The 121,896-nt window shown below is 37.8% G+C and overlaps 1 long non-coding RNA gene across 1 annotated transcript; it reads right to left on the reverse strand.

The window, feature by feature from the left end:
* Positions 1 to 59,061: 59,061 nt before the first annotated feature.
* Positions 59,062 to 120,279, reverse strand: LOC109027043 (uncharacterized). The gene is made up of 4 exons (XR_002006164.2): positions 120,086 to 120,279; positions 75,727 to 75,869; positions 73,763 to 73,898; positions 59,062 to 59,370 (listed from the first exon to the last, which is right to left on the reverse strand). It is a non-coding gene; the product is annotated as an uncharacterized lncRNA (long non-coding RNA).
* Positions 120,280 to 121,896: the final 1,617 nt, after the last annotated feature.

Below are 121,896 nucleotides of genomic sequence, written 5' to 3' on the forward strand. Positions count from 1 at the left end.
CCAGGGAGAGATTTGGACTAAGTATCCCAGGAAGCTTTTCAGTAAAATTATAGGAAATAAAGGCTGGGTTGAAATTTTAATAATATCTTTTTCCCCACCTGTCCAGTCTCTTATTTCCTTATGTTCTTGGGATCATGAAAATACAAATATTTTCCAAATTCCTTTTAAAAATTCAAAGAAATATATTTTAAGTTAAACATGGCAGATTGAACACCCATGTCTGTCCTTGCCCTCTCTTTAGGGATACCATTAATATGACAAAAAAAATATATATATATATATATGTATATAATCTCACAGGGACAAAGAGAACAGAGGAGACAACACTAAATAAAAGATTTCAGCAAAATTTTTTCTTTTTTCTTTTTTGAGACAGAATCTCGTTCTATAGCCTAGGCTGGAGTGCAGTGGTGCAATCTCTGCTCACTGCAACATCTGCCTCCCAGGTTCAAGTGATTCTCTCGCCTCAGAACTCCCAAGTTGCTGGGATTGCAGACATGTGCCACCACACCTGACTAAATTTTGTATTTTTAGTAGAGAACGGGTTTCTCCATGTTGGCCAGGCTGGTCTTAAACTCCTGACCTCCAGTGATCCACCCACCTCAGCTTCCCAAAGTGCTGGGATTACAGGCGTGAGCCACCAGCACCCGGCCCAATGAAATTTCAGAATATGAAAAAATTATGGGCAATTATTAACAGACTTAGAACAGACAAGGCTCAAATATGAACCTTCTATGGTGAGACACCAACAACAGACCAGTGATTTCTGCCCTAGCCCCTCAGACTCAAGCATTTGGATTCACCTGGTACCCTTGAAGGTAGGGATGAAGAGTGGCATTGAAAACAGGAAGACTGGTTAAATGTCTATATAAGGACATTTAAAGTCCTATACAAGCTAAGAAGCCAAGCCACTACTCTTTCAGGAACTCTACAGAAAATAGAAGCTTTTCTTTATAAAGATAACTGCGCCTCTGAGAATGAGAATGAGATACTGTATGCAAACAGGAGATTAAGTGAAAGTCTTGATTAAAAATGGTGAAAATCCCAAAGTAGAAGCCTCTGATATTAAAATAGAAACCTAAACAAACGAGCAGATAGTTGAAAGAGAGAAATTTAGAAGAAATAAAGAAAATGCAGGAAGCAGAAGAAAACTTCAGAGCAATTATAATTAACACCTACAGAAAGATAAGTAAAGATATTCCAATATGAAACAATCACATGCTAGAAAAAGAATATTCAGATAACTTCTAGAAGTAAAATTTCGATATACCTATTTATTCAAATTGTTAAAAATAAACTTGAGGACATTCCTAATCTTCATCCCTCTCCTCCCCAAGGAAGTGTGGATGATAGGAAAGAAAAAATGAGAAAATTAGAGGATCAATTCAGAGATCCACATCTGCCTAACTGCTCTTCTAGAGAGGAGGAATGAAAATGTAAAGTAGAATACATTATCAAAGAAACAATTTTTTAATTTCCCATAAAGAAAGACCATGTCTTCATAATCATACATTGAGCCCACAAAGTGCCCAAACAATACATGAATAGCTCCATACTGTGTCAAAGTAAATTACACCATAGTTCAAAGAAGAAAAAAAAAAGCCCAACAACGTGGCACAAACGCAATAGAAGTTTATATCTCAAAGCATCAACATATACATATACATGGACTTTACAGACTTGTGCAGTCTCAAAAGATTTGCCTTCCAAATACTTTCTCAGAAGGTTCTTGGAAGATGTGCTCTACAAAAGCAAAAGAGAAATCCAAGAAAAGGAAGAAAAAAACTCCAAAACAGAGGATCCAAAAACAAGAGTAAAATGAACTGATGATGATAAAGACGTACTCCAGAATGACAGCTGGGCAGCAAACCTAGAAAGCAAGTTCTGACTGGGGAAAAAAGATGAAAGTTTTCAGAAAGGATAAGCCTGCATGCACGTATGTGCACACATACTACACACACACACACACACACACACACACACACACATTGAACTCATAGATTTCTTGGATGTATGACTATATTGAGAGATGTTTTAATGTTCTGTCAGTGAGTATGGGGTTTAATTAGTGATCGGTACATAAAAATTAAGTAATTAAAGGGTAAAGAAATATATCCTAATACACTATGTGACTCATCTGCAAACCATATTAAGGCAGTTATAATGACATAAACACTGAATATTCATTTAACCAAAAATTATAACAGAATTTATAGAGGAGACAGCAAATGGCAAATGTATTGGGAGTGGGGTAAGGAAATATAAGAACACTAAATCCTCATTTTTCATGAAAAAAGTCAATTGATAATGCTTAAATTGAAAAATGTAAATATATGATTTTTAATTTGTTTAGAAATATGGAGAGTCTTAACCTGGGTTCCCCAAAAAGCAGAGCCTGTGGCAAAGGCTGATGAGCTGCTAATTTATTAGGAGAAATAACGGAAAGGGGGAATGAGACAAGTAAAAGGTGAGTCCCAATCAAAGGTGGTTGCCAAATTATAAGTCGGCTACTCTTGATAGCAAGCACAACTGATGGCTCATTGTCACAATTGTGAGAGTCTCTGTAAATGAAATCACTTGAGACTGTCCACTATGCTAGGGATGAGGGCAGAAGATTTAACCAACAGCTTCTATAAATTACTGGTCAAAGGTTCACTTCACATGTGTGAGTTAAACAAACACAGGCCGAGTGCAGTGGTTCACGCCTGTAATCCAGCACTTTGGGAGGCCGAGGTGGGTGGATCACGAGGTCAGGAGTTCAAGACCAGCATGGCCAACATGGTGAAACCCTGTCTCTACTAAAAATACAAAAATTAGCCAGGCGTGGTGGCACATGCCTGTAATCCCAGCTACTCAGGAGGCTGAGGCAGGAGAATCACTTGAACCCGAGAGGCTGAGGTTGCAGTGAGCTCAGATCACGCTATTGCACTCCAGCCTGTGTGACAGAGTGAGATTCCATCTGAAAAAGAAAATGAATAAAATAAAATAAAAATAAACAAACACAGTCATCAAGTGAGCAAGGTGTTGCTTCAGTGTCAATAGGGACGCCCTGGATACGAGGCAAGAGGCATAGGAGGCAGGCTGGAAGTGAGAGGTTGTTCGGTCATGGCTCAGTGAGGTTAGTTAGAGCCTATGCAGGGCTGGTCACAGGGGAGGTGACAGAACAAGTAGCCACACTCTTTAGAGACAAGTGAGGTTGTCTGATTCTGGAAGAGCACAGAAGGGGTGCTAGATTAAGGGGGTAAGTATTAGAAAAAGCTAATAGAATTAAATAGAATTGCCCATGAAGAAACAAAATAGAGGTAGTGAAGATTAGGCTAGGACTCTTAAAATGTAATTTTATTTTTAAACTCATGTATATGCATTATTATATTAAAAACACAAACTTAAAAATGCTTAAAAGTATCTTACATAGTAGGATTCTTTATTCCAGACACTTGGTTACAGCATTGTAACTGACAATTGCTTTTAATTTTCGCAAAGCCAAAATCAAAGTGGTTGTTGTTGTTGTTATTTTTAACTTTTGGCCATTTCTATTTCCATGCTACTAACATACTGAATGTAATCAATTACCAAAATTCATAAAGTCAGCCAACAATTCTCAAATTTTTCAGTCTGAGAATTCCTTTATAGTCCTAAATTTCTATAGGTTTTATTTATTGGCATTTGCCATGTTAGAAAATAAAATGGAGGCTTTTAAAAATATTTTGTTTATTGATTCACTTTAAAATAACAATGTAAACCCATTGTATGATGTCATAAGTAACATCTGTTTTCAAAAAATAACCACATTTTCCAAAGCAAAATACTTGAGTGAGAAGAGCGGCATTGACAAGCACTTTTACAATTCTCTTTACCTTCCAGCTTAATCATAAACAGTTTATTCGTTATATCTGCTTCTATATTCAGTTTGTTGTAATATGTTGATTGGTTAAAATCTATGAAAAAAAGAACATGGCCTCACACAGATATGTTGTTAGAAAAGGAAAGGGTATTTTAATAGCCTTTTCAGGTAATTGTGTTTATTCTTCTTTGATACTACACCATAATGTGACATTGAAAACCACATCCATGAACTTTTTGTATTCTATTACATTAAAAATCATTAGTCCATTTGGCACTTTAAACAGACCTTTTTGTTAACCATGCATTGATCACATGAAAGGTATCTGTTCACTGATCTATTTAGGCCTTCCAAATGTTGATCCATTTCATCACATTGTCAAAAAATCACATTCATTAATACCACCACCTGTCTCATTGGAAAAGTCTTTAGGTACTGGGAAACTGACTACCTTATGGTGATAAATACTAGTTTTCCAAATTTCTAATTTTTGTGTGGAAGCTCAAATATTTTTATTGACAACAACAAAAAAAATCAGTTGCTTTTTTAAAATGACCCACTCGCTTCATTTATTTTTATGAAAATGTCTGTCAAATAAATTAGGATAACCCTAGTTTACCTGTCAGTTGTCCCTTCAAGTGAAAATGACATGCCATGAAAAAAGCAGCTAGTTTAGCTTGCAATTCAGACATACATAAGTGCTTTTCTTCAAAACAGCCATCACACGTCACACTATGAAACCAAAGGACTTTCTTCCTACCTCCCATGTTGTTATACAGAAAGTTAAAATGACATACACACAAAGGTTGAGATCTAATAAAACTAATAATCTTTACTGCTTCCTAAAGATACTTTTCAGCGTCCCTGGCATTTTTTTTAACTGTAAAATGTATGGTGAAGAAATACAATGACTTCTAGTTTAGTTTGGTGCCACTGCCTTGATTCACGCTAAGGTGCCAGTAGTTTTTACCCACCCTTGTTTTTTCACCCTGACTGCAAATGTCAGCTCAGTGAAGAAGGTAAACAATGTTGTTAGTATTATTATGAAAATAGCTTTAAACTCTAAAACACTCAGAAAGGATCTAAGAGACCCATAGAATATACGGACTGAACTTCGAGAACTACTAATGTATACACTAAGTATCATAAATCATTACAAGCAAAAATCCTCACTTTTTTTGCCAGACTGAAGTAAAAATTGAGCTAAGCATTCAAAGCTGTCATAAATATGTATGATGCCTTAGACTGTACACAGGAGGTAGGATGAGATACTAATGACACTTGATCACAGCTCAGAGAACCTGAGTTCTAGTGCTATCATTCACAAGTCACAGGACCATTGATTAGTCAATTGTGCTCCTCCGAGTGTCATTCTCCCCATTTCTATCTTGAAGATGATACAGCCTACTCCTTAGGGTTATTGGATAGACTAGAGCTACTCAAAGTGTGGTCCCTGAACCATCAGCATCATAGAAAAATAGAAAGTGTGGGAAGGCACCTGGGAATTTGTTAGAAATGGAAAATCTAGGGTCTCAACCCACATGTGTTGACTCAGAATCTCTGGGAGTGGGGCACAGGAATCTCTCTCAGGCTTTACTAATGATTCTTGCTCATATCCAACTTTGAGAAGTGCTGATATGGACCATGCATGATAAAGGACTGGAAAATGTGAACGCTATACAAATTTATGTTATTATGATAATAAGAAAAAAAAGGCTTTCCAGGCAAAATAACTACATAAAGATTGCTACTTTAGTCATATTTGTTTGTATCATCTATAGTCAGGTAGCACTAATCTAACTGTTGGTATCAAAGATATATGTGTTTCATAGAAATGAATTTAAAAATGCAAAGCCAAGAAAAAGTGTAGTTAGGGGAGATAGCAAAAGGTATGTGTGGAAAAACAGTAGGAAATAATGCTGAATGTGGTTAAAGTATAAAATGAGATGTTTATACTTTATACAATAGGCAATAAGGAACCATTACAGATTCTTCCATTTTAAAGTGACATAATGAAAGACTGTTTTAGGAAATCAGTTCGCTAACCATACGTGGTGCAGAATGAATTGAAAGGGGAAAAGACAGGAAGGCAAGAAGTATTTCATGAAACCATACATTTTTCCTCCCCATAGAATAAAAAAAATTCTCTGATGAATTTGGACAAGATTCACACAGTCCTAGGCATTTGTCTGATAGGAGTGAAACCAAGGTAAAGAAAAGTATGAGTATAAGATGTGTTCATCACTTACCCCACACATAACTTTATTTCCGGCACTTTCACTTTCCCTATCTTTCAGTTCCAAGTCTTCTGCTAATTCACTGCTCTCAAACTCCTGTCTCTCACTTGCCTGTCTTCCAACCTGCTCTCCTTTATTCAGCAGCCCGAGGTCTTCTCCTGTTAATGAAGAACAGCTTTTCTCTATTTCCTTTCCTTTAAGCCCCTATACCTACTAAAATTTCTAAATGACAAGAAACAGTTTTGCAAGAATTTCTGTGCTAAAGGAGAGGAGAAATGTAAAAGCTACATGTCCCAGTCAGATCCTGCTTCTCTTCCCAGACATATAGGGAGTTATCAACAGCTCTTTCAAGCTAATGCTTCCATGTCAGCATCAGAAAAAGAAAAAGTTGGAAGTTAAGAAGGGAAAATAAAATGAAAACGAGATAGAAGCAATGTCTCTGCAATTCAGCCTTGGAAAAGATGAACAAGTCAAAAACGAGGACCTTGGAGCTGAAGTTGAGTTTATCTGTTTGTGTGTACAGGGGACAGAACCAGGTCAGAATGTCCTGGTGGGATTTATCTGTCCTGGAATAGAATTACTGTGAGTAAAACTAAAAGCATTTAATGCAAAGTTTGGATAGCAATGGTTGAAGAAGCCCCTCAGGTTAGACCCTTAATTAAGGGAAGCTAATTACATAAACAAAATATTATCTGAAGTGATCCCTGTCACAAGCATTCAATTAATGTGTATTTCTGGCTGCAACTACATCAGAAAGTGGACGTTAAAAAGATTTAGGGCCAGGTGTCGTGGCTCATGCCTATAATCCCAACATTTTAGGAGGCCAAGGCCGGTGGATTGCTTGAGTTCAGGAGTTCAAGACCAGCCTGGGCAACATGGCAAAACCCCATCTTTACAAAAAATACAAAAATCAGCCAGGCATGGTGGAGCATCCCTGTAGTCCCAGCTACTTGAGAGGCTGAGGTGAGAGAATCGCTTGAGCCCTGGAGGTCGAGCCTGCAGTGAGTCATGATCATGCCACTGCACTCCAGACTGGCAACAGAGCAAGAACTTGTCTCAAAAAAAAAAAAAAAAGAAAGAAAGAAAAAAAGAGGAAGAAGAAGAAGATTTAGAGCAAGGTAGAACTTCAGCATCACAGACAGGGGAGGAGTAACTTGAAAGTGTGGGAGATTTCAGCATCTTTCACAGTGCATCAGGCTTCATACCTTTTCTTAATTTAGACTGAATACAAGCATGCAGATTCAGTTAAGTGAGGTGTTATTATGAGATCCAAAGCTTTTTAAATGCTACCTAAAATTTTTGGATGAAAAACTCAATGAAAAGGCAATTTATTTATAGCAGTATCATATATAAGGAAAATGAAACTCTTTAGAAAATGCTTGAGAATGCTATATCTTTCATTTAACTGTTTGAATTCAAAACAAGACATATTTATTGGAATGAAACCATGGTAATATTAACATAGACTATAATCAATTTGGTCCTATTTTTATTCGTTCATAGATAATATCTAGCACAGTTCTAGATAACAAAGCTACCACAATGAACAGGGCATAATACAGCTTATGGGGTTTATACTCTAGTAAAGGAAATGGGGGAAAGGTGTAAACACATAACCATAAATATACAACAATATGAAGTAAATTGTAAATGGCAAATAGAAAAAAAAGGGGGGGCTAAGATAGAGAAGAACTGAGGGGTGAGTTTAAATAAAGTAGTTAGGGGAAACATCTCTAAAAGGATATTAAATCTGCCACCTAAAAATGAGAAACTATCCATGCAAATAGTAGAGAGAAGCTCTCTCCTGCCAAGAAAACAGCAGGGGATTGGTAGAGATGTTTTCAAAGACCTAAGAAAAGACAAGTGTGACTGAAATATGGTGTGCAAAGAGGAGAGGGGCAAAGGATGAGAGAAAGTGTGGGGCTCAGGCCATGAGAGCCTTCTAAGCTGCGCTGTTAAGAGACAGTGGAGAAAAATGAGGACAGAAATCGGTGGACTTGGCAACTTCGATGTAATGGGTAATGTGGATTACAGCAGATTCAGTGAAATAATAATGTCTGGAATCTCACTGGTGTTAGTAGGAGAGAAAGGCAGTAACAGAAGAGAGATTCACATCTTTGTCTCTCTTAAAGCTGTGAAGTGGGAGCTGAGGATGGAGAGATGGCTGATAGGAATATAGGGACCCAGGAAGTTTGGGTTTTGTTTTTACCAAAGACAAAGATCACAGCATGTGTGTGTTTGTTCTGATAGGATTGCAGTGGTCCAGGGGAGAGGCAAAGGATAATGGAAAGCAGGAATGGGGTCCAGAGCACAAGGGAAAGATTAGATATAAGGGAAAGCACAAGATAGAAAAAGAGATTGCGTGAACACAGGTCAAGGTGTGGATTTACCGGTGGAAGGTTTGGAAACGCTGTCCTCTACCATCCTTATCTCCTCCCAACCCCATAATCCCTGAGCCACTCCTTTAACTCATCTAATCTTTACCTATTGAAACTCTTTCTAGATTTAAATCATCAACACATCTTATCTGCTTGAAAATACCCGTGAATTCCACGTAAAAGTTATTTTCCTAAATCCACAAGTGTTTACAAAGATTGTACTGCCAATTCAATACAGAGGCCTTTTAACAGCACAGTCCTATAATTTTACTTATGGAACATAATGTGACGAGCAAAATATTTTAAGATGAAAGATAAATGTTTTGGCCACCTTTAGGTGGCCAAAAAAGTGGCAAGATCCAAAATCATTGCATAAGTTTTCTGGACATTCTTCCTAGCATCATTTAATGATATTATTAGGGTCTCATTATATGCTTTTTCACCCATGCTACTTCCACTTTTTATGTGTGGCATTCAAATTATTTCTTGAATAATATCCCCAGTGCTTCACAGAATGTGTCTCTGCACTAGAAATGTGTTTCTATATTCATATATCCCTTCATTTATTTTCCATTACTCAATTAAGAAAGAAATAATAGGAGACATAACATAAAGCACATTACTGTGCCTTGTCCAACTGGGTAGATAGATCACTTTCAAATATAGTAGCAAATGCTGTATTAGTATAAAAGAGCTTTTAACTTTTCAAATCCAAATGCCCTGAGTTATTTTAAGCTCTGCTACCATCAGTCAGTTTCCTGGTGTGGAAGAACATATCACTTAGATAAAGCTAGAGCAGCTGGAGCAATCATCACAAATCACCAGTTATAAGGCTGCTTGCAGCAGTAATACAGGCTGAAAAGTCCCCCTCCCCTCAAAAAAAAATAATAACCCATGAAGAAGTTAATGTGGTGTTAGAGCTAGTAGTTGGCCGTTGCTCTTGCCATCTGTCATCCCATTGGACCACATAAGTAGAAGTCAACAGGAAGTTCATCTTTTATGTTGACATTACACAATGTCATTTTCTATTTATGGACATCGTTAAATTTCATTTGATATCAAAATTAATCCAGAAGTTTCTAAGAGAAGAAAGTAGTAAGAAATTTTCAGTAATGTTTCAAATATCTCTAAATGAAAGAACACTAAGCTTTAAGAACATTGCTAACCTTCTATAGAATAAAAGTATTTTCCCCACAACATGAGTTTCAATTGAGAAATTGGATTTATTCAACTGCTCTTGTCTTCTTTGAGAAATATCTGCCCTCAAAAGTTACAATCTGGTTTACAACACAGGTAGCAGGCTAATTTAAATAAATCAAAACTTTTTCTAAATACCAATTAAATTCACAATAAGATTCCATTACGCATGTACCAGGATGGCCAAAGTTAAAACCAAGATACCAAATGTTGGTGAGAATGTAGAGTGACATGAACTCTCACATACTGTTGACGGTAGTATAAAAATTGGTACAGTACATTTGGAAAACTACAGGAAAACTACAAAAGCCAGTGATGTGCTGTGACAGTAAATGTTTAACAGCTGAGTCTCTGGTGGGGGATGGGGGAGTAATATGTATCATTTGCCAATTTCTATAGTGTAAACATGCCTCTGATGGCCAATCTCAAGCTACCAATGTGATGTCACTGAAAGTGAATTTTGGAAGACGTGCAAAATTAGCTCTTGTGAGCTGGTACAAGCCAGTCCATTTTACCTCTGACTAGGTTGAAAACTCATATTTCCCAAGACCCTACAAATTTTCTCCTAATTATAATCCCTATAGAAATGCATACACATGTTCATGGAAAGCTACATACAAGAATATTCACAGCAACACTATAAAAGCCAAAAACTGGCAACAACCCACGTACCCAAAAAATTAATTGTGGTGTATACATACAATGGGACAATATTTAACAATGAAAATTAACAAACTACTACTTAGCCAAAAATACAGATGAATCTCAAATCTAACGTTGATAAAAAGAGCCAAACATCAAAGAATAATTATTCCATTTAAACAAAGTTTAAAAACAGACAAAATGAATCCCTGATGATAGAAAACAAAATAATAGTTAACCTTTGTTGAGTGAAAGCACCTATGAAGGGGCACAGGAAGGCTTCTTAATCTGGTGATAGCAATGCAGGTGTGTTCATTCTGTAAAAATTCCTTGAGCTATAAACTTACGATTGTGCACCTTTTTTGCATGCCTGTTACACAACAATAAAACAAGTTTACTGAAAAATAAAACTTTTCCAACATAACAATTATGAGGATTCATTTTCCTCTGTGGTTCTTCTCTGTTACCCTAACTCTCATCACCTGTTAAAAAGAGTACAGACTCTACTGGTTCTGTTGCTTGCATGCTGTGTGACTGCACAAATTACTTAACCTCGCTAAGTTTCAGTTATCTCTTATACAGAAATCATAAATATTTACTTCATTGGTATATTATACAGATTAAAAATAATATATGTAAAATGTCAATATGGTGTATTTTCTACAATCCATAATCCCTAGAACAGCCAGGATAATCTTTTTTTAAAAAAAGAATAAACATCCAATTATACTAGTCTCTTGCTTAAAACTCTCCAATTACTTGAGATAAAATAAAATTCTTACCACGGTCTACAAGGCGCTCTGTGGCCTGGCCCTTGCCCTCTCTCTGACTTTACCTCCTACTATGCTCATTCTCACTCCCTGCATTCCAGCCCCACTCCCTGTTCTTTGAACTCACCTAGCTGGTGGTTGCCACAGGGCCTTTGCTTCTGCTACTATCTCTGTTTGGAATGTTGAAGCCACATATCCATGCAAGGCCAGTTCCATTTCCAGATAAGTCTCATATCAAAAATCATCTTCTCAGAAAAAGGCCATCCCTGACATTTCAATAAAAAGTAGTCTCCCCAGTTACTCTCTATCCCATTTCCCTGTTTTATTTTCAATACAGCATTTATTGCTAGCTGGAATTACTTCAGTTTACTGTCTTTCTTCCATCACTGTAACCACACACCTCAGAGTAAGCCAAATACGGGAGGGATAGTGTCTGATATACTCACTACTATATCTTCTAGCACTAGAAGAATACCTGGCACACCGTAGATACTCACTAGATGGTTGTTGATTGAAAAAATAATCAATAAACAATAAATTTTTTTCAGAGTCATTGTTTCCTCCTTCAACTATCCTCATACATCATAGAGTTTATGAATTTGTAAGTATTTTAGGATGAAATACAGTGACTACATTTGCTCCTTGAATCATTGTTTTTATGTAACAGTTCTAGTTTCTTTTCTACTATAGATCTTAAGGATAAGGTCAAGTTCAGGAGTCGCCCAAAAGAAAAACGTAGCATACTGCCTCACCCTGGTAAAATGCATTCATTTGACAGAATAAACAGTTTGAAATTGTTCATTACTAAGACATTGGCTCCCATATATGATAGGCTGTGTTAATCTGAGACATGATTTTTATAATTGCATTATGTCTTTTAGAGAACTGTACTTAGGGTCCTTTTTCCCTCTGGGATTGTGATGAAGAAATCCTAAAATCCAAGTCTTCAGTGTGGCTCTTTAAAAAGCAGTTCTTCTTGCTATTTCTGGGAAAATAAAACTTTAAAATCCTCAATCATTTTCCCAGGTGTAAAATGAGCAGTTCTTTCAGTACATCAAAAATATTGTTCATCTGCATAGTCTCATGTCTACTGCCACCAGTGTTCTCTTTCTTATTGTGTACTCCGAAGTCAAAAAGATAATAACTCATTAAAATTAAAACCAATCACCTACATGTAAACCAAACCATCAGAGGAAGTTTTTAAAATGCTTCTCTAAGCTGAATATTTAGATCTGTTCTACTTAAAATCACATGATGGAAATCATTTAAAAACACTTTCAGTTTAACAATCCCCAGAAGTATGAGAATGATATGTAATCATTCTATACCACATTATAAAGGCTGATATATAAAACTGTGTGTCATCTAATTAATTTGGGACCCATTAGAAAAATTAGTTTAAAGCAACAACAACAAAAATTACACCTCAAAACTACAATTTTTTTAAAACTATCTTACAAAATATTTGGGGTTTTAACTTAATCTAACACAGGAAAAGTCTGCTTCCTTATAGCAAATATAGATGAAGATGGGCTGGAAGTAAGGGTTGAAATGGGTGCAGAAGAGAGAAACGGAAACACATAAGAAACAATTTAGAAACCTTATAGACTCAGCGTGGTAGGGGTTTGTCTGTTTTAGAGAGAATTAGTCGTAGAGGAAGAAGGCTGTTGATGCCTTTGATCAATGAAAAACCCTGGAGAGGAAAGACTTACTCAGTTCAGGGTTAAATAGAGATTAAAAACAAAATGCTTAGAGGAGATGAGATGGCAAAGAAAGCCAGAAACTTTTAAAGTAGTGGGAGCCAGCACACACAGGAACTATGATCAATCTCTAACGTCTCACACTTCATTCAGAGCTTTCTTCAAACTGCTGAAACCATGTTATTTCATAGCATTTGGGCTGACTTCAATCGTGAAATATTTTTAAAACTGTCTCTCAAAGAATGAAACTTTTCTTTTAAATCATAATTAAATAAATGTTGTTAAAAGGAAACTCTTATAACAACTTTAGAAATTCCATAATTTCTTTTCCTCAAGAAGTGATCTTATTTTATAGTCCAGATGGTAATGCTGACCCTTATTAACACAAATTAAATTGCATATATCACCTAAATTGTGCCTCATAGTTTTATCCAAGAAAAACAATGAATATTAGCAGATTTACACAGATGTTTCTTCTCTGATAAAAGTAAGAAAACTCATCAGAAAAGATTAATTTTGTCCTCTTACACTGAGATACGAATCAGCCATGTAATTGCTACATAAACATAAAAATACAATTTTTGTATTAGGTATTAGCTAGAAAAAAACAAATTAGACCTCTTACACAATTGGAGGTGAGAAACTCTATGGAGAGAACGTCATAGAACACATCCATACAATTAGTAACATGAGATTCTGACAAAGTCAGACCAGATGCAAAGCAAAGCAATTATAACTAAAGTTAATATGGTAATATTCATGAATACTTGAAGTTGTGACTAACTACAAGTGAATGACTGAAAAATTCCACATTAGATACCCCTTATTTTTAACAGTGGCCCCATGGTAAATCTAATAATGGGGGTAAATTTTAATAATTTTTCTATAATATGGAATGTACTTAGAAAATGACAAAAATTGAACTCTAGATTTAAATTCCAAAATCTGTACTATGACAATTAAAATACTACCTAGAGAGGGCACTAGTTAGGAGAACTAGTTAATCTGTATAGGGTACTAGTTAAGGGTGTGGATTCTGTAGGTGGACCATGCAGATTACCATTCCACCTCTCCTGCTGGCATTGGTCTTTTCCAAGTGACTCGACCACTGTGAGCCTCAGTGTCTTCACTATAACAGAGAATAATACTAGTAGTAGTAGGTGGCAGTAATTTTACATAGAGGTGCCACAATATCTTTTTGCCATCCACTGGTTTTCTGAATTTACAATACAGAGCCAGGTTCTCCACTTTGGAGGACCAGAAAGGGTCCTTTATCAATATACCCAAAGTCCATCAGTTTCTCAGTAATAACTTTATAATAACTAAAACCACAAAAGATTGAAGGTATCTAAGAATACCAATCCTTAAAAACAACCCATGAAGTACATATTATCATCCCCATTTTTCAGATGAGGAAACTGAGGTTTAAAAGTTTAACTCTCCCAATATATCAAAACAACTGAATGGCAGAGCTGCTCTTCAAACCCTAGACTGTAACACTCCCATACCACTCTGCAATAATGGTTCTCATGAATGTTTTTCTTCTACAATAAAGATGTATAAGGATAGCCACATTTGTATAATCTATCACAGTGGTTCACAAAGTATGGCCTGGAACCCCTGTGGGTCCTTAAGACCTTTTCAGGGAGTCCATGAGGTGAAAACTATTTTCATAATCATACTAAGATACTATTTGACTGTTTTATTTTCATTCTTTCATCAGCATATAGTGAAGTTTTTTAGAGGCTACATGATCAGTGATATTGCAAGAAATTGAACGCAGAAACAGATATCAGAATCTAGCTGTCTTCAGTTAATCCGGACATTAAAGGAACTTGCAAAAATGTGAAACAATGCCACTCGCCTAACTAAAGTGTTTTTTTCTTTTTTTTTTTTTTTTTTTAGTTTTGGAAAATAAGATTTTTATTAAAATGTTATTTATGTTAACATGTAATGGGATTTTTAAAAATAAATTATCAATACATATTTTTAGATATTCTCAGTTTTTAGTTTGAATCTACTGAACATACTTAGGTATAACACACATAAACAAAAGCTCTTCAGGGGCCTCAATAATTTTTAAGAGTCTAAAGGTGTCCTAAGAACAAAAGCCTTGAAAACTGTGAAGAACTTTCACAGTACTTATGCCATTGCCAATACAAGATTATAGGTAAGGAAAAAAGATTATACAAGGAGTGTTTTTCAATAAGCAGCCAATTTAGTTCGATAGTTTTCTGGTCACCCTGAAATCAAATGTTATTTGTACCACTGAACCTACCCAAATTGAAGGCATTTTTCCATGATGAAAGGCCTTCCAAGAAATTATTGCCAGATGATATTATGTGAATTTTTTTATTGTTTGAGAGGAAAATGGGATATGAATTAAGAAGTGAGAAGTTGAATGATTCTAGGAAAATGATATTTTATTGTGTGTTTTTAAAAAGCAGTCCATATCTTAAAAGATTGATTGCTAAAGAATCTCTTCCACATAATACAGGGAAAGAGGATGAAAAAATTAGCTTACTACCAACTATCATAAGTCTTTAACCTTAAAAAAAACATGAAGTCTACATATATGTGTGTGCTATAAAAATGTAACTATAACAAAAAATACATATAATTTACATTATATTACATATACCATTTAGATAAACCTGTTACTTCTGTGCAGGTTCCCTCAGACTCACCCTCACCCTTTCTTTCTATGTCCTGACCCCAAATCATGAAGTGCCTTGGCTGCTCTGTGACCTCGCCAGCTGCAGTTTTTTCCAGCAGGCTTGAACCGAAACCACGGCCTTGAACATTTCCAGACACTGAAAAAGTTATCTAGGTTGTTGCTCAAAACACTAAAAGAAACTGGCCCCGGCCCTGAGCCAAATTCCTCAACCCTTGATAAAAACTTCCTACATGACTCCCTCATTTCAGACATACCTAGGTAGAACAGCCCCTTTCTCTCACTGTCCGCCACAAGGATTGGAGCAGCGCTCTGTAAGTTCGCCTAATAAATTCCTTGGATTCATCACCCTGGCGTTTAGTGCTTCTTTCTTTAGACTCTTAACCAGCCCCATCTCTGGATGGTTTGGGGAACTTCCCTGCAGAAATTCCCCTGCCGCCACTTTTGGAGCAATTCCGGCCATGGGTTTGGTAGGACAAAACGTCTGACAGAGAAGAAAATAGGAGGCTGACTGCTGCCTTGATCACTATAACAACTTTGTTGATATATGGATAACTATCTAAATGTGCCAAATACAAACTAATGTTCCTATATCTAGCAAGTGTATATTTAAATGGTGAATTAGGATTCTCCAGAGAAACAGAACCTATAGAGATTAGGTAGATAGAGAGATAGACAGATGATGGATGGATGGATGGATAGATAGATAGATCAATAGATCGATAGATAGACAGACGGTTATAGAGATAACTTATATCAATAAGTTATTGACTCACTGATTACAGAGGCTGAGAAGTCCTATGATCTGACATCTGCAAGCCGTAGACCCAGAAAAGCCTGTGGTGTAGTTCAAAGGCCTGAGAGCCAGAGGACCGATGATGTAGACTCCAGACCCAGCCTGAAGGCTTAAGAACAAGGAGCACCGAGGACAGAAGACTGACGTCCAATTCAAGCAGACAGGCAGAGGAGAGCACAAATCCAATCTTCCTCTGCCTTTTTGTTCTTTTCAGGTGTTCAAAGAATTAGATGATGCCCGACCAGGTGCGGTGGCTCACGCCTGTAATCCTAGCACTTTGGGAGGCCGAGGCAGGCGGATTGCCTGAGCTCAGAGTTCGAGACCAGTCTGGCAACACGGTGAAACCCCTTCTCTACTAAAATACAAAAACTTAGCCAGGCGTGGCGGCATGCGCCTATAGTCCCAGCTACTCGGGAGTCTGAGGCAGGAGAATTGCTTGAACGGGAAGCGGAGGTTGTACAGTGAGCAGAGATCACCCCACTGCACTCCAGCCTGGGCGACAGAGCTAGACATTGTCAAAAAATAAAAAAATTGGATGATGCCCATCCAATTATTTTCAGGCGCTCAAAGAATTGAATGATGCTCTTTGGGGAGGGCCATCTGCTTTACTTAATTTACCAGTTTAAATGTCAATCTCTCCCAGAAACACCCTCATAGACATACCTAGAAATAATATCTAAACAGACATCAGGGCATCCCATGGCCTAGTCATATTAACACATAAAACTTACCATCACAGATGGTGTTTGTCACCTCTAACCTATCTCCAAACAAATCATAGATGATTTTTAGAACATAACTTTTTAAATTTTTTAATCGTTTATATTTGCTGCGTAATCTTTTCTGTCTTATTTCCTGTATGTATAGAATGATAGAGCATAGAAATAAATAATTCTCACATATTTAAACCAATGTTAAATGGTTATAACATGTAATTACTGCAGCCTCCAAAAATGATGATGATGATGGCATATTCATCAGATGTAAATGTATTAACAAAGCAATGCCAATTGCTTAAATTCTGGTACCTCCATGTATAGTCTACATCATTATAGAGGGGCAGGAGAAATGCAATAGCAAAACTACCACCTTAATAAAACAGCTCAAAATAATTTACAGGCATTTTTACTTCAAGATTTCTTAGATTTGCTGTTTGGCATAAACTAAGTAAGTATAAGAGACCAAATATGTGAAAGTAACAAGTAAGTGCAAGAAAAAGAAACACATTCCAAATAAGCCATAAACAACCTCTCTACTACAGAGAAAATACAGTCAAAGGCTGTTGAGTTATCCACAGACACAAAGGCATTTTTTAAAAAGTGGGTGATGGTGTGGAGGAAGGAAAGAGATTTGACTTTAATGTTAAATGTTATTGGAGTTAGCAAGCATTAACTCTAGACTATTTTTCTCTCTGATTTACACAAAGGTCAACCTCTGACTGAAAAATGTGAGCCACAGGTGAAATATTTAATTTGTTAGACGACCTCTAGTGGTCATCCAAGACACACATTGGCATGTGAAAGAAGAGTTATGTTACCGAGAACAAAATGATCAAATAACTAGGAGGGATCAGGAAAATGTCCTTTATGGTAACAGAAATTTTCGCTTGATAAAATAACTGTAGAGCATATCAAAATGCTTTAAAATGCATGCACATTAATCCTAAAAGTCTATTTTTAGAAAAGTATCCTAAAAAAAAATTTGACAAAGGCTCAAAAATGTTATGAGCAAGAAAGTTTATTCCAGCATTGCTGAGCAACAGTATGTAGTGGCAAACAATGTCAATTGATTAAATAAATTATGGTACATTCATATAGTGAAATACCAATGTAGCCATCAAGAATAATAATAATGTCATTATGTTAAGTGAAATAAGCCAAGCACAGAAAGACAAATATCCTATGTTGTCACTCATATGTGGCAGCTAGAAATGTGGATCTCATGAAGATAGAAATTAAATTGGTGGCTACCAAAGGCCAGGAAGGATAAGAAGGAGGGATGATGAAGGGAAAATTATATATAGAGATATGTAAATGTCGTTATTACCACTTAACTGTACACTTAAAAATGGTAAGGATGGTAAATCCTATACATGTACTTACCTCAATAAAATTTATTAATAATAATGATGACATATTTATTGAAGTGAAATGAGTTAGCAAAATAATGTTGAATTTAAAATCAAGTTAAAATTACAATAAAATAATATATAATACCACCCTTGCTAAAAGATTATGAGTGTTTTTATCTGGAAGGTATAAACTATATAACCAAAGGATTAGAGGTAAATCTTTGAATAGTAGAATTATAGATGGGATTTGTTCACACATTGATTTTCTCCTTTGTTGTATGTTAACATATTATTTTGTGATAATGATTTCTATAAAAATTAATACACATAAAGAGATAATGGTCCATGAGATTACAGACTATTTCTCACAAAATTTATCAAGAAAGAATTTTTCCTGATCCATCTAGCCCTACCACCTTTGATGGACTTTGCAAATATCTCAGTACAATCCAACTAGCTGACATGTTTTCTCCCTCCCTCTAAAAGGTTGAAAGATAACATAGTATCCTATGCACACTTCCTTCCTGGAGATTTATTTTTTTAATTGCACCTTAATTGACCAAAACAAGAAAGCATACCATAGATTTATTTTTATTCTTGAAAGAATAAAGGGTTTTTATCGAGGAATTTTGATTGTTTAACCCAAATATTTAATTTTCCCAACCCCAAATGATTGAGGTAGAGAAAAGGCTATAAAACACAGAATTTTAGGGGTAACTCTGTCTGAAGTCATCATAAGTTTTGTACCTTAGCTTCTTATATCACTTTTACTATCAAATGTCCTTTTAGAAAGCATTGTCCACATTATAAAAATGGTCCACCATCCTGAAATTGCTTCATTTATATCATAACTAAAGGTCCTTGATGGACTAAAGAGTCATTTTCTACACTGTTCAGGGGGTGAACATATGCATGACATGGATGGGACATAGGCCTGATATACCTTCTATTTGTTCTCAAGTTTCCATTGCCTTTTGTATTATTTTCTATTGTTCCCATATCAAATTACCACAAGTTTAGTGGCTTAAGACAATGAATTTTATTATCCTACAGTTTTATAAGTTGGAAGTCTAACACAGGTCTCACAGGGCCAAAGTCAAAGCTGTTTTCCTTTCTGTAGGTTCTGATAGGATCTATTTCCGTGACTTATTCGCCTTCTAGATGCCTCCTACATTCATTGGCTTATGGACCCCTTTTTTCACCTTCAAAACTAGCAAAGGAAAGCCAAGACCTTCTCACACCTCATCGCTCTAACTGCTTCCATGGTTACGTCTCCTTTTCTAACTCTGCCTCCTCTTCTGCCTCCCTCTTCTACTTTTAAGGACCCTTGTGATTACACTGGGCCTGCGCAGATAACCCAGGATGCTCTCCCTACCGTAAGGTTAATTGACTAGCAATCTTAATGCCACCTGCAAGCTTAATTCCCTTTTGCCATGTAACCCAACATATTCATATGTTCCAGAGATTAGGACGTGAACATCTTTGGGGCCATTATTCTGCCTACCACACCTTTTAAAATGTTAAAACATTTATTATGCCAAAGGAAATTATGAAAAGATACGTAATTTGTAGAATGGTATTCTACACAATGGAAGAATATCACATTCCATATAAAATTTGTCAAATGGTAGTTATTCTCTAAAGGTGGCTTTCTAATTAACCACGCTTCCAAATAGTCACGCCTTTATGTAGTTCCCTCATTTTGGACCTAGGCTGGCCCTGTGACTCATATTTGACCAATAGAATATAGCAGAAAGATTCTGCATGACTGCTGAGGCTAGGTCATAAGAAGCCATCAGCTTCCACCTGAGTCTCAGGATGTTTACACTGAGGGAAGCCAGCTACTGTGTAACAGGCCCAACTATCTTAAGAATGCCATACTAGAGACAGAAAAACCTGGAAGCCAGCCCACAGTATCCCAACACTCCCAGGTGAGATGCCAGATAAGTAAATGAAGAAGCCATCTTAGACATCCAACCCAATCAAGCCTTCAAATAATTCCAGCAACAACAATCATCTCATTACAACTGCATGAATGACCCCAAGTGAGAACTGACTAGCTAAGCCCAACCAACCCACAGAACAATGAATCACTAAGATTGGGGATAGTTTTTTGCATAACAGTAATTGACAACCAAAATGAATGGTTTCAGACACAATTAGACATCTGTTATCAGAGAGGCTTTATTTTTCAAAAGCAATCAAAATTTCAGCTAACTGGGGTCTAACCCAAGAGAGTCAATTGCTTTCTCAAAATCCCAAATATGTGATGCATGTATAGCTTTGCTTTTTTATTTTAGAATAATGTTTGTACATCCCCCACCCCAAAGACCTGTAAAATTCTGAATTGTTAGAATTTTATCATTGGAATTTTATATTGTTAGAATTTTATTGCTTTTCCAATAACTTTTTATTACTGGAAATTTCTAGTAAAATATCATTTCCAACAATACCAAGAGAAAACTGTAGAATAGTTATATTCCTCTGTCAGCCAACCAAAAGGCTAATTGTTATTTTTTTAAGTTGAATTAATCTTATTAGTTTATTCATTATCCAAATAAAGAACTGTTGAGCAACTACGTGCCATGCACTATCCTTGTCATTTGGACTACAATGTTAAACAGAATGTGCTTCCTGACCTCAAGTGTTACAGTCTTGAGGGGTAAAAGAGATGTCAGACAAGTAAATCAATTTTATAATACAATGTAAAAAGGTCTGTGATAAGGAGGTAAACTTAGAGTATATGAGCACAAAAAAAGAAGCAGCTAATCTGAGTGGGGTTGGAAGTGGTCTAGCATTTAAATCATCTTCCAGGGATAACACCAGGGATGAGTCTTCCATCACAAATAAACATAACTTGGGAAATTTCAAGCAAAAGTAACAGCAAGTACAAAAGCATTGAGGTGTAAAGTAGCAAAGTATGTTACAACAACTACTTGTGATTTTAAAATAGGGAAATAAGTTTAAAATTAAATATATGAAGATGATTAATTATCCATTCTCCTCTTCCACCACTGCCAAATTACTTACAGAATGTGTTTCATCTTTCACGCAATGTTAGAATAGTTTCTTGAAGGTGCCTGAAAGCACTACCATTTGAAGCCTTTGTGAGAAAAGCAGACTTTGTCAGGATTACATGTGTCTGGATACTGAATAACTTGCTACACCTGATTGATTACAAGTAATCTGAGCAAATAACAGATAATCAAAATCAATTTCTCTCTAAACAGACTTGCAAACTCCCAGAAAGTAAGTAAATTTGACTCACGGTCTAATAGGCTGTGTTTGTCCGATCGCCCATAGCAATAATGTTAAGGGTATTTATAACATTCAACTATAGAACTACATACTGGTTATCATTAGGGTCAATTTCAACCCTCATGAATAAACTTTCTTTTCTGTTGTATCTTGACCAGAATTGTATTGTATTGATCCAGCAGGAGTTGATATTTAAAACCAATCAATACTTGGCACTTTTGTTAAAAGAACACAAACTAATATGAATCATTGAACATAGCTTCAGTTTTCTATTAAATCCAACTTCCTCCCCCACTAAACTTCTTCATCAGAACAGCCAATAAATCAAACCACAAGATAACCTGAGCTCACCTCCTATTTCTGGTTGAAATGCTTAATTAGAATGTCCTAAATACAGAAGCAGAAGAAAAAAATCTGTACCATCCTAAAACTGCCCTTAAGCCAACAGCTAAATTATTTAGAATCAGCTATATTCATCAAAAAATGAAAACCACAACACTTTAACAGAACAATTTCAAGCCAGAGTTACCAAACTTGCACAAAACTGTTGTTAGACCTGAAATGAAATGAAACCAGAAATACTCTAAATTATATTTAATTTCTCTGAAAAAAATCAATTAATTCAATAAACGTTGGCTTTACTTTCCTTATACCTTGCTCACTTGGATATATTAACCTAAAGTTGTAAGAACAAAATAAGGCAGACTCATAATAGTTCACATGTAATTGACACAGTATCTTTAATCACATTCTCTAGATTTTACCTGCCCACAATATGCTTTTTGAATTAGGGTAAGAGGAAGCAGTGAAAATTTTGTATCGTCTAAGTTCAAGGAAAATTTTCTTTGACAATTTCCGTCTGGCACATTGCATTTGACAGGGCCAATCCCCACTGTCTTGTATGATGTAATGCATCATGACTGGTGTAATCCAGGCAGATCACCTCAAAGGAGCGCTCTGCCGAGAACACCCCATGGGAAGTAACTTTTTTCATGAGTAATGAATGTATTACAAATATATGCTATATTTCATTTTCCTTGACATGACATAGCCGGGAGCTATGAGATGCAAAGCATTTTTGTCAAATTATTTTATTTTTGTTATTTGACTAACAAGTATTTAGGTCGAAAGAAATATTCTAATATCTTAGTTCTACCTCTACAGGTAAAATAAAGTGAAGTTCAGGCTAGGTGTGGAGTGTGGAGTGGAGGGGCAATGATTAGAAAAATAGTACATGTTTGAAATATTGTATAATTCTTTTTAACTCTTCAGAGAGATTTTATATAGTACCTCAGTTGATTGGAATTAAATTAAACAAATTGTATGTCTCTACAACCCAAAATCATCGAGTAATTATTTAGCTCTGCTATTTATTAATTGTATTAGTTATCTATTTCTGTGTAACAAATTACCCCCAAAATGTTAGTGGCTTAAAACATTTATTATCTCACAGTTTCTCTGGGTCATGTTTCTAGGCACAGCCTACCTGGGTCCTCTAACTCTGTGCATCTCTCAAGGCTTTAATCATACATATCAAGGGCTCAGCCTGTAGTCATACTCATAACCAAGATTCATTGCAGCAAAAAGGCTTTAATCATACATGTCAAGGTTCAACTAGGCAGGATCTACTTCTAAGTTCTTTTATGTAGTTGTTGGCAGGATTCCGATCCTATCCTGTTGTTGGACTCAGGCCTCAGTTTCTCAGGAGTTGCTAGCTGGAGGTCTTCCTCAGTTCCTTGCCACATGGACCTCTCCACAGGGCATCTCACCACATGGCAGCAAGCAGGAGAGCAAGAGGGAATGGCAGCAACCCAAACACAGAAGTGACATTCCATCACTGTTCCTGTTTTCTATTCATTAGAAGCAATTCACTAGGTCCAGCCACACTCAAGGGGAGGAGATTACACCAGAGCATATCAGGATGTGGGGTTCATTGACAGCCATGTCAGAAGCTGCCCACCATGTTCACTCACACCTTTGTTATAAAAATGAATTGGCCAAATAATACTTTTATCCCTGTAATTAATATGTATTAAATCATGATCCCTTGCCAGAAAGAGTCACACTAAAAAAAAGAAAGAAAATGATTTGACAGTAAAGCCAATTGACATAATCGGCAAAGAGTCTAAATTGATGTTAAAGAAGAAAAAAAGTTAGCAGTTGGTAATATATAATAGATATCACTTTCCTAGGAGCATTCTTTTCTGCTCTTCTACCTCAATAATTCATGTCACATTTCTCACTTTCCTTGGCAAGATGATGTCAAAATTAACATTCAGGGCTGAGAGAATTGTTGACCTTTCAGAATTTAATGGTTATTCACATGCTGAATATTGAAATGGGCAGTACCAAAGTCAAAAGTTCAGACTGACAAGCAGCTAACTCCATTTATAACTAATAAAGTAGGATTTACCGCTACTTATTTGATATAATATAAAATTAAATAATATATAGATATAACACATATACTCATGTAATAATAGACAATTAATATTGAGTCCTTACTATGAGCCAAGCAGTGTTCTATAACGGTTAACTACTTAATATATGCATTTACATACAAACTTTTCACTGTGTGGACATCTATATGTAAATTCAAGAAACCACTATTAATTGATGGCTATTAATATTACTAATGTATTTATAGTTCCAAGTTGCAATTAAATGAGAACTACACAACTTTTTCAAGGCTCACAATTTCTGCCATTCCTCTTTGATTGACAGAGGCCCACAAAGTAATAAAAGATGTCAAGAAAATTACAGAAAAAGTATAAATGACTTTGCCTACTTTTTACCCAACTAGACTGGTTTGCACACATTTTGAATTTGCTTACTTGAAGTGAATAAAATAGCATGCTTGGAGAGTTGGTTATTTTATTTCTGCTCAAAGAAATTACTTTTAAATTCACAAAATTGCTTTCTTAACCCTGAGGTTATTTGTTTTTGCTTTCCTATCAATACAAAAGCACATTCTTATAGAATGAGTGAACGCTTTTCATTTGATTTTTCTAGGGCAAAATTTGTATTGATATTATCTGAAAGATACATTTAAGCACATTGTATTTTTTCTACAAAACTAAAAAAAAGTAAAATAAATGCTGGCCGGGCGCGGTGGCTCACGCCTGTAATCCCAGCACTTTGGGAGACCGAGGCGGGCGGATCACGAGGTCAGGAGATCGAGACCAAGGTGAAACCCCGTCTCTACTAAAAATACAAAAAGTTAGCCGGGCGTAGTGGCGGGCGCCTGTAGTCCCAGCTACTCGGGAGGCTGAGGCAGGAGAATGGCGTGAACCCGGGAGGCGGAGCTTGCAGTGAGCCGAGATCGCGCCACTGCAGTCCAGCCTGGGTGACAGAGCGAGACTCCGTCTCAAAAAAATAAAATTAAATAAATAAATAAATAAATAAATGCTATATCACCAGCTCTAAATGTTGACTGAATGCCCACTACACTTAAAGTACTCTATTAATGCTAAAATGTGCTTACATTTTTTAAAGTTTTGCACTTTGGTAAAAACTTCAATGATAATAAATTCATGTGTTGAGTTTTTTTTTAATAGCAGAGATATAAGAAAAACAAAGTTGGCTTCTTGTACACTACTGGAACTTCTAATAGGCAAGCTCAAAAAGGCACATCTTACCTTTTCCCTTAAATGTTGGTCAGCTAGTGAATTGTTAGGCAATCATTGGCATCGCTCTCCCGCCATTCATCATCAGCTGTATTCTAAATATATATGGGTTTGTGTGTGTGTGTGTGTGTGTGTGTGTGTGAATATACATACACACACACAAAGATTACTCTGAGCACCATATACGTTTATACAAAAGACAACTGCTACCACTACTCTCTCTCTTTGGTAAAATACATATGTATATATATATATGTGTGTGTGTATATATATGTATGTATATGTGCATATATGTATATATGTGTATATATGTATATATAAATATGTTTAAAACAGAAACATATATATGTATATTTCTGTTTTAAACATTTCCAGTCATTTTCAGATTACAGAAATATTAAATTCTTTTTCAGTAAGGAGATAATTCTAGTTTTTTTCTGCTCCTCTCAATGGAACACTGGGGAATATACTTTAACAGATGTGACAGTTTGTATGATGTTGAAGGAGCACTTCTCCATTGGAGGGAAAAAGCAGAAAAGAACATGTTGGAGAATGAAGAGAAACGATTCTGTAGAGACGTCAAAGATGTTATAAAGAATGTAGAAAGAAGAAAATAAAAGAAATAGCTTTCCAAGATCTTCTGGTAAATCTTATTGAAGAAATATTTTACTTAGACTATCAGTGAGAATGAGTCAAATTAGAGATGAAAGAAGTTCGCCTCTCTGGGCTCTGATTTGCCATTTAGTATCAATGAAAACATGTCATCAATTTTTTAAAAAGTATAAACCAGTTATTGAGTTAATTCACAAACTAACATCATCAGAAATCAAAACCAATTATCTACAAACTAGGTGATTTCAAAATAACTTCAATGAAAAACTCTATAGTCATTTAAAATGCCATCTTTACTGTTATTAATTATTCTTCTAATATGCATTCATATTTTTTCAATATATTTTTCTGTTCCCTCTGTAGAATTTATGTTTCCAACAACTAGGGAAGGGTGATGAACTCTTCATCGCTACTCTTTACAGTTATAGACAGAATCCTCTTGGGACTGATCCAAATTCCTAATCTCTTAAGCCTCAATTTTCTGAGATACCTGAATCAAAATGTGACCAATACTGAATTCCTTTAACTAATCTTCAGCAGTTCCAAGGCCCTTCCCCAAATATTAAGATTTATAGAGAAAGAAAACTTTTACATTGACAACTATAAAACTGTAAACAGAAATGATGTCCTTATAAACAAGCACCAAACAAATGTTGATTTTATCTTAAGAGTACTTTATCACTTTTCTGAAAGGCAACAAACACACAAAATTAACCAGATGAGACATTCCTCTATTTTATGGAGTGGACATTACATCTCTGCCTTTATCTACCTATAGCCAATAATTGGAGAATAATAACAATACCTTATATTTGTTTCACAATTTGTAGTTTCATGTAAATATCTCCTTTGATCCTTACAAATTTATTAAAAAATTACATGCAGCTGAATATTTACAGTTCCTCTCCCTCCATGAAAGCCTATAAAATAGAAATGTCACTATATATTATAAAGTGTATACATTTTCTGTTTAGTAGAGTATGTATTCCCTACTTAGCAGTCTTTTGTTACAAAGTTTGAAAATGATCATTTTAAACCTAAAGCATATTTTTCAACGTTAATACAAAAGTCTTCCTTCTTCCAATTGAAGATATAAATTGCTTAGAGGATCTTAAAGATATTCCTATTTGTACAACCATACATCTAATGAAGGTACAGAACTTGTGCCAGAAAACACTTACTCTTATTTTTAATGATCAATTCCAAAAATTTCCACATTTAGTTTCTTTTTTATTTTCCTCACTTGCATTTTCCAATTGATTTCCCATCTGATTTACTCTTCAAATAATATACTAAGAATCCTCATCAGTTCATACTTCAAATTCAGTACTGCTTTATTTATTGTTAATTCACAGTTTTGTGGGAGATAAGCAGAAATTCTCTATTCTTTAGTTTTTATGGATGTGACAATCCCTAAACTGACCATAACCTCTCTTTTATAACCTTGTCCCTGCAACCAGACTGTGGGTTTAAATTAGGTCCCATTTCTTATAAAAATCCCCAGGTGATTAATGTATTGGAGGTCCTCAACATCTCCCCGAAGTTCAGCCATTTGCTAGATGGGATCACAGGGCTCAGCATGTAGTCATACTCCTAACCAAGATTCATTGCAGCAAAAAGGACAGAAAATAAAATCAACAAAAAGAAAATGTACATTGGGCCAAGATCCAGAAGAAGGCAAGTACAAGCCCCCAAGAGTCTTTCCCCAGTGAAGTCACACAGGACACACTTAATTCCTTCAAGCTGAATTGTGACAACATTTGTGAAGTGCCACCTACCAGGGAAGCTCATTAGATATTCACTGCCCAAGGTTTTTATCAAGGAATGATCACGCAGGTACCCTCTGCCTAGCTCCTACCAAGTTTCCAAATTCCCTGGAGGAAAACAGGTGTTCTGCATAAGCCACATTTTTTATATAAACAGAAGGGACAGAATGAGTACCTCTTACCAGTTAGAGTGTTCAGAATCCTCCTGAAATTCAAGTCCCCAGATGTCAACCAAGAGCCAACTTTGTGAGCAGGCCTTTCTAAGGCTAATAGTCTGAAGCCTGCTATGCTTACTCTTTTCTGCACACTAGTTTGTTAATCTCACCTCTTAAGCGCATTCCCCACCCTTCAGTATTTCTAGAAAGGTTGGTAGGCAGCACTGTATAACATAGTACTTACAAGCAATGTCCTAGGTAGCTTACTCACTGTGGGAGTAGAGATAACTACAAATGGTCAGGAAAGAACTTTTTGGGGTGACAGAAATTTTCTAAAACTGGATTGTGATAATCGTGGCACAACATATAAATTAGCTACAAATAATTGAGCCATACACCTCCAGTGGGGGAATTATGTGGTATATAGATTATACCTCACTAAAATTGTTTTAAAAAAGATCCTGTGATCCTGAAGTCAGGGCTTCTCAAAGTAGAGCTTACAAACATCCAGGGGTACAGGATTATTTTCCTCACTTGCACTTTGCAATTGATTTCCCATCTGATTTGCTCTTTAAATAATATACTAAGAATCCTCTGGGTACAGTGCCACTGTGAGACATTTGTTTCACTCACTGGTAACTTAATGCATTAATGTTAAACATTGCTGTTTCATGAAAACAAACATGCACGATAGAGAATGTGGTAATAAGTGAAAACAACCCTAATGAGAACAAATGGGATATTTATTCAGAGTTCGCTATGGATACTCCCTTGATGTGGGCAAGGGAGTCCACCCACACCATTTCAGTTTGGCAGAGATTGAAAGGCAGACAGTGGAGTGGGAAAATTGTGTAATGGAAAAAGAGAAGGCATCAGGTACACTCTGATTAAAGGAGGTCTTTGCCATGGAGAAATTGGAGGCAGGCTAACTAGAAACAGAGCCTCTTAGGTGAGTGATCTAAAGAGCATATTTGTCTTTCTCTGGTTGGTCCTTGTGGCGGATTGGTCAGAGTGGTGGGAAAAATTATAGGGAAAGGACGCAAACCTTCTGAAAGGTCGGAAGGTTCTGCAGAGCCCCAGGGGAGAATAGCTGAAGGCAGCTGTACTATAACCCTGAGGCAGAGGGCAAGGAGTAGGTACAAGGGAATGTGGGGGAATTTATCTTAAACAAGCTTGTTTACTTATGTTGACCAAGAACTGACCTTTGATCTTCCGGCGCCATGATGTCCTCTGAAAGGGGAACAATAAATGTTAATTACCTACAGGTTGTGTTGGCTCCAGGTTTTCCATATTGTGCCTGCACTAAATAAAAGCTAGCAGCTCCAGCTTCTTGGGGCTCCTCTCTGGCCACTAGAGCCAGGCAGTCACATAGCTGCTCTTACACTGCATACCTGTGTCTGAGTACTTATTTCATCCGTCGGTCAGGGTCTGCGGGACAGACCTGGCAGGTCCTAAGTTGGAAGTTGGAGCAAAAAGAGAGAAGTTAGTAGTCGCTGACCAAGTCCTCACACTGCTGGGCCATTTATTGCCACAGTTGTGGTTTGGGTCCCTAGACTTGTTGCTGAAAATGTTGTGGTTTGGCTTATTGGACTGGTTGCTAAAGTAGTTGGGGTTTAGTTTCTGAGCTTCTTATGTATCTCAGAATTCTATTGTCATATATGCTCTGGCCATTGTCTGTTTCCATATTCAGTCTCTCGAAAGTAAAATGCAAACCCTGACAAGCAAAAAACAAACAAGCATTGCTAGTAAGTCAGATGAGCCATACTTTGATCATTCTTTCCTCCTTCTCTCCCAGAAGTCCCTCACACCCATGCAAATAGATCTCTCAACAGTTAGCTACATTAGTTTTCCAGATAATCGAAATTGTCTTAAACTCAAGCTGACATTTTTATTTCTCCAAAATTTGACTAATGAGAGTTTGATAAGAGAGACAATGGGTTATCCTTAGAGAAAGCCCTCCTTGGGCCCCTGATCTCTCTCGTTTCCTCCTTCTGCCCAAGTCACTGAAAATAATGATGGGAATCACATTTGTATTTTGTGACTGCTCACATTTCAGGAACTTTAAATGATCCGGATATCATATTGCATATTACTCATAATAATGAAAATAAGAAGAGTGACCAGCAACTTTGCAAGCTTTCAATTATTTAACCCTCACCTTGAGAAAATTATCATTATTATGCCATTTTAGAAATAAGGAAAGTGAGATTTACCAAGGTTAAATTCTTTATCCAAGGTCACAAACTGTATGACCAATTAAGAATTCAACCCCAGATGTGTCTGACTACAGAGCCAGTTCTTTAACCATAATATTGCTTTCCTACAGGAGAAACCAATGATTTAACTGATTGGAGATAATTCTTCTTGATTCAAATATAGCAAAAAGCCTCTCGCCTCACTCTTTTGGCATGGTCCATGAATGCTCTCAAGTTCAGTATTTGGCATTTTCTTCTCTTTGAGGCACACCCTACACTTGGTAAAACACGTCTTAGGCAATTTTCCTCAGACTTTAAAGGAAAATTTCTGCTGAGGTCTTGGAACCCCTGTTAGCAGTATCAGTGGCTTGCAGTTTCTCAACCTTTAAATATTCCTTTAAAAAAAGTTTTGATTTCTAAAGATACAGATAGAACATTACCATGTCTAATTTTATTGGATTGATTATTTGGATTTCTGCATGTGCTATTGAAAGTAACAACCAGGAAGTTTTCAGAAATTCTGGTTGTGAAGACAGGAGGTCTAGAAGCATTTTGCCTCTTGAACATTTTCATCTCTAAATTGTTTACTTTTGTGGAAGTTCCACTTCCACTCACCACTGCCAAGCTCATTCACACCAACCCCCTACTAAAATAAAGGAAAGTGGGTCAGATTATTAAGGGGCTTCCTCTCCTGTCATTGTCCCATGTACTATTCTCCCAGACCTAGCCCACACTCAATGTTGGCACAGCTTGCTGGTACATCTAGCCTGTGACTGTTTTAGTTTAAGTACATCACTCATGAATCCATGAGTTATTCCTGAAGAGAACATGCACAGCCTTGGCCTACTAAGTTCTAGCAACGTTACAGGTTTGTTATCCTCCTAATTATATTTCCATCATAAATCTCATTTTTCTACCGATTTCCCAGAAAACTCTGCTTTTAGGATTACGGTACTTCCAACAAGCCATTTAGTTTCACTTCAATTAATTTATTCATCAGGCCCCACCATTTTCACTGGCCAGACTCTTGTTTCTCCAAGCTATGCCTCCTCCCTTTCACTCCAGCAGATAAATGCCAGCTCCTTTGCGGGCACCATTCACAGGGAGCTAAAGGATTGGATTATGACACCAATCCTGTGAGACAGAATTACCAGACATCCTCCAAAGATGTTTCTTTTTTGCTATGCAAACTTTCCTTGGTTGAGATAAAAATAAACATAGAATAAGAACTGTTTCACCTCAAAACTCTAAGGTGTTCTCAAAAGAATGTATCCTATGCAATTAGGAATTTTATATTCGAAAGTCAACGCAATGATTTCCTGATCTCAGCTCCTTAGCTTAGAAAATCTTCAACCAGTGTGATGTCATTAGTAATAAGGAGTGGTGAAATAATTTTTATAGTAATAATTAGAATGTCAATCATCCAAATGATTTGCTTTCTTTTATAAATTAGAATAGATTCAAGGTTATCCTTTGAATAGTACCTCTCTCTCATTCACTTGCTTTCCTATCTGCTTTCTAAAATTGGAAGAAATAGTTGAAGTTGCAGGTAGAAGAATTAGACATAACCTATAATTTATTTTTCCTCTGCTACAACCCTTAGTAAGCTATCATTAATGACATGTCATTAAAACTATAGCAATTATGAATTATTGTAGTACACTTGGTGCTAATTTTGTAGTTGTTTCTATTTTCATTTTAGTTTTACCCATGGATGAATTTTAATAAGAAAGAGGAAATAGATATTTTAAAAAGCATAAGAAATGCATCTTTAACATAGGTTTTCAAATACCTTCTTTGTAAAGGAAAACTTTTCAGAAAAGGAAGATTTTTGTAAAACTCTAATATATAAAGCAGATAAGTATGGAACTGCTCTAATTCAATCCTGGGCAGGAGACCAAGGCCCACCTGGCCTCTTACTGCTCCCTTCTGGTGACGTCTGAGCCACAACCACATAAACCCACTGACCATCGTTTGAAAGCCAGTGATCTCCATTGACCTGATATATGAGCAACTTGATGCCACTGACATTGATTGACAGTCTAGATGATATTAGCCATGATGCTCATTATGTGACAAGTTAAAAATTTACATATTCTTGATTAACAAAAATATTTATTTTATTTAAAAATAATACCTAATTGCTCATCTTAATATTACCTACTGATGGATGATCAGGAATAAAATATCACCACTTTTTAAAACTATAACTTGACATTTTAAAATGTTAGTTACCATGTTTCTTTATTCTTATGAAAAACAATTGAATAAATATTTAAATTACTGTTTTTATCATTCACCACTAAAAAGCCTTTATACATGCACACACATTTACATACACATATAAAATGTCTATAGTACTTGTTGCTTTATTTCTCCATAACTTTTTCAGAAGATCAAAATCTGGATATGCGTATTTGAATGTGTTGTAACAGAAATACGACATTCGAAATAAATAATTTCCATCATTTGAGGTACTTTTTCTTAATCCACCCTGTCTTTCTTATCCTTTTCTTGAAGGCCTAGATTCAGTTGTTACCAAATGGCTTCAATAAGTTACCAAAATAGATGCTACATTTTAAGTAATTTATAAAATTAACCACACACCAAATGTATCAGGGAAGAAAACTTGTTATGGAAAGATGTATTCTAAAATAGAATCTTTTGCATTAAGAAGTTAGCAGATTAGAAAAACAGTATTGAGTGCAGTATTCTCTATTATTTTTCTAAGATCTTTTTTTTTTTTTTGCCAAACTATGCAGCCAAAAGTGTGGAAACAATATTGACATGCTTCTCAGTATGCTTTTTTCCTTCTGTGGCACATCTTTCCCATAACCTACTTCATACCACTCTCTGGGATGCATAAGCCATCCCCATAGAAAATAAAGATCCAGCCCTACTTTGTACTTCTCAATTTCATAATACAACTGTTTCAATACACATAAGAGACAAGAGGAAGACAAATATTTCATTCTTAGTTTTACCTTGCTTGGAAAGTGGGCAGGAGTAGCAATCATAAATTAAATAAAATTTTAAATGCAGAAGTTAATTCTGCAAAGGTATATCCAAATATTCTTAAAAGTTCTCTTTCTCAAACTGGCAGCTTGCTATCATTCTTTTCCCATACTCAGTTTTCAAACGGCCAAAGCCAGAACTATTTATAGCATGAAGAAAAGACTTGGAGAAGTGCTTTACAGTTTAATTTCCAAGTAATCTTTGTTGGAGTTTATCTTCTTGACCCCAAAGGAAAGTTTCACTTCAGGGGAAATAAACTATGGTTAGACAATAAACACATAAAAAGTAGATTCTGAATTTCCCTAGCAAAGTGATAATCAAATAGTAAGTGCTTAATATATGTATTTGTTTAATTAAATACTTTTAAGGATTTCACTCTTTTATTGGCTTCATGAAAACACATTGGATGGGAAAGTGGACACAAAACACTCAAGCCTCAGCTTTTTTCCTCTTTCTTCTGAAACATAAAGAAGCTTTTTTCCTCTTCCTTTTCCAAAACGTAAAACTTATCCTTCATCCTTAGCATTATGGGAAAGATTTCTTTTTCTACTTTATTCATTTCTGGCTCTCTTTTTGCATTCTTGCAGGTCCATGTACATACACATCACTACACTCCCCACATGTACAGAGAGAAATTTTCGATTAAGATGTAGACTTTTCTCTTGCTCTAATATTGGACTGTTAATATTTTCAATATTGTTCTTAAAATTATGTATTTAATTATATCCCAACTTATCCAAGAGGGGTTTGACGTTTCTTACCCTTCTGAGTCCTTTGAGTGCCTGATTTAATTAATCATATCCAATACTTATCCACGTGCTTTGGGGTTTAAAAACATAAAGAACACAGTGTCCCTGCCCTCCAAGAACTAATAATCCAAGGGAATAAAGTCACATGAATATAAAAGACTCTGAACACACAGACTCCGATAACTGATATACAGATAAAACATTCACTATGAGGTTACTAGGAAGAAAATAATCATTCCACCATTTAGTCAGCTAAAACACATGATCATTCTACTTCTATAACCCTAAAGGCATTTGCCAATACTGATTCATCTCAACGTTCCACATCTACAGCAGAATATAAATGTTTATATTTATAAGGATGTTTTGGAATTATCAAGATGTTAAATTATTTAATTTTATTCCTTAAAGTTAGAAAATTTATAATATGGTTTTCAGGATTTTCATATAATTAGGTTGAGATCACATTGTATTTTAGCTCAATATTTTACCTGTCAGGTGTCCAGAAATGTCATTTAACCAGAATGTCTAATTCTTTTTAGGACTTACGATAAGCTGAGTGTGACTATGAATTCTCATTCTTTAACTTTATGCTGTAATTATTTTCAACATCTTACCTTTAAATAAGAATTCTCAATGGAATTATATACATTGCTTAATGCAATTCTGGTAAATGTTAGGCACTCAATTTTCCTATGTTTTATGTAATTGTAAGTATCACAGTAAGTATTCATTGTTTGGGCAAAGTTCAGTGCAATTTAGATAATATTTGAAGGACATTCAAGACATCTCACTCCTAAAGTAAAAAAAAAGAAACCACCTAAATACCCATCAATAGGAGAATGATTGAATAACTTATACCACATACACAAAATATAGTGCTTCCTTTAAAAAAAAACAGACAAAATATATGAAACAATTATTTTCAAGACATTAGATGTCAGGTAATGAAAGACAGTGATCCTGAGGGACGAGTAAGAAATGAGGTGAGCTCTATGACCTTACTACCTAAAGAGCATTTCCAGGTCATGGTTTAGAATTCAGGGACCCAGATGGGGCTCATTAATGCCCCTGATTTAAGACAGAGTTGGGGGCATGGGAGGCTAACACAGCTAGTACAGTACCATAAAGGGGAGAGAAGAATAGAAAGAGAGCTCTGAAGATCTAAGATAATACATCTCACTCAAGTCTTCAGCTGAGTACTCACCAGTACTGACATAATTATCTACATAGAAAATCCAATGGACTCTTTTAGAAGTTACTAGAACTGATAGATTAGCACCTTTACAGGATCAATACACAAGATCAGCAGACAAGAATCAAAAGTATTTCTATATACTAGCAACAAACAATTAGAATGAAATTTATAATAGAAAAAAATACCATCATACACCATGATCAAGTCAAATTTATTCCAAGCATAAAAGGCTGGTTCAACATTCAAAAATCAATTAACATAACCTATCTGGTCAGTCTCAGTGGCTCACGCCTATAATCCCAGCACTTTGGGAGGCCAAGGCCAGAGAATCTCTTGAGCCCAGGAGTTTAAGACCAGCCTGAGCAACATAGTGAGACCTTGTCTCCAAGAAAAAAAAAATTATCTGGGCACGGTGGCATAGGCCTGTGGTCCCAGCTACTCAGGAGGCTAAGGTAGGAGGATCACTTGACCCCAAGAGGTCAACATTGCAGTGAGCCATGATCATGACACTCGACTCAAGGCTGGATGACAGAGAAAGACCCTATCTCAGATAATAATAATAAATCTATCACATCAGCAGGCTGAAAGAGAAAAATCAATGATCATATCAATAAATGCAGAAAAAGCATTTGACAAAGTCCAACACCCATTTATGATTAAAAACTCTGCAAACTTAGAAGAGAAGAAACTTTCTCAACTTAATAAAAAGAAATCTGCAAAAAATCTACAGCTAACATCACACTTAATGGTGAGAATCAGAAGCTTTCCCACTAAGATCGGAAAAAAGCAAGGATGTCCCCTGTCACTACTCCTTTTTGACATTGTACTGGAAGACTTGGCTAATACAAGCCAGCTGCAGAAATTTGCATAAGCAATGAAAAGCCAATGGGGAAAATGTCTCCAGGGCATGTCAGAGATCTTCACAGCAGCCTCTCCCATCACAGGCCCTGAGGCCTAGGAGCGAAAAATGGTTTCATGGGCTGGGACTAGCGCCCCTGCTGCTATTCTGTGCAGCCTCAGAACTTGTTGCCCTGTATCCCAGCAGCTCCAGCCCAGCAGTGGCTAAAAGGGGCCAAGTTTGGGCTGTTGCTTCAGAGGGTGTGTGGAAGTGTGGCACTCCCCCTCCATTCTCTCTCTTGCTCCATGATTGTGAAGATGTGCATGCTTCCTCCTCGCCTTCTGTCATGATTATAAGTTTCCTGAGGCCTCCTAGTCATGCTTCCTAGTAAGCCTGCAGAACTGTGAGTTAATTAAACCTCTTCTCTTTATAAATAACTCAGTCTCAGGTAGTTCTTTATAGCAGAGTGAGAATGGACTGATATAATAACCAAAACAACTTAAGCAAAATGAACAAAGATGGCAGCATTGCACTCCCTGACTTCAAAACATATTATGAAAGGATTGTAACCAAAGAAGCATGGTGCTGGCACAAAAACAGACACACAGACCAATGGAACAGGATAGAAAACCCAAAAATAAACCCAGCTAATCAGCTGCCAGTACAGCTAGAGAAAAGCAGGCAGAAGAAGTTGGAAAGAGCAGACTTGCTGAGTCTTCTGGCCTTCTTCTTTCTCCCATGCTGCATTTATGGTCAATTGATTTTTTTACAAAGATGCCAAGAACACGCAATTGAGAAAGAACAGTCTCTTCGATAAATAGTGTTGGGAAAACTGAATGTCCACACGCAGAAAAATGAAATTAGACTCTTACCTTACACAGTATACAAAATTCAAGTTAAAGTGGATTAAATACTTAAGTATAAGATCTGAAGCTGTAAAAGTCTTAGAAGAGGCCGGGCGCGGTGGCTCACGCCTGTAATCCCAGCACTTTGGGAGGCTGAGGCAGGCGGATCACGAGGTCAGGAGATCGGGACCATCCTGGCTAACACGGTGAAACCCCGTCTCTACTAAAAATACAAAAAATTAGCCGGGCGTGGTAGTGGGTGCCTGTAGGCCCAGCTACTCGGGAGGCTGAGGCAGGAGAATGGCGTGAACCCGGGAGGTGGAGCTTGCAGTGAGCCGAGATCGCGCCACTGCACTCCAGCCTGGGCGACAAAGCAAGACTCCGTCTCAAAAAAAAAAAAAAGTCTTAGAAGAAAACACAGGGGGAAAGGTCCACTGTACGGATCTGGGTAATGATTTTTTGGATATGATCCCAAAAGCATAGTCAATAAAAGCAAAAATAGGCAAATCAGATGGAATCAAACTAAAAGGATTACGCAGAGCAATCAAAACAATTAGCAAAGTGAAAAGACAACCCATAGAATGAAAGAAAATATTTGCAAACTATACACCTGATAAGGGGTTACTATCCAAAATATATAAGGAACGCCAACAATTCAATAGCAAGAAAACAAATAACACAATTTTAAAATAAGCAATAGACCTGAAAAGACATTTCTTAAAAAAAGAATGGCCAGTAGGTATATGAAAAAATGCTCAGAATAACTAATCATTATGAAAATGCAAATTAAAACTACAAGGAGATATTACCTCATACCTGTTAGAATGATTAACAGAGACTGTTTAATAGAGAATTGATTAACAGAGACTGATTAACAGAGAATTGTTAATACAGACTGCAGCGTGGGGAAGGAGGGAATGGGGAGTAGTTAGTCAAATGATATAAAAAGAAAGAAAGTCAGGAGAAATAGCTTCAGAAAGACAAGAGGAATAGCTTTTGAGATCTATTGCACAGCAGGGTGACCATAGTCAATAATAATATATTATATATTTCAAAATAAGAGTAAATTTCAAATGTCTCACCAAAAAATAACAGGTATTCAAGGTGATGGATATGTTAATTAGCTTAATTTAATCATGACACATTGTATACATATAAACAAATGTGTATGTGTATATATATACACATATGTGTGTGTGTGTATATATATATATATATATATATATATATATACACTTTTTTTTTTTGAGACAGAATCTCACTCTGTTGCCCAGGCTGGAGTGCAGTGGCATGATCTTGGCTAACTGCAACCTCTGCCTCCCAATTTTAAGTAATTTTCCTGCCTCAGCCTCCTGAGTAGCTGGGACTACACGAGTGCACCATGACACCTGGCTAATTTTTGTATTTTTAGTAGAGATGGGGTTTTACTTTGTTGGCCAGGCTGGTCTCAAACTCCTGGGCTCAAGCAATCTGCCTTCCTTGGCCTCCCAAAGTGCTGGGATTACAGGCCTGAACCACAGCACCTGGTCTCTAATATATATTTTAAAGGCCTGAAATCAACAAAGGACCAAATAAATGGAGTAATATTCTATCTTCATGGATAAGAAGACTCAATATTGTCAAGCTGTCAATTCTTCCCAACTTTATAGATTCAATGAAATCCCAATAAAAATCCCAACCAGTTAATTCTGTGGATATCAACAAACTGATTCAAAAGTTTCTGTGGAAAGACAAAAGACCCCAGAGTAGATAATTCTGTGGATATCAACAAACTGATTCTAAAGTTTCTATGGAAAGACAAAAGACCCCAGAGTAGCTAACAAGATATCGAAGGAAAAGAATAGTCAGAGGACTAGCACTACCTTACTTTAAGACATACTATAATGCTGCAATAATCAAGAGAGTATGATATTGGTGAAAGAATATATATATGAAAATCAATCAATGGAACATAATAGAGAGTCCAGCAATAGACCCACATAAATAGAATTAACTGCTCTTTGACAGAAGAACAAAGGCAATACAATAAGCAAAGATAATCTTTTCAACAAATGGTTTTGGAACAACTGAATAGACATATCTCCAAAATGAATTTGGACACAGACCTTACGCCCTTTGCAAAAATTAAGATGAATTATAGGTGCAGTGGCTCACACCTGTAATCTCAGCACTTTGGAAGGCCAAAGCCAGAGGATGGCTTGAGGCCAGAAGTTGGATACCAGTCTGCACAACATAGTGGGACCCAATCTCTACAAAAGAAAGGAAAAAGAATGTACCTAGGTTACCAGTACCAAAACAGAGATATAGATCAATGGAACAGAACAAAGCCCTCAGAAATAACGCCACATATCTACAACTATCTGATCTTTGACAAACCTGAGAAAAACAAGCAATGGGGAAAGGATTCCCTATTTAATAAATGGTGCTGGGAAAACTCGCTAGCCATATGTAGAAAGCTGAAACTGGATCCCTTCCTTACACCTTATACAAAAATCAATTCAAGATGGATTAAAGACTTAAACGTTAGACCTAAAACCATAAAAACCCTAGAAGAAAACCTAGGCATTACCATTCAGGACATAGGCATGGGCAAGGACTTCACGTCTAAAACACCAAAAGCAATGGCAACAAAAGCCAAAATTGACAAATGGGATCTAGTTAAACTAAAGAGCTTCTGCACAGCAAAAGAAACTACCATCAGAGTGAACAGGCAACCCACAAAATGGGAGAAAATTTTCACAACCTACTCATCTGACAAAGGGCTAATATCCAGAATCTACAATGAACTCAAACAAATTTACAAGAAAAAAACAAACAACTCCATCAAAAAGTGGGTGAAGGACATGAACGGATACTTCTCAAAAGAAGACATTTATGCAGCCAAAAAACACATGAAAAAATGCTCACCATCACTGGCCATCAGAGAAATGCAAATCAAAACCACAATGAGATATCATCTCACACCAGTTAGAATGGCAATCATTAAAAAGTCAGGAAACAGGTGCTGGAGAGGATGTGGAGAAATAGGAACACTTTTACACTGTTGGTGGGACTGTCAACTAGTTCAACCATTGTGGAAGTCAGTGTGGCGATTCCTCAGGGATCTAGAACTAGAAATACCATTTGACTCAGCCATCCCATTACTGGGTATACACCCAAAGGACTATAAATCATGCTGCTATAAAGACACATGCACACGTATGTTTATTGCGGCACTATTCACAATAGCAAAGACTTGGAACCAACCCAAATGTCCAAAATGATAGACTGGATTAAGAAAATGTGGCACATATACACCATGGAATACTATGCAGCCATAAAAAATGATGAGTTCATGTCCTTTGTAGGGACATGGATGAAATTGGAAATCATCATTCTCAGTAAACTATCGCAAGAAAAAAACCAAACACCGCATCTTCTCACTCATAGGTGGGAATTGAACAGTGAGAACACATGGACACAGGAAGGGGAACATCACACTCTGGGGACTGTTGTGGGGTGGGGGAGTGGGGAGGGATAGCACTGGGAGATATACCTAATGCTAGATGACGAGTTAGTGGGTGCAGCGCACCAGCATGTCACATGTATACATATGTAACTAACCTGCACATTGTGCACATGTACCCTAAAACTTATAGTATAATAAAAAAAAAAAGGATGTACCTAGGTGTGGTTGTGCGTGCTGTAGTCCTAGCTACTTGAGAGGCTGAGGCAGCAGGATTGCTTGAGCCCAGGAGGTCAAGACTGCCATGAGTTATGATCACACCACTGCACTCCAACCTCAGCAACAGAGCAAGACCCTGTCCCTTAAAAAAAAAAAAAAAAACAACTAGCCGGGCATGGTGGCTCACACCTGTAATCCCTGCACTTTGAGAGACTGAGGCAGGCAGATCACTTGAGGTCAGGAGTTTGAGACCAGCCTGGGCAACATGGTGAAACTCTGTCTCTACTAAAAATACAAAAATTAGCCAAGTGTGGTGGTGCATGCCTGTAATCCCAGCTACTCAGGAGGTTGAGGCAGGAAATCACTTGAACCTGAGAGGCAGAGGCTGCAGCGAGCCAAAATCATGTCACGGCACTCCAGCCTGGGTGACAGAGAGAGACCCTGTCTCAAAAAAAAAAAAAAAAATTCTAGAAGATAACATAAAGGGTAATCTAGATGACCCTGGATTTGGCAATGACTTTTCTAGTTATAAAACCAAAGTCATGATCCACGAAAGAAAGAATTAGTAAATTCAACTCTATTAATATTTAAAATGTATGCTATCTGAAAGTCACCTGTCAGGAGAATGAGAAGACAAATTACAAACTGGGAGAATATATTTGCGAAGCACATATCTGATAAAGGACTGTTATCCAAAATATGCAAAGAACCCTTAAAAACAACATTATGAAAGGAAACAACCCAATTAAAAACAGGCAAAAGGTCTGATCAGACATCTCACCAAAAAAGGTATACACGTGACAAACAAGCAAATGATTACATACTCAACATCATAAGTTGTGATGGTTAATATTGAGTGTCAACTTGATTGGATCGAAAGATGCAAAGTATTGTTCCTGGATGTGTCTGTAAGAATGCTGGTATAGGATATTAACATTTGAGTCAGTGGACTGGGAGAGGCAGACCCACCCTCAATCTGGGTGAGCACCATCTAATCAGCTGCCAGCATAGCTAAAAGAAAAGCAGGCAGAAGAAGCTGGAAAGAGCAGACTTGCTGAGTCTGCTGGCCTTCATCTTTCTCCCATGCTGGATGATTTCTGCCCTCAAACATCAGACACCAAGTTCTTCAGTTTTTGGACTCTTGGACTTACACCAGTGGTTTGCCAAGGGCCCTCAGGCCTTCAACCACAGACCGAAGGCTGCACTATCTTTTGAGGTTTTGGGACTTGGACTGAGCCCTCCTTTTGAAGTTTTGGGACTCAGACTGGCTTCCTTGCTCCTCAGCTTGCAGACGGCCTTTTGTGGGGCCTCATCTTGTGATCGTGGGAGTCAATACTCCTTAATAAAATCCGCTTCATATATACATCTACCCTATTAGTCCTGTCCCCTGAGAGGACCCTGACTAATACAGATTTTGGTACCAGGAGTGATTCTACAGGAACAGAATTTTAAGGATGAATTTCTTTAGTTAGTTTTGGGGTTTCTGGAGTTGGCCGCTTAATCTGATCAGACCCCAAAATGCTAAGGACTCTACTTCTGATAGTATGGAGAACACAGATAGTCTTTGACCATGAACTGTTTAGAGAGTTATGTGAAATAAATGCATTAAATACTCCAGACTCACTGCTTATGAGACGTAAAGGGTTTAGTGAGTTTATACATAATACCTTTGACCATATGTGGAAAGCCAAGGAATATAATGAAGTTGGTTGGTTGCTCCTAAGTTCACTGGACAAAGTGATGAAAAAACAGTGAACTCAGGAATTCTAACTCCTGGCACCAGAAGCACATACTGAGCCTCAAATTTTCTAAGATTGCCCTGAGTGAGAGTCTTATCTCCTGTAGAGAAAGAGCTGAAATTGTGGAAAATCAGACACAAGCTCTTATCATGTGAGTGGCTGACCTGCAATGAAAGATGCATGCACAACCTCACCAGGTGTCTACTGTTAAAACGAATGCATTGTTTGGAAAAGAATGGGACCCTACAACTTGAAATGGGGATGTGTGGGAGGACCCGATAAGGCTGAGGTCACTGGGCTCCTAAATTCTAATGAGACTTTTTTGCCAGAGGAAACAGCCTCCAAACCCCCAGTGGTGGTAACATGGAGATTAACCATGCACCACCTGAGGCAACAGTGATGGCCTCCCTTGAGGTAGTTGCCAGGCAAAACAAGGTTGATTCTCCTCAGGACCCACCCCCAACACCCCTTATTGCTTCTAGACCTGTAACTAGACTCAAATCCCTGCAGGCCGCTAGAGGTGAGGTTCAGAGTGTGATCCATGAGGAGGTGCACTATACTCCAAAAAAGCTGCTTGAGTTTTCTAATTTATATAAGCAGAAATTTGGAGAACAAGCATGGGCATGGATATTAAGGGTGTGGGATAATGGTGGATCCATAAATTGGATCAGGCTGAATTTACTGATATGGGCCCACTGAGCAGGGATTATGTATTTAATGTTGCAGTTTGGGGAGTTTAAAAAATATGCTAATAGTTTACTTGTTTGGTTAGATGAAACATGGATCAAAAGATAGCCCGCTGTGAGTGAGCTAAAAATGCCTGATCTCTCTTGGTTTAATGTAGAGGAAGAAATCCAAAGGCTTAAGGAGATTGAGGTGATAGAGTGGATTAGTCACTTTAGACCTACTCATCCCTGCTGGGAGGGTCCAGAAGGCATACCCTTCGCCAATATTTTGTGAAATTGATTGAGAGGGGAGTAACTGCATCCTTGAAGAGCTCTCTGATTGCTCTTCTCTGTATGCCACATCTTACAGTGGGAAACGCAGTCACTCAGCTATAAAATTTTAATGCAATGGAAATAATTGGATCCCAAGGTGGCAAAGGCCAAGTGGCGGCACTCAACTATCAAAAGCAAGGTGGGTGTAGTTACTGTAATGAACAGCAGAGGCAGAGCAGCAATCAGAATAGTCTTGACTAGTATAGAGCTCTAGCATTGGCTAAGTAATCACAGTGTTCCTAAAAGTGAAATTGATAGGAAGCCTACTGCTTGCTTGCTTGCTTTTTCTTTTTTCTTTCTTTCTTTCTTTTCTTTCTTTCTTTCTTTCTTTCTTTCTTTCTTTTCTTTCTTTCTTTCTTTCTTTCTTTCTTTCTTTCTTTCTTTCTTTCTTTCTTTCTTCTTTCTTTCTTTTGAGACGGAGTCTCACTCTGTCACCCTGGCTGGAGTGCAGTGGCGCAATCTGGGCTCACTGCAAGCTCTGCCTCCCCCACACCATTCTCCTGCCTCAGCCTCCCGAGTAGCTGGGACTACAGGCTCCCGCTACCATGCCCAGCTAATTTTTTTGTATTTTTAGTAGATACAGCGTTTCACAGTGTTAGCCAGGATGGTGTCAATCTCCTGACCTCGTGATCCGCCTGTCTCGGCCTCCCAAAGTGCTGGGTACTGCATTCTTACTTAATTTGTATAAGCGGGAAACTTCCAGATGTAGTGGACAAAAGGTTAATTTGAATTATAAAAATAGAGAATCACAGCCTCTCAATCAATTTTCAGACTTGAACCGGTTTACAGACCCAGAACCCCTTGAATGAAGGGTGTTCAGGTCCCCTTGTGGAAGGACCCCACTATGCTACTGACAATTTATACTGTTAATATTTCTCCCATCCTTCCCCAGGGAGACCTCTGGCCTTTTACCAGGGTAACTTTGCATTGGGGAAAGAGGAATGATCAGACCTTTTGGGGACTACTTGACACTGGCTCTAAGCTGACATTGATTCCAGGGGACCCAAAATGTCACTGTGGTCCTCCAGTTAAAGTAGGGATTTAAGGAAGCTTACAGTGGCTCCAGTGCATCCCTGGACTCATCCTGTGGTCATTTCCCCAGTTCCAGAATGCATAACTGGAATAGACATACTTAGCAGCTGGCAGAACCCCCACATTGGCTCCCTGACTTGTAGGGTGAACACTATTACGGTGGGAAAGGCCAAATGGAAGCCATTAGAGCTAACTCTACCTAGGAAAATAGTAAACCAAAAACAATATCACACCCCTGAAAGGATTGCAGAGATTAGTGCCACCATCAAGGACTTGAAAGACGCAGAGGTGGTGATTTCCACCACATCCTCATTCAACTCTCCTTTTTAACCTATGCAGAAGACAAGTGGATCTTGGAGAATGACACCGGATTATCATAAGTTTAACCAAGTGGTGACTCCAATTGCAACTGCTGTGCTAGATGTGGTTTCATTGCTTGAGCAAATTAACACATCTCCTGGTACCTGGTATACAGCCATTGATTTGGCAGATGGCTTTTTCTGCATTCCTGTCCATAAGGCCCACCAGAAGCAATTTGCCTTCAGCTGGCAAGGCCAGCAATATACCTTCACTGTCCTCTCCAGTTTTGTGTCATAATCTTGTTCAGAGGGATCTTGATCACTTTTCCCTTCCACAAGGTACCACACTGGTCCACTACATTAATGACATTATGCTGATTGGATCTAGTGAGCAAGAAGCAACAAACACACTGTACTTATTGGTGAGACATTTGTGTGCCAGGGGATAGGAAATAAATCCAACTAAAATTCAGGGGCCTTATACCTCAGTGAAATTTCTAGGGAGTCCAGTGATGTGGGGCCTGTCAAAATATTTCTCCTAAAGTGAAGGATAAGTTTTTGCATTTGGCCCTTCCTACAACCAAGAAAGAGGCAGGTGCCTAGTGGGCCTATTGATTCTGGAGGCAACATATTCCTCAACTGGGTGTGTTACTCCAACCCATTTATCAAGTGACCCAAAAGGCTACCAGTTTTCAGTGTGGTCCACAACAGGACAAGGCTCTGCAACAGGTCCAGGGTGCTGTGCAAGCTGCTCTGCCACTTGGGCCATATGACCCAGCAGATCCAGTCATGCTTGAGGTGTTAGTGGCAGATAGAGATGTTGTTTGGAGCCTTTGGCAGGCCCCCACGGGTGAACCACAGTGGAGGCCTCTAGGATTTTGGAGCAAGGCCCTGCCATCTTCTGTAGATAACTACTCTTCTCTTGAGAGACAGCTCTTAGCCTGTTACTGAACTTTGGTGGTAACTGAACGTTTGACTAAGGATCATCAAGTCACCATGTGATCTGAAGTGCCTATCATGAATTGGGTGCTTTCTGACCCATCTAGCCATAAAGTTGGGCATGCACAGCAGCATTCCATCATCAAATGGAAGTGTTATATATGTAACTGGGCTTGAGCAGGTCCTGAAGGCACAAGTAAGTTGCATGAGGAAGTGGCTCAAATGTCCATGGTCTCTACTCTGCCACTCTGCCTTCTCTCCCCCAGCCTGCACTGATGGCCTCGTGAGGATTTCCCTACGATCGTTGACAGGGGAAGAGGAGACTAGGCCTTTGTTCAGAGATGGTTCTGCACAATATGCAGACACCACCTGAAAGCAGACAACTGCAGCACTACAGCCTCTTTCTAGGACATTTCTGAAGGACAATGGTGAAGATAAATCTTCCCAGTGGGCAGAACTTTGAGCAGTGTACCTGGTTGTACACTTTGCTTGGAAGGAGGAATGGCCAGATGTGCAAGTGGATACTAATTCATGGGCTATAACCAATGGTTTGGCTGGATGTCAGGGACTTACGAGAAGGATGATTGGAAAATTGGTGACAAAAAAAAATTGGCGTATGAGTATGTTCTCACACTGCTATAAGGACAAACCTGAGACTAGGTAATTTATAAAGGAAAGAGGTTTTATTGACTCCACAGTTCAGCCTGTCTGGGGAGGCCTTAGGAAACGTACAATCATGGTGGAAGGGGGTGCAAACATGTCCTTCTTCACATGGCGGCAACAAGGAGAAGTGTAGAGTGATGTGGGAGAAAAAGCTCCTTACAAAACCATCAGATCTCAAGATAACTCATTCTCTATCATGAGAATAGCATAAAGGTAACTGCCCCTATGATTCAATTACCTCCCACAAAACATGGGAATTACGGGAACTAAAGTCTAAGATGAGATTTGGGTGGGAACGCAGCCAAACCATATGATTCTGCCCCTGGCCCCTCCCAAATCTCATGTCCTCACATTTCAAAACATAATCATGCCCTTCCAGCAGTCTGCCAAAATCTTAACTCATTCCAGCATTAACCCAAAAGTCCAAGTCCAAAGTCTCATCTGAAACAAGACAAGTTCCTCTCGCCTATGAGAATATAAAATCAAAAGCAAGTTAGTTACTTCCTGGATACAATGGGGGTACAGGTATTGCATAAATACACCCATTCCAAATGGGGGAAATTGGCCAAAATCAAAGGGCTACAGGCCCAATGCAAGTCCAAAATCCAATAGGAGTCATTAAACCTTTAAGTTCCAAAATGATCTCTTTTGACTCCATGTCTCACATTCAGGTCATGCTGATGCAAGAAGTGGGCTGCCACAGCCTTGGGCAGCTTCACCTCTGTGGCTTTGCAGGGTACAGCCCCACCCCTGGATGCTTTCACTGGCTGGTGTTGGGTGTCTGTGGCTTTTCCAGGTGCATGGTGCAAGTTGTTGTTGGATCTACTATTCTAAGGTCCAGAGGATGGTGGCCCTCTTCTCACAGATACATGAGGTAGTGCCCCAGTGGAGATTCTCTGTGGGGGCTCCCATTTCACATTTCCCTTCCACACTACCCTAGCAGAGGTTCTCCATGACAGCCCTGCTCCTGCAGCAAACTTCTGCCTGGGGATCCATATGTTTCCATACATCTTGTGAAATCTAGGCAGAAGTTCCCAAACCTCAATTCTTGCCTTCTGTGTATCTGCAGGCTCAACACCACATGGAAGCTGCCAAGGCTTGGGGCTTGCACCCTCTGAGGCTACAACTTGAGCTGTACCATGGTCCGTTTTAGCCACAGCTGGAACAGCTGGGATGCAGGGCACCAAGTCCCTAGGCTGCACTCAGCAGTGGGACCCTGGACTCGGCCCATGAAACCATTTTTCCCTCCTAGGCTTCCCAGCCTGTGATGGGAGGGGGTTCCATGAATGTCCCTGATGTGCTCTGGAGACATTTTCCCCATTATCTTAGTGACTAGCAATTGGTTCTTCATTACTTATGCAAATTTCTGCAGCTGGCTTGAATTTCTTCCCAGAAAAGGGTTTTTCTTTTCTATTGTATCATCAGGCTGCAAATTTTCTAAACTTTTATTCTCTGCTTCCCTTGAACACTTTGCCACTTAGAAATTTCCTCTGCCAGATATCCTAAATCATCTCTTTCAAGTTCAAAGTGCCACAGATCTCTAGTGCCATGGCAAAATGCCACCAGTCTCTTTGCATAGCTAGAGTGACCTTTACTCCATTTCCCAAAGTGGCTTCCATATTTTTTGCTTATGTTTATAGCAGCACCCCTTTCTATGGTACTAATTTACTGTATTAGTCCACTCTCATGATGCTATAATGACATACCTGAGACTGGGTAATTTATAAAGGAAAGAGGTTTAATTGATTCATAGTTTAGCATGGCTGGGGAGGCCTCAGGAAACTTACAGTAATGGCCACTCTCTGAGTGGCCAAAAACTGTGAAGATATTTGTATCCCATGTGAGTGCTCACCAACAGGTGACCTCGGCAGAAGAGGATTTTAATAGTCAAGTGGATAGGATAACTCATTCTGTGGACACTACTCAGCCTCTTTTGCCAGCCACCCTTGTCATCACCCAGTGGGCCCATGAACAAAGTGGGATGGAGGTTACGCATGGGCCGAGCAACATGGACTTCCACTAACCAAGGCTCACCTGGCTACAGCCAACACTGAGTGCCCAATTTGCCAGCAGCAGTTACCAACACTGAGCCCTCGATATAGCACCATACCTCAGGGTGGTCAGCCAGCTACTTGGTGGCAGGTTGATTATACTGGACCTTTTCCATCATGAAAAGTGCAACGGTTTGTCCTCACTGGAATACGCACTTACTCCATCTATGGGTTTGCCAAGACTACCATCCATGGATTCATGGAATGACTTATCCACCATCATGGTATTCCACACAGCCTTGCCTCTGACCGAGGCAATCGCTTTACAGCTAAAGAAGTGTGGCAGTGAGGTATGGTCATGGAATTCACTGGTCTTACCATGTTCCCCATTATCCTGAAGCAGCTGGATTGAGAGAATGCTGGAATGGCTTTTTGAAGTCACAATTACAACACAAACTAGGTGACAATACTTTGCAGGGCTGGGACAAAGTTCTCCAGAAAGCTGTGTATGCCCTGAATCAGCATCCAATATATGGTACTGTTTCTCCCATAGCCAGAATTCACGGGCTGAAAAATCAAGGGGTGGAAGTGGAAGTGGCACCATTCACCATCACCCCTAGTGACCCACTAGCAAAACTTTTGCTTCCTGTTCCTGCGACATTACGTTCTACTGGCCTAGAGGTCTTAGTTTCAGAAGGAGGAATGCTGCCACCAGGAGACACAACAATGATTCCTTTAAACTGGAAGTTAAGATTGCCACCTGGCCACTTTGGTCTCCTCCCACCACAAGTCAACAGGCTAAGAAAGGAGTTACAATGTTGGCTGGGGTGATTGACCAAGACTATCAAGATGAAATCAGTCTACTACTGCACAATGGAGGTAAGGAAGAGTATGCGTGGAATACAAGAGATCCCTTAGGGCATCTGTTAGTATTATCATGCCTTGTGATTAAGGTCAATGAGAAACTACAACAACCCAATCCAGGCATAACTACAAATGGTCCAGGCCCTTCAGGAATGAACATTTGAGTCACTCCACCAGGTAAAAAACCACAACCTGCTGAGGTGTTTGCTGGAGGCAAGGGGAATACAGAATGGGTAGTCAAAAAAGGTAGTCATCTGTACCAGCTACCACAATGTGACAAGTTGCAGAAATGAGGACTGTAATTGTCATGAGTTTTCCTCCTTATTTTGTTAAAAACATGTTTGTGCATGTATACACTTGTGTTAAGAAAATGTCTTCATTGTATTTCTTTTTCCTTTATCATGTGAGATAAGATTTATTAACTTCATTTCAGCATTTAAGTGTTGTTACCTTTATGTAAGAGCATTTAGGTTTATCGCATTTCTGGTTGTACAAAGGATCGTAGTATTATGTTCGGCATAATTATGACCTTATTGTCTTTATTTGAAGATTATGTATGATTTTATGGGATGTCTATGGGTTCAAGTTCACAAGGGGTGGGCTTGTAATGGTTAATATTGAGTGTCAACTTCATTAGAATGAAGGATGCAAAGTATTGTTCTTGGGTGTGTCAGTGAGGGTGTTGACAAAGGAGATTAATATTTGAGTCAGTGGACTGGGAGAGGCAGACCAAACCTTAATCTGGGTGGGCACCATCTAATCACCTGTCAGCACAGCTAACAAAAAGCACGCAGAAGAAGCTGGAAAGAGCAGACTTGCTGAGTCTTCTGGACTTCATCTTTCTCCTGTGCTGGATGCTTCCTGCCCTCAAACATCAGACTCCAAGTTCTTCAGCTCTTGGACTCTTGGACTTACACCAGTTGTTTTCCAGGGGCTCTTGGGCCTTTGGCCACAGACTGAAGTCTGTTCTGTCAGCCTCCCTACTTTTGAGGTTTGGGAACAGGCTGGCTTCCTTGCTCCTCAGCTTGCAGACAGCCTATTGTGGGACTTCACCTTGTGATCATGTGAATCAACACTCCTTAATAAATTCCCTTTCATATATACCTCTATCCTATTAGTTCTGTCCCTCTAGAGAACCATGACTAATACATAAGTGATCAGGGAATTGTAAATTAAAACAACAATGAGATACCACTACCCACCTATCATAATGGTGAAAATCTGAAACACTGACAACAGCAAATGCTGGCACAATGTGGAGCAATAGGAACTCTTATTTATTTCTTGTGGGAATGCAAAATCTTATAGCCACTTTGGAAGACAGTTTAGATGTTTCTTAAAAAACTAAACATACCCATACATCAAATTCAGCAACTGCACTCCTTGCTATTTACCCGAATGAGGAGGGAGAGAGAGAAGGAGGGAGGGAGGGAGGGAGGGACAGAGGGAAGGGAGGGAGGGAAGGGAGGGAAGGAAGGATAAAGAAAGAAAAGGAAAAGAGAAAAGGGAAAGGGTACACAAGAAAATGTTTAGGGTGGTAGATATGTTCAATATCTTGATTGTAGTGATGATTTCATAGGTGCGTACATGTGTCAAATGTACCTAGGTATGTGTAATTTGTTGTAGGTCAATTTTATCCCAGTCAAGCTGTAAAAAAAAATAATAAATACTAAAGCCTAATAAGAAAACAAAATATCCTATCATACTGACCCTCTGAGCCCTGCACTTTATATTGGTAGCAGTTTCTATCAACTTGTTAAAGCCTCCAATCTGGAAAGCAGTATGTGAGGTGTTGCCATTTAATCCTCTCAACTGACCACTGGCCGCCTCTCCCCCTTACAAGATTCCCCTGACACTCCCTTATGCCACCACTAGATTTTATTTTTATTTTATTTTTTAATTTTTGTGAGCACATAGGAGGTGTATATATTCATAGGGTACATGAGATGTTAAAGAATTTATACAGATGAAAATTTGTTCATAAAAAGATGCTGAATATCATTAGTTATTACAGAAATGCAAAATGGAACCACAGTAATATACCACTACACATCAATTAGAATGGCTAAAATTTGAAAAGACCAAGCATAAAAATTGTTGGCAATAACATGAAGGAACTAAACTCTCATATACTGCTACGGGAATGTAAAATGGTACAACCACTTTGAAAAACAATATGGCAGTTTCTTAAAATATTAAGCCTACACATACCATATAATGATACTCTGAATATGGAATCAAATTTATCAGTTTGTTCATTTAGGGACTGTGCCTTTTATGTATATAAGAAAGCTTTGCCTAAGCCAAAATCACAGAGGCTTTCTCTTTATATCTTCTATAAATTTTATAAGTTTAGGTTTTATGTTTAGGTTTGTGATGCATTTGAGTTAATATTTTTAATATGGCATAAGATAGGGATCTGAGTTTTAAAAAATATATATTTATTTTTCCAAATAGATATTCAATTGTTCCAGCACCATTTATTGAAAAAGACTATCCTTTCTTTACTGAATTGCCTTTGCACCTTTGCCAAAAACCAGTTTTTCATATATGTTCGGATCTATTTCTGCATCCATCATCTTGAATTGCAATTACATTCTTATATGTCAAAATTTGTTGGGAATAATATACGTGCTGCCTTGTTCATGTTTATCTTCTCAGGTCTAGCATTATGCTTGTTTGAGGAATGAATCTCTAAATCAGGGAACAAACTATTATAATCTGTATGGAATTTTTCCTTCTAAGGTGCTTACAATTCTTGCTCAGTGTTTACAGTTCTTGAAAAATGTCTTTTGTTTTTCCCCTTTCGCCCTGTGTAATACAAACTGTGCCAAAAATAAATTCAAAAGCTAAAAAATAAACTAAATCAGAATTTAAGGAGTTATAGTTACAACTCAGACTCCAGGCTGGGCACGGTGGCTCACACCTGTAATCCCAGCACTTTATGAGGCCAAGACAGGCGGATCACTTGAGGTTAGGAATTCCAGACCAGCCTGGCCAACATGGTGAATCCCCATCTCTACTAAAAATACAAAAATTAGCCAGGCGTGGTGGCACACGCCTACAGTCCCAGCTATTCAGGAGGCTGAGGTGGAAGAATCACCAAACCCAGGAGGCAGATGTTGCAGTGGGCTGAGATTGCACTGCTGTACTCCTGCTTGGCTAACAGAGTAAGACTTCATGACATTAATTAATTAATTAATTAATTAATTAAAATAAAACTCAGACTCCAGAAGATTTTTTTTGTAGTCCCTCAGCTTAAAATTTTTAAAAAAATATTTAACTTTTGACTGTAGATACCATAGTGTTCAAAACATAACATGCTTCAAAAAGCCATGTTTGACATTGGGTTTCCAGGTGTTTTTCCTTCCTGTGTAAATGGCCTTATGTGGGTACCGTTTTACCTTGATGAAAACAAAGAGCAGGCAATTTTTCAGTCAGAAAACTGCTGAGAGATATTATTAAACTGTGTGAGATGAAGAACACAGAACTGACAGACTGCACAGCAGTTGGCAAGTTTGAAAAAAAAAAAAAAGATGTGAGGTAGACTATCCAAAGAGACCTGGGGAAGAGCTCTTAGCTTATAAATGGGGAGGAGTGATTTGCCTTGCAATCTCCAAGTGCATTTGCCATGTTAGTGCTGTCACTCTTCAATTCAGTCCAATAAAGACTTCTCCAAGAGCCAGACCTATACTTCATAAATAGACAAAATTTCCATAGCAGCAGCCATAAAGGTAATAAGCATCTTGAACAAGGAGAGACCATCTTCTGAAAGGATTGTTTTATATTTATTTAGTATGATAACATCCTCTGTAATTTTCAAAGTGTTTTTATAGGCTTAATTTCAAATAATCTTCAACCTAAAGTCACAAGGAGGATGGGGGAGGTATAAGTTCCACAGGGACTTGAAGAAGTTAAGGATCATGCCCACGATCACACTGTAATTTGGGGACTGAACTGGAACTGGAAACAGATCTGATTAAACCTGTAGCCTTTCCACTGTCTTCCTCTTAATTCTTGCTGACCTTCAAGAAACTTAAGGATGTCATCTTCTGGGCGGGGCGAAATAATTCCCTTTTCTAAGTCTTCGGCCTTCTGCCATAGCTCCATTTTCTCTCCTTTTCCACCCAGCATCTTAAAGGAATTCCTTGTGATACAAGCATTCCTGCCTTCAGACCTCCACCCTCACCACTCTAAAAAATTGCTCTCTTGAAAGTCATCGGTAATTGCAAAATTCAGTTACCTTTCTCACACCTCATCATCCTACCATCCTTCAGTGTTTGGCCCTGTGAACTGTAAGCTCACAAAAAAAAAAAAAAAAAAAAAAAAAAAACTCCAAACATGCTAGATCATCAGCAGATAAAGTCTTAGGAAAATTGAATTATTCAGGGATTTCTAGACTGAATAACAACAGTAAATTATTTTTAAAGAAGCTTTATAATAGTCTTGTCTTCTAGGCAAGTGCTAGATGAGTTCATGTATTAGGTCTCATTTTACTTTCACAATAATCCTGTGAAGCAGACATTGCCATCTCTAGTTTACATCTGAGAAATGCTAGGTTCAGAGAAATTGAAAAACTTGATCCACAAAGTTGCTAAGTGGTCCTGATCATTGACCTCCTTCTTCCAAAGCACAGCCCCCTCTTCCATCCATTAACCCATTAGGGAACAAGATGCTTTGTATAAATTAATTTTGCAGATAAATTTTCGAGCAAAACAAAAATTTTAAACCAAGGGGTTTTAAAATTATTTTCTACAGGTATCATTTCAAAAATTTATCCTTAAAGAATAGAAACATAATTTAACATCTTCTTAATGGCATAGTCATATTATGAACATCTATTTGCACAGTCCATGCAACATTCTTGTGTTCTTGCTTCCTCATTCAGCATTAGATTCTTGGTAAGCGCTGCTAACATTTTTGCTTTTTACAATTATGTCATACTACTTCTATTCTACAAGAGTATTTCAAAAACAATTAACTAGAACATGAAATAGCCAAAGTATTAACAGCTACTTGAAAAACAGGCCAAACCATTTTTGCATAAGAACATCAAGAATACTGTGTTTGCCTTTGGTTAGGGACTGCTTTGAGACATAATTTTTATTGGGAAGGGGTTTTTTGGGGTTTTTGTTAGGTGGGGGATGGCAGTTGCCCTGTTTGGTGTTCTTTCAGGCATTAATGGGAATTCTAATAAAAAAGGACTCTACAGGCAAATACATTTGGAAAGTGCTGCATGCCATTTCTTAGCCTTGGATATTCACAAGATATTTTGGCATGTGATTTTAATGCCCCAGTATTTTATACTTATTCTATAGCTAAGTAGATGATAGATGCAGGAGTAGATGCAGATTTAGGTACTAGGGTTTCTGTCTTAGTCTTTTTGGGAATAGGAGCCAGCATGTATCTTACAGGCAATAAATGCTAGCTATTAATTTATATTAAATCATCATTGAATAACAAATATTATACAACCCATTTAAAAAAAATGAAAACAAGATAAAAATATTACTAGCCATCAAATTTTACCAGCTCACAGCATTTTCACCATCTCTTTCAATACTCACCATTATTATAATGATGCCATGATTACTATTACTACAGGCATCAGTGACCTGAATAACTATAATAATATTAGTATGTGTAGTAACAGCAAATGAATTTGAATATTAATTTTCTCATAGGAAAATTATAAAAATCTGGTCTGCATGAAATTCATGGTTTTTTTTGTTTGTTTGTTTTGTTTTGTTTTTTTTCTTTTGAGATGGAGTCTCACTCTGTCACCCAGGCTGGAGTGCAGTGGCGCAATCTCGGCTCACTGCAAGCTCTGCCTCCCGGGTTCATACCATTCTCCTGCCTCAGCCTCCCGAGTAGCTGGGACCACAGGTGCCCGCCACCATGCCCGGCTAATTTTTTGTATTTTCAGTAGAAATGGGGTTTTGCCGTGTTAGCCAGGATGGTCTCTATCTCCTGACCTCGTGATCCACCCGCCTCGGCCTCCCAAAGTGCTGGGATTACAGGTGTGAGCCACCGCGCCCGCCCCGAAGTTCATGATTTTTTAAAGAATAAAAATTTGGGGCCAGGCACGGTGGCTCATGCCTGAAATCCCAACACTGTGGGAGGCTGAGGTGGGTGAATCACCTGAGGTCAGGAGTTCGAGACCAGCCTGGCCAACATGGTGAAACCCTGTCTCTACTAAAAATACAAAAATTAGATGGGGGTGGTGGCGAGCACCTGTAGTCCCAGCTACTTGGGAGGCTGAGGCAGGAGAATCACTTGAACCCAGGAGGCAGAGGTTGCAGTGAGCCAGGATAGCACTACTGCACTCCAGCCTGGGTGACAGAGCAAAACTCTATCCAAAAAAAAAAGAATAAAAGTTTTGGTTAGGCACAGCAGCTCATGTCTGTAATCCCAACACTTTGGGAGGCCAAGGAGGGAGGGTCACTAGAGCCCAGGAGTTTGAGACCAGCCTGCACAATATAGGGAGATCTGTCTCTAGGGAAAAAAAAAAAAAAAAAAAGATTGGCCGGGCTTGGTGGCACATGCCTGTAGTCCCAGCTACTCAGGAGGCTGAGGTGGGAGAATTGCTTGAGCACGGGAGGTAAAGGGTGTAGTGAGCTGTGATTGTGTCAGCCACTGCACTCCAGCCTGGGTGACAGTGCAAGATCCTGTCTCAAAAAAAAAAAAAAAAAAAAAGAATAAAAATTTTAAAATCACGATAGAAAGATGGCAAGATGGGAACAGGGAGATAAGATAGGAAAGAAATGTATTTATCCAAGAAAGATTTTGGTGCATGTCACAAAGACAAACTACATGTGGTTAGAGAGCTGGGGCTTTCAGCCATCTGACATCAGACAGGGGAAGGAGGCTGGAGCCAATGATCCAATCAATCATCCCTATGTAATGAAAGCCCAATTAAAACTCTGACAACAGAGCAGCTTCAGTGAGTTTCCCTGGTTGGTGATACTTTTGAATATTGTCACACATTGATGTACTGGACAGAAGTAGTGATGTCCAGGTCTCCACTGAGAGAGGATGACTAGGAGACTTACACTTCAGCTCCTCCCAGACTTCATCCTATGCATCTCTCCTTTTGGTTGGTTCTGATTTGTATCCTTTTGCTATAATAAAATTGTAGCTATAAGTACAGGCATACACTGTTTTATTGTGAGTTGCTTTATTTTGCTACACAGATATTCTGTTTTTACAAATTGGAGGTTTGTGGCAACCCTGCACTAAATAAATCTATAGGTGTCATTTTTCCAACAGCATGTACTCACATCATTTTTCTGTGTCACATTTTGGTAGTTTTTGCAATATTTCAAACTTTTTCATCATTATTATATCAGTTATGGTGGTGTGTGCTCAGTAACCTTTGATATTATTATTGTAATTGTTTGGGGGCACCACAAACCATGCGAGTATAAGAAAGCAAACTTAACTGATAAATGTTGTGTGTGTTCTGACTGCTCCAACCACCAGCCATTCCCTCATCTCTCTTCCATTTTTTGGGCCTCACTATTCCCTGAGACACGACAATACGAAATTAGGCCAATTAATAATCCATTGCACAATGTTCTATAAGTGTTCAAATGAAAGAAAAATCGTCTGTCTCTCACTTTAAATCAAAAGCTAGAAATGATTAAGCTTAGTGAGCAGGCAAGTTGAAAGCCAAAACAGGCTGAAAGCAAGGCCTCTTTCACTAAATAGCCAAGTTGTGAATGCAAAGAAGTTCTTGAAAGAAAATGAAAGTGCTACTCCAGTGAACTTACGAATGATAAGAAAGCAAAACAGCCTTATTGCGGATAGGGAGAAAGTTTGAGTGATCTGAATAGAAGATCAAACCAGCCACAACATTCCCATAAGCCAAATCCCGATCCACAATAAGGCCCTAACTTTCCTCAATTCTGTGAAGGCTTCCTCTGTGAGGAAGCTGCAAAAGAAAAGCTGGAAGCTAGCAGAGGTTGGTTCATGCTATTTAAGGAAAGAAGTCATCTCCTTAACATAAAAGTGTAAGGTGAAGCTGCAAGTGCTGATGTAGAAATGCAGTAAATTATCCAGAAGATCTAGTTAAGATCACTGATGAAGGTGGCTACACTAAACAATAGATTTTTACATAGACAAAAAAGCCTTCTGTTGGAAGAAGATGCCATCTAGCACTTTCATAGCTAGAGAGGGGAAGTCAATGCCCATCTACAAAGCTTCAAAGGACAAGCTGACTCTCTTATTAAGGGCTAAGGAAGCTACTGACTTTACATTGAAGCCAATGTTCATTTATCATTCTGGGACTTTTAAGAATTATGCTAAATCCACTCTACTTTGGGACAACAAAGCCTGGATGACTGCAGATGTGGTAGAAATAGCAAGAGAACCAGAATTAGAAGGGGAGCCTAAAGATGTGACTGAATTGCTACAGTCTCGTGATAAAACATGGATGGGTGAGGAGTTGCTTTTTATGGATGAGCAGAGAAAGTAGTTTCTTGAGAATCGTCTCCTGGCAAAATACTATAAACATTGTTGAAATGACAACAAATGATTTAGAATATACAGTTCTGAAAGAATTTCTGCTCTAGGTGAAATGCTATCAAATAGCATCACGTGCTACAGAAAAATCTTTTGTGAGAGGAAGAGTCCATTGATGCAATAAACTTCATTGTTGTCTTATTTTAAGAAATTGCCACAGTCACTTCAACCTTCAGCAACCACCACCCTGATCAGTCAGCAGCCATCAACATCAAGGCAAAACCCACCACCAGGAAAAAGATTATAACTCACTAAAGGCTCAGATGATTTTTAGCATGTTTTAATAATAAAATATTTTTTAAATTAAGGTATGTACATGTTTAAACATAATGCTATTATATACTTAATAGACTATGATATAGTGTAAACATAATTTTTATATGCAATGGGAAACCAAAAAATGTGTGTGACTCACTTTATTGCAGTGGGCTAGAACCAAACCTGAAATATCTCCAAGTTATGTTGGCACAGCACCTTCCTAAGTTCTGTGAATTATTCTAGCAAATAATTGAGGCTGATTGGATAGTAGAAACCCCCAATTTCTAGGCAGCTCATCAGAAGCCAGGGGGCCCTGAGGACACCAAGCCTGTGGCTGGTGTTTAAAGTGAGAGGACTCTTATAGAGCACCATGCCCTTAACCTGTGAAGTTTCCCTAACCCTGGATAGTTTGTGAGGGAAGTCATTGCAGCCACATAATGACCTAATGAGATTGGGATTGTTTATTATCCCTAGTTTACAGATAAGGAACTGAGGCACTGAGGGTCACTCAGCTGCCAACTGGGTAAAGCCAGATTCCAATCCTGGCAGGTCTGGCTCCAGAGTCCACAGTTTTATCTAAACTCTCTATGATGCTCTACCATGCAGGGGGCTGGGGAGAAAGCAAGTGTAGAACGCTTCAACATTAGTTTTCTTTTTTTTTTTCTTTCTTTTTTTTTTTTTTTTAGATGGAGTCTTGCTCTGTCGCCAGGCTGGAGTGCAGTGGCGCGATCTTGGCTCACTGCAACCTCCGCCTCCTGGGTTCAAGCGATTCTTCTGCCTCAACCTCCCGAGTAGCTGGGACTACAGGCATGCGCCACAATGCCCAGCTAATTTTTCTATTTTTAGTAGAGACGGGGTTTCACCATGTTGACCAGGATGGTCTCGATCTCTTCACTTCCTGATCTGTCCGCCTCGGCCTCCCAAAGTGCTGGGATTACAGGTGTGAGCCATCGTGCCCGGCCAACATTATTTTTCAGTCCTCAATGTTTCTCGCCTATGTCTACTTGGACAGCAATATTTTTAGCAATTAAATTTTATTGCATCTCTACACATCATTCAACTCAAATTTTCATGGCAACAATGTTCTCTTCTTTTTGCATTTATATGTTATCTGTTTATGTATTATTTAAATTACATCATTTCAGGTGCAACTGGTGTAAAAAGATTTGGGGGGAAATGCCATGCTTTCTGTAAGCAGACAAATTTAAAAGAGGAAAGCAAATGTGTCACAGCTTGCTAGAGACTAGTCTCCTAATCATGAGTGTGCAGTATACACACACGTTGGATTTTTATGCAGTAAGATTTATGGAGGGAATAAAAAGCATCAGTGAAACAGGAGGAGCTAGGTTAAGAGAGTTCCTAATATGTAAGAGAAAAAGTCTGCAATGACCATGACCTTCTATTGATCCCTTCCACGAGCTCGATTCTATGACCCTGGTCTCATTTACAATGGTATTTGTTCCTTTGGTCCTTCTTTATTATCCCACTCAATAAAGCCCCTTTTCAGATTCACATTCACCCAGCATTGATTGAGAGCCCATGTTTATTTATTTATGCACCATTCCATCATCAAGCACCACAATCTGACCAATATTATGCCAGGTGCTTTCATGTATATCACTTTCATCAGACCCATTTGATAAATGAGGCAGGAGGTTAAGGAGCTTACTGAATTCATGTCCTCTCATTTCCCATCTACTGTACCTCTCTAGAAACACCTCCTGGCACACTGTGGATCTCAACCACTTCAGTGATGATGCTGTTACTAGCTCTCTGGAATCTTCAGGCCTCTACTCTTTCACCTTACTGGCCTCGTCCAATCCTGGGAAATGTCCTAGGTTCAAAAGTGCAGAAATGTATGAAATCATTAGTCACTTGGACAAGCCTACAGCTGGTTTTTAGCCATTGAGCATTGCTGGGGAAATGTTCAATGTACCCAGCTAACCTGAACGATTCCAAAATTCTCCAATTAAAAGAAATTATTTCTTCTGTTGAATTATCATAAAGTTTTATAATTGTATTTAACGCTTTTTTGTATTTTTGCATATATATTATCTCCCCTTCTAGATGACAGTCTCTTTAAAGCTACTGTCTTATGCATTCTCATTCAACAAATACTTAACTCATATGGTTCCTTATATATTACTATCAGTCTATTACTACTAATAACAATAATGACATAAATACACAGCTCTACAATTTTTTTTCACAAATTTACAAGCACTATCACATTTACATCTTACGCTAGTCTCATTACAAATAACTCCTTGAGTGAGTCTGGTGGATTGTATTAGTGTTTAATGTATTTGCTGCCTTCCCTAGAGAATTATCTTTCCCCACCCTAGTGATAGTGGGCTTGCCTGGGTGCTTGCAGGGCCACTCTATAAGTGAGGATTGTACATCCCTGCATTTTGAAACCAGGATTGGCCAAGTGACCTGCTTTGGCCAATGAAATATGGGCTCAAGTAACACACTTCCAGGCAAAATCTTTAAAAGCAAGCTCATGGATTCCCACAGCTTTCCTTTCCTTCTGTCCTAAGACAGGCAATATCTTAAACAGAGTTTGTTCCATCAGTCTGTATCATGGAGTAAAGTGACATTGATCTGAACCCATGCAGACCTGTGAATGACATGTGGCTAAGCAATAAGATTTGAGAATTGCTTGTTACTGCAGCATTACTTAGTTTACTCAAATAGACATCAGGGGTATTAATATTTTGCCTATCTTAAAAATGAATAAATGAATGACCAGTCTAATGGTATGGAGAAAACTGGGCATCAAGGCTATTTACTAATTGTACTTCCAGATTTAGTCATCACATAACATGTGACCTTGATTAAATGGTCCACAGGTCCAGATGGGACCACTCATGGTTCCCACTTTTCTACTTTATCCATATGCTCTAATAATTACTAAGGCAATGTATTCTGTGAATTGCACACAAATTTTACCCACAAAATAAGCAGTAATTTCCTTGAAAAAGGAGTCAGGTCTCCATTAGAATTTAAGTGGCACATTTGCATTATTTTGTCAATAAAGATATAAAAACAGGTATAAATTTCTGGGTAATAATTTGAAGTTAATGTGAATTTAGTTGCATCTTTACTTTCCAGAATCAGTACAAGCAGTCACTAGAGTGCTAATGATTTAGTTAAGCCTGCTATCCCCCTACATAGCCCATTTAAAATTTTCCCTTTTTCTTGATTTATTCCTCAGGTGGTAAAATCAAACTGCTCTAAAATAAAACTATCACTTAAATTATTTGACAGAACAGAAAGTTAAAATAAGATCATAGCCACTATTCCTGTCTAAATTTCAAAAGCGTATTCCTTAATACCCAGTATCATAAAAGCTAGCAGTGATCCCCAGAAAACAACTTCTCTCCCCACACATTCAGGCCAACTTCTTCCTCTGAATCCAGAAAGATGAAATTAACTCAGTTTGAAAGATCTCCATACCTGTCCCTGGTTCCTGGCAGTGATTCTCATGTACACAACATGGAGTAACTCCCTTCAGGCAGCCAAACAGAGGTGCAGGAGACAGATTATGGACCAAGGTCTAACCTGACCTATATCGCATCCTATTTTGACTTTCCCTTAGGTGCTTCACATCCTTATTAATCTCCAATGGGACATGTAAAAGGCATCTTATGAAGTTCCCAACCTACATTAATTCCAAGTTTAGAATTTGGCACAAGTTATCCTAGAATTTAATCACATTTAAATAAGGACTGGCATTTGGCGATGCCCAAAAGGAAAAGAAGGGAAACAGGAAAGACATTTTAAGGGATCATGAAACTCTTTGTACATGAATGCTTTTCATAGAGTAGCCTTTTATAGGTTGTATGGAATAGGAGGAGATGGAGCAATTGTTTTCCATGAAACAAGGGCATAATCCTCCCGGGGAGAAATTCTTGACTAAAAGCAACTGGTACCTATCCAAGTTCAATCTACTGAAAACATATTTATTAACTATTTTGCTGAACCCCAACTTTACCTGGCACTACCATCCATTAAAGCTGATTCACAACGAGACCTAAAGCCCTCAACTTAGAGGCCACTGGATGTGTTTAAAACAGAAGTAAAAATTCATAGGCACTGTGTTCTTCATAACTGAAGTGATGTTATTGACAGTATCTTTATTTCTAGACCTACCTGTGTCTCTGGAGTGATTTCGCAGCTCTTTGGAATACCCCTAAAGCAGCATACTTGGTGATGTTGGTGATAAGATAGCTGTAATGGAATTCATGATCTCAGTTGTCCAGGAGAATACTTATTTGGGAAAATAGTTTTCATTACAGTGGCAGCCAGCCTCCACAATGGTCCCCAAAAATCTCTGCCTCCTGGTATGCCTCTTTTGTCTCCTATTCATGCCCTGTGTACTGTCCCACATTGCATAGAACAGACTTGTATAACCAATGAGATGTTGCAGAAATGATAGTGTTTGACCTCCAAGGTAGGTCATAAAAGACATCAAGGCTTCCATCTCATTTTCTTAAATCAGTCGATCTGGAGGAAGCTAGCCACCATGTCATGAGGACACTCAAACAACCTTATAACGAAGTTTACATCATGAGGAACTGAGGCCTCCTACATGAGATAACTGCTTATTTTAAAATCTAGGCTTGTGGGTAATTTGTTATGCAGAAATAGAAAACTAATGCAATTAACAATATAAAGATGACTTGCCAGGGTTGAAACACAATATTTGGCCACCAAGTAAACATTCCAGACACAAATCTATTAGTAAGAGAGAGCTCTATGTCTGCCCTACGTCTTCCCTGTCCTGATTACAGTATCATCTGTTTTTTAGCGCTATAACAAAGTCCCTAAGTTTCTGCTCTAAACCTATAAAAATAAACAGAAAATTGAGTTGTGAGGACAAAGGTGTTGATAGTGTTAAGCGCTAAAAATAAAAAAATAAAAAAACAGACACAGGATCAAGCTTGAGTTGTTCTTAGTCCAGTTGGTGTGTGAAAGGCTTCCAAAACATAATGTATTTGCAAGGAACATGATTCAGAAATGAATATTCTATTTGTACTTCAAAGGACATTTGATGCTTTACCTTAATTTTACCAGATAAAGCCAGTGCTGGACTCTCCGCCAATTGAATAAAAAGCCAGGTATGTGTTCCGTGGACAAGAATTCTTTATACTGAAGGAAGCATGTTTATTTTCCTTACCAAAGATGAAACTAGAAATTTTTAGGCTTAAGAAAATTCTAAGAAGAACCTCCAAAAATCCCTAGGCTTGAAGTTCAACTAAACACTTACTATTCATCTTCATTAGTCCCACCTTGTCACTCCTGATGTGTTATTTCCTCTCCCAAGCCCCATCAGTGTTTGTGGCTCAAATCTTCCAGACCCTAGGCCTTTCTTTCCCCAAAATCTATGCCAGGAAGAATGTGGGAAAATATAAGAGGCATTGAAGTTGCAGAGCCTGGCGAAACCTATTAAGGTTTCCCTGGCATTGACATTTCCCCAAGATTCTATTCTGAGACTTTGATTCTTCTTTTTTTTTTACTTTTATTTTTTATTTCTTTTTTAATTTTTATTTCCATGGGTTTTTGAGGAACAGGTGGTATTCAGTGACATGACTAAGTTCTTTAGTGGTGATTTGTGAGATTTTGGTGCACCCATCACCCGAGCAGTATACATTGAACCTGATTTGTAGTCTTTTATCCCTCACCCCACTCCCACCTTTTCCCCCGAGTCCCCAAAGTCTATTGTACCATTCTTATGCCTTTGCATCCTCATAGCTTAGCTCCCATGTATTAGTGAGAACATACAATGTATGGTTTTCCATTCCTGAGTTACTTCACTTAGAATAATGGTCTCCAATCCCATCCAGGTTGTTGAGAATGTCATTAATTCATTCCTATTTATAACTGAGTAGTATTCCATTGTGGGTGTGTGAGTGTGTGTGGCACACACAACACAGTTTATCCACTCATTAACTGATGAACACCTGGGCTGGTTCCACATTTTTGGATTTTGTGAACTGTGCTGCTATAAACATGCATGTGCAAGTATCTTTTTCATATAATAACTTCTTTTCCTCTGGGTAGATACCCAGTAGTGTGATTATTGGATCAAATGGTAGTTCTCTTTTTAGTGATTCTTCTTTTTTAAGACACCTTCCTATTGGTGTCTCAGGTCCAGTACTCATCTCTTTTCGCATTCTATTCTAGTGGCTCTTAAACTTCTCAGGGCAAAAGACCCCTTTGAGAGTCATGAAACCTTTGAACCATTATTTCCAGAAAAAAAAATGAATATGAAACTTAAAATTTTCATACAAGCTGTAAATGTTATGTTAAAATTTTCATACAAACTGTAAAGGTGCAGTACTCACTGAAACCCATATGTGTACTCTCTGGGACTCTAGCTTAAAAGCCTCAACAATAGATGTTTTCCCTGGATGATCTTAACTAGTGTCAGAGCTTCAATCATCATCCAAGTCTATTATTTCCAGCCCAGGCATCTGTCCTAAATCCTACAACTCTATCTCCAATAATCCAATGGACATTTTGACTTCGAAGGGCCATTCCCACCTCACTCTACAAAGTCTCCTCCTTTTATGCTCTCCGTTCAACAAATGGGATCAACATCCATTCAACTGCCCAAACCAAAAAACTGGGAGTCATCTGGACATGTCTCTTTTCTTCATTCCCTATATACAAACTACTACTAGCCAATTCTGTCTTCTCAAATCCACCCTCTTTTTTCAATCTCTACTTCCCACATTTACAGTAATAAAGTATAAACTGTTCTTCCTGCCTCCAGGAAGGAAGATCACCTTCCTTCACCTGATTTGAAGATCTTGCATATCAATCTGAAACCTAAATTATCATTTTATTTTTATTTATTTTTAATTGACCAAAAACTGTGCATATTTATCGTGTACAACAAGGTGTTTTTGAAATATGCATACATTATGGAATGGCTAGATGGAGCTAATTAACGTATGCATTGCCTCACATACTTATTTTTTGTGCTGAAAACACTTAAAATCTAAACTATTATTTAGATTGTAATCATGTCCCCCATTAACTCCAAAAATAACTTTGACTGGATCCTCATTTGTTTTAGAATAAAATTAAAAGTCCTGGAGTGAGATTTCCCCACCCTGCTCTCAAAGTAACACTTAATATTGCCTTAACACGTTGCATGTTGTTTCTCTTCCCTACTACAATGTAAGATACTCTTAAAAGTCACTTTTTAAAATCTTAAGTTACAAACAAAGGTACTCATTATAACTTGTGACACAATGCAAACAAAAATAATAATTTTCCCCTCCCTACCCCACCCCACATTCAGGGCTGCGCATCAAGAATCCAAGTGTCTAAAAGGCAGAGATTGTACTTTTTCATAAACATATCTTGTGTTTTGCACAGTACATGCACAATGCAGGCACCCAATGATTATTTTCTAATAAATTGTTTACATCTTATGGCACTGTGGAATCAAGGCAGACCGCCTTCATTTATTCTAAACCCTTGCTATTCAAAATGCGGTCTGTGGGTCAGCAGCGCCAGCACCACATGGGAGCGTCCATATTGAGAAAAGCAGAATGTCAGCCCCCACCTCAGACCCACAGATTCAGAAGGTCCCCAGGGGACCAAAAAGCACATTAAAGTTTAAGGAGCACTCCACTAAAGCACATTTTAGAGCAGCTGCCCCGACTGACCCATGGTCATTCTATGTAAAAGACACCCATAGAAGCCATCTCCTAAAGACACAAGGCAGATGTTGTAAAAGGACACCTAAATACCAAATCAGTTTACACCAGTGGGTTCTAAATATAATGTTGTTGGTTTGCATGCTAAGTCGAAGCACTGCATTCTCTGATAACTGTATTTCAATTAAGAGATTTTCAGTGAAAGCTGGCCTTGAATGTTACACAGAGTATGTGGCTCTGGTGTAGAGCACAGCCACTAAAAGCAGAGACTATCAACTTTTGCTTTTATCAGGAAATATGTTTCTCTCCATTGAAACAACTGAACTTTAACTATCAAATCCTCAATACTTTAATTAGGACACACTTCAGAACAATTATTAATATATGTACTTTCTAATACTCAGGCAGCAAGGCAAAATGGAAAACATGGCACTCAAGAGTTTGTTTTTGAGCTCGGTCTCTGTGTTAACCTATATAATTCTTCATACCCATTACCGTAAGTATCCACATCTGTAAAACATGGATAAGACTCCCTTCCTCATAAGGTTGTTGTGAAGACTTAATGTAATGTATACACAATTCGTGGCATGTAGAAGGCACTTGATAAAGGGTGGCTATTCATAAATATGATTATTTTATTGAATAATCTCAGAATCTTCACTAGCTCCTTTAAAACCCATGCCTAACCTCAGAGAACAGCTTTCCCTAATCTAATAAATCATCAAAGTTTAACCTAGGCACCAACTCTGTAAAGATTTTGATACCCACTTCCACTTCACTCCCTCCCTCCCTTCTGTATGTTTCCTATACACTATATACATTTCTGTCGTCATAGCACTTAGTCTTTATTGTACTTCCTTTTTAACATCTTTCTCTTCTCTATATACTGCACTCTCTCAAATAAGGACAAACTGTTTCTTTGGAGAAACCCTGGCATCTAGCACAATTAATGACACATACTAAGTAGTTAATTCATAATTGAGGAATAAGTTAATGAATAAATATCAGATCCTCCAGAAACTTCCTTTCGGACTGATCAACGACTTCTATTGCTCTGTCTTTGGTGGGAAGTCATTTTCAAATTCTCTGTTTTTCTCCTCTGACAGCCTCTTTAAAAAGTCTTTGCCCTCTTCACTGCCCCCAGCTGCCCATGCACCTCACATGCATTCCACCTCCTAATCACACTCAGGGCTCCCTCTTTATTTCTCTTGTCTCTATTGCTCTTTCCTTCCTACAGAATCTAAATTCTTCAATTGCAAGGGAGGAAGGGAGGTTGTTTTTGGCTCAGGTGTAACATTCCGTACACCCAAGTCAGAAATAAAGCCAAGAGAGGAAACTCTCTGCAGAAGGTTCTTTTTACCTGGTTTTCCCACCACGGACACCTGATTCTTATTTGTAAGAAACATGAAATCTACCCAATTTACTTAGGCTTTCATTAAGGAAACATACAGATTTTGGGGTGAGTTGTTGCTCTGTTTCTCTCTCTCTGTCTCTCTCTCTTTTCTCTCTCTCTCTCTCTCTTTTCTCTCTCTCTCTCTCTCTTTTCTCTCTCTCTCTCCTCTCTCCCCCTCTCTGTCTCCCCTCCTTCCTTTCCGCACCCTATTTGCTTGTTCAACTCATCCTAAAATGGATTTAATTACTTATTTAATAGCCTGCATGATATTTCCTCACAAGGGGAAAAAAGATAGTGATTATAAACATTAAGAATGCAAAATTCAAATGGGAAAACAGAATCTTGTCTCATGGGTGGTCTTAGTTGCTCCTGAGGCATATGAAGGAAAAATGGGTTTCTAGAGTTTCCTTGCTCATTTCTAGAAACACCTGCAGGCCCTTGGGGAAGATCGTCTTTTAAAGTGCCTCATCAAAAGCTGTTTACAGTCTAATTTTTTTTTTTAACTCCCGTGTTTTAATTTACCTGTTTTCAAGCTGAATCTAATAAACTGCTGGTAATAGAAATATGATGCAGTCCCAAATTTGATCTTAATTCTCTAGAGATTTCTAAAAATTAAGTCAAGATCAGATGGACTTTAGTTCTTATGTTTTACAGTCACATGAAACAAATTTTCTAAGATTTACATCAGATTTAAAATGTTAAAATCCATTATAATTCTAGGCATTTTGTTTAGTTACTTCTCTGGGCAAAATTTTAGAACTTTATAGCATATTTATAATTTCTGTGATACCAATTTCACTTACTTTAACTTATATTGATTTTTTTATCTGATGCCAGTTCTTGGCAGAATTGCTACATCATTCCCAGTCAATTCTTCATTTTCAAATAGTCCTAGGATTATAGTAAGATTGTCAGATTTACTAAGTAAGAATGCAGAATGTCCAGTTAAATTAGAATCTCAGGTAAACGACAAATTATTTGTTAGTATTAGTATAGTCCCTGTAATATTTGGGACTTATTTATATTAAAGATGATTCAGGTGCTTGAAACAATAGAAATTTATTCTCTCAAAGTTTAGGAAGCTGGAAGTCTGAAATGAAGCCATCAGCAGGGCTATGCTCACTCCGAAGGCGCTAAGGGAGAATCCTTTCTTGCTTCTTCCAGCTTCTGGTCGTTCAGGCTTTCCTGGGATGTGACTATAAAACCCTGATCTCTGCCTCTGTCCTCACATGACATTCTCCTCTAAGGCTCAAATCTCCCTCTGCCTTTACAGGGACATTTGTCATTGGATTAGGACCCATGCAGTTAATCAGGATGATCTCATCTTGAGATTCTTAATTACATCTGCAAAGACTTTTCCTTCCAAATAAAGTAACTTTCACAAGGTCTGGGTATTAGGACATGAACACAACTTTTAGGGACCACCATTCAACCTACTGCAGAGAATGACTAAAACTTCAAACATCATCCGAGGTTGATAAATTCATGGCTTAGGTGTAACATGCAGTACACCCAAGTCAGAAGTAAAGCTAGTGGAGGCAAATCTGTGTAAGGTTCCTTTTACCTGGTTTTCCCACAGTGGGCACCAGATTCTTATTGTAAGAAATATATAAAGTGTACCTAACTCATTTAATCACTCATTCAATAGCAATCTTTTGAGTTCCTTTTATGTGCCAGAATCTGAGAATCAGGATAAGCCAAAGAAACTGCCCTCCTAAGGATTATTTTCTAATGAAAGGAGAAAATTAAATAATCAATCAAATAAACAGGATTATTATATAATTTAATAAATGCTATGAAGAAAATAAATAAAGTAATGCAATAAAGAGTCACTGGGAACAAGACATGCTGCTTTACAAAGGGCAGTCAGGAAAGATTCTCAAAATAGATGACATTTGTGCTGAGTGCCAAGAGATAAGGGCAAGCCAGCCACGCGGAGATCCCAGCAAAAGTTTTACAGGATGAAGAATAGCAGGGATAAGGGCCTGAGGTGGGGAAAGGATCAATGTGTTCTAGAAAAAGGTGGAGGCCAGAGAAGCCAGAACATAGTGACTGGTGGAAAGCATGGTGCAAGGATAGCACTGGGTACACTAGAGCCAGGTCATTGCCAGGTCTTATGGCTCATGGTGCAGGGTATGGATTTTATTCTATGGAAATAGACACCAAAGGCCTTAAAGAAGAGTGATGATTTGGTTTCTATTCTTAAGAATTAGCGGCCACGGTGTCAGAAATGACTTGGTGGGGCAAGAATGGAAGCACGCTGACCAGTTAGGTTATTGTAGTAAACCAGGCAAGGATGAGGATGCTTTAGACTAAAGTGTTGTTAGGAATATGGAGAATAATGGAAATCATTTGGAAGTTGGATTGTTCAAATTCAGTTACAGATTACATGCTAATGGTGAGAGAGGGAAGATGAAAAGATGACACCATCAATTTCAGGGCATAAATCCTCCCCGCTATAAACTATGTTGCCCAATCTTTCTTGCAGTTAAGTATGATTGTGTAAGTTCTACACAAGCAAATGTGAATAGAAGTGACATGAACAACCTCTGGATCATACCCACAGGAAGAAGCTTGTTCTTCATTCCCTCTTTCCTCCTCCTGATGGCTGGGAAATGAGACATCTAATGGAGCTGCTTGACATCTAGAGAAAGAAGTCACATGTTGATGATGGCAAAGCTGTCCCAGTATCCAGGATCCTTAGATGGTCTCACTGAGCAGGACATGCCACCTGCCCTGAACTGCTCACCTACCTTGCTCTCTGTTATGTGAGAAATAAAATTCTATCTCATTTAAACCCCCCTCTTTTGGGACAGGGGTTTGTTGCAGCAGCCCAGTTTATATCCTAACTAATACTCTCAGAAATGACTTCAAGCTTCCCAAATTCTCTTTTTCTCTCTAACCTGAATGTTCTGTTCTTACATTCTCATTCTCTTTCCTGTTTCCTGCCGAGATATGAGTTCTGCTTTCTGTGATAATGAGGCCAGAGCATCAGGGTCATTTAAAGCCATGTTGATGGAAAGAGTTTCTTCCTCTATAAGAGTCCAAAGTCCAAAGGATTCTTGTTGCACAGTGTCATGACTCATACTGTGCAATCCATTAAATATCACCTTAGGTACAGGAAATGATGGGTATTAACTGTTCAAATATTTTCATACCAAATATTGTATTGATTACACACGGACTCAACACTCAAGTTAAGATGTGTAAATTCTGGGTAGAATTTTAACACCAGTCTAGGAATTCAATAAAGAGCTTGGATCTCAGGACTTAAAGCATTAATTGTAGAAAAATAAATTAACATTAAGTGAGAAAATAATTACATAGATTGTGTAATTGCATAGTATTTTTTCTTTATTTTTAGCATAAACTCTAATATGAAATGAATCCTTTTGGTTAACTTTAGTTGTATTCAGAGTATATACAATTTATAATTACTTTTCTACATCTAGGAATTTATTTTATTGAAAGTAAGTTCACACACACAAAAATCTGCTGTTGCTCTCCTTGGGGATTGGTAACAACACAAATGATAAGAATTATCCCCTCGTAAACAAGGAAAGTCACAACATTTAAGGTGCACTACTGTGCATTTAAGTCTGTATTTTGGATTAAATAGATAATGTTCTATCAAATATTATCAATTATTAAATATGTTAAACTAATAAACTGAAAGACATTTTAATTATGCCATTTTATAACTAAAATTGAACGCTTAAATATCTTGTTCAAGTGGAATGTCTCTCAAAGAACAGTAACATATCTAATCAATATTTATAAAATACTACTTAGCATTTAAACTTTAAAGTTGAAAAGAACTTTTGTACATTTCACTTAATCTTTACAATAATAGTAAAAGGTATTACCATCAAACTTTTGTAAGTTAACACCTTTATGAGATTATGTAAATTGCCCAAGTTCATTCATCTAGCAGATGACTGGGCTTATACCAAGGTTTTTGTTTTTGTTTTTGTTTTTTGAGACAGAGTCTCGCCCAGGCTGGAGTGCAGTGGTACAATTCAGCTCACTGCAACCTCGGCCTCCCAGGTTAAAGCAATTCTCCTGCCTCAGCCTCCCAAGTAGCTGGGAATACAGGTGCCCATCACCATGCCTGGCTAATTTTTTTTTTTTTTTGTCGGGGGTAGAGATGGGGTTTCACCATGTTGGCCAGGCTGGTCTCCAACTCCTGACCTCAAGTGATCTACCTGCCTCAGCCTCCCAAAGTGCTAGGATTACAGGCAAGAGGCACCGTATTCAGCCCAAGATCTTCTATTTCTACCTTCAGTGCTCTTTACACTCAATAGCTGCTTGGAGTATATAAAGACCTAAAACCTAACAAACTAGCTTGCCAGTGCTAGATGTGCCGCTCTCCATAATTTTTCATAATTAAAGTAGGAAATGCTATGCAGGAACTGACTATATATTTTTTCTTTGTTACAACCTTCTTAAATTATATATTATATATTTTAAGGGATTCTATATTAAGGAATTAAGATATGTATAAATAGAAAAATAATATATTCTGAAAATAATCACAATATTTCTCCCCTCCCTCTTTTCCCACTCAGAACTATTCTGCCACCAAAATCCTGAGGGTTATGAAATCAATGGACATGTCCTTTCTTCCCATTTCTCTACCCCACGTCTCCCATTAAACAGTCTCCCTGTCTTCATTAAGTCATTTTGTCCCTTGGCTCCTTCCTGTTCTCCCAGACCAATAATCCCAGTGCGGCTCCTTTTTCTTTTCAACTCAGCCTGGGCATCACAGTTACTTTCTTAGTTCGTAGTTCATTGGTTGTCACACTGGTTGTTCTCAACCTCCTGACCCTCAATAGTTCTCACCGTGCTGATTCCCATGGTCTATTCTTTCTGTCCCTACTTCCACAGAACTTGTATTCTCACAAATGTTACAGAGCCATGGTAATTTTTTCACCATAATAAATTCATAGAATCTAGTCTTAACTGGACCCTTCACAGGCCTCTCATTCAGCTTATTTGATAAACACCAAGTATTTGTTGAGCACTTTCAAAATGCCAACTATTGGACTATGATTTTAGTATATACAATGAATAAGACAGACTCCCTTTTCTGGAAGAAGTCACAGTCTCAGGTACCCACTCAAATGTTCTTTGGAAACCTCTACTTTTAAGCCCACTCCTCATTTTCATCACATATGTTAGTCTCTCATTTAACCAAAAGGTTGATATGACTAACCTGAACATCTTCAAAATCCTTCCACTTCATCCTGAACCTCTGCATTAGTCAGGATTCCCCACAGAAACAGAAGCAATAGGACACGTATATATGGGTCGACTCAGGGTCTACTACTTTGAATGTTGATTCATCTTTAAAAGCACCTTCACAGCAAAATCCAGACTGGTGTTTCACCAAACAACTGAACACCATAGCCATCAAAATCTCTATCTTCATACTTCTTTCTTAATTGTAGTCTCTCAAAAGATGTTCTGCTTTTTTGCTAATGTGAGCTCTTGATCTCCCCTCTTGTATGTGTGTGTGTGTGTGTGTGTGTATATACATATATATATGTATATATAAAGTATGTATGTGTATATATGTATATATAAAGTATGTATGTATGTGTATGTGCATGTGTGTGTGTGTGTGTGTGTGTGTGTGTGTATATATATGTAGAGAGAGAGAGAGAGGAGAGATTTATTTTAAGGAATTGCCTAAAGCAATTGTGGGGCTAGCAAGTTCAAAATTTGCAGGGCAGGCCAGAGACTCAGGGAAGAGCTGATGTTGCAGCCTGAAACCCAAAGGCAGTCTAGAAATAGAATTCCTTCTATTCCTTCTTTCTCCGGGACCTCAGTCTACGCTCTTAAAGCCATCAACTGATTGCATGAGGCCCACTCACCTTAAGTCATCTGCTTTACTCAGGGTCTACTACTTTGAATGTTGATTCATCTTTAAAAGTACCTTCACAGCAAAATCCAGACCGGTGTTTCACCAAACAACTGAACACCATTGCCACCAAAATCTCTATCTTCATACTTCTTTCTTCATTGTAGTCTTTCAAAAGATGTTCTGCTTCCTTGCTAATGTGAGCTCTTGATCTCCCCTCTTGTATCTCTTCCAAGAGTTTTTTCACAATGATGCTTTCTCTTTTGTATCATCAAACTCTCTATTTTCACTCACTTCTCCTTCTAGATAAACATGTTCAAGTCCTAGCTTCAAACAGTCTTTCCTCTTTCTAATATATTCTGTAGCTACTACCCTTTGGTCTCTTTACCTTCATTACCATATTTCTTGCAAGATTAGTTTTCTGCATTTGTTTCTTCCATTTATCACCCATTTACTCTTCCTTACTTTGCTCTCTGGCTTTGTTTGCCATTGCTTTAGGAACCTACTACTTTTTCCAGTTTGGCTCTCCTCAACCCATTCTTATAGAAATGTCCCACAGTCTGATTCTTCACCTCCACCTCTCTCTAATTCTTATTTACCACAAGGTCAATCAAGGGCAGAAGCTGCAATTAGGGGACTTGAAGCATGGAAAGGGGAAGCAAAGGAAAAGGGTAAATGACTCACAATTTGAAACCCAACAAGGCTTGAAAATATTGCAATAAATAATATCATTTGTATGGTTAAATCAAAGGAAAATCTGGTGTGAGAAAGCCCCGTACTAGCATACTTGAGTTCTTATGTAGGAACTGTAACTTAAGTTAGCAGGTAAGCAAACTGAAAACCTAACTTAGGAGTATACCTCTGTAACAATAGCTGAGTCTCAGCCAATCATAGCAGCTGAGCTTCAACCGCTCATAGGCTGCTAACTGTCCAAACCATGTTCAAACAAGGCAAACACTGAGCTGTAAGCAACCCAGTTGTTTCTGTACTTCACCTTCCTTTCCTGTATGCCACTTTCCTTTCCTGTATGCCACTTTCCTTCTTCTGTCCATAAATCCTCTCCAGTCATGTGGCAGTCTGAGTCTTTGAATCTGTTCTGATTCTGAGGGCTGCCCAATTGGTAAACTGGTTCTTTTTTTTTTCTCTCAATTAAACTCTGTTAAATTTAATTTGTCTAAAGTTTTTCTTTTAATAATACTAAATAATACTTGTCTCAGGAAGGGAAGCAATCTTTCAATCACTGAGTTAATCTTTCAAAGAGATTGCAGAATATAAATTTTGCATAATAACTTACAAATTGTAGCTTTGACTACAAGTCGAGGGTTTTTGCTTATGAGGTTTTTCCAAAGCATAATTATAGATGATTGATTACTAGCTGACCATCTGTGTCCAATAATGGGAAGGTTTGGTCCAGACTAAGGAAAATCTCCCTAGAAATACAAATTTTAGAAATTGTTGTAATTGATTTCTAGTCATCCTAACAGTAACAAAAATACATGAACAAGAATATCTCAGAGGATAGTCATATTGCTATAGATACCTATAGAGGCAGACATAAAAAGACAACAGCTATTGCTTCTCCTGAAACACATGACATGACAAATGTTAAGGAAAAGACTAGCTTGCATAGAAAGATTCCAGAGTTGCTGAAATCCCCAGATATATATTATTAATTCTTCTCTCAGTTCTGAATTTGTGTGATAATCAGAATGAGAAAAAGCTCATTCCCAAATTGTTTTAGAAAGGGGAACTATTAAATGAGAAAACCTGATAGTGGGAAATATGTGTCCCTTAAACTAACATACACCCAAATTAGTTGCGGAAGTAAGGCAAAGGGATATTTATGAATGCTTTGGCAAAAAGAAACCATTTTGCTCAACCCCTTCTGTTTCAGGGGAAGTGGCTTGAAATAGCTAAATCTTTGCAAATGAATAATTTATGAAAGCTCCAGTACCCTTTGAATAACATAATTTAAACTGAAGACATTACAGCATAAAAGGAAAAAGAAGAACTCGCTTCAAATTCTTCTAATTTCAACATGAATTAACACATAGTTTTGATTTAAGATAATCTAATAATCATTTTTGTTTCATTGTACCACTCTCAGATAACTCCCTGCTTATGTAGTCAAAGTACTACATAAAAATTAGAGTTCAAAGTCGCTTAGACGAACAAATTCATCTCACTGAAGACCTGGTTTAAGTCCATTTTAAAAATAAATTGTATCATAGATTGGTACATTTTAAAAACACATTCTGATTATAGATCAAAAGAGAAGACTTATGTACAAACAAGAATGGAAGCTGACCAACCATGTAAAAAACCAAGTCGATTATCATTTTTACTTATTGTGTCAAAAAAGGACTTATTTTATATCCCTGGCATTCTTTTTTAAAAGCTTATCTTCTAGTTAACATTTTGAAGTTACATAAATACAACATTATCATTAATTCCATATTTTCCTTAACAAGGCTATGTCTAAGAAATGAATAGAACAAATCTAGACTAAAGTAGCCTTTCCATCCTCTAATAAATAAAGAAAATCATGCCAAATATAATACAGCAATCAGTCAGCTAGTTAGTGCTTCGACAGTTCTCTTCCTAAATGCATTTAAAGATCTCATTCTTAACACCTCACCCACTTCACATGAGTTTAAGCAGTTTTTTTCATCAACACTATCTCTATCCCTTGAGCATGCTTATATTACTATACTTAAAATGCTGTATAAAATTCAATTTGTTTACATGTATTTTTACCTGCCTAGATTAAATTCCTTAAGGTGCAGATTGGTGTATTCATCTTTTTATCCCCAGTACCTTGAAAATGGAACACTTTAAATCATTTGCAAATTGAAGGGCTAGTCCTATACTGTTAGGAAAATAGAGAAGGTGGTAAAAGAAATGAACACTGGAATAAAGTTCCTAAAGGAGGTAGAGGAAGCCGGTATATATGTGAATAATAAAACCATTTCTAGACCATTTTCTAATTGCTGATTGGTGGGATGTTGGGTCTTTTGCTGTGTGCTGCTTTTATTTTTTATATGTTCCTCTCACAAGGTTGTGAGTGCTGGGTTTCCTAAGACTAAAAATATTTTCATCCTCAAAACTTCTAAACTCAGTTCCTAAACTCTTCATTCTCTCCATCATACTGGGAATGCAGCCAGGCTCTGCCCTAGCTCCATTCCACTTAATTGGGCCACATTCCATGCACACAGTTACATGTCAATGTTAAGTAGCAATAAGCAATCCATAACTTACAATCAAGTTATTTTAGCAGGGGTTTCCTCAAAGATCCCAAATAACTACAAACAGTGGCTCCTTTGACCCTCCACAAGACTGTCTTCTCTTCTCTATTCTGAATTTTTAGCAGCAAGCCAACCAGACAGAATAGGAAATACACGCTGGAAAGGAAGAAGAAAACTATTTTAAAGCTAAGCTTCTAGTCCAGGCCTTTACTACAAAATTCTATTTAGACCTCACACCAACGTGGCACTATCCCTTTTTGGATTTGTAGGCAAAAATGACAAAGGTGAGGCCCTTACAATGGAGGAGAAAAAAAGCTTGAGACAGGCCTCCATTCCACTAGAATTCAGACATAGAAGCTCTTAAGTGAAAGAATCTGGAAATAAAAACCTTGGCCTATTATACACCCTAAGAATGTAATCTCACCAGCCCACACTGCCTCTCTAAAAGCTTGATTTAGTCTGCTTTCTACTTCCACACCTTCTAATTGTGGAATTTCCTTTCATTTTAATTCTCCTCCGGGCCAAACTCTGATTAAACTGACACATATGGTTTCTAGGATTTTGAAACTGAGCTCCCCCAGCAAGAATCTACTTACAGAGTAAACCAGTCAGCCCTCTTCCGTTTTCCCTGCTTGAAATACATAGGGCAGTGCTCTGGTAGGCAATTAATTGACCCAGACTCCCTTGCATTTTCTCTTCTTGTCTTCTTTGTGAAGACAAGACAAAAATTCTCCTCTGGCAACTGCAGGCTGGATATCAATTTACCACTAGCTCAGCACATTCCAAGTTAATGTACTTAGCTTTTTAGGATCCAGCACAATGTTAACATATTATTTACATCTCAAAGATAACCTTACTTTCTAAAACTTAATTGAAACTCTCACTTTTTAAAAGAAAAAGCATTGATGGCTCCTTAAGTAAGACTTATGGAACATAGCCTTTTCAAGTTGACACTCTAATGTCTCAGAGAAATGGCAGCCGGCAGGAAGAGGCAGTAATAGAGAGACTGGCACGTCCATCCTAATAACAAAACCACTTACACGCGCTGGATTGCTTCTCTAGTCACGTGAACATACAGGCTTTTCCCCACCTCTGCCTCTGCTCCATAAGCTTAGAGCTCAAAAAACTATGTGTCTTTTGCTTCCTTCATTATCTCTATGTCAATTGATAGTTTTAGCAAGTCTAAAACATTTTCATATTCAACAAAAACAGCAAGGATATTTTAGCTATCTTTTGAACTTTTGTGAATACATATCTCTACATATTCATTGATATGTCTATACTTATGATATTTTATTGAGCACCTACTAGTATATGCCAGGCACTGTTCTAGGCCCTAGGAATAGGACAGGGAATAAGAAAGACAAAGTCCTTGCTTTCAGCTCTCAGGGAGCTACTGTTCTAGAAAAGAAGTTTATGTGGTTATTTTATATAGTTTAAGTTCTACAAAGAAAATAAATTACAGAATGTAATGAAGCACGACTGAGGACCCCTTTGGAGACTGGAGCTGATTTCTGAATGACAAGATGACCTGGCAATGACAAGATAGGGAGCAGAGCATTCTAAACAAAGGATATAGCAAGTTCCACAGGCCCTAGATTTAGATGTGACTTTGGCCTGGTTGATGAATGGGAAGAAGGTCATTGTGCCTGGAGTTTAGTAAGAAAGGTAGAACGAGATGAAGTAGAAGAGAAGGCAGAAACCAGAATATGGAAATCTTTAAGGTGATAGTAAAGAGTTTGTATTTTATTCTAATGGTAGAGGGAAGGCACTCGACAGTGGTTTATAATTTTTAAGTAACGCTTTAACTGCTGCGTGGAGAATAGATGGTAGAATGGCAAGAATAGAAACAGAGAGACCACTTAGAGGTCATTGCAGAGGTCCACATGAGAGACAGTAGTAGCTTGTCCAAGTGGAAAATGAAAAGATGAAAAAAAAGTAGATAGGTTAAACAACTTTTTTGGAGGTAGAGCTGTCTAAACTTGTAGGATTATACACAGGGAGAGTAATGCTTTACTTGCATCTTTACTTGAGATGTCTATGACATATATCTGACTAAGAATGGACTTGGTTTGAAAAATAAGGAGGAATATTGTGGACATGTGAGATTCCTGCTAGACATTCAAGTGGAAAAGTCAAGTAGGCAGTTGGACATACAGGTATATATCTCCAAACAGTGGTGAGAAATTTCTGCAAAGTCAAGACAGGGCACAATTTCACTGCAGAAAAATATCTGCCTAAGATGACTCATTTATCCATTTGTTTAGCCAACATCTAACAGCCACTGTGTACCTGACACTGCTCTAACTGATGGAATATAGATTCAAAAGATGCATATTTTTCCTTATAAAAGTTACCAACCAAAGGGAGGACACAAATAACAAGCAAACAAATAAACACATATATGCCAGATAGTTATGAACATCATGATAAAAACAAATCGTGGTGGTAACACACATGCACTTGATAATGACTTATAAGCATGTTCCTTTCATGTGAATATACCTTAATTTTGGCAGACATAGTTACATGGGTGGAAAAAGGACAATGTTTTGGTGACAAAAGAACTGGTAATCTGTCAGCTCTATCTGGTGCAGGCTTTCAGATGAAACACAGATACTCAAAATTCAGAAAGAACTCATAAATGCATTTACAAGTAGAAGAGGTAAAAAAGAAAAAAAGACATCCTGTAACAGTCTAAATTCAGCCTAACAAGATTATCAGAGCTCTTTTTCAAGTAAGACTTTATGGCCCATCCTCCCTCCCCATATCTGCTGCTCTTTTTATGTCTTCAGACAAAGCAACTAAAACAATAAAACATTTTTATCTGCTTTTATAACCTGATTCTGTGTGAAAATACCCAGAGGGAATTTCCATTCTTTTTTGCCTTAAAATTCACTGGTATTGCTTCTCTCTAGTTTACTTGTCTCTCCCCTTGATGTTCAATTTCATTCTCTGTGACTAGTAGTATCAAGTTATCTCTATCCCTGAGAGAGAGACAAAGGTCAGTGCTAAAATAGTTGAGTCTGTGAGTGAGAGAAGTCATAAAAGGTCTCAAATCAACCTTGGCAGCTGTTTTTCCAAAGTCAAAGAAGAAAGTGAGAGGAAAACCAATAATCTGGAAGTTGATACAAATCTGATCCTAACATTTCATCTACCTCAGGAAGAACTACATAGTTGAGTACTGGAACACTGGGACTCTGAAATCACTTTTTTACTGTAAGCTTAAAATAGAAGAGTAATATTCTGAAAGATATAACAAAAAAGGTGTGAGATTCCTATTTGATTTATATGATAACGCTTTTATAAAAAATAGAAAATTTCAATACCAAAAAGGACTAATAAATGATGATCCCCTTCCAAAGTTAAGTTGCAAACAACCATTATCTTAATGCCATACACTTGATACAATTAATTCAAAAATTAAACTTCTCTGACCTTACTAATCTTCTACAAATCTCCCCCTTGATAAAATACTGGCAAAAAAAAAAAATTACTGGTGTACCTATAGTACCAATTACAGCTTAACTCTCAAACCAAAGTCATTGAAATTTACCTTCCTGGTCAAAAATTAAATTAGAATGTATTGAAATAGCTCCTATTCCAATTCCCAGTACTAAAGCTTCTCCTATAAAACTGTAATGTGACACATCTTTTTGGCACAGGATTTTTTTTTTTTTTTTTCGAGATGGAGTCTCGCTCTGTCGCCCAGGCTGGAGTGCAGTGGTGCCATCTCGGCTCACTGCAAGCTCTGCCTCCCAGGTTCACGCCATTCTCCTGCCTCAGCCTCCCTAGTAGCTGGAACTACAGTTGCCCGCCACCACACCTGGCTAATTTTTTTTTGTATTTTTACTAGAGATGGGGTTTCACTGTGTTAGCCAGGATGGTCTCGATCTCCTGACCTTGTGATCTGCCCGCCTTGGCCTCCCAAAGTGCTGGAATTACAGACATGAGCACTGCGCCCAGCCAGCACAGGTTTTCCATAGCTTAATCCACATTAGTGACATGGATTTTAAAAACTGGAATCAGATTTCAATCATTGTAATAGAAACTTGTAACTTGATTGGAAATGGAGTGATAATGAAGGAGTGTATAAAGGAATTAAATAAAACTCTAATGTCCCACTTAAATAAAATCATATATCTTTCTGAAGTGAAATCTGCACTTAAGGGTATATATTGGTATTTTCATTTTAAAGTTCATATTTACTTTAAAAATCAAGAAGATATATTTTCCACAAGTTCTTTTGCAAACTTCCTCCATTTTCCTACTATCCCCAGACACAACCAGAAATAAGAAATTTCTGTTGACTAAATATTTGTCCTGTGGCAAACCTCTCTGCATTCACCATTTTTCAGCTGCAACTACTGAGATAATTTTTTAAATTTACTTCTGGCTCAGTATACCAGTCTTAAAATAACACTGAAGCACTGCTCTTAGAAGACGTGTATTAATCAAATGTTGCTGTAGGAATATGGAATTGAATGCATGCTTAATTGATAACAAAGTAAAGAGAAGTTGACAGTAGTTTCGAAGGGCTATTAATCTGTCCCTTTCTAATATTAATGTACTTAAAAACCGAAACCAAAATGTTCAATAATCAACCAACACTAATAAGTGAGATTAGAAAATCGTCATGTTTCTGCATTTACTTTCCTTTCATTGGAAAGGCATGAAATTCTGTAAAGTGAAGACGAGCTTTTAAATCTACCTGTGGTGACTTCAACAGAATTATCTGTCTATTAATATCATTTCTGGATTTTTTACCATAGTTAATTCTATATCAAATTATGTTACTTCAAAATGAAACTTCGTTTCTCCTGAAAAAAAAAAAACTCATAAAACCAATGACAATTAGAAAAAAAATCTTGTAAAATCCTATCATTTGTAGCAAGAGCTACAAACAATAAACAATATAGCTGGGCAGGTATCTAAGGGAAGAGGATTCCAGGCAACAGGACGAGCCAGCCCAAAGCCCCTTGGAGTGAACCTACCTTAGTACAGGTGAAGCCAGTAGAGACTTTGGACTAAAGATTGGAGAGTTCTGACCAACTTTTAGATCATTCTTCCTGCTCAGTAGAGGAGCAAAATTACTCTTGGAAATCATCGTAATTTATATGAGTATTTGCTCTATATTTTCTACTGAGGCCATACCAAAATCTAAATAATCTTAGATAATCATTATTAAATAATTCTCATTATCTTCTTCAATATATTAGGTTGGTGCAAAAGTAATTGTGGTTTTGCCATGACTTTTGCACCAACCTAATAGTAATATAAGCAGAAATAATCTGTATTTAATAGTGTAATCTTACTTACATGTCATTTGCAATTCATAATTGTCTAAAAGTTATCTTGCTATCACTGCTTTCACCAACGGTAGGGTCAATGTTGATTGAAGAGGAAAGTTGGTGTGTTTACGTTTTATTAACACAACAAATATGTATTGAATATGCCACTATGTGTCATGCAGCATGGGAGGCATGAGAGATATATAAGTGACAAAAAAGATATTGTCCCTTCTTTCACAAAACATATAATCTCATGGTAGGAGTTACAGCAAAGCACCTTGTAGAAAAAAGAGGTTTTGCTCACTTTTTTATAAAAGAGTTTAATGTTTGAATCTTCTGGTTAAGAAACAAATTGTCAGAGGCTTTTCAGACACTTAGCAATATCATGCCAATATTCACACAATCAGTTCTTCTTCAGTTATATAGATAAGAAGAGAAAGATCTCAGGTAGCCAGCTTGAGTTACATAAGAAAATCTCATTATTTTTCATTACACCCAATTTTATTCTCTTCTCCAAAATTATAATACCTAGCATGATCAGCCACTTTATTTACCAAAGTTCACACCAAATAATTTTTGACTGGGTGCAAAATCAAACCCAATCATAAATAATGAAAAATTACCATTATCGACAATATGCAGAAAACTTTGCTTAAAGCTCTGAAGGCAATTTCTATAAAGAAGTCTCTAAAACATTTTAAGTAAAGGCAGAAACACTAGAGTGCTTTTTTTACAGTGAATATAATACTTTTAATACAAAATCCATATTTACAAAAAAAAAAAAACTACCTCTCATCAGAAGCACCTTCTACGTACTTTTATGTAGCTTATTGACAGTTTATAAAGGGACAACTGCCAGGCAAAGACTTAAACACTAATAGATACTGTTCATCGATTTTCATTGTAATGATTTATTTAGCTATTCTTCTCTGAATTCAAACAAGGGTGTGCATGGGCGGGCGCCCGGGTGTGCATGGGTGCGCGCTCGGGCGCGCGCGCACAGGCACACACACACTCACACACACACAAATGGGAGTCACCAGCAGCTTCTGCAGAAACAGGAGAGTCCAGCAAGTGCCAACAGTTTCAGTAGCAGTTTAGGAGGAACACCTCACTTCAACTGCTTTGACAGATATTTTGTACAATCTGTCTAGAGCTTTGTGCCAGCAGAGGAGCACAATCACATTCACTTACCAAGTACTGTCAACTGGGCCACAGTAGTGGCAGCAGAAACAGGAAATTGTGCTGATGGGATATATTTCTTGATGAAAATGGCCAAAAGTAGAACCTTCTATTATTTCATGAATGCTTGCTCTACTATATGATTAGGAACTACAGTAATCCCAAAATGAATAAAGTCCTACCCCTATGGGAGAAGAAGAAACAGTCTCTTTTGAATGAATGAATCTTAGAGATCTTCAGAAATCGGTGTGGCTAGTCATCTATAAACCAAAAAGTCTCCATCTTTATGTGCCGGAGATATCAATATCAGGATGCCAATCTACTGAAAAAGAAGACTCTCCTCCTGCTTTGAGAAGGAGAGAATGGTCCCAAGATTGAAAGGAAATAGACTTACTGATTTAAAAGGAAAGTGTTTTACAAGAGTCAAATCCCTATCAGATGGGATATTACAGAACTTCTTGGAAGTCAGCAGCAAAGTGATTGGTCCTTAGAGAGGACCCTACAAGGGCAGAGACTGAGGTGTCTCGTAATTCTGGTAAGGATACAGGTAAAAAGGAGCTCAGCAGGAGCCAGGTGGATTGTGTCAGAGCTTGGAGGCAACAGTGGGTTATTTGAGGATCAAAGTTTATTCAGAGTGTAGATCTCATGTTAAGTCTTCTTACCACAATAAAATAAAATAAAATTGTGCTGAAAAACATGTTAAAGACTGTGCTGTTCTAAGTTTTATATAAACTTAAAGAGAGACAGAAAGAGCAAGAAAGCGCCCTTAATATGTAATCAAATTACTTGTAAATATTTCTCTGTCTCAGGTATGCTTAACGAGAAACCACAAAGGAACTCCATCCAAAGAGAGGCTAGAGTTTCCTAAGGGGAAAGAAACATCCCTGGGGACTGAGCTAGTTCATCAGTACAGAGACAAAATTACAGAAATTGAGGGGAAAAGTACAATTCTGGGAGAAAGCAATGGAGACTACTGAATTCACACTCACTGCCCCTCTGGAAACTGTGTTCCAAGATCTCCCTCACTCAAAAATTGGATGGCTTTTTATTTTGTTTTTACCAAGTAAAATGGTTCCCTTGCAATAACTCTGTTTTATAATTGTTTTATCATCACTGTTTTCTTTTCTACAAGCATGATACTGTGCAACACAACAATTTCTTTGCCAACTTCAGTAACTCTGCATTCCTAAGGTCGCCACTGAGGCATATGCTCAAGCTAATTTCTAGGCCTTTGTAATTTAAACTCTTCTAGCTGGATAATTTGGACTAATGCCCAATAATCCACTCATTAAAACCAACACTGTTTATTATGCTGTTCAAAGTAACAAAATGTTCCCAGATTCAATCATAACACAAAACAGTACAATTTCTGAAATCAACTTTAATCCAATTATTTATTCATACTGAGTTTTATGTTGGAAAGTTTTGCAAATAATTATAAAACCAGCGTCTAGATTAAGGATTGCTCACTAAAATGCCATCAAGAAAACCTAATTCTGTGATATAACACATGAAGGCCAATAAAGAGGTGAGAATGTTGTTACAAACTGGGTAAGTACATTCAAACTCAAATTTTAATTGATTGTGCTGGACAAATAAAACATGTCTACAAGCTAAAGCCTCCAAATTAGCAGTTGTACCCTCAAGCGTAGCTGCATAACATAGGTTGCTTTATACTACTCTTTAAATCATTGGTAATAAGAAAGAACAAAATGGCTGGGTGCGGTGGCTCACGCCTGTGATCCCAGCACTTTGAGGGTGGAGGCAGGTGGATCATGAGGTCAGGAGTTCGAGACCAGCCTGGCCAAATTGGTGAAACACCATCTCTACTAAAAAATACAAAAACTAGCCAGGCGCGGTGGCAGGCACCTGTAATCCCAGCTACTCAGGAAGCTGAAGCAGGAGAATCACTTGAACCCAGGAGGCGGAATTTGCAGTGAGCCGAGATCGCACCACTGCACTCTAGCCTGGGCGACAGAGCAAGACTCCATCAAAAAAAAAAAAAAAAAACTACCCTACCCTACCATAAAGTTATATGCAATCGCCCAAAGCCACATACTGCACTGAAGCACTAGCAAAATATTAATTACCAAAGGACTTTAGTGCATATGTTAGAAGACTGATTTACTTTACATTAGCTTTATCACCATTTTATCTTCTAAGACCTTAGTTCCATGATTTTCCTTCTGCTGTTCCTATGAGTGAAAGGCCTTTCTCCCCTCTTCATTACAGTACTTCTTTATATCAACTCTACTACCTTATTTCTGTAAAAATCTTTGACCTTGTTTTTTAAGTCCCAATTAATAAGGCATTTCCCCCAGGTACATTTCCAAGGAAACGAAACATTCCTTCTTTGGGTTTTTATTGCACTTTGCTATATCTAAGTACTTACACATTTCAAGGTATATTACAGCTTTTTGTGAGGCCTTTGTGGGGAAAGAATATGTCTTATTCATCTGTATGTATTCAAGACCTTGTACCATACTTGGCATGTAGTATTTATATAAAAAAGAATGTGCATGAAGCAATAAATAAATGAGGGAATAAGTGGGTTTATTAGATAGTGTAAAATTGAGGAATGCAAAATAATTACATTAAATCCCTTTCTGCTTATGGATGATTAGATAGTCCAGAATTCCTTTAACTTTTCTTTTCAGGCCAGATGCGGTGGCTCACACCTATAATCCCAGCACTTTGGGAGGATGAGGTGGGTGGATCACCTGATGTCAGGGGTTCAAGACCAACATGGTGAAACCCCGTCTCTATAAAAATCCAAAAATTAGCTGGGCGTGGTGGTGCATGCCTGTATCCCCAGTTACTCAGGAAGCTGAGGCAAAAGAGTTGCTTGAACCCAGAAGGCAGAGGTTGCAGTGAGTCGAGATCGCACCACTGCACTCCAGCCTGGGCAACAGAGCAAGACTCTGTCTCAAAAAACACTTTTCTTTTCAATATGTTTACCATATTTATTTCAAAAAGAAAAGCAGACTACTTATAATGTTAGCTTTGTATGTCATCTTACTACAATTCTCTGTATAAGCTGGTTCAAATCATCTTACTTGGCAAAATAGAGCTTACCTGATCATAGATTAAAATGTAAACTGTGTGACATAAAGTGGCATACAGCCACGGTCACCACTCTTCTGGAATGCATTAGTGCATTAATATCTTTCCAGAGTCCTGTCCTGAGTAATGGTTTAACAGAATTTAGAGCAGATAAGCTCCAGATTTCATCTCCCCCCTGCCCTATTGACCTGCTTCTGAAATTCCAACTGCCTGACGCAGTCAACTAGGGCTTTCCTCTGCCTTCCCAATGAAAATTATATATTTTCCAATGTAAACATTTAATTAATGTTGAATTAACTGAACCCAAAATATCGATGATTTATGACAAAATTTAGTAAAGGCAAATAACCATTTAAAGGCCTCCCCAGGAGGGATGGAAGGGTGGCAAGTGTTGAAAACCTACCTGTTGGGCACTGTGTTCACTATTTGGGTGATGGGTTCACTAGAATCCCAAATCTTAGTATTATGCAATATACCCATGTCACAAACCAGCACATGTACCCCTTGAATGTATACTAAAATAAAAATAAAAATTTTAAACTAAACACCTTATATTTTCACCAAAAATTAAAAATTAAAACCTCCCCAAAAATGGAGCTTTCGCAAAATCTGAGTTTCTAATTTCCATTCCAATATGTTCCTTTTCTTTAATTATTTCATTTATGTATTCATTTCTCAAGATATTTATGTGTTAAGTGCATAGAGCTAGATATAAGACAGGGAAATGCCTTCATGCCCCCATGCAGTCAAAAGGGATTTAGAAACAACTAACTGATTATTACGATTTACTGTGAAGAATACTATAATCAGGAAAAGTGCTGAGCAAATGTTGGAAATGACAGAGGAAAATACTTCAGACTTAAAAAACTGAGATATGCAGGAAAACAAATGTAGTTGTCCCTCGGTATCCATGGGGGATTGGTTCTAGGACCCCCAAGGATACTAAAATCCAAGGATACCCAAGTCTTTCATATAAAATGGTGTAGTACTTGCATATAACCTACACACATCATCCTGTGTACTTTCAATCATCTCTAGATTACTTACAATACCTAATACAATGTAAGTGCTGTGTAAATAGTTTTGTTATATTATATTATTCTTATCTGTTTTATTTGGTGTTGTATTGTTATTTTCTTTTCTCAAATATTTTCGAACCTCAGTTGGTTGCATCTGGATATGGATACAAAGGGCTGACTGTAGTAAAAATAAATCTCCTGGAAAAGGGGAAATAAGACAACCACAGAGAGGAAGAAAAAGTATTTCTAAGCACATACTTGATCATTTCCCAAATTTCATACTTCATCATGTGTACAATACAAAGTATTCATTCTGAAACTCATAGTCAAGTTTTAGTAATGATGAAGTCATTAATATTTGACCAAGCCTCAGAAAGCTAACCTCTCAACAAAGTTTTAAAAAACAAAACCGTTTGAAGGCACCAGAGGCCAACCATAAGCAGGTAAAAACTATAGAAGATTAGGCTTCTGAAAGTATCAGGTTGGTGCAAAAGTATAATGGTGAAAACTACAATCGCAAAAGTAATTACTTATAATGGTGAAAACTGCAATTACTTTTGCAGAAACCTAAACCAAATTATGTTCACTGGGTGAGGTCCACGTTTCTATGGTTTTTCCTCAGGGGTAATTCCCAGTCCACATTTAATGCAGGATAGACAGAACTCATGCAGAAAGGCAAAACATCATCGAATTGAGAAGTCAGTGTGTAGTGGCTCCCAGAATGGCAAGAATTTGAGGAGGAAACCCCCTCAAAAAGAAGGGGAAAGCCCCAAATCTATATATAAATTATCTTAAAATTCTTGGCTAACCACTGAACTGTGCATAATCAAGAACAACTCCAAGGAGCTCAGGAAAAAGAAACAGCTAGAAGTTTGAAAAAATCGAGCAAATAAGTTATCTGTTGTACACCATGGAGAGACAAAGTTTGGAGCTTGAATCCTACCAAATTAGAGGGGCTCAAGAAACATAAAGGCCTTTCCCAAGATGTATTATAACAAAGCATAAGACCAAGCATTCCTAAGATAAAGGTGACAATCCAGTAACTGAATTGCTACTAGACCAAACAATCAACACATCAAAGGTAACAGAGTCTAGTCTCCCTAATGCGTCATACACAATGTTGTGTATGTAATTTTTTTGTTTGTTTTTTGAGACAGAATCTCGCTCTGTCGCCCAGGCTGGAGTGCAGTGGTGCAATCTCGGCTCACTGCAAGCTCCGCCTCCCTGGCTCACGCCATTCTCCTGCCTCAGCCTCCCGAGTAGCTGGGACTACAGGCGCCCGCCACCTCTCCCGGCTAATTTTTTGTATATTTAGTAGAGAAGGGGTTTCACCGTGTTAGCCAGGATGGTCTCTATCTCCTGACCTCGTGATCCGCCCGCCTCGGCCTCCCAAAGCGCTGGGATTACAGGCTGAGCCACCGCGCCCAGCCATGTGTATATAATTTTTTGAATTACTTCACATTTTAAATACTAAGTAAAGGTGACCCATAACCAAGAAAAAATAAAGCAGTCAGTAGAAACAGTTCCTGAAATGACCTATATGTTGGAATTGACAAACTAAGACTTTAAAGAAGCTGTAACAAATATGTTTAAGAACTTAAAGTAAAAATAAGTCATAATAATTTCAACACAGAAATGGAAACTATAAAAAATAACTAAATGAAAATTTTAGAACAGAAAATTATAATACCTGGAGTAAAAATTTCACTAGATGAATGCAAGAGCAAATTGGAGAATAAAAAGTTAGTGAACTTGAAGTTGTATCAATAGAAATTCATTCGAAGGAAAAGAGAAAATAATTAAGGGAAAAAAAGCAGAGCTTCAGTGACAATATCAAATAGTCTAACCACATGCAACTGGAGTTTCAAAAAATATAGGAAGGAGAAATGGATAACAAAAAATACTTGAAATAATGGTTAAAAATGTTCCACATTTGGTGAAAAAAAATTAACTTACAGATCCCACAAACTCATAAAACTACTGATATATCCAAAAATATGAATGAACCTGGAAAGCATAATGTTGGGCAAAAGAAGTTAGACATAAAACACTGCATATGTTTGTATTTATAGGAAGCCCTAGAACAGACAACACTAATTTATGCTGAGAAAAAGTGAAAGAATGTTTGCCTATAGCGGATGGGGAGGATAGAAGTAGGAATGAGAAAATGTTCTTTATCTTGACTGTAATGATACTTACACAGGAATATATATTTATCAAACTTATTAAATTGTACATACACTTAAGATCTGTGCACTTCACTGTATGAAAATTCTAACTCAATAAAAATAGAATATAAAAAAGAAGTTTGTTTTTATCAAATTCTGTTCTGTGCTAAAAATGTAAATATAGACCATCCTGAATGTTGAAACCAGCATCTGAGATAACAGGGAGAAAATGTTGTTTTTGCTATAAGTTACCCTATAATGAAATGTTTATCCACTTTGGACCTAGTGTCATTCATTAGTATACACAACAGTTTCTACTAAGCAAGTTTCTCAAATAAAAAAAAAAAAGAGTATCATTCCAAACATCTCTGAAATAACTCACAGTACTTTTTGAATTCCTTACATTGTCTTTTAGTAATATATTTAAAAATCTGAACCGTGGGATGACAGCTGCTGTCTAACAGAACATGGTGGCATCTAGAGTTAAAACAAAGCTGCTTCCCTTTGAAAGGACTGCATTTATGATGCTTTAGAATCAGTGCATATCCTCTCCCAACTGGGCTTGCCCTGGAAGTAACCTCTGATGAATTGAGTGTCTCTCAGGAATGCTGACCAACTGGGGAATGAATAAAATGTCTTCTCAAAATAGAGAATTAAAGCCATATTCTAAAAATTACATACAGCTGGCATAGCACATGCAGTACTCTTAATAACTGCTTTCTCCAAATGGTCAAACGTACACCATTCATACTGGAGTTGCAGCAGAATGAAGCACAGTCAAGCTTAAACTTAAGAAGTTCATGGTACTTTTAAGCCGTGGCTACACTTACAGCTTCCTATCACGGTCCATGGAACTCTTCATGTCGATTGTCTCTTCATTTACCACAATCAAGAACAGCCCTAATTTGAGGTTATGGAAGTGGGTTTCTATGTATTACTAGGACCTACTAAAGTCCAGATGGGACCCTGGACATTTCACAGAACTGATAGATAAGACTAAGAGTCAGTTGTACACCTATGAATACCCAAGTTAGGTATCCTAGGACTTTGCCTGCAACATCTAGTCATTATTGAATTACCTTGATTTTAATCTAAGTGGTGTACCTTGGAACTCTCTACTTGCAAGAGCAAGGGGGCTAAGCATAATGAAAGAGGAGACACATCCACGTACACTGACCTGTTAGTATCCCTGCCCCACTCTCAACATCTGAAGCTGAACTGAACCTACTGCATTTGGAGCCCTATTCTGCCTCTAAATGTTAGCCTTGAATCTTAGGCCAATTGCAGATTAAATGCAGACGAGTGCGGAGGGGATACAAACATATAATCAAAACCATAAGCATGCATTTTCCTGGATATCTTTCCTGTTTTTCTCATTTCTAAATGAAGACCTAAAATGTTCATCTAAAAGGGCAAGATGATATGAGAAATCCTAAAATTGCTATGTCTCTGTATTTTCTTATACATCTATTACAGTATTTCCCATATTATACTTTAATATATCAGCATATACTTATGTAACAGAATGTCGAGTGAGATTATCTTATCCTGGAATTGAGGCTAATGCCCACAGCAGAGAACAAAAAATACTAAGTATCTCACATTCTAAATAGAGCCCACTTCCAGTAGACTCACATCCCCACAGAGATTATTGAGCAGCATCAGATCAGAACAGCCCCAGTAAAGAAACAAACACTCTCACTTCAAATAATGTAAAAGGAAGCTGGGGAGAAACAAGTCATCAGCCTTGTGGGGAATTCAGTGCCTGTCATGAAGGGCTACTATTACCTCCTTTCTTTACTGGAGACAGAAGGGAGATATATTCTTCCACTCCAAGTTAAGAGGGAGGATAACAAATAGAAAAAAGTAAGGAAGAAACTTGAGGTTATGGGATCAAGAATGTAAATAATGGAGTTAGTCTTTAATTAGAGGAAGTGACAATGAATACAAGAGAAAGCCACCCTCCTGATGGGAATGGCAGTATCTATATTTCAATGGGTTTAAGAGTAATCAAGGTCTAATTTTTGATGCCTAGTTCACCACTGCAATTGAAAAAAAATTGAGTTTTGGTTGAGGGAAAAGCAAGATGGTGGAATAGAACTCTCCAGCAATCATCTCCTTACAGATACATCAATTAGAACAACTATCCATGGACAAAAATACCTTCACAAGAGTTAAGAAAGCCAGGTAAGAGATCACATTAACTGGTTATATCATAATAATAAAAAAAGACACAAATGAAGAGGGTAGAAAGGACACTTTTCCATTACCCATGTTACCCCTCCCTCAACCCCAGGCAGCATATCGTGGAGACAGATACCACCTGCTTAGGGGAAAGTAGGGAATTAAGCATAGAATTTTGCATTGGACCCCCAACACTGAGCCTACCACACTAAAAGCCAACAGTGGGCAGACTCCCACAGCCCCTGACTTCAGGCCAGTACCCATGGACTGAACCATCAGACTTGTCCCAACACTAGGTGGGAACCCATAGCCCATGCCAAGCAGACTCAATCTACAGTTAGCATCACCACTGGACAACTACAGCAGCCTTGGGCTCAGGACAAGCCCTAACAGAAGGCAGCCCTCAGAAGTCTGCTATAAGATTCAGATGTACTCCAGTGCTATGTTAGCCTTGGAGGATGCAGAATTCCAGACAGGTACTGCACTCATGGTGATACTGGGCTTAGGAAGCTTCCTAGTGCTGCAATGGCTGCAGTGCAGGCTTACAGGCCAGGCTTTGGGACCAGTACAGAGGATCTGCCTAGAAACTCTGAAAAGGCTGAAACTACTGAAGGGCATTCCCAGACAAAAATAGACTGCAAAGACGAAAATAAGCATTTATTTCTTCAAAGTGCAGACAACAACATGAACACAAAGATCAAGAACAATCAGAGAAACACGACATTTTTTGTCCAAATTGACAGAAAAGAAGGTGCTAGTGACTGACCCTAAAGAGATGGAGTATATAAACTACCTGATGAAAAGTCAAAATGAATGTTTTAAATAAGCTCAGTAAATTTCAACAAATACAGAGAAACAATTCAACGAAATGAGTAAAATAATAAGTGACAAGAACACAAAATTTAACAGAGAGATTGAAATAATTTTAAAAATCCAACAGAAATCCTGGTGCTGAAAAATACTATGAACAAAATGAAAAATGCAATAGAGCACATCAACAGCAGAATTGACCAGAAGAAAGAGTCTGCAAACTCAAAGACAGGTTGTTTGAAAATATACAGGCAGAGGAGAAAAAAGAACAAAAGAATAACAAAGAATTAAAAAAGCATATGGGATTTACAGGGCAACATTAAAAGAGCAAATATCCGAGTCATTTGTTTTCAAGAGTGAGTTGAGAAAGATAATTGGTAGAAAGTGTACTCAAAGAAATAATAGCAGAAAACTTTCCAAACCTGGGTAAAGATATAAATATTCATGTATAGGAAAGTCAAAATCCTCCAATAATATTCCATCTAAATAAGACTACTCCTTAGACATATTATATTCAAATTGTCAAGAGGATCCCAAAAACAGCAAGATAAAAGAATAAAATAACATATAGGGAAGTTTCAATAGGCCTAGCAGCAGACTTCTCAAGAGAGATCTTACAGGCCAGGAGAGAGTGGGATGATGTATTCAAAGTGATGAAGAAAAAAAAACCCTGCCAATCAAGAATTCTATGCCCAGAAAAGCTGTCCTTCAGGAATGAAGGAGAGATAAAGACTTTCCCAGAGCAACTAAAGCTGAGGAAGTTCAGTACCACCAGACTTGCTTATAAGAAATGCTAAAAAAGTTATTTACCTGAAAGAAAAGATGATGCTAATGAGTAACACAAAAATATTGAAAATATAAAACTCGCTGAAAAAAGCAAGCCAAATTCAGAATACTATAATACTATAATGGCACTGCGTACATTATTTATATTATTAGTATAGAGGTTAAAATACAAAATATTAAAAATAATAACTACAATAATTTGTTAAGGAATATGCAATAAAAAGATATAAATTTTCCTATCAAAAATTCAAAAGGGAGAGGGTGGACTAAAAGTATAGAGGGTATTTTTGCAATCAAATTAAGCTGTCATTAGCTTAAAAGAACCAGTTATAATTATGTTTTTTGTAAGCCTTATGCTAACCGTAAAGAACCTATAACAGATACGCAAAAAATGAAAAGCAAGGGATCAAAACAATAACTAAAGAAAGTCACTTAACCACAAAGAAAGAGAAGAAGAAAAGAAGAAAGGATCTACCAAAAAAACTAGAAAAAAAAATAATGGCACTAGTAAGTGCTTACCTATCGATAATTATCTTGAATGTAAATGAATTAAATTATTCAATAAAAAAATAGAAGGGATGAATAAAAAAACAAGACACCACTATATGTGACCTACAAGTGACTTACTTCACTTATAAGGACACACATAGATTGAAAGTGAAGAAATGGAAAAAGATATTTCATTCAAATGAAAACCAAAAGTGAGCAGGAATAGCTATACTTAATCAGATAAGATATCACATCGAAAACAGAAAAAAGAGACAAAGAAGGTAATTTTATAATAATAAGGGTCAGTTCAGCAAGCAAACATAACAATTGTAAATATACATGCACCAAACATCAGAGTACCTAAATATAAAAGCAAATATTAAAATATGAAAGGATAGACAATAACACAGTAATAGCAGGATACTTTAACACCCCACTTTCAGAAATTAACAGATCATACAGACAGAAAATCAATAAAGAAACAAAGGATTTTAACTCCAGTTTATACCAAATAAACCTAACAGATATATAACAGAACATTTTTATCCAACAACTGTAGAATACACATTCTCTCAACTGCATATGGAGCATTCTCCAGTATATACCATGTTAGACCACAAAACAAGTCGTTAAAAATGTAAGAAGATTGGAATCATATCAATTGTCTTTTCTGACCACAATGGTGTAAAACTTGAAATCAATACCAAAAGGAATTTCAGAAAAATTACTAATACGTGGAAATTTAAAACTATGCTACCGAGCCGGGTGCGGTGGCTCATGTCTATAATCCCAGCACTTTGGGAGGAGGAGGTGGGCAGATCGCCTGAGTTCGAAACCACCCAGGGCAACATGGTAAAACCTCATCTCTACTAAAGTACAAAAAATTAGCCGGGCATGGTGGCGCACACCTGTAGTCCCAGCAACTCGGGAGGCTAAGGCAGGAGAATCACTTAAGCCCTGGAGGCAGAAGTTGCAGTGAGCCAAGATCGTGTCACTGCACTTCAGCTTCGGCTACAGAGTGAGACTCCATCTCAAAAAACAAAAATAAAAAATAAATAAATAAAAATAAAAATATGCTACTGAACAACTAATGGGTCAATGAAGAGATAATTAAAAGGGAAATTTTAAAATTTCTTGAGACAAATGAAAATAGAAACACATCATACCAAAATGTATGGAGTATAGTACATCAAAAAAGATCTCAACCAACCTAACATTGAATCTTAAGGAACTAGAAAAATCAGAATAAATTAAACCAAAATTAGTAGAAGACAGGAAATAATGAACAGTAGAGCAGAAATAAATAACACAGAGACTAGAAGAGCAATAGAAAAGATCAACAAAATGAAGTACTGGTTTTTGAAAAGATAAGCAAAATCAACAAACCTTTAGTTAAGCTAAGAAAAGGAGAGAAGCATATAAATAAAATCAGATTGATATAGGAGACATTATAACTGATACCACAGAAATACAAAGAACTCTGAGACGATCATGAACAATTATACACCAACAAATGGAATAACGTGAAATAAATAGATACATTCCTGTACACACACAACCTACCAAGATTGAATTATGAAGACACAGAAAATCTCAACAAACAAATAACCTGTAAGATTGAATCAGTAATAAAAATCTTTCTTTTTCTTTTTTTTTCTTTTTGAGAAAGAGTTTACTCTTGTCACCCAGGCTGGAGTGCGATCTTGGCTCACAGCAACCTCTGCTTCCAGGGTTCAAGTGATTCTCCCAAGTAGCTGAGATTACGGGCACCTGCCACCACACCCAGCTAATTTTTGTATTTTTAGTAGAGCCATGTTGGCCAGGCTGGTCTCAAACTCCTGACCTCAGGTGATGTGCCTGCCATGGCCTCCCAAAGTGCTGGGATTACAGGTATGAGCCACCATGTCTGGCCTAAAAATCTTTCATCAAAGGAAAGCCCAGGACCTGATGGCTTCACTGCTGAATTCTACCAACATTCGAAGAATGAATACCGATTGTTTTCAAATTCTTCCAAGGAATTAAAGAGAAGGAAATACTTCCAATCTCATTTTACAAGGTGAACATTACCCTGATACTCAAACCATACAAGGCCACAAACACACACACACACACACTCAAAGAAAACTAAGGCCAATATCCCTGATGAACATTGAAACAAGAATCCTCAACAAAATACTAGCAAACCAAATTCAACAGCACATTAAAAAGATCATTCATTATGCTCAAGTGAGATTTATCTCAGGGATGCAAGGACGGTTTAACATATGTAATTCAAAAAGGTGATACATTGCATTAACAGAATTGAGGAATGAAAATCAAATGATTATTTCAACAGAAGCAGAAAAGGAATTACACAAACTTCAACATCCCTTCATGATTAAAAAAAAAACTCTCAACTCTTTAGGTGTAGAAGAAATGTACTTGAACATAATACAGGCCATATGCCACAAACCCATATACTGAATATACTGAATGAGGAAAGTTGAAAGCATTTTCTCTAGTATTTGGAACAAGACAAAGATGTCCACTCTTGCCACTTCTATTCAACATTTTACTGGAAGTTCCAGTTAAAGTAATTAGACAAGAGAAAGAAATAATGGGCATCCAAATTGGAAAGGAAGAAGCTAAATTATCTTGTTTGCAGACAACATAATCTTATATAGAGAAAACCCTAAAGCCTCCACCAAAAAACTATTAGAACTAATAAACAAAATCAGTAAAGTGGCAGGATACAAAATCAACACGAAAATCAGCAGTGTTTCTATACATTAACAGTGAACTATCTAAAACTTTTTAAAATCCTATTTAAAACAGCAAAAAAAATTACTTAGAAATGAATTTCATCATGGAGGTAAGAGATTACACTTAAAACTATAAAATATTAATGAAACAAATTGAAGAAAACACAGATAAATGGAAAAATATATCATCTTCATGGATTTGAAGAATTAATATTATTAAAATGTGCATACTACCCAAAGCAATCTACAGATTCTATGCAGTCCCTAACAAAATATCATAACTTTCTTTACAGAAATAGGAAAAAAAACTAAAATCTTTATAAAACCATAAATGACCCCAAATAGCCAAAACAATCTTGAGCTAAAAGAACACAGAGTCATCACACCACCTGACTTCAAACATATTATAAAGCTATAGTAACCAAACAGCATGGTACTGGCATAAAAAGAGACACACAGACCAACAGTACAGAATACAGCACCTAGAAATAAGTCCACAATCTTATAGCCAACTGATTTTTGACAAAAGTGCCAAGAAAACAGAATGGGGAAGGGACTGGTTTTTAAATAAGTGGTCCTGGTAAAATTGAATATTCACATGCAAGAGAATGAAATTACATCCTTCTCTCTCACCATATACAAAAATCAACTCAAAATGGATTTAAGACTTAAGTGTAAGACCTGAAGCTATCACTAGAAGAAAACATGGCGGAAAAGTTTCATGAAATTTGCCTTGGCAATGATTTTTTTATATATGATCTCAAAAGCACAGTAAACAAAAGCAAAAATAGACAAATAAGATCAAACTGGGTTGGTGCCAGGGCTCACACCTGTAATCATAGCACATTGGGAGGCTGAGGCAGGAGGAATGCTTGAGCTCAGGAGTTCAAGCCCAGCCTGGGCAACATAGTGAGATCTCATTGCTACAAAAAATAAACAAAATTAGCTCCGCGTAGTGGCATGCATCTGTGGACCCAGTTACTCCAGTGGCTGAGGCAAGAAGATTGCCTAAGCCCAGCAGGTCTAGGCTGCGGTGAGCCATGGATCATGCCACTGCACTCCAGCTTGGACAAGAGAGTGAGACCCTGTCTCAAAACAAACAAAGAAGATCAAACTAAAAAAGCTCCGGCGCAGCAAAGGACTCAATTAACTGAATGAAGAGACAACATACAGAATGGAAGAAAATATTGGCAAACTATCCATCTAATAAGGGGATAATATTCAAAATAAATAAGGAACTCAAACAATTCAATAGCAAGAAAACAAATAGCCGAATTTGAAAATGGGAAAAAGACCTGAAGAAACATTTCTCAAAAGAAGACACACAAATACTCAACAGGTGTATGAGAAAATGCTCAACATTATTCATCATCATGTAAATGCAAATTAAAACCACAATGAGATAGCACCACATTTCTGTTAGAATGTCTATTATCAAAAAGAAAAAAGATTTTAAAAACTATTGGTGAGGTTGTGGAGAAAAAACGAATTCTGGCAAACTAGTGGTGGGAATGTAAATTAGTACAACCATTATGGAAAACAGTATGGAGGGTTCTCAAAAAACTAAAATTAAACTAGCATATGATCCAGCAATCCCACTACTGGGTATATATCCAAAGAAATGAAATTACTATGTCAAAGACATATCTGCACTCCCACGTTTATTGCAGCACTATTCACAGTAGCCAAAATATGAAATCAACCTAAATGTCCATCAGTGGATGAATGAATAAAGAAAATGTGCTATATATGCCCACTGGAATACTATTCAGTCAATAAAAAGGAAGGAAATCCTGTCATTTACAACAACATGGATGAAACTATGGGACATTATGTTAAATGAAATAAGCTACGCACAGAAAGACATATATCACATTATCATACTCGTGTGGAATCTGAAAAGCTGATTTCATGGAAGTAGTGATTAGAATGGTTGTTAACAGAAGCTGGGGTTCTTGGGGAGTGGGGTAGGGAAATATTGGCCAAAGGATACATAATTACAGTTAGATCGTTACATCAAAGAAATACATTCAAACAATCTATTGGACAGCATGGTAACTAGTTAATGATGATATATGGTATTCTTTAAAAATTCTGAGAGAGTGAATATTAAGTGTTCTCACCACAAAAATGATAACAATATGAGGCAATGCACTTGTCAATTAGCTAGATTTAACCATAACACAATGTATTTAATTAGCCCTGCATTGCTTAATGACTGGGATACATTCTGAGTGATACATCATTAGGTGATTTTGTCATTGTATGGACATCAGAGAGTGTACTTCCACAAACCTATGTGGTATATACTACTACATACCTAGACTATATGTATAACCTATTATTCCTAGGCTACAAAGTTGTATAGCATATTACTATACTGAGTACTCTAGGCAATTTTAACACATGGTAAATATTTGTGTATCCAAACATATCTAAACATAGAAAAGGTAATGCACTGTGCTACATTATGACAGCTATGACATCACTAGGTGATATATATTTTTAGCTCCATTATAATCTTATGGGACCACCATCATATAAGCAGTCCATTGTTCAGCAAAACATCAGTATGTGCCACATGACTGTACTTTAAAACATTATGTTGTACAGAATACATGCATATAACTTTATATGCAAATTTTTCAAAAATAGTCAATTTGATAAATAAATAAATAAACCCGATCCTTTGAAAAGTCTGCCTCACAGCTACAGGAGATAATAGTCTCCTTTATTCCTGTTGTAAAGGCTCACTGGCATTCCTAACACTCCAAAACTGGGTAACTAAGTGTCTTGAGCCTGCTTTTTAAATTTTTATGAAGTTTTAATGCAGTCATAAGATGCAATCCCAGAAAAGGAGGGTTAAGTAGGAAGGGAATGAGAGTCAGAGAAAGAGATTAAAAACAAGAAGGTACTACATTGAACTGTACACAGCTTCTTAACAAGTGCCACTGATTGCTCTACTTCAAGCGGCTTCTTTGGATAAGAACAATAGCTGTCTTTGTCTTAGGACAGACCCACAAGGAAAGGGAAAAAATTATCTGATGGTTCCCTCCCATCTACTGTCTTCTTGGTGAATAAACCTTCAAGTGGTCCCAGTGAGTCACTTCTTTGTGTCAATCTCCTCCTGGAATGCAGATGGAACCTGTAACTTGCTTCTAACTAAAGGCAAAAGGATGTCACTTACTTGGTTAGGTTACATTATATGGCAAAGGTGATGAGATGTCACTCCCATCATAAAGTAGAATTATAAATGTAATCATAAAGGTGATTATGTTTTGCCGTGGACCCTATCCCTGTTGGACTGAACAAAGGATGACGAACACGGGAATAAAGACAAAGACACAAGATTATATTTGGAAGAAGGGGTCAGGGCGCTCCTTGCTTCTAGTGAACAAGGGCCCTGAGCTTTTTCAGCTCTCCATGTTTATTAGGTAAAAGAGATAGCAAGAAGCGGGGAGCGGGGTAATTGTCGGGTGATTTTTGATCGGCAGTTTGATTTACAGCAGGCTTGCCAGACTGCATTCTTCGAACAATAGGCTCTAGGTGTCTCAGTAGATAACCTCAAGGAGCACGGTGCCAGGAAGTGATTGCCTTCAGCAAACCTTCTGGCAGCTGGAGCAGAAGTAAGTTTGCCCACATCCTGCATTCATGATAAACAGTTTGCTATTTGATCATATAGCCTCCAGTGGAATGTTGACTTGGTCACGATCCCTTTGCAGCTCTCTACAACGTTTCACTATACGTGACTTTTCTTAGTAGACTATAGAAATATATTTTTGTGATGGCCTTAAAGAAGCAAATAGCCATATTATAAACTATTTATGGAAAGAGCCATGTGGCAAGGAAATGAAGACAGTCTCAAAAGCAGGAACAAACTATGAATAAAAAATGAACTTGGAAGGAGATTCTTCCCTAGCCAAGCTTCCAAATGGAAATGAAGTCCAGATGACACCTCAATTGTGATCTTGTAAACTTGTGAGAACCTGATCTGAGGACCTAGCTAAACTGTGCTCAGACTCCTACCCATCATAACTGTGAATAAATAAATCAATAAATAAATGTGTCTTGCTTTAAGCTACCACATTTGTGGAAATTTTTTACTCAGCAACAAAAGAACCAATACAACATTAAAATAATACAACATTAAAAATACAACATTAAAAAGAAGAGAAAAATTGAGTCTTGGGTCAGCAGTAAAGTGGTGAACTGTAAAACTTCCATACTGACCAAGAGACCATGAAATAGTTCCAGGTCAGTGGCATCCTCTGGCTTACAGCATGAGTAATGAGTAATTTCTCTCTGAAGGATAACATCTACAATTCCCATCTTAAACCCACAGGACTCTCATACGTTTAGATCAAAATAGATACCAAAATTTTAAATAAAATTTAGCAAACCAAATTCATCAGTCTTTACAAAAGATTATACACAACTAGGCAGAAGATCAACAAAGAAATAGAAGACTTGAACAACACTGTAAAGCCAACAGACATTCATAGAATATTCCATCCAAAACAGCATAATACATATTCTTCTCAAGTGCACATGGAACGTTCTCTAAGATAGACCATATATTGGGCAATAAAACAAGTCTCAATAAGTATATAGGAATTAAAATCACACAAAGTATGTACTATGACCACAATGAAGGAAATTAGAAATCTATAAGAGAGGGACATTTGGAAAATTTCCAATTAGGCAGAAGTTAAACAATATACTTCTTTAAAAAAAAAAAAAAAAAAAAAAAAAAAAAACGAAAACAGCAATGGGCCAAAGAAGAAATGACAAGAGAAACTAGAAAATACTCTGAGATGAATAAAAATAAAAACACAACATACCAAAATGTATGAGATGCAAGTAAAGCAGTGTTTGGAGGAAATTTATAGCTATAAATGCTGATATCAAAAAAATAAGAAAGATCTCAAATCAATAACCCTAAACTTCCACCCCAAGGAACTGGAAAAATAAGAACTAAACCCAAAGCAAGTAAAATGAAGAAAACAACAATTATAGCAGAAATAAATAAAATACAGAATAAGAAAGCAATTTTGAAAAATACAATGGGCCGAGCGCGGTGGCTCACGCCTGTAATCCCAGCACTTTGGGAGGTGGAGGCAGGTGGATCATGAGGTCAGGAGATCGAGACCATCCTGGCTAACACAGTGAAATCCCGTCTTTACTAAAAAAATACAAAAAAAATAGCCAGGCGTGGTGGCAGGCGCCTGTAGTCCCAGCTACTCAGGAGGCTGAGGCAGGAGAATGGCGTGAACCCAGGAGGTGGAGCTTGCAGCGAATCGAGATAGCGCCACTGCCCTCCAGCCTGGGCGACAGAGCAAAACTCCATCTCAAAACAAACAAGCAAAACAAAACAAAACAAAACAACAACAAAAAAACCACACATACACACACAATTAAACCACAAGTTGGTTGTTTGAAAAGATGTATAACGTAGCTAGACCAACCAAGGAAAAATGGCGGGGGGGAATTCAAATTACTAAAATCAAGAATGAAATAGACATTACTACTGATCTTACAAAAATAAAAGAATTATATGAAAATACTATGAACAATTGTACACCAACAAATTAGATGGCCTAGATAAAATAGACAAATTCCTAGAAATAGACAAATTACCAAAAATGACTGGAGAAGGAAAATAAAAATCTGAATAGACCTAATACAAGTAAAATAATTTAGTTAGTGTTAAAACCCTCCCACAAAGAAAAATGCAGAATGAGACGCTTTCATTGGCGAATTCCACAAAATATTTAAAGAAGAATTAACATCAATCCTTCACAAACTCTTCCCCAAAAATCAGATGATGAAAAAACAATTCCCAATTCATTCTATGAGGCCAGTATTCCTGATACCAAAACCAGGCAAAAATATCAAAAGAAAAGAAAACTACAGACTAATGTCCCTTATGGATATAGAGGCAAAACTTCTCAACAAAAAACTAAGCAACAAAAAGAATCAGCAGCAACACAGAATAGGTTTATATACCATGTCCAAATGGGATTTATCCTAGGAAAATCAATTATGTAATACACCATATTCATATAATGAAGGACAAAAACCACATGACCAATTCAATAGGCTCAGAAGAAGGAGCGACAAAATCCAGTACCCTACATGATAAAAAAAAAAAATACTAAAAAACTAGGAATAGAAGGAAACTAGCTAAACCTGAAATAAATCATCTATAAAAACTCACAGCCAACGTTATACTTACTGGTCAAAGACTAAAATTTTCCTTCTAAGATCAGGAACAAGACAAAGATGTCGTATGTGTCTTATAATATTGAACTGGGTGTTCTGGGCAGGGCAATTAGGCAAGAAAATAAAACAAAATGCATTAAGATTGGAAGGAAAATGTAAAATTATCGTTATTTGCTGATCATATGATCTTATATGCAGAAAGTCCTAAGGAGCTCATACAACAATCAAATTGAAGGATTTTTTTTCCAAAATTCTCAACATTATTAGCCATCAGAGAAATGTAAACCAAAACCACAAGATGATTCCACTTCACACCCAGTCAGATAACTGTAATTAAAAAAAAAAAACAGACAATAACAAGTGTTGGTAATGATAAGGAGAAACAAGCCTCATACATTGCTTGTAGGAATGGAAAATGGTTCCACTGCTTTGGAAAACAGTTTGACAATTCCTCAAATGATTAAACATAGAGTAGCCATATGACCCAGCAATTTTATGCCTAGGTATACCCAAGAGAATTGAAAACCTAGGTCCACACAGAAGCTTGTACAGAATGTTTATAACTGCTTTATTCATATAGCAAAAAGTGAAAACACCCCAAATGTACATCAACTGATGAATGAATAAATAAAATATAGTATATTTATACAATATAATATTACTCACTTATAAAAAGGAAAGAAGTATTGATTCATGCTACAATATAAATGAACCTTGAAAATATTACGCTAAGTAAAATAAGGTGAACACAAAAAGCCACATATTAGATGATTCCATTCATATAATATGTCCAGAACACACGAATCCATAGAGGCAGAAAGTATCAGCGGCTGACTAGGGCTGGGGAGGGGAGAGAGAATGGAATGTGACTGCTAATGGCTATGGAGTTTCCTTTTGGGTGATGAAAATATTCTGTAATTAGATAGTGGTGATGTTACACAACTTTGTGAATATACTAAAAACTACTGCATTGCACCCTTTAAAGTGTGCATTTTATGGTATAAATGGTATCTCAATTTTAAAAAAAATTATAGTATGCCCATAAAACATAAAACCTAACCTTTGTCAATGCCCTTCAGCTAAAAGATAGGAGGGCCACACCTGTAGTTGGAAAAGTTGAGCTTATTTCTCATTGCAGCAAGGGAAAAAAGACCCCACTGGGAACCGTGGGACATGTCAGTAAGACGATATTAGAAGAAGTTATCAGTTTCAGGTCTATGGTAGGTGACTTTGGGAGAGTTTAAGGATGCCAGGCTTTCTTCTGGATTGAATGCTGCCAGTAAGCAGGGGTAATTCTATGACTGGATGACTGGGTATCTTTTTCTTTTTTTTCTTTTTTGAGACAGAATCTCACTCCATTGCCCAGGCTGATGCACAGTGGCATGATGTTGGCTCACTGCAGCCTCCGCCTCCCATGTTCAAGCAATTCTCCTGCCTCAGCCTCTCAAGTAGCTGGAACTACAGGCACACACCACCATGCTGGGCTAATTTTTGTATTTTTAGTAGAAGCAAGGTTTCACTATGTTGGCCAGGCTGGTCTCCAACTCCTGACCTCAAGTGATTTACCCACCTCTGCCTCCCACAGTGCTGGGATTACAGGCATCAGCCACCGTGCCCAGCCATGACTGGTTATCTTAATAAATTTTATCTAGTAGGAGGAAAGGCTATACTGAGGCTAAAGATGTAATTGGCATGAAGAAAAATAGAGGAGAAAGCTACAGGCACTCATTCATTTCAGCCAGGATAGAGGGCTGTCTGGTCACTTTTGTGGTTTGCATGATATCCAGGCTTTCTTTGTGTTCAGACATAATTACAGAGTCGTTTTTTCTAGTCTTCATCAATCATGGACCCTATAAAAATTTGATGTTCTGTGACCAGAATACAAAAGAATACCAGGAGAGCACCACAGTCCAGCTATGAATGCCTGACCAGCTTTGAGTTAACACCTAGGCCCAGCTGTGATATAGTGCAATATATCACTATGTACAAAATGATAGCACAAGGACATGTCATGTACATTTAAAGACTGGAGTCACTATCAATCAACTTTTCAAATTAACAAACTAAGACTAGAAAGTAACTCCCTTATTCTGTACAAGACACCTGTATCAATTTCCTTTGCTGTTGTAGCAAATTACACAAACCTCCTGGAATAAATACCACAAAATTATTATCTTACTGTTAGAACTCTGATACGGGTCTTACTGGGCTAGAATCAGGAGGTCAACAGGACTGTGTTCCATCTGGATGCTCTGCAGAAGAATCTATTTCCTTGTCTTTGTCTTTTCCAGCTTCTAGAGGTCACCCACATTCTTTGCTCAAAGTCCATTCTTCCATCTTCAAAGCCAGCAATAAAGGTTGAGTCTTTCCCATGCTGCCATCTCTCCTGTTTTCTCTCTTCTGCCATCCTCCTCCATTTATAAGAACCCTTGTGATCATATAAAGCCTATGCAAATAATCCTGGATAATCTCCTCATCTCAAGGTCATCTGATTAGCAACTTTAATTCCCCTTTACGATGTAACATATCATATGCGCAGGTTAGGGATTATTAAATAGAATATGGGCATCTTGGTGGGGTTGGGCATTATTCTGCCTACCACAGTATCTAAAAAAAGCCTATAGCATATATCAGAAGCTTCTGTTTTGAAACCAGGACTAATGAGAATGCCCACTGTCACTGCTTCAGTTCAAGACTAGGATAAAAGTTTTCTAGTTGTCAATACAGTGTTCCTTGGACTACACCACACTGTCATTACCAGTTTCTAAAATGCAAGCACTGGTCCTAATAAAGACAATCTGCTCAGAGGTTACACATAAACATGCAAATACATGTCTTGAGTAAAAGCTAAATCAGAGCTAGCAAATGCATGGCACTGTGCCTCCTGCCCAACTCTTGGGCCCCTGGTGAATGTTGTTCATACAGCACTACGCTTTCTCCCACAGATCAGGAGTAAAAATGCAGAATCCTTCCCAATATGTTATTTGCAGCAACCACAACTGGTGGATAAGTGTTGGCACGTGAAACAAAATCTATTTGCCAATCTTGATCTAGATAATTAAAACCTGATATATAAAGAAATGAGAACAGTCAGCTCCTTTTGTTCTAAACCACACACAACAAAGTGGAAGTGGGAAGTTTTACAACCAGAAGATTTAATTTCCTAAAGATGCCACAGACCTTTAAATTAGTATTTAATAAACCTCTAAGGGCAGTGGAATAATTTTCCCTTGACTCGCTTTATTCTTGATACAAAAAGAACAACCTATAATTAGCAGCACGATCTGCTTAAACTAGCATCTTTTTCTTAGTGCCTAAGGATTAGACACTAAGGTAAAGGTACTGAAGCACTAGTTTATTAAAGTAGTCAATTAATAGAAGATGCTAACAGCTCAAATACTTTTTTATTCATAAAGAAAACAAATTGAAAAATTCAGGCAAATATAAACTGTTTTATTTCTCAAATTAATTGTTAAATGAGATTAGAAAACTAAACCTTTCTAAACCATCTGCAAGTTCCCAAAGAAAAATAATATCACTGATGATATGATTCCATACTTAGAAAACCCTAAGAACTCCACCAAAAGGCTATTAGAAATGAAAAATAAATGATTGTAACAAGGTTTCAGGATACAAAAATCAATGTACCAAAATCTGCGGCATTTTTACACATCAATAACGTCCAGGCTGAGACTCAAATCAAGAACACAGTCCCATTTACAATAGCCACAAAGGAAATGAAATATCTAGGAATACAGCTAACCAAGAAGGTGAACAATCTCTACAAGGAGAACAAAACACTGCTGAAAGAAATCAGAGACAACACAAACAAATAGAAAAACATCCTATGCTTATGGATTGGAAGAACCAATATCATTAAGACGTCCATACTGCCCTAAGCAATCTACATATTCAATGCTATTCCTAGCACACTACCAACATCATTCTTCACAGAATTAGGGAAAAAACTATTCTAAAAATCATATGGAACCAAAAAAAGAGGTCAAATATCCAAAGCGATCTTAAGCAAAAAGAACAAAGCCAGAAACATCACACTACCTAACTTCAAACTATGCTATAAGGCTACAGTAACCAAAACAGCAAGGTACTATACAAAAATAGGCACATACACAATGGAACAGAATAGAAAATTCAGAAATAAAGCTGCACACCTACAACCATCTCATCTTTGACCAGGCCAACAAAAACAAGCAATAGGAAAAAGACTCCCTATTCAATGAATGATGATGGGATAGCTGGCTAGCCATATGCAGAAAATGAAACTAGTCCCTCCTTACCTTTCACCATATACAAAAATTAACTCAAGATGGATTAAAGATTTAAATATAAGAACTCAAAATATAAAAATCCTAGAGAAAACCTAGGAAATACCCTTCTCAATATTAGCCCTGGCAAAGAATTTTTGGCTAAGTCTCCAAAAGCAATTGTAACAAAAACAAAAATTAACAAGTGGGACTTAATTAAACTAAAGAGCTAGTGTAGCAAAAGGCACTGTCAGCAGAGTAAACAGATAGCCTACAGAATGGGAAAAAATGCTTGCAAACAATGCATCCAACAAAGGTTTAGTATCCAGAATCTACAAGGAACTTAAATCAATCAGCAAGCAAAAAATAACCCTATTACAAAATGGGCAAAGGACATGAACAGACACTTCTCAAAAGAAGGCATACACGTGGCCAAGAAACATGAAAAAAATGCTCATCATCACTAGTCATCAGAGAAATGCAAATCAAAACCACAATGAGCTACTACCTCACGTCAGTCAAAATGGCTATTACTAAAAAGTCAAAAAACAACAGATGACGCTGAGGCTGTGGAGAAAAGGGAACACTTGTACACTGTTGGCAGAAATGAAAATGATTTCAGCCACTGTGGAATGCAGTTTAGAGATTTCCCAAAGAATTTAAAACAGAGTTACCACCCAGCAATCCCATTATTGGGTATATACTCAAAGGAAAATAGATCATTCTACCAAAAACACATGTATGTTCATTGCTATGCTATTCATAATAGCAAAGACATGGTATCAACCTAGGTGCTCATCAATGGTAGACTGAATAAATAAAATGTGGTACATATACACAATGGAATACTATGCAGCCATACAAGGAATAAAATCATTAACTTTGCAGCAACGTGGATGGAGGTGGAGGCCACAGTCTTAAGTGAATTAATGCAGGAACTGAAATCCAAATACTGCATATTCTCATTTATAAGTGGGAGCTAAGCATTGAGCACACCTAGACATAAACATGGGAACAATAGACACTGCAAGCTGTTAAGGATGGGGACATAGGTTGAAAAATTACCTATTGGATACTATGCTCACTACCTGGGTGCAGTATACCCCTGTAACAAACCTGCACATGTAACTCCTGTATCTAAAATAAAAGTTGAAATTTTAAATAATAATAACAGTATAGCTCCTAGAATCCAGCTTCCCTTAAATCTATGTACTGCCTTTCTCAAAACCCGGAACCTACCACATGAATTTATGAAAATAGAGACTACTTTCTTATCCAAATTTGTAGTATAGTTTTTAAATACTAATTGCCCTCAAACAGATCTGCTTTTCCACTTTAGGATGATACTGAATCTTAACTTTCTTCTCTTCGGTGGGGAAAAATCCCATAGAGTATCCTCTAAGACACTTTTACATACAATGAACATCACATACCACTCAGGGAAAAAATGTATTCCATTTCTGAAATTACTCAGACAGAGCCTAGATTTCATCACAAACCAGCTTTCCTCGGTACAAGAAATTCCCTAAATAAGGTTGACAAAATTTAAATTTTCCTGCAGCTGAGTTTAATAGATAGAATCTTCAAAGAATGGTAGGATTTCTTTGGCTGATTCCTACCCTATTATGAATCTGGGAACTTTTGAAAGTTAGGAGGAAGGTAAGAGGTGAGATAGTCAGGCTAATCTATTTTTTCTTTTTAAGGTGTAAGTCTATTTGTCACTGCTTTGTGTAAAGCCATTCTGTTGCTACCCACCACATTTAGGAACAAAACTGAACTCCTTAGCATGACCTATCAGGTGCTGCATGAGCTAGCTCTATCCTGCTTCCCTCTCTAGCCTTCTATCATTCCACCACTGTTCACTGGTCTTTGTCACACCAGCCTTTCTGCTGTTCTTAGGTAGGCCGAGCTCATTCGTGACTCAGGACCTTTGCACTAGCAATATCTCTCTTTCTGAAATAGTCCCCCCTGACATCCTCAAGTGATGTGTTCTTTCATTACATTTGGGTCACCAGTGAAACATCACCCACTGACTGAGGTTCTTCCTGATGACCCCACTAAGAGATCCCTCTCCCTTTATTTTCTTCATAACACTTATTACCATGTACTTGTTTATTCTGTCTGTTCTGCTGAAATATAAGTTTCAGGAGGGCAAGGAGGAACCAGACATCAGAAGAGTTCCTGGTACTCAATGAAAGCTCAGTAAATGTGTAAGTGCTTTAAACGAATATCATTTCAATAGGGGGAAAAAGGTCCATGGTTTTTACAAAGGCATACACTTTGTAGGTCAGTTCCCTAATCCCTAGATGAGTTTCTAACCCTCTAAAATCACATTAATCCCTCCATTTTATTCCCCTCCCCCATTGGAATAGGTGACCCAAAAAGTCTTTTGGGAAACAGTAAATGCCCTTTTACTGTGATATATTTGAATTGTGACATTATAAGAACACCCTTCTCTAAAAAGTAGTTGTGAATTAAACAGGGGAAGATGAAGAAAGATGAGATAAAATATAAATGTGGGGGTTTAGGCATGTTTGAATGTCACAGCTTATATAAAATCTTTTCTTCCTTTTACCAAAGTAATACATCCATATGGAAGATCTAGACAATATAATAGCCAAGTGAAGAAAATAAAAGCTGATCATAATTCCCTCAATCAGAGAGTCACTGTTAAAATTTTTGTCTTATATATTTACAGCTTTGTTTTCCATTTGTGCATGTAGAAACTTTTTAAAAATAGGTCTTGCTATGCATCTATGTTTGTAAACTGCTGTTTAAAAAATCTAATTATATTTTTATGCCACTAACTATCCATCCTTAGCTTGATTTTAATTAATTTATTCAACAAATATCTATTGGGCTTTACTGAATTCTTGTTCTTGAGGAAAGCAGATGAGGTTCCCTGGAGTCAAACACTTTCACTGCAGCCAATCATGGAGAAACAGAAACTTCAGGTCAGTTGTTTTAGAATGCAAAAGGACAAGAAGATCAAAATTTTGGATAACTCAAAATTATTTTTAGTTAAATTAAGAGTTTTAAGATGACGCTTGACAGAACACAGGATGAGTCAGTCCAGAATAGTTGCCCAGGACTCAAAATGCTTATTGATTAAAATAGAATACATCCTACTAGAATCATTTTAAGATTGAGAGCAAGATGAAAAGGACGTTAAAGGGAGAGGGAAGGAGGAAGGGTAGAGAGAGTAGTAGACACACAAGAACTGTTCTCCACGTGGGAAAATAAGCCACTTGTCCACAGCCTCAAAACCAAAAGAAAGGCCAATCAGTGATAACAGGGGAATAGAACCCAGAGGGCCAACTGACACCAAGAAAATAGCTTTAACTTACATCAAAGAGGGCTTTAAAATGGAGAAGCAATCCTTCTCCTTCCAGGACCAACAAGAGCCGAAAGAGAGGTTTCAGCCTCTAAGATGTGGAACAGGAAAATAATGATGTCTGGGGCTTGGAGAAGGGAGGGTCCTGCAGATGGCAAGAGGTGGAGTGTAGCAAATGCTTCAAAGAAAGCACTGAATTATTTAGCCATGTGCCACATTCCTGCAGTAAGACTACCAAGAAAATAGGTAAGAAGAGGGAAAATGTTATTGGTTACTTTAAGCAAGGAGGATCAGCCGAAAGGGAGACTGCCTTACCTTCTGGCATTTAACAGAGCTTTATATAAGCCGTAGGCTACCTCTTATAGGTGCTCCAGTTGGTCAGGGAAGAGAAGGAAGAAGGACACACAAATGTGTTCAGAAAGCAAATGCTCCCTTTCTATTCTCAGAAGATGGCCTAAGGATAAGATGGACAAGAAGAGTACATTCTGTGGGTATGAATCTTGCATCAAGGGGAAAAAGACAGTTTAAGCAAACCTGGGAGATGTTTACCCAGAGTAATGGGTGCTTTGGGCTTCGACCTTGCAACTCACGGTCACATAGGTGTTGGAAAAGAATGTGTTTATGAGTTACGTAGGGGTTGCAGAAAAAAATCACACATGTCCCAAGTGAATAGCATGAGACTATTCTTTTGATCCCCAGGTGAAACATCCTTTCTCTTTTTTTTCTTCTTTTTTTTTTTTAATAAGGTTCTCATCGTGAAGAAACACCCTTTCTAATTCCTTCTTTACCCATCCCCTACCTGCCACCCAACCAATCCCTGGCAAATGCAGTCTCTCTCAATCTGGATTGACCACAGCTTTTATGTGAAACTTACAAGAGTCCAATATCTGGGTATATAATCATCTATGCAAACGTCATATCTCTTTGTCTTTACCCTGAAGTTCTTAAGGGCAGAGTCCTTGCATGATTTATTTTATTTTATTTTATTTCATTTTACTTTATTTTTTGAGGTGGAGTCTCACTCTTGTTGCCCAGGCTGCAGTGCAATGGCACGATCTCGGCTCACCAGAACCTCCACCTTCCGGGTTCAAGGGATTCTCCTGCCTCAGCTCCCTGAGTATCTGGGATTGCAGGCATGTGCCACCATGCCCGGCTAATTTTTTGAATTTTTAGTAGAGATGGGGTTTCTCCATTTTGGTCAGGCTGGTCTCGAACTCCTGACCTCAGGTGATCCGCCAGCCTTGGCCTCCCAAAGTACTGGGATTACAGGCATGAGCCACCGCACCTGGCCCCTTGCATGATTTATAACTGAAGCTCCGCAAGACTAAGATTAATGCTGTGCACTCAATCAGTGTTTGTTAAATGACTGTCTACGTAGCCTCTGTCTCCTATACGACAAAGCACAGATCCTACACGGCCCCTCTGTAGAAGTCCAGGCAATGTCATATGTGTGCTCACAGAGAATGAATAAATGAATCCTGGTTTTCTAGGCTTCCCTTCCTGCCCTGACCCTTCACCACAAAACCTTGTTCGGTGCTGATCACACTGTCATTCCCACCAAGTGTGATGCCAAGAAGGGAGAATAGCACAGGGTCTAAGACGTCGGGCTCTGTCCTAGACTGGCAGGGTTGGAAATGCTGTGTGCCTTTCTAGCTGTGTGGTTGCTTTTTTCATTGTGAAATGGGGATTACAATAATATTTACCACCTGGGATTGCTTCCTGTCGATTACATGAGTTATATGGAAAGTTCTTGGGGCCTGGCGCTAGATTGGCTCTGTCAGTGTTACTATGATGACTGTTTCCTCTTTCAGTCAGTGCCTTGGTCCTGACATCCTGGAGCCCTCACAGAGTTCTCAGTTGAAGGCAATAAGACTATCTTTCTCTAACTTTAAACGCTACATTCTTTTTTGAGTTACCCAAGCAGTGGGTATCATTGTTCCCTAATACCAATTTGAATTTATAATGTGTTTATTCACAGATCCCTCTCTCTTCCTGGAGTCCCGGATTGACGTTCATGGGTGGCCAGGGTGAGGACAATGTATGATTGCATTCCGAAGTGCCCCTCTGCCCTCACCTCTGAGGATCTGTTCCTGAGTTAGCTTCGCTCAGTTCTCTTCTGTGAGGAGGACGTCTCACTCGTGAGGGCTTCTCAGTTGTTCATATAAATAGACTTTGCCCACCCCAGATTACCAGGCACACCTGCACATGTTCAAATCTGACGCCACTGAGCCCTCCCTTCTGAACTCTGACCGAGTGCTCATGTATATTGTATCCCTGCATGCCTTTGAACTATAATAATTAAATAGCACTTGGATTATCGCATGAGCTAAATGACAACAGACAGAATGAGGCAAGGAGGGGAACTGAAAGGTGAGATGTTTTCTGAGGTCAACTTGCCTTTCGAGTTCAAATGAATAAACCAGAATGCCCATTTCTCTTGCTGTAGGAAAGCTAGCGGCCCTGCAGTCTCCCCAGGGAAACGCATACTTTTCTCCTCGGGATATCTGGCTCCAAATTTCTGCACTCCCTCAGTTCATTCCAGTTTTGGTACATCTTGCCATGCAGCCCATGGCACCCCTTCAGCATACTACTTCACCCATGCTGGACACCACCCCAATCCCTTCATTCCCCAAAATGTCACCAACACGAAGGTACAAACAGAGCAGGTTTGGACTAAAAATTTCAAGAAATGGAAAGACTTTACATTACATCATAGCCAATAATTTAAAATCAAGTATTAGCTCCTACTCCATTTTTGGTTTTGTTTTGTTTTTTTAATAGAGACAGAATCTTGCTATGTTAGCCAGCCTGGACTTGAACTTCTGGGCTCAAGGGATTCTCTTGTCTCAGTCTCCTGAGTAGCTGTGACTACAGGTGCACACCACCATGCCTGGCATCAACTATTGTTCAAGTATTTTGAATACCTTTCCACATAGTTTTCCTTCAGGTCTCTTTTCTCCTGTGCAGTCCCTCATGTTGGGACCTCCTTCCTGCTCTCCTCTGACCTCCTCCTCTCCCAGCAGGCGGTTTAGCACCCGCCCCCCCACCCACAAAGCCCTCTTAACTCTTTCAGCAGAGCAGTTTGCCATCTCATTGTTGAACATTTTCCTGATCATAACCCTGAGACTGCACCTCCCACCCCTACAGCATAACAGGTCTCATTAAAGCTGGTTATTCAAATAACATTTTTTTGACCTGCTATAGCTGGAAAAGAAAAAATATTGGGACCAGGCACTGTGTCTCATGCCTTTAATGCCAGCACCTTGGGAGGCCAAGGAGGGTGGATCACTTGAGCCCAGACATTCAAGATCAGCCTGGGCAACATGGCAAAACCACCAAATCGCTACAAAAATTAGCTGGGTATGGTGGTGTGTGCCTGTAATTCCAGCTACTTGGGAGGCTGAGGTAGGAGGATTGCTTGGCCCCAGGAGGTCGAGGCTGCAGGGAGCCATGATGATGCTGCGGCACTCCAACCCAGTTGACAGAGTGAGACCCTATCTAAAAAAAAAAAGAAAGAAAAAGAAAAAAAGAGAGAGAGGGAGAACATTGGGAGAGTCTATAGACTGAAGTTGCAGTCTTTGGAGAAAAAAAAATCTCTTTATACCCCTGAGGATGGTCCTTCATCCATGACTTCTGGCAGTGGAGAATCCAGATCCACAGTTGGAGAGCAAGTGAAGGCACACTTCTGTGAACGATGAAATGTGTAAGAAAATGTGTTACAACAAGAAGAAAAGCACACCTGGACACGACAAACATATGAATCCTAAGCTACACAAAACAGCATGAAACCCATTCTTGCTGAAATAAAACCCCATCTGTCCCACACAATCATTTCTCCCTTATTAAATAAGATGCCAAGTTGCTTTCATCAGATTGGCATTTGGCCTATTCAAGAACAAGCATCAGAATCTCCCTAAGTTTGTTCCTGGATATGAACAATGGTGATTACTGCTGTTGTTTGTGGAACTTCCCTGTCAAAGCAGCTGAGTGATTGGCAATAGGCAGGCAAGAGAAAGGCAGAGCAAAGGATGCCAGTATCTATTGCAGTCATTTGCCAGTATAATGTAGGCTTGTCAATTATCTTGTCATGCAGCAACTTATGTTGAGTTTAAAAACAGTAAATGTCATACGAAAGTATAAGTGATTTATATATGAGACTACAGGAACACTTAAAATCTGCAATGCAATAAAATGAGATACACCAACAGATTGCATGTTTTGTGGTTATTACCACAGAGAGAACAAAAAACAAAAAACAAAAAAGCCTTGAGAAAATAACTATCTGAGAGCAATCAGCTCTAAAGCATGAACCAGAACCACTTCCCACTTCACCCCCTTCCCCAACTCTAAGACCATTTGATCGATCAATCTGACTATCTAATAATGCTTTAGTACTTTAAGTAACAAAAGCTATAGCACTCAAATCAAAAGCCAGGCTGTTGTCTACTGCACTTTGCAGCCTGACAATACACCATCTGACAAAATGCAAAAGGCCTTGCTAAAGGCAGAGGGAACATAACAACAACAACAACAACAACAAAAACACAGAAAATTCAAGATGGGTTATAAGCTATTGCTAAAGTGACCATACATAGGGTGACCTATTTTGAAACAGACAATCTTCCATTTGTTTTTAGAAGCTTGTTCTTTGGAATCACATTTTTAAATGGAAGCATTGAAATGTTTGGCTTTATTGTTAGATCTGTTACCAAGAACAAAACAAGTTGAGAGACAAGAAATCAGAAATTGGTCACACACCTAAGCTTCTCTTATTTTTCATTCCCTGCTCTGCTATTCCATCATGGAGGCTGCTTTGATCTAGTGCTTCTATTACTTCCTATCTGTTGACATGACTTTAATCTATCTCTCCACTTCCCTTCTCGACTACTCTCGGCTTTGTTCTCAGTCTTCCTGTGTAAATTCTAACCTGTTTGCCTAGCTATTTTGCCCTCCAGATTGGCTTCTTGCACCTGGCTTACACATTTTATTCTTTCTGTCCTGTTTACATATCAACACTGCCTGGGCAGTTTCCTATTTTGCCATTTCGCCTCATAGTCCTTGTATTGTCTTTACTACTTTTTTTTTTATCCTGCTATTTTTTCTACAGTACTTTTACTGTGGTTACTTTAATTGTATGTTCCTATAATACAGTCCACAAGCTAGTCACCAAATGTTCAATTCATCGGTTTGGTTTCATTGCTGCACAGCTAATTTTCCCAACCAAAATTTCTGCCTTCCCTTTCCACCTTGATACTTCTGCACAAAGCCAGGGCACCTCAGCTCAGGCAGCAAGTGACTATACATAATTACACATAATACAAAACAACCCTACATGATTATGGCCTGTCATGAAGAAACACTGCATTCTTTATTTGACAAAAGAGAAACATGAGAGGTTTTTTCAAGACCAAAGTGCAAGGTCCAGGCACTATATCTAAACCATTCTATTAATTATTGTTATTTTTATGAAATTCATTGAACATTAACAAATTCAAACGCGAGAAATGAGGGTTTTCTTTAGGAAGGGAAATATGGAAGACTCCAACCTGAAGGTTCACCTTTGTTCTTTAATCATTTCCTGGCAACCTCAGCAGTTTATGAGGCAGGGCAGTCTTCATGGCACTCTTTGTGTGTGTGTGCTTTTATATTGTGATAATTTGACAGACCACCATATCTGTATATCTTACAGTTAAACCACCATACCTCAGTATATCTTATGCCTTATTGTTTTATTTTAAAAAGTTTAAAGGGGTTATTTTACCTAAAGAACATAGACATCTCTTTAAAATGTACGACTCTCTGTTTGACATATACTGCTACACTCTTTGACATCATCAAGGAAAACTAGAATATAAACTGTAAGATTACATATAGTAAGCCATTATCTCACAAGCCCTAAAAGTCTCCCTTATCACAAGAGAGGTTCTGCTGAGAGGCACATCGATTCCTTTATTTATCACTCACTGGCACTCCTGATGGGTTGGGTACAAGTGGCAGGGTTCATGACTCCTGGTAGTTTACTTTCTAAAATGGAAGGATATCACAAATATAAAAAGAAATAACTACTATGCAAATAAACATGAATAAAAGATACCCAAGGAAAGCTCTTCAGCAGAGATAAACATTAATACTTTTACCAAGGAAATTACATAAAGGTGGGGGTATGTCTGAAATCAGACATAATTGAGTTCAGATCCCACATCTACTGCTACTAATTGTGAGAACCATGGCAAGTTATTTAATTTATATGATCTTCTTTTCTTTTGTTTTCATCTGGTAGAAAGGGATAATTTCAAATACAGTCATCCTTCAGTACCCATGGTGAGATTTGTTCCAGGATCCCAACAGACACCAAAATCTGCAGATGCTCAAGTCCCCGTTATAAAATGGCATAGTATTTGCATATAACCTACACACCTCCTCTCATACATTTTAAATCATCGCTAAATTACCTATCATGTCTGACACAATGTAAATGCTATGTAAATAGTTATTTGTACTCTATTGTTTAGGGGAATTGTGACAAGAAAAAAAAGTCTGTACATGTTCAAATGCAACCATCCCTTTTTTCTTTTTCAAATATTTTTAAATCTACAGTTGGTTGAAACTACAGATGCAGAACCCATGGATACATAGGGCCAACTGGATCTTCAAAATTAAAAGCAGTAACATAAATTAAAAGGTTTTTTTTAATAAATGCTATATCTCTTTTTCTCTTCCATTGATGCTATTCAAAATGTTGGTTATACCACAGCCCCTACTGATCACTCTCCAGAATACTGGCCTCCTTCTGTTCCCTAAACCTAACCAAAGTGTCTCCCCAGGGCCTTTGCACTTGCTCTTTCCTGTGCCTGGAGGACTCAACACCAAGAGCTTCTCATGGCTAACTGCTGGCAATTCACCTCTCAGCCCAAATCTTCCACCTTTGGAAGAAAAGCTGTCCGTGCTCCAATTGCTCCCTATCCTATTACACTTTCACCATCTGTGTAGTACTTACTGCCACATGAGCTCATCTTATTATTTGTTAGTTTCATTGTTTATTGACTGGTCCTCCTCCTACACACACACACACACACACACACACACACACACACACGGAGAGAGAGAGAGAGAGAGACAGAGAGAGAGAGAGATAAGATTAGTCTCCATGAAAAAAGAGAACTTGAATGCCTCATTCACTGCCAGACCAGCACAGTGTTTAGACATGACTCTGAGCAATGGAGAGTTAAGGGAGTGAATGAGAAGGTTATCATCTTAAAAAGATTACTCTGGCCACAGTGTGAACAATGAATTGATGGTGGTAGAGGCAAAACCATAAAAACAGTCAAAAGATCAGTGACTAACAGGGGTTAGTGAGGAGGAGAAATCAATAGGCAGAGCACAGAGGGTTTTTAGGGCAGCAAAAATACCTTATATGAAAGTATAGTGGTAGATATACATCACTACGTATTTCTCAAAACCCATACAATGTACAACACTAAGAGTGAGCCTTAATGTAAACCATGGACTTTGGGTGATAATAGTGTGTCCATACAAGTTCACCAGTTATAACAAATGTACCACTGTGGAGGGAGATGCTGGTAGTGGCAGAGGTTGTACATGTGTGGGCACAGAGGGTATATGGAAACTCTGTATACTTTCTGCCAGATATGCTGTGAATGTAAAACTGCTATAAAAGGTAAAAAGTCTATTGTTAAAAAAAGAAAAAAATAAGTTGGAGAAGCCAAAACTCTAGACAGGGAGAGTAGAACAGAATAGTGCCCTAATCAGGTAAGATTCACATTACAGGTAGGTTTATATCCTCATTTGCATAAATGCCCCTCTTGAAGCAGAACTCCTTGGCATGGACACACCACCATGGCTAGCATCTTCCTGGAGTTAGTATAGTGGGTCTTTTACCTACATTGATCTATCTCTTTTGCTTTTTATTAATTAAAAACATTTTATTAATTTGAACAGTCATTTCCTGTAATAGGCTGTTAATGAGTTACAGTCACTAGTTCCCAAAAATATTTCACATAAAATACTGTCAAAACACATTTTTCTCCATCTTATATTTTTACAAATCTTCAGTGATTTCAGACCAACCTACTAGGCTATTGTGACATTTTTGATTCCTCATTCATCCAATATAATAATTGGCTGGTCCGTCCCTCCAAGATGTGTGTTGCCCACATATTTTACATGCATTCCTTCTATATTTTAATCCCATTGCAGTAAATGATTATAAGCAACTAGAGATTGTAGAGACTTTCAGAACCTACAAATATTCTTCACCTGCAATTTCAAGCTGTGTTCTATACACTAAATTACAGTACAAGGAAGAGACTGTCTAGGAATTTTGTGAAAAAATTGATCAGTGTAGTGCCAAGAGGTTTCTGTGGGACAAACCTAGAGAATCCATTCATTTTTATATCAATACATTAATCAAATCTCTTTGATTTAGTGGTTTTAGTTGATGAATCACATTTCTCCATCTTGTCTGTAAGGTTATCAAGAGACAACTCATTGAAATTGGTGATTGTGTTGAGACTAAGGTTGTAGTGACAACTGTCTAAATGCCAGACACCATTCTAGGTGAATACAGCACTAATCAAAAGTGTCACAAGTCCCTGTCTTCATGGAGTTTACATTCTACAGGAATGACATTCTAGTGGTACCTGAATTCTGGCCTTTTCTTTTCTTTTTTTTTTTTTTTTTTTTTTTTTGAGATGGAGTCTTGCTTTGTTGCCCAGGCTGGAGTGTAGTGGCGTGATCTCAGCTCATTCCAACCTCCGCCTCCCAGGTTCAAGCGATTCTCCTGCCTCAGCCTCCCAAGTAGCTGGGACTATAGTCACGCGCCACCATGTCCAGCTAATTTTTGTATTTTTAGTGGAGACGGGATTTCAGCACGTAAGCAGGATGGTCTCGATCTCTTGACCTCGTGATCTGCCTGCCTTGGCCTCCCAAAGTGCTGGGATTACAGGCGTGAGCCACTGCACCTGGCCAATTCTGGCCTTTTCTATAAACCAGTTTATTCTGTTTAGTTAGCCTTTCTTTTGGGATTTCCAGGTCAGGATACACTTAAAAGTGTATGCTGTTTCTTTGTATTTGTGCTTGATACCTTGCCTAGTTTCATTTTATACATGCCCTTTTCAAATTCTGAACTCAACAGACTGGTTCTGAGGCGGAGGCATTTATTTCTTTGGATGCCTCCCCTGACTTCATGCTGCTCATGACCACAGCTGGGGACAGAGAGATTTGCCTCCAGTCCTGGCTTTCCCACTTATTGGCTGTTACTAGAGCAAATTACTCTACCTCTCACAGCCTGTTTTCTCATCTATAAAATATGAAGAATCAGACAAACTGCAGAGCATTGTTGTGAAGAGTAAATGAGCTAACTGATATGGTACATCTAGCAAGGTGCCCAGCCATAAAGGAAACCCTCAGCATTTCTTTGTAGCAGGTCTAACCCTCTTGATTTATGCTTTCATTGTGAGTTTCTGACAATGTCATCAGATTTTTTCTTTATGAAGTTGTAAATCTATGTTCTAGTTAAAAATGTCACTTTCTCCTAGATACCATCTTTATTCCTCTATGTCTGTATGAGGCCAGTAACCCAGGCATCCACTGTCTCACCTATAAGATGGTGGGCTCCAAGAGGGCCAGGAGCTTGGTTTTATGTCTTTCTTCCAGTTGAATTTCCAGCAATTAATGCAATGCTGAGCACATAAAGGGCATGCAAATACTTGCTGAAGGAACTGTCTCAGTTTAGGAGATACATGTACCTATGCCTGCTCTTCCTTACTCCATTAATACTAACTCAAGGATGAAAAGGCACTCTCTCAGCTACCGTCACTTATAAAACACTAACCACATTTTCTTGTACATCAGAATTAAGTAAAAAAAATTCTCCTAATTGATGCTGTGCAATTTGAGTGATGATATTTCCATCTTATTAAACATAGGAATAAACTACATTTGTCTTGAAAGCTTAATGTGCACTAAAACTATTCTTGTGACTAATACATTAATGTTGGTGGAAATTCTTATGGTTGTTTTCACAGGTGTGCTTGAGCACAAAAATATGGAAGCACTTTATATGCAATAGTTGATTTCTGCCTGTTATATGTTAAAGTCTAACAATGACAGTCTACCAAGTAAGCATGTTAGCACTAGGTCTAATATAAATTAGTAGCCTAGGCCTATAGATTATAAGGGTAATCTATAAGCATTTATTGAGTTATAAGTATTTATTAGAATACTGTTATGTGCATAGCACTGTAGTAATTACTATGATAATACAAAAAAACTATCCAAAGAGCATATTTATATTAAAGGATACAAATGACACTTCAGCTAAATAAACCTGAGAGATCAGTGGCGTATTCTATTGTTAAAGTCCAGTTTGATACCACAATCTTGGGCAATCTATACAAAGGAAACAAGAGTAACAAATACTAGGTTTTGTAGCTACGAATGTAAAAAACGTCAATGACAATCTACCAAACCCAATCCTGAGAGGTGACAGAGTGCTAGCAGTCCTCAGAGCCCTCGCTTGCTCTCGGCACCTCCTCTGCCTGGGCTCCCACTTTGGCGGCATTTGAGGAGCCCTTCAGCCCACTACTGCACTGTGGGAGCCCCTTTCTGGGCTGGCCAAGGCTGGAGCCCACTCCCTCAGCTTGTAGGGAGGTGTGGAGGGAGAGGCGCGAGCGGGAACCGGGGCTGCGTGTGAGCCAGCGAGACCACGAACCCACCAGAAGGAAGAAACTCCGAACACATCTGAACATCAGAAGGGACAAACTCCAGACGCGCCACCTTAAGAGCTGTAACACTCACCGCGAGGGTCCGCGGCTTCATTCCTTAAGTCAGTGAGACCAAGAACCCACCAATTCCGGACACAATCCCACACATATACCTCCTTGGTTTACTTCCATTATCCTGTGATGAAAGGAAAACAGACAAGGACATGTCTTTATAAACAATATTATAGGCATCACTATCTGAGAGATTATCTGATAATGGAATCTTTGTTAGGAAAGAGATAGCAATGGTCTAAGAGAGACATTTATGTATGTCTGTGTTATTTTCCCCCCCATCACTGAAATGTATCTCTTAGTGATTGCTTATCTTACAACACAGCATGCTGAGCATGTATTCTCTATTAAATATCTGCTAGAATTTCTCAAGTTTAATAAGTTAGAGATGGCAGACAGGACTGATGAGGGGCCTGTGTACATGGATTCTCCTTACCTAGTCTGGCACAATCTTTTATTTTCAGGATTCAGATTAATCCAAATACAATTAGAAATCCAACATCCACTAAAAAGAAACATCCCTTAAAATAGCCCTCTAAGAGAAAAATCCTTAGGACCTATATACATTAAAATTTATGCAACATTTTACACAGATATACAACTTTTACTAAGTAGTGATTCACAAGTTATTATTTTTTTAGCTTGGGATAGAAAGAGCTGATCTCCATTATGTCATGAATGAATTTTTTCTGTTTATCATTTCTTTGAGGTATTTAGGTAAATGATCTGTAAGGGATATTTTGATAAACACTTTTAAGGCTATAAAAATTCTTTCAAATACTAGCCAAAAATGTAAGCAACTTCATATATAACATGAAATCATTAGAGATAAGCATGAGGTAAGTAAATGACAAATAGGTAACAAGTGTCATGTAATATTGAAACTGCCATTTTCTGAAACACGGAGTCAGCAAAATATAACCCACTGGCCAAATATGGGCTGTTACTTGTTTTTGTAAATGATGTTTTACTGGAACATGGCCATGTCCTCTGCTTTTCTACTACAATGACTTTGTTGAGTAGATGTCACAGAGACTGAATAGCCTTCAAAGCCTTAACATATGTATTATCTGGCCCTCTACATAAAAAGTTTGCTGACCTTTGCTCTGGAATATATAACTAATGTTCTAGCCAAAAAAAAAAGGATAATCTCTTTAGTAGATAAAATATATTTTAGTAATCACCAAAGCCAAATCAAATTGAAAGACTATAGAGTGTAGGTATAATATTCAAGCTTTATTGTTACAAAAAGACTTCAATAAACTCACCAATTATTAGTTATAGTTGATACTTGTTCATAGCCACGTTACATATATCATTTCTAGTTTTCAAAACAACCCTCCAGGTGACAATTGGACATGTTCATTTTACAGCTGAGAAAGTCAAAACCAAGAAAATGTACTGAAGACTACTGTTATGGACTGGATGTTTGCCTCCCCCTAAAATTCACATGTTGAAGCCCTAATCTCTAATGTGATGGTATTTGGAGATGGTGGCTTTCGGAGGTAATTTGGTTTCAATGAGGTCATGAGGGTGGACTTCTCATGATGGGATTAGTGCCCTTACAAGAAGAGACCAGAGAGTTTGTTCTCTCTCTATGTCTTTCTCTCTCTCTTCACTATGCAGGATACAGAAAAATAAATAAATAAAAATTTAAAGAAGACCCTCTGTAAGTCAGGAAGAGAACCCAAACAACCAGGCTGGCACCCTGAGCTCAGTCTTCCAGTCTTGAGAACTGTGAGAAATAAATGTTTGCTGGTTAAGCCACCCAGTCTATGGTGTTTTGTTATGGGCAGTCTCAGAAGACTGATATAGACACACAGATCTATTCAG

Source organism: Gorilla gorilla, chromosome 1 (genome assembly GCF_029281585.2).
Source record: "Gorilla gorilla gorilla isolate KB3781 chromosome 1, NHGRI_mGorGor1-v2.1_pri, whole genome shotgun sequence".
In the NCBI taxonomy this organism is placed as follows: Eukaryota; Metazoa; Chordata; class Mammalia; order Primates; family Hominidae; genus Gorilla; species Gorilla gorilla.